The sequence below is a fragment of the Euprymna scolopes genome, chromosome 21 (assembly GCF_053919585.1).
Source record: "Euprymna scolopes isolate OS-2025 chromosome 21, ASM5391958v1, whole genome shotgun sequence".
In the NCBI taxonomy this organism is placed as follows: Eukaryota; Metazoa; Mollusca; class Cephalopoda; order Sepiida; family Sepiolidae; genus Euprymna; species Euprymna scolopes.
Window position 1 is genome coordinate 124,070,669 of NC_136502.1, and position 144,179 is coordinate 124,214,847.

Consider the following 144,179-nt stretch of genomic DNA (forward strand, 5'->3'; position numbering starts at 1 on the left):
CAGTAATCACTACACTAGTACCGCCACTCACCTGAAACCGGTGGGTCACACGGACCCTCTTTAACGACGTGCACAGGGTTCGATCCCACCCCTTCTTGCCCAGAACCTGATGCCGATTTTAAGTGACAGATATTTTTATAAGTTTTCCCGTCGCTCGCGCACACGGTTACCGCGTACCGACACATGCAGATGCCGACAGTGTTAGAAGATGCGCGCGACTGGGGTGCGAGATTATTGATGGTTCTAGATGAAGAAGAATATTTGGACAGCAAACGAAGAAAATTTTCATCATCCAAAGCTTTCTCATCAGCATCATTATTATCTCCTTCTTGGAATAATAACGAAGTCAACTTCTTTTTTCCGGCGTCGTATTTATTGTGCGCTGGTTTTCGTTTTAAATGCGCACGTTTCTTTCCGTTCAAAAAATCCGTCTCGCCGCCGATGTCCCCGAAACCCGCATATTTAAAACCGCTCGCTCGTTTTAAACGTTCAAGTAACTGGACTTTCTCGCCGTCTGTTTTTGCTGGACCCTTTTGTCTGCTTTCGCCATTATAAGACGGCAAGAATTTTGGAGTTTCTTCGTCAGTTGACGCAACCCGAAACGATTCGATTTCTCCGTTGCTTGTTATTTTTTCATCAACATCGGGAGTTTTATTGGAGAGAAACAAAGGCTTGCATTCAAGATAATCTCCACAGGTTCCAAAATATACAGTTTCTTCTTCATCTTCGTCGTAATCGTAGTCGATAAAAACTTTTTTTCCGTCTGGGTTATCATCAATTTGGTTATTTTTGTCAATAATGTTCTGCTTACTGCTATAAATTCCTCCGTGTTTAAAAAATTTCGGCAATTTTTTGGCTTTTTGTTTTTTGGGGTTTACCTTGTTTATTTGCCCTTTCCTTTTTAGTGCGGGAGTTTTGTTAGTAACCCTAGAAGCGTCTACGTCTACGTTAGAAGTATAGAATCCGGCGCGAGTGGGCGACGAAGCCGACGACGAAGCCGACGACGAAGAAGAAGCGAGGTTGTTAGTTGTTGGGACTAAGGAAGAAGTAGATGTTGTCGGGGCAAAGGTATGCGGGGGTGTTAGTGATAAAAACGAGGAGAGGGGCCGGCCCTTCAGGTTGACTGGGTCCACCTTTTGAGCCGTGCCCTTTTTGTACCTCGGTAAGACCCTCAGACTACAATACTCACCTTCGCTCTGTGCGCATTCACAGCAACCGCAAGCGTCCCGGACGACACCGGATTTGCAGTTTGCCTCATGCTGACGGCAGTCTTTTTCGCACCTTGGATCGCAGTCGTCATCTTCGTCGTCTTCGAAGTCTTCTTCTTCAATCACATCGTCGTAACTTTTCACTCGATTAGCGGACGCAATCATTGAAATCAAACTAAGTCCGAGGAGAACCCAGAGAAGTTTTTGGCCACCCATATCTTTGCTGGATTTGGTTGGAAATTAAATAAAAAATTATGTCGCTTAAATGTTAGAAGCTTATTTGTGCGTGGTTTAAAGTTAGGTAGACGAGTTTCTCTTTATGACTTGGGCCCGGTATTGCACAGGCGCAACTGTCTATCGGAGGAGGAGCGCCTACTACTCTGACGTGACTGAGAAAGTGCGCGCCCCTGCAAAGTGTGTATTTTTTTTTATTTTTACTTCTTTTTTTAACAGAAAACTTTTTGTTGCGAGAAGCCCGCTGCTGCTGATATTATTTCTCCCCCCCCCCTTTCTTCTTTATTCTTTCTTTGTCTTCTTTGTCTTCTTCTTCTTCTTCTTCTTCTTCTTCTTCTTCTCGTTTTGCCAGGATATCATCACCATCGTCGTTGTCATCATTATCATCATTAACATTAACAAGACACGGCTTTTTTCCTGCTAAAAATGTGTGGGATAAGAAAAAAAAAAGATAAAGAAAAAGAAGAAGATGATGATGATGATGATGATGATGATGATGATGATGATGATGATGATGATGATGATTGGAGACGGGTGGAATTAATGTACGTAGCAAATAAGGAAAAAATACTCCTATTTCCATTCTAACGTATTCGTTGTTTCTCTCTATTCCTTCTTCTTCTTCTTCTTCTTCTTCTTCTTCTTCTTTTTTTTCTTCTTCTTCTTTTTCAATTTTTCTCAATTACTTTTTTTGATCCAGTTTTTCGTTTAGCTTCCAAGAAATATATATATTTTTTTATCTTTGGTCTATTTCGGATTTGAGTTGTTTCTTATTGCTCGGGGAAACATCATCCCAGGCATTATGTCCTCCATTTTCGTATGGCAAGAGAACTCCCCTCGGCACTTCTGCATGTCAGTGACATATTAGGAACAGAGACGAGTTATCGGCCCCTGTTTTTCAAAAGAGAACTGGCGCCATGGCGGCCATTATGTGACTGAATCTCAAATACAAACAAGTGTTTACGATAACGCAAAACTATATAACAAAATAAACACAAAAATATGAAAATCGAAACATTTATTGAATAAAAAATGTATCAAAATATAATCTTAATGTATGAATATAATTTCTTTTCAATGAGTGAACTGAAAATAAAATAACAATATAATAAAAAATGAAACATTTATAGATTGTTTTTAAAATTGTTTTTTGTGCAGAAAAATTGTATAAAAATGTAGCAAAATATAATTTTAGTTTGCACGCACTTTTAGAAAAAGAAGAGTTATCGACTCCTGTTCTTTGGTTGACAAGTGACATCTGTCGGCGGTTCTTGAAACTAAAATACACATATTCGCCTCATGTTACTGACATGCAGAAGTGCCCTCCCCTCTCTTCGTTTGAGTTGAGTATGTCCATTTCTGTTAGGGAAAGCCGACGGATCTTATTATCGACTTCGGCTGTTCGTGCGATACTCTTTGAAACAACTAAATCTCGACCTTAAGTCACATCTAGCCCTCGCGGGGAGGTTGGCATCTTTGATTTAGAAGCACAGCTAAACCATAATACTTGACAGTTCAGTTACAGAATAGGGACAGTTCGAATATCTCGCTAATTCCAATTTTGCAATAATGAAATTGATTGCTGATCGTAAATTGTATTTTTTTTGCGTCGTGAAATGAAAATTTTAATTTAACTTTTAAAACTTTGCAAAATTTTATTTTATTTCAATGTTTTAATCGTTGGCGGCCATGATTTTATGGTTTATTTTTATTATATGAAAATAATTTTGATTTTTAAAAGCAAACTTTATACCATAAAAGATGAAATTTGAATTTTTTTTTATAAATAAAAGTCTTTTTTAGATTTTTTTACAAGGTAGTCACCACTTATCAAGGCCTCAAGGCCATTCGAGAATAAGGTTTATGAATGTAAGGTGGTAGTGTAGTCATCGTTAATGGTGTAGCTTGGATAGAATTTTGATATTTAAGAGAACAGCTCAACAAGAAGTTGTTTACATTGGATTTGAAGATTACCAATTATTGTAATCGGTCGGGAAGCAGTCCAGTAGAACAGTGTTCCACAGGTGGGCAATTCTATGAAAGAAACTTTGTTCATGGAATCTGCATTTAGATTTAGGCACAGATGGAGAGTGGGGAAAATTGTAGACAGTGGTTGTAGCTACACGAGTGTTTTTTGTGAAAGTTTAGCAAGGGGGTACCATAAATTGGAGCTCAGACGAGCACTTGCCATGAAAATAGCGATAGAGCAGAGACAGGCTTGCAACGTCTCCTCTGTGGGAAGGAAATTGCCAGAAAAAGAACAGGACATCACCTAATAGGTTTCAAGGCCGGTTTTGAACTCTATCAAGGCTGGATAGGTTGTGCCGAGCAGCTCCTGCCCAGATGTGGCAACAGTATTCCATTTTAGTTCCAGTTTAGGGCGTACTTGGCTCTTCTTGTGGATTGCATCGGCAGCAAGATACCTACTGGAGCAGTAGAGTGATCCAACTATTTTTCCAGCGATCTTGGCAACAGATTTTTTTTTTATTGCATTTTCACCCCAAACAAAGCACGGTGCTACTTTGGTGTAAAGGGCTACTATCTGGGACACAATTGCAGGGATACTATGTAGGGAGTTGAGCAGCAAGATGTTTACATTGCACTTGAACTTCTGCATGTCAGTACAGTCAGGGAAGCAGGAACTCAGAAGGGAATTCCAAAGTCTAGCAGTTCTGAGTAAGAAAGAGTAGAAGGCTTTCTGGCATCTGAGGATATCTACTGTGTAGGGGTGGGATTTTGCTGCTTTTCGGGTTTGTCGGGGGTATTTACGTAGATTGGGTACAAGAACTTGTAGTTTGTCAGAGCATATACCATTAAAATACAGGCAGGGGGAAGCAACATTTCGTCGATAGGACAGAGGCTGAAGCCTACCTGACAGTTCGGTTCCTATCAGGTTGGCGACTCTCTTTTGAACCCTATCCAGGAGTGAGAGACAAGCAGCAGATGCCCCAGCCCAAATCTGACAACAGTGCTCCATACATGGGCGAATGGTGGTCTTGTAGAGGTACAGGATACTCTCAAGCATAAGTAACTTTCTAGCATGGTAGAGAGAGCCCATTTTCTTTGCAGCAGCCTTGGCAATGCTCTCAATGTATCTGTTCCAGTTCATGTTCCCAGTGAACGTTAGGCCGAGGAGTTTGAAAAAAATACTTTCAGGTAATGTATCATTATCCATGGCTATTGGTGGTTGAGAAGATTAAAGGAAACAAGCTTTGTCTTGGCAGCATTGAATGTCACCATCCATTTTTGCCCCTGACTACACTCCACTACAGACTAGAGATCTTCCTCTAGTGTTTCTGCTATTGCCTGTTCAAAGACAGATGTATCTAGAGCTACTGACCTACCTTCCCCTGTTTTGTCCAGTGTATGGTAAACACTTTCAGAGATTACAGTTAGGATATCTGCAGTAGAACGAGCTTGCCTAAATCCATATTGTTGATTGGACAGTAGTTTAGCAACTGTAGGGTAGTGAACTAGAGATTTATTAATTATGGACTCAAATATTTTGGCGAAAAGAAGGAAGAGGCAAATGTGCGATAATTTAATGGGTCAGTTCTTTCGCTAAAATTCTTGTAAACTGATACCACAGAAGCAGTTTTTCAGCAGTTAAGAAAGCGAGATTCGTTAAGGCATTTGTTGAAAAGTTTGGAGAGAACTGGAGCAATCTCAGTGAAGCATTTTTTTTTTATAGTACAGCCGGGATGAGATCAGGTTCAAATGCTTTTGAGGTGTCTAGGTTTTGTATATCATGCACTTAAGAAGGAGTTATTTTCAGATCTTCTAGTGGAGTGTCTGTCCGCAAAGGAATATCAGGGAGGAAATGGTTTGCTGGGTTCAATGTAGAGTTTGATGCAACCGACTGGCAAGCATGTTAGCCTTCCATTTCGGATCAGGAGTGAAGGCGAGTCCCAGAAGCTTGTCAAGACATGGAGTTTCCCCAAGAGAAGAGCAATTCATTTATACTGGGGCCAGATGGGGGTCAGAGCTTTAATTAATTTAATTTAATTTCAAAGAAAAAGTTTAGAAAAAAAAAAACAGTATTATTGTAAATTGATATCCTCAGCTACCCCCCCCCCCCATCAAAATAAAATAATGAATTTTTACTTTTTAGGCGATTATGTTTTTTTGTTTTCCTTAATATTTCAGCAGTTTTCAATACTGTCATCCATTGTATCTTATCAGTCATCCTTCTGCTTCCGATCTCTCCCATTCTCTTTTCAAAGTTTTTAGGTTTTGTTTCTAGTGCTTCTACTATTAGTGGTGTTATCTTGACTTTTTTGTCTTCAATATTCCTTTGAGCTCTCTGGCTAGTTCTATGTTATTTATTTATTCATTTATTATTATTATTATTATTATTATTATTATTATTATTATTATTATTATTATTATTATTATTATTATTATTATTATTATTATTATTATTATTATTATTATCATTATTATTATTATTATTATTATTATTATTATTATCACCGTAAATCGCTTCGACCGTTATCATTCTGAACATACCTTAGATTGAAAATGGAATATTCCAATATCCAATACTCAAATAAAAAAGAAAACTCATGTCACTAATAATACAGTAATAATAAGTGTATACACACACACACACACACGCACACACATATATATATATGTGTGTGTGTGTTTGTGTGTGCATGTGTGTATACATGATGATTGTAACGTCTTGTCAGACGAGTGCCACTCCCTCAGACATTTAAAATCCAGGAGCCCAAATGCCTGAGGGAGTATCTATACAAATATGATGTTACAGAGTCTTAGCCTTGTACGACAGCTTTGAAAGGTCTTGTTTTTAATCCTTAAGGGAGACTAGCCGCCCTCCTCACCAAACAAGTCTGGTGGGGGAACCAGTTTAGTCGCCGGTGACCCGACCATGAGGCAGGTAGTACTGGGTTACATGGTACCAGTAGCATATGACATGACCTGACATATGTGTATACATACATATATATATATATATATATATATATATATATATATATATATATATATATATATATGTATGTATGTATGTATGTATGTAGGTATACACATATGTGTATACATACATACATACATACATATATATATATATATATATATATATATATATATATATATATATACTCGGGGTTTTTTTCAAAAGTAATGGACTAATGAATTCAACGAGGTTGTTAGATAGTGCTCAATAAAAAGAGCTGATAATACTTGTTTATTGTTATATAAACATGGTCACATCCTGCTGCTACAAATAGCCACTTGTTTCAATCAAACAACAGATATCATCAGGCAGCGACTTGACTATTCAAAAGTTCAATGAATAATCTCATTTTATTTTATTTATTTATCTAGTTTATTCATTGAACTTTTGAATAGTCAAGTCGCTGCCTGATGATATCTGTTGTTTGATTAAAACAAGTGGCTATTTGTAGCAGCAGGATGTGACCATGTTTATATAACAATAAACAAGTATTATATATATATATATATATATATATATATATATATATATATATATATATATATATATATATATATATATATATAATTACGCTATTCCCTCGTATTTTACTTGTGAAAATGGAAAGTTAACCAACTTTTTTTGGATTTTTAGATTTTACCTTCATTAGATATTTTACCCTTCACCAGAAATCACCTTTTTCTTCACCTTATTCCCTCTGCTTCGCTAGTTGTTACCAAGTAAGATCTATGACTTGCTTGTAGTTTCATTAAATACTTTTTCAAGAAAAATCCGATCCCGCATTTTGCTAAATCCTACCCTCTGATGAGAAGGAAAGTATTTCTTTGAAACTCTGCGGATTAAAGACAATCCACTTATTTTGTGCTTCCTTTTTTAAAATTAAATATGTTTTTAACTCTTTTTCAAAGTGTTTTTTAACATGTTTTATTAACTACTTGTTAAGGGAAAAGTATTCCCAACTCGCATTTAGGTAAAAATGCACTTTCGCATAAATAATATAATTCGTTCAAAGAGTATCGCTAACAAAAACAAATAAAAACATCTATATATATATATATATATCAAAAACAAATAAAAACATCTATATATATATATATATATATATATATATATATATATATATATATATATATATGTCCACTGTTTGGGGAAAGAATTCCAGCAAAGTGTTCGATCATAAAGAAAAAACGTTCAATATAAGAGTTTAATATTTATTTATTAAAGCTGCACAGAAGGTCAGGAAAACATTGGTACCGTCGGTTTTAAGAGAAAATAAAGGCTGACGAGAGCCTAACATTATTAAGCAATTATTGTTCCTCCTTATGTTAGACTTGAAACCGACGGTACCAATGTTTTTCTGACCTTCCGTACAGTTTTAATATACTAGTGTCTGTAGGCATTAATAATTTTATATATATATATATATATATATATATATATATATATATATATATATATAGAGAGAGAGAGAGAGAGAGAGAGAGAGAGAGAGATAGATAGATAGATATAGATGGCTTCTGTCGACAGGTTCGAATTTATCGACTGGTGCACTGAAGATTCCCAAAAGGATGAAACACTAGTGTCTGTAGGCATTAATAATTATATATATATATATATATATATATATATATATATATATATATATATATATATATATATATATATATATATATATATGAACAAATGATTAATAAAACATGTTAAAAGACATCTTGAAAAAGAGTTAAAAACATATTTAATTTTAAAAAAGGAAGCACAAGATAAGTGGATAGTCCTTACGTGTTTTAAATATTCTCTCCAGTGCTTTTTCTTTTAATGATTTGGAATTCATTCCATTTGAGCTTTTTTCCAAGGAACTCTGCCTTTTGGATCATTTTGGACCATTTGGAATTTACCCATTGGATTGGAAATTTTAAATTCGACCGTTTTGGATTTTACCATTCTTGGATTTTTTACCCTTCACCGGACTATCCATTCATGTGAAATCTTTTTTTCATTTTTCTTTTAGCTCCTATTCCCCTTACCTCACCCTTTTTTTAACCAAGTAGAATCTGTGACTTACTTGTAGTTTCATTAAATACTTGTATATGCAAAATCCGATCCTGCATTTTGCTAATTCCTGCCCTCTGATGAGAAGGAGAGTATTTCTTCGAAACTCCGCGGATTAAGGACTATCCACTTATCTTGTGCTTCCTTTTTAAAATTAAATATGTTTTTAACTCTTTTTCAAGATGTCTTTTAACATGTTTTATTAATGATTTGTTCATATTATAAGCTCTATTTCCTTTTCGGTTTTATTGAGCTTTTACATCTGGTTGAGATTACTTTACTTGTAAATATTAACACTTTAATATTTATAATATATTTTAAGTTTACCATTTTGATTACCTTGGAAAACTTATTGTAATTTTTATCTCATATATATATATATATATATATATATATATATATATATTTATATATATATATATATATATATATACGTATGGCATAGCTTCCTCGGCATAATCATGTTTACATACTGGTTCTCGTTAGATCAGCGAAGTAAAGCAACCTTGAGTGACCAATTTGGAAATTCCAAACTGTATGTAGGAGAACGTCGACACCACCCTGCAAAAGTTGCAAAAATCTAACGAGGAAATACATGAGACTGGGACCGCTTGTGAATTTCATACTCCAATGGAACTTCCTCATTTGGAGGAAGCCGGTTAAACCTGCATAGGATTAGTATCGTTTCCGTGGCTCAGAGGCTAAGGAATGAGCTTTGATCACACTACTATATATTAGGTTCAATATAATAATCAATAGAGAATTCTCTAATAAAAATGTAATCTGCATGAATTAAAATATCATATTTAAGCGTATCTTACAACCAGTCTACGCCGGAGCGACCTGCTAGTATTGAATCAAAATAAAAATTCATGAAATTGTGAAATGAATGAAAGTTTTCATTATATCAAAAAGTATAATTTTTTTTAAATTTATAAATAGTTTTGAACAATCGTTATTGGAAAGCGTTAGACATTTTTATCTTTTTAAAAAACAAATTTTTCGTAATGTTTGAATTCAATAAATGTTCAGATGATATATAACCTATCCCGGGTTACGCCGGCATGTTGGAGATTGTGATTTTGCTAGTAGGTTGGTTAATGCAAAAAGAGTTGAAGGGGTTAAGTGTTGACGTATGTCAAACGTTGTAGTTGAGGTCGACGGTGACAACTGAAATGTCATTCGGTTTGTGTGAAAGAAAACGTAGAAAAGAAGGACAGAGAGCATGGAAAAGAAAGAGAGAAAAATATCCCTTCGCTCGTATGTAAGTAGTCTGCTTTCCGATTTGGGGCGAAACAGACGTGTTGAGTCTAGCTTCTGGTTTTGGGTGAAGCAGATGTGTCGGGTCAGACGCGAAAATGCGTTGAAGAAAAAGAAAGCGCAAAAAAAAAAGAAGTGAGTCGACAATGCGATGTTTTGAACCCCCGCCCGCGTTCACTTGTAGATAAATGAAGTAATCCACGCCAGAAAATAGGCGTTATGCTTTCGTCAGATGCTCCTTTACAGCATCGACCAGTGATGGGAAGAATCGATAAAAGAAGACAAAGAAACAGAAAAAAGATACCATGTTTATCATCGTGTATATATATGTATATATATATATATATATATATATATATATATAGTCATCCACAGACAGTACTGTTTCGCTGTATCACAGCTCATCAGTGCGACTAGACAGGCAACTACCTCAAGCCAGGATCGAAACCCGACCCCCAAACGACAGTCAAGATAACACGACCACATGCACAGACATACACGTAATAAGAGACACATATTATTATTATTATTATTATTATTATTATTATTATTATTATTATTATTATTATTATTATTATTATTAAGAAGAAGAAGAAGAAGAAGAAAAGAAGAAGAAGAAGAAGAAGAAGAAAAGAAGAAGAAGATAAGCACACAAAAACAAAATCTCCTTCCCCCTCGCCCCGTAACATTACATAGATAATTAACGTTTGATTTGGGGTTATTGTACTATTTTAGTGCATTTTTTTAAATTAAAAGTTATGCGAAACTTTAACATTTTCGGATTGGGTCTTCTTGCATTGTCTCCCCCCTCAAAAGAGTTCATCAAAAATGAAAACAAAAAAAATGTAAATAAATAAATAAAATAAAAAATGACAGTAAAATGCACAAGTGACCATTCATTTTCTATTCATTCTTTTGGATTTCCAACGATCAAAAAGAAATCAGTGGAAACAAGCAACCCTAACCCTTCTCCCCGGCGCCATCGTGTCCAGGGAAAATCAAACTGCAAATTCGAAAGTCATGTCGCGGTTAGAATTAAAGTTCTTAGACCAAAATTAAATAGCATGCTTGTTGTGACCCCAAGCCAAAAATATATGGCATTTTTCGATGGAGGCACTGTTCTAAAAAAGAGCCCGTCTTTTATTCTTTTTACTTTCTGAAATAGTCGATAACATAAGAGTCTTTTTATTCTCTCTCTTCATATTTTCTCTCTTCCTCCCCATATCTCCCCCTTTCTCTTGCTGTCTCTCCCTCTCTCTCTCTCTCTCTCTCTCTCTCCCTTCTTCTTCTTTTCCTTCTCGCTCTCTCTGTCTCTCTTTCTCTCTCTCTCCTTCTCTCTCACTCACTCGTTCTACTCTTTCCCTCTATATCGACTTATCTTCCTCTGTTTTATTTTTTTTATTTTTTATTTTTTTTAGCCTCCCTTTTCTCACTTTTCCCCTCTTGCCCTATTTTTTCGCTCCCTGTTTCTCTTAATCTCGTTTTCCGCTTCCCTTTCTTTTACATCAATTTTCTCTCTCTCTCTCTCTCTCTCTCTCTCTCTCTCTCTCTCTCTCTCTCTCTCTCTCTCTCTCTCTCTCTCTCCATCTTCTTCTTCTCTTCCTTCTCCCTCTCTCTGTCTCTCTCTTTCTCTCTCTCCTTCTTCTTCTTCTCTTCCTTCTCCCTCTCTCTGTCTCTCTCTTTCTCTCTCCCTCTTCTTCTTCTCAATCTCGTTTTCAGTCTTTCTTTTCTCTCACTTTACCACCACTTCCCCTTCTCCTTCTCCCTTTCTTTTCTTCCCTCCCCTTTCTCTCTCTCTTCCCTCCCCTTTCTCTCTCTCTCCCTCTCTCCCTCTCTCTCTCTCTCTCTCTCTCTCTCTCTCTCTCTCTCTCTCTCTCATGTGTTCTACAAACCATCATTTTAAGCCATCACACATCAATAAAACGCCATAGCATTCGATTGGTGAAAAAAAAAAAACGGGCATTTTAACATTTTCGAAACTTTTTATTTCTTTCAGTTTTATTTCCTTTTCAACATTCTCGTTCATTCTTTCTTGCTATCGTTTTTTCCATTTAATCATTTAATGCACAGGGAAAATAATGCAGGGATGATTTTGGATCAAACGTTTTGGAAATAACAATCCTCAGTCAATACGAATCTAGTTTTATTTTTAGAACGTTTGATTTTGGAAAAAAGGGGGGTTTCAAGTTTTAATAGAAATTTTTTTTATTTAACGTTTTAAAAAATTTTCACGCGTTTTATTTTATTTTATTTCATTGCGGGGAGGGGCTTCGTTCATGGTTACCATTTTGAATAAGTAATTCTTTTTTTAATGTAAATCGCTCCAGACAAGACATGAAGTCACTTGATGCTAAAAGATAAATACTATTTCAATGTCAAAAACTAGCTAAAAAAGTGTGTTAGCTGGATATATTCCGACCCAGAAAACAGCAATCCCCCTCTGTCAGAAATATTGTTCATAGAATGTGAATACTAAAGGACAAAATAGGGGACTCGAAAGTTATGAGGCTGACTAAAGTAAAAACAGGATCCACTTTCTACTTTCAAGAGCAAAGATAACTCAATCACATTAAACCCAGGTGACATTTTTAAATTGACTAACCATCACACCTGCTAGCGAAACCTCTACATACGGAAGACCGCTTATGAAATTTTCTTAAATGTCGAAAACACTTTTTTATAAAACAAATACAAAATAAATTAACATAATGACTTCTTTCTAGGTTTTTCATGTTCGCTTATTAAAGTCTGTTTTCAAACGAATAAAAAAAAAACAATGTTTTCGATTTACTCTTTATTAAAAGAAGTCAATTTATTTCTTTATCACATGAGTTAATTTATTATTTTGTATTTCAACATTTAAGAAATTTTCTTTTAAAAGTCGATTGTCTGCCCTTGTTGATCCCATATTTCCGCCAGGTGTCGTTAGTTTTTCTACTTACACCCCCACACACTCATAAATAAAATTTATTTTTCTACTTCACCCCCACACACTCATAAATAAAATTTATTTTAAAAATTAAAAAATTAATGTACGCATTACAATTTTTACCATATTTGAGGAATAGAGATTAACGGAAGATTTTCTCTTTTAATTTTGAAATTGGAAGAAAAGTTGCAATTATAAAATGGCGTAATAAAAGATAATTTCAACTTCGCTTTCAATTTTCGGATTTTGTAATCATGCCCAAATGCATTTTATTTTCTTTTGGTGGATTGATAGTTACTACTTGAGTTAAGGGCAGAATAGATTCATTGATTGATATAATAATTAAATTAATGATTTTTTTTTTTTTGCTACGAAACAGTCACTGTCAAGAATTGTAAATGTCAACGTAATTAAAGGAATAAATTGTAAGATGATCAACATCATGAAATTTGAAATATAGACTTTTGTCATTTGTTTGTTATATGCTCTGTAGTTACATTGAGCTTCATAAATTAAGGATTAGTATATAAAGAAAAGGTGAAATTCTCTAAATTCCAATATCAAGTTTTCTCAGTTGGTTGTTTATTACTTTTCAAAAGGTATCCATTATAGAATTGTTTCATATTGCGACTAACAAGTCTTCAAAATTATGGTATTGCTGCATTTTTAGTCACGTACTTGTCAGATATTTACATTAAAAAACTTATAAAAACACCATTTTTGACAACTTATGTGTATTTTTTAATCTTCGCGCCACACTTGTCAAAAAATATTTTTTTTTTCTACTCGTAAATCTTTTTTGAAATAAAATAATAAAAACCAAAGAAGATTATATAAGTATAATTTTTCTCCACATAAATCAACATATCCCATATTCAATATCTGGTATAAAATAATAATGGTGAATATCAGTGGGATAGTTGTGCCTGGTGTTTTTTAACTACTGCTGCAATGTGTGCGCGAATGTGAGAGAGACACACTCTTAATTCTTTTTGAATATATTTTTTTTAACGTTTTTTACTTTTAATGTTGTTTAGATAAGAAAATCCCAGTTCACATAAGTACGAAGTTTAGGATTGCAGTAATATCTTAATGACTTTTTTAATTTAGAGCTGGAATTTAGCGATGTCAAAATATTTAAGAAATTAAATGTCTTTATTAAACAAAATAAAATTAAATGGCTTCTGGCTATAATATTTGCAGCACACCAGTAATCATTCCGCAGCAGCACACCAATATGCGACGACACAGTGGTTGGCAACCACTGCTCTTACCCGATGTATGTCTAGATAGGACACAGAAAAGTTGGTCAATGGCGTGTGCGCTCACTGCGCATGACTGGTGGAGGTTATGTATTTTTTTTTGTTTTTGTTTTCCTGTACATCTCGTTTTCCTATTAGTGGCGGGAATATTCTACAAAAGATACCTTATCTATCAGAAGATCTTCAGAAAGATTAAAAACATTTCAAATTTTGTCGTTTAATTATGATTTATATCCCGCGTTTAAAAAAATGCTGGGTTTATTTATTTATTTATTTATTCATTTATTTTGGATGAGACGAAAATAAATATGATGCCTTACTGACGAGATCTATCGGAAGGATAGGTAGGATTCTTATCAAATCTCAAGTTCCTAGGTCTAATAGACACATGTCCCTTATATTGGCATACATTGTATTCCATTTGCTTTAAATTAAACTCTACATTTTTTTTTTTTAATTTGAAATTATTTTATTTTAATGTGAAGTTCCTTTGTTTTAATTTAAAAGTAAAAAGACGGAGTCGAACTAAAAAGTAATTATTTAGTGCTTGGCCCCGGCTCTGGTATTATCTACTACCAGAAGCTCATTTGGGGTCCAAGACACTTAGGCACCTGGACCAGTAGGGGGGAAGTGAGGGTCGGGGGTCATCTAACTACTTTGCTAGTCATTTTATTGAAACTTTATTTCAGCCATAAACTAAACACTATCACCATAATACCACATTCTCTCCATGGAGTTTATCTACTTACAAGATCCCCAGCTTATGATTTGAAGTTTATTTACAAAAAAAATCTTTATTTACAGTTTCTGAAAAAAATGAAAAAATGAAAAAAAACAAAAAAAAACATGTATGGACAGGAAACAAGCAAAATATTCTGTACAAACTTAATAATTTTTTTCTTTTTTATAAAAAAACATAAAAAGGATAAGATGATGGGGAGGGGGGGAGGTAAACTAAAATACACCCAAAAGGAAAGAAAAAGAAAGCAACTTAACAAAAATGCCGGGGGGGGGTAGTAAGGCCCCCCCCCAACCTAATTCTAAATATGAAGCGCCCACTGTTTTCGACTTTAGTCGGAAAACAAGCAGGTCGTTCCCTAGTGGGGAGTGGGGGATCTAGGGGTGATCATTTGAAAAAATAAATTTAATCGGGATGGTAACATAGGGAATGGACGGAGTCTTCCAAGATAATGCACGTGAGTCGAACTAAAAAGTAAAAATAAAAATAAAACATCGTTGGGTTGATAAGACCTTCCACCCCTTTAGTTCTCTGAATACAATGTGTTTTTTGTTTTGTTTTGTTTTTTGTTTTTTTTAAGATTTCATTCTTTATTACAATATAATTGAATTAAGTATACGTCCCCTCCCCTTCTGGGCGCTATTATAGTTTTCTTTATTTTCATTGGTTGAAATACTATGCTTTCACTTCTATAAAAAGCTTACGAGAATATCACTAGCCAGTTCAGATTCGAAATCGCGAAGGAAAGGTTTCAGGTTATCTCAGAAAGAAAAGAAGAAAACAAAAAAAAAGTAACATGGCCGAAAACGCACTTCCAGAAATGGTAGTGAAAGACGAAAATCAACCTACAGCTGAATCTTCTGACCCAAAGCAATTTCCAATCTCGACTAGCTCAGCAACTGAAGTTTCTGACAAGGACGAAATGCCGGAAAAACCTCCCTCTAACCCAGATGCACAAAAGATCATGCATAGTGTATCGGAAACCTTTTCTCAAACAGTAGCTAGCTTGAGGTCTCTAAAGCTTCCGCCAACTCTACCAGAACGTTTTTCTCGCTTGACAGCGAACCTTGGTCAAATTGGTAAGCAGATCCTTGAATCTCCTATAACCGAAGTTTGTATTCGTTGTGTGGATGCTTTTGTTGATACTTCTGGATTGGTTGTCCGTCGACTGCAGCGGGTTGTACAATCTGACACGGGTTGTCTTAACACCTGTCCTTATTTACAGCACTATCACACCTGTCCATTCGCCCGCAAGTCCTCTTGCTGTTCATCTGAATCCGGAGATATCTTTGAGAAAGACTCTAAGGAAGCCACAACCGAAGTTCTCTCCAAAAAAGCCTCTGAATGCGAAGACCAGAAGCCCGAGATTTCAGCATCTGAAGTTGATCCAAAACTCGCGAACTCTGAAGTCGAAGACGTCCCTAAACAAATGTCGGCTGAAATCCCCGTCCCACCCGGTTCGCTGGAAACCCTCTTCTATTTTTCTTTTACCTGGTTTGTTCTCTACCCTGTAAACGCTGTGGTTGCCTTGCTCAATTTTCTGAGGTCTCTAACCCACGACCTTCACGATTACTACCATCTGCCCAGCACCTATGTGACCGCTGTTGGTGGTCGGATCGTGTCTCCTCGCCAGGCCATTCGTTCCCGACTGCTAAACAGAGTAAAGACCTTGTTAAACGAAATGATCAGTTTATCTGCCGGTGACCACACCATGCCTTTAAAACTGTCTTTAGATTCTCAGATGTCCACCCTCTGGGTTGAGCCTGTATACGAAACCCGTCAACTGACCCCGAAACGGGAATTCTCTCTGGCTGATATTGCTGATTCTCTGATCTCTGACGACGATTACCCTGATCACAACTACCAACCGAAGACGCCTTCAGGTTCTTCTTCCTCTGCGGAATACGAAGATTCTATAACTGTATCTGAAAGCGATCTGTCCGTCCAGGAAGAGGGCGGTTTTCTTGCGCTGAAAGAAAAGGCGAAAGTCGTGCTTGGATCTGAAAATCCAACTTTGCCCGTTCAGCCTGAAACTGCGCAGTTGAAAACTGAAGTTAAAAGCTGAGCCTCATTATTAAACTTTTGTTTCTTTATAGAAGCACGAATTTTAATAATTATTTTAATTTAATAAGACTTCACTTAACTCTGATCGTGTCATGTTCGCTGTTTATGTACCTAACCTTAATACAAATTCTAGCAAATAATTTTCAGTCTTTGTTTTTCCCATAACTGACTTTTATGGGTATCAGTAAGGCAGAATATTTTTACTTTGACTCCTGGACCTTTAATTTAATAAATTGTTGCGTTTATGACTTTGAATTTGTCACTACCGAATCTTGAATTCACACTTTAGTTTAATGATTTATTGAAATTATGGCACTTAAGTGTTCAGAATGTTTTCTCTAATTCGATTGAGTGTAATCCGTTTTATTTTTCACTTGTTAAATCTGTTTACACGTTAAAAATGGCGTACGTTCATTTTCATGTTAGAAAATTTAATAGAAAATTAATAGAAAATGAGGCAAATATAAAAATTGGCTCCTTTTGCTTTTTGATACGAACGTTAAAACTTATTTCCCCTTCAAAATGTTAAATATCAACACAAAATCACTTAAAATTAAGTGACTTTTGTCCTCTTTAAAATAGCTGACAGAATGTTGAGTATTGAGGTTGATTTGCGCTTTAAAATGTTTCTGAATTACCGTCTAGACATGTTAATCCCCCCCCCTTTTTATGCGCTTAATAACATGACTTCGTTTTCCATGTAATAATTCCTTGTTTCACATCTTGTGTATTTCGCAAATAAAGTTTAAAACGTTAATAGGTATTGTTTTCTATTTCTTATATTTACACGTTAATTTTTTTTCTATCCTGAATACCATGAGTTAAATTCTGCTCGTATTAATGTAATTATTCGAATTGCCAGCAACTTACATCCCCAAAGATGCATATTCTAATCTGAGCTTAGACGAGTTATTGCGTATTAATTTATATAATGTAAAACTTTAATTTTATAACGTTAATCACAAAACTATTTTTTTACGCACCCGTAACTTACTAGGTACGGGCAAAATGAATGCCGATGCTGAAAATGTATAAACATTTGGACCCCTCGCTTTACTTAAAAATTCACCAAAAATCGGGAAATTAACCAATTTTAATGAAATTTTCAGTATTTATCAAATGATCGAAATATAATGAATTCTTGAAATCTGAGTGGAACTTTTTTTTTTTTTTTTTTTTTTTTTCCCTTCAATATCTTAGGACTTTACTAATTATCTTTGAAATAGACCCAGAAAACTAATATTTATCTTTAAAATTTTTACAATGAATTTATTTAACTTAAATTAGCTGAACTGGTTAGCTCGCTGTAGAAACCTTTCTCATAACTATTTTTTTTTTTTTTTTTTTTTTTTTCTTTGGAGGAAATTAACTTTGTATTTGAAAAATAAAGGACTAATCAAAGTAGTCGGAAACCTACAAAAAAATTCTAAATCTGCTTTCAAAACTTTTTGTCCCTATTTTTGCGTACCTAATTCCACGGCGTAAGTTTCTTAAGTTAAAGTTTTTTAATTTTTTTTTTTTTTTTTACTTGACTCTAACTTAAATCCATCGAAACAAAAATCGCCAAATAAAATAAATTTAAATTTTTCAGGAATTAAATCTTCCACAACTAATTGGGAAATTTTATAATATTTGATATATATAAATTAAGAAAGCAATGTTTCAAAGTTTGATATGTTTACAAACGTTAGCACGTAATAGTATAACATATATTTGAAAGTTTGCGTGGTATTTCAGAATATTCCCGTTGGACTAAACTTGGAAAATGGCAGCTCGACCTTCGTTTTTATTAGGGCTCCGAAGCCAATAGTGTGTGCTTTTGTTTTATGGCCTGTTGACTGAGGTTAGGGGCTAAGCGTCCTGTGTAATAGGACTACCTTCACAGGCCGCTGTCTTGCGGGGGAGGAAGTTTGTTTACTGTCTGAGGGCGCCTTTAACAGGGAATTTTTAATGACAAGAGTGCTCCTTTAGGAGGTGCTGGTTTCATTTGCCCCATCTGCGCTTGGGAAGAAAGCCCCACCTCTGCAAATGTGAGTATGAAAAGCTTAGCTTGTGTGTTCTCCCTCAAGTGACTGCAGATAATGCTTATTTCACGCGAGAAATATCCGTCTGATCAAAGTGATCGTATGTTACCATAATCTGACAACTGCTGCATGTGTATTTCATAAAAAGCATCTGCCGGCTTAGTGTCAAATATTTTACGGAATTTTTACTTGTTGAAAAATAGTTTTTTTAAAATGGTCTCGCAAACCAAGAATATTGTCACTTGGGCGTAAGGGTTACTATTTGGACCATGTTTACTGGGGACTATGCAAGGAGATGAGCGAGATGTCTGTTTACATTACATTTAAATTCTGCATGTCCGTATAGGCAGAGAAGAGACCCCCCCCAAAAAAAAAGGACGGGCCCCCAACTCTAATTAGGCCCCGTTTCTTAGTGTTTTGTCCGAATGAAACTTTGGTCATAACTAGTTTATTATATTCAAAACACTAGGGTCTTTGGCCTTTTTTTTTCTCCGTTCTACAGCATATGTTCTAAATGGCCTCCATTTAGGTTTTTTTGGGGGGGGGGTCACCTGTATAACGTAGCTGTTACGTTGCAAATGGACAAAAAAAAATCCGACTCGCTTTTGTTTTTTACACCAGTCATTTATTTATTACCGTTTTTCTTTCTCCCCGTCTCGACGCCAGATCAGAATCTTTCGCTGCCGCGTGTCCACTTCTTATATAAATTTGAGTTTCTTCAGATATGGTTGAAACCGAAATCAAAACTTATGAATAATTCTTGGTAAAATTATTTGTTACAAGAAATGGAAGTCCATAACAATTAAACGACAGTCACTCGGACGTAAGCATGACACATGAAATATATATAACACACACGCTATCCTATTAAAATACAGATAAATATATATATATATATATATATATATATATAAATATAGATAAATATTAATATTAAAATATAGATAAATATTAATATTAAAATGCATATAAATATTAATATTAAAATATAGATAAATATATTAATATATAGATTATGTGCAATGACTTTTCTTGTCACACATGGCGGATATACGAAGCAGAACCTTTTTTCAAGACCTGGTGGCTGTCCCTGATTATCTATATAATGGCGATAATGCTACTTTTGGAAGTATTGCCTACCATTTCACGCCGAATGTGAAAACTGGTCGAGGCGTTTTTTGGTCTCCCAACAAAGGAAGGATTGAACCTAATAATTAACTCTTGTTTGTTTGTTCGTGTTTTTCTCAATAACCATGCCTTGTATTTTTTTTTTATATTTTATTTATTTATTTATTTATTTATTATTTTTTTTTTTTTTTTTTAATTTTGCAAAAACAGTCATGGTGAAAGTAAATTTTTGCCAAAACGGATTTCCCGGGAAAACTCTGGTTGCCTCTCTAAGGGATATTATAAAGGTAAAATCACCCTGAAATCGTTCGTTCGTGCGTACTTTCTCAATAACCACGCCCTGGATATTTTTTTTTATTTTGTAAAAACATTAGTCATGGTGAAAGTAAAATTTTCACTCATGGAGGCGGATACTGCATGTTCGACTTGTTATTTTTTATTTTATCCCTGGTGCTGGCCTGCAAGTATTGAGCCGTCTCGTTAATTTTTTTTTCCCCCCGTCGGTTTCTTATTGGTTGTTTAAAGTTGTTCTCGATTAAGAGGAAGTGCTCTTTTCCTTGACTCTGAGGTGATGTAAAAAAATAAATTTATTATTAAGTTATACTTCATACGCTAAATATATTCTCATGTCTGTATATCCTGATAAACAGGGCCCTGTCGGTGGGGCATTAGAATACGCCGACTGCCCCCCTGCAGAGGGTAAAAGTCCCTCAATAGGGGTCCTGGATATGACCTTAAACAATATCCAGTGGTGAGGCCCCAGCTTGTGGGCTTTGGGGAGTGTGGAGCCACCCTTTAATTACCATTGCTCCCAGGTCCACTCTGACCCGGAGTGGTAGTACCTGTTAGGGTCCCAACTATGGGTTAAATAGAAACCGACGTGAAAACAACAAATATATTCTATTAAAAAATTTTTTTTCTTCCATATCTTTGGATTCGGCATTAAATAACCCAAAAAGGGTTGATATGCCGTAAAACAAAACCAACCAACCAACCTGATAAACAGAAACCAAAAACAGCGAAAGATGTTGTCTAGTAGACATTTTATACTTTCCCGGTCATACAGTACGCTTAAACATGATATTTTAATTCATGCAGATTGCGTATGTATTATTATAGAATCAATCGTCTATTGATTATTATATATTACGAGGAATAATTTGTCCAGTGGACTAATTTGAAAAAAAATTTAAAAAATAAGTAAAAAAGCAAAAAAAAAAAAAAAATGAGGATAATGTCGTTCATCAAATGTCGTCTGTGTTTGTTTACAATATCACGTCAGCTGATATTTGGGCTTGACGATTTAAAAAATAGTCTTTCTTCACTTATAAATAAATAAAAAAAATTACAGGGGAATATTTTACGTTACACCATTGGCCGGTGTAACGTAAAATATTCCCCTGTAAAACATTCTTCTTTTTGTCTGTAAGAGAAGGACTATTTTTTAGATATGATTTTTTTTCGATATTTATCGGATAAATTTCTGTACAAAACATATCTAAGAACACTGCCAAACATATAAATTAGCTTTGTGTGAAATTTGCAAAAGATAGGCTCAGCCGTTTCGGAACGTATAAGGAAGGAACTCACACTCTTTATCTGTGCCTAAATCAAAGCGTAGATTCCATGAACAAATCTTCTTTTTTAGAAGTACACGCCAGTGGAACTCTCTTCCGTTTGTCTGTTTCCCACCTGACTACAACTTGGATGTCTTCAAGTCCAACATAAACAAATTCCTGATGAACCGCCCCTTAAATAAGACATTTATTAAATCGCCAATACCAACGATTACTACGATACTATCCCATTGATTAATGTACACTAGGGTCTGCCAAACGATTGTGAAAAATGGAGCGCATGTTTCCGTGACGTCAGATTTGTGTTAACTATACGAACTATGGAAAAGCAAAGCGACTTAATGATTTTTTAAAACCTTTGTTTATCTTCTTCAAACTGCAATTAATAATTAATCTTTGTTATAATTTTGTTAGGTTTTAAGATTTACACAGTTTAATGATTAATAATATTATAAACATTTGTATATTAAATATGAAATACTGTTTTACTGAATGTTCATTTGGTTACCTACAGGGTTCCATATTTTGTTCGGTAAAAAGAGGCATACAAAATATGAGGGGGGCGCTACAAAATGATTAATATTTGTACAATAATATTTTCAAATTAGTTTTAATCTGGCGATAAAATAGCTGGCAAGAGCCATGTTTATATTAAAACTTAATATTAAAAAAAAATTAAGCACAATTAAAAATCTATGTTGTAACGGAACATTTTGAAATAATGGAATTTTCATCGTTTTAATCTTTTAAAAATTAATTAATTTTTAGGAAGTTTCTTTTTCTTGGTAATTCAACTGATTATAGCATATATTAATTCGAAAAAAAAAACGCTATTTAAAAAAAAACATAATAATATTAAATTTATATTTTTTAATTGCAACTTCAATGTAATTTTTTGTTCAATATGTGTATTTAAATTTTTAAAAAATAAATGTTTTACTTATTTGAACTCTTATGTTTCATAATAAATAGAAATGTCGATAGATTTAAATAGATTTTGTTCAAATTTCGACAAAATAAATATGGTGGGGGGACACTCACTAAAAAAAATATTTTCCCTCGTATACTTTACGGACACTGCATTTTATATGTAATTTCATTCTAAAATGGATAAGTATCGAAAATTTCACGAAAATCGACCGTTAGTTGATTTTTCTAGATTTATTAAACACGGGTATGTTTTCACGTTCGAAATGCTTACTACATGGGAACGTTATTTTAAAGCGCCAATTATGTAAACACGATTTTCGTCTCGCAATTTCATTATTTTCGTATGATGAAAATTTTTTTTTTAATTATTACTAGTTTATTTTGCCTTTCTTTTAAATGGTACAAAAGTTATATTGATAATATCAATTTATAATAAAGTTACATCGTTTTACATATAGAGGGGGTTAATTCTGTGGTGACATTTGGTAGTGCCTACTGTACACGCAATAACCATTATCCCCCAGTGGCTTCCGGGCCTTGATAAGTGGTGACCTCCACGTAAAAGAAAAAAAAACACAAAGTGACTTTTATATAATAGGAGAGATAGAGATTCGCCGACGGGACCGACCAAGCTATTTTGGGCGATAGATAAAATAACATTCATGAAATATTTTTTTTTAAATATAGAAATTAAATACCAATCTTCCAACGCATAAATAAAACAGACTTATCTAAAATAACTTTTTTTTTCTTTTTAAATAGAAATTACTTTGACTTTGACATATAGATGTTTGACATATAGATGTTTGACATATAGATGTTTGACATATAGATGTTTGACATATAGATGTTTGAAGTCCAGGTTTTGGACCTGTTCATCGTTCTAAGGGAAAAATTTCCTAGACAACTTCGTGGCATGCGTGGCACAGAAACTCAGGAATTTGCACTTCCATTTAGGAAGATGGACAATATAAACTCGGCAGCAATCTCCAATGGGCGTCAAGTCTGCTTTTGAATGCGTTTACCGTGTGTACTTGTACAACTGCATCTGGGAGATCATTCCATGTGTTGGCAACCCTCTGTGAGAAGGTCCCTTTGCAGACATCTCGCCTACAGTGTTTTGTTTTGTTTTTTTTACGATTTTGAGGCTGTTCCCCCTGGTTGCGCTGTCTTTTACGTATTTTATTTTATGTTTATAGTAGAAATTAAATATCTGCTTCAACGGAAACAGGTACAAAATTCAACGGAAACAGGTACAAAATTCAAAGGAGATGAAGCGAAGATTCGTCGTTATGGAAACGAAATTCACCCCCGCCTCCGATGTCTGGAATTACACTGTTTGATCACGTTTGTAATAGGAACGCCCGAAAGCGTTACAGCATCGCACAGATTGAGGTCAAGATGAGGGAATGGCTGATTAGATGATTTGGACATATGCTGAATACCAACAGCAATAACTAGGTACGAGCAATAATGACGGACAAAAATAGGGAGGCACAGTTTTGAAAGCCGATTTATCATAATTTTGTTTGTAGGTTTCCGGCTACTTTTTGATTGTATTTGAAAGATTAACAACTAAAGTTAGTTTTCAAAAGGAAAAAAAAAAATATTTCTAAACGTGAAAAAAAAAAAAGGTTATAATAAAAAAATGTTTCACGGCGACGTTCGGGAGCTGACAAATTCAGCTAAATTTTGAATTTAAATAAATTCATTATAAAAATCCTTTGAAAGATAAATATTAGTTTTCTGGGTCTATTTCAAAGATAATGAGTAAAGTTATAAGATATTGAATTAGATTTAAAAAAAAAAAAAAAAAGAAAGAAAGAAACACCTTGTTTATACAAAAAATAACTTAATTAGCCCCTAAAAGCGAAAGATTCTAGTTTCGCACGAAACAAAACAAACGAATTCATCTAAATGTGGATTCTGTGGAAGCCCAAAATGTCAGAAAGTCAAAAGGCTGTCTGAAAATGACGTTAGACAGCTGGAAGAAGGTACGGGTGCTGGTTTTCTTGTTTTCTCCAACCGTGCATTCCTATCGTGAATGTTTATATAATTTTTACTATTTTTTAATTTAATTATTTTTCTGTGTTCCTGCTTTCAAATAATGTTTTTTTCAAGAATATATAAAAAATTATGTTACGCTGAAAGTTTTACGTTCATTCAAGCAAGGAAAATATTAGCATCTTACATATAAAAATTACCCGAAGCATGTAATCTAATATATATATATATATATATATATATATATATATATATATATATATATATATATATATATATATTGCAATTATCATTTTTTGTGTGGAAATATTAAAAAAAACAATGCTTAATTCAATGGGTAGTTCGAGAAATTAATGTTTATTCGAGTTATATCAAATTCATTAATACGGACTTTGGGGTATTTTTTCGTAATGTTCCTGAAAAAATTAATTTTTTTTTTTATTGTTACAATTTACGATGTATATTTCCATTAAAAAAAAAAAAATAAATAAATTAATTAATTTTATTTTTATTTATTTTTACTGAAAACCATAACTTTAGTAAAGGTGTTTCTTGTTTAAGTAAAATCATACATTTTTACTAAGATTCAAAAATTAATTAGTTCATTATATTCCATGATAATTATTTGATAAATACTGAAAATTTCATCAAAATTGGTTAATTTCCTGATTTTTGGTGAATTTTTAAGTAAAGGCGGGGATCAAAATGTTTATACAGCTTAAACATCGGTTATTCGTTTGCACGCACCTAACAATAACATCGTCGCAAAACTTGTATTTGCATTATAAGTTGCTAGGAAACGACCTGGGTGGGGAGCAGATGAGGAAATGGGTAGAAATTTTGTACAAAGATGTCTGTAAAACCTTAAGAAAGATTTCACGAAACGAAAAGACCAAACAAACGAAGAAACGCCAAGGGAGTTCGTGTTCAACGCCTAAGCATGGCGCACACGGTTCCAGGTCCTGTTGGACCCCAGACCCCTTAAGTGTCTAGAGTAGGTTCTTAGTTAGCCAAGTGAAAGCCCCCTCCATCCCCGATTTGAAACCTCCAAGATGCCACACCCCAATTTTTCTTTTTCCTCCCCCGCCGCCCCAATATTTTATGTCATCTTTGAACAACACCATATACATCCCCAACTACCCTATCCTATTTTTCTTTGATCCCGTCTAGAATTCAGCCCCATTTAGAGATCGACCTGCTTGTTTTCGGCCCCCATCAAGCCGGAAAACAGTGGGCGGTCTACAATCTAGAGAGGGTTGGGAGGATCTTGCTAACAGTTTTTGTTTATCTTTTGGACTCACCCACCCACTTCACTCTAATAAAATACAAATAAAACAACTTTTTTACACTTTTTTTAATATATGATAATGGACTCACCCGTCAATTTCGACGTATGAGCGTCTCAAAAAATAAATAAATAAATAAAATTAAAAAAAAAAAAAAACTCATTTCAGTTTCGGTGTTTCTGTCTTTCATGGGACTTGAGCCCCGCCAGTGACTTGCAGATGCGACCACAAGTCATACACGAAGACGGTTTCAATGAAGTGTCACTTGGTCTGGCAGCAAACTTTTTTCTCTTTTCTCTTGATTCTCCGAGTTTTTGTACTCTTTCTTAATTCAAAGACTTTTAAGGCATTGTGACATGTCGATCTCCATTGTTTCCTGTCTGATTTGTTCAAAAGTTGACAATCGGATGTTAGTTGTTTTTCAGATTGTGCTTGAGCTTATCCTTGTACCTCAACGGTGGGCGGCCAACATAATCTTTTAAATATTTTTAACCTTTTTATATATATATATATATATATATATATATATATATATATATATATATATATATGAAATAAAATGGAGGTGGAAGGATACTCAACGTTTCGCCCGATTTATGCGGGCTTCTTCAAGAGGGGTGGTCATTGACGAGAGAGTCGGAGGATTGGGGCTATATATAATGATGGGGGAGAGCAGCGTGTTTTCCTTATGTAAATTAGATGTCATATATACATTTACATAAGGAAAACACGCTGCTCTCCCCCATCATTATATATAGCCCCAATCCTCCGACTCTCTCGTCAATGACCATCCCTCTTGAAGAAGCCCGCATAAATCGGGCGAAACGTTGAGTATCCAGGTCCTTCCACCTCCATTTTATTTCATATCGTCGGATTTAATCCAGCTCAACAATCATATATATATATATATATATATATATATATATATATATATATATATATATATATATATATATATATATGTACATAATGCTTCCTATATATATATATATATATATATATATATATAATGCTTCCTATATATATATATATATATATATATATATATATATATATATATATATATATATATATATATTATATAATGCTTCCTATCTTGGGTTGAGCATATTAGAAAGTGATATACAAACTGCCATTAGCGTATTAAGCGATGCTCTTTGCGTAAACAAATCGAGCGGAGGCGTTTAGACGATGTCAAAACATCGTTAAATTCATTACCCTCACAGCAGCAGCCGTATAGCGTAATGGTGAGAAGCATTGACTGTCATTTGGGCGGTCGGGTTTCGATCCTGGCTTGAGGCAGTTGCCTGTCTAGCTGCACATGAGCTATGAAACAGTACTGTATGTGGATGACTATATATATATATATATATATGTGTGTGTGTGTGTGTGTGTGTGTACGGACGTTCTCAAAAGAGAATGGGTACTACGGAAAATATTTATTATATTGTTTGGCGCATTTCCTTATTTTTATCTTGTCTTCTGTTGCGTGTAAAAAAAACGATGTATTCTGTATATTTTTTCTAACATGCCCCATTTATTGTTTTTTTTTTAATAATTTGTCGTAGACAAACTATTAAATAATGAAATGTCTTTGTCCCTCATGGCTTTTTAACCAACTTTCACTTTTCAACATGTGTCTGTATCGCTATGATAATATAGAACGAATTTGAGCAATCCATACAAGCGTTGTGAATTAATGTAACTTCTTTACCAACGCTAAATTTGCTAAACCTAATGGAACAGAATATCAAATATTCGAATTCTTCACTGTAAACAACTATGGATTTTTTATTTATTTATTTTTATTTTTATTTTTTATTTTTTTTTTTTTTGGCAGGGGGTGATTAATGGGTTTACTTTTTGATATTTTTGGAGAAAATTTTTGTTGTGGTAAATTAGAAATTAATATGAGACGAACAAAGTTACTAGTTGATTTAAATTTCCTTTTTCTTTCTTTCTTTTTTCTGTTCTTTCCCTTTTCTTGCTTTTTTCCTGTTCTTTACTTTTTCTTTCTTTCTTTTTTCCTGTTTTTTTCTTTTTCTCCGGCTCTTTACTTTTTCTTTCTTTCTTTCTTTTTTCTGTTTTTTTTTCTTTATTTTTTTTCTGTTCTTTACTTTTTCTTTCTTTCTTTTTTTCTTGTTCTTTACTTTTTCTTTCTTTTTTTCTGTTCTTTTCTTTTTCTTTCTTTCTTTTTTCCTGTTCTCTCTTTTCTTCCTTTGTTTAATTTTTCCTGTTCTTTCATTTTTCTTTCTCCTAATCACCGAGTCACTAATAACGGGAGTAGGGCGTCGAATTTTTACATAGAGGTGCGAACTCAACATTTTTAAACCAGTGAAAATGATTCCAACTTGCTTAAAATCACAGAAATAACAAAAAGTTCAGGTCGAATTAACAAAAAAAAAACAAAAAAAAACAATGGTCAGCAAAATAAGAGTTCTCCTGAGTGACAAGTACGACATGCCTCGACTCTCAGCAACAACTACCGCCTATAGGAACAAAGTGTAGTATCTGTTCTGAGAAGAAATCCTTTATGACTGTGCCAATATTTATTTTTGTTCCTATCCAAAGTGCCCCTTTAAAGGTGAGCTGGATTTCCCCACTTTAAAAACTGACCTTGTGTCTGACTCTGTCCTCGTGAACAGGCAACAAAATAGTAATAAGGTATCTAAATTGTAATAACTACCGCCCATCCGAAAAAAAACATCGACTGGAGTGCTCTAAGCTGGAATTCTTTTAAGCATAACCGGTCTCTCTCTCTCTCTCTCTCTCTCTCTCTCTCTCTCTCTCTCTCTCTCTCTCTCTCTCTCTCTCTCTACCTCTTTTTCTCTGTTTTCTCTTGCCTCTTGCATTTTTTAATGTAGGTTTTGTGTTGTTCTACCCAACCATAATAAACACCACCCCTAAAAAAATAACAGACGCTCCCCAAAAAAGGTAACCATAAAGTGGATGTTCAAGCGCGTGAGAAAGAAATAGACAAAATTATCGCAACAGTCGCCTACCATTGATTTCTTGCCGGTAATAACCATTGGTCTTTTCTGTGATGAAGGTGGCAATAAGTCTCCCCAAGGATCCAGTACTCTCTAAACTATTCCAGTGGATATCTCATTAATTCTCCATTACTTCGGTTTATTCATCCGCTATGATATTAGGGGGGGGGGGGCGAGGAAAATTCATAAATTAATATTCGTCAGTCATATTAGATTTGGGTCATTTGATATTTCGCGACTATTTTTGTGTGATATCAGCTGAAACTTGCGTTTTCGGGGGGTGGGGGCGGGAATGACAATTCATAAAATTAATATTTGTCGGCCATATTAGATTTGGGTCACTTGAAGAAAAATTCTAAAAACAACTTCAAGAAAATAAATTATGTTTGAATGTTTATTTCTTAAAACGTTACATTTTTTTTTCTCCAAAATCGAAAGCAATGGATTATGGGTGAAAAAACAAAACGGAAGCGGAAATCAGTTTTAAGCCTTTTTCCTGTTTTGAAAAATGTCGAATTTCCGCTATTTAATGACGAATTCACATTACTGAGTTTTTTATTATCGGGGCCACTAATCATTAATAAAATGAAAGTATCGTTGTTTAATTGTAGAATAGGGACCGTTTGAATATCATCCATATCGTTAGGTTTGCAGTAATATTTTGGATAAAATTAACCGTTGCCCTGAAATTGCTTTTTTCTTTCGTTCTGAAATAAAATTCTAATTTTTAAACTCAATTGAATTCAATGTTTCAATCGATTTTTTTTATTGTTTTCTTACATATAAAACATTTGTGTACTTTTAAAAATATTTTTATTATTTTTTATATCTTATTTTTATTTTATTCTATTTTATTTTTTACTTTTTATGCAAAAAATTGTGTAACGTAGTCGCTGGTTCCGTCATTAAAATGGCCAGGTGAGGACTATACGCATATTATGTTTCTAAATTTTTGAGATGAGGATTGGTTATTCGTATAAGTTGGATTCTTCAGACTACTGTTCTCATCTTGAGTGTAATTTTTACAACGTTTCGATCGATGTAACCTTCGACCTTCTTCAAGTGTATCTTGTCGAACTCAGGAATGTTTCCGCAAGGACTCGTGGCACAGTGGTTAGTGTACTTGGAAAAGGTCAATTGTAAAAGTGATATTCTCCTGAAGGTTGAAGGTTCAATTCTCAGTGTTGGCGACCAAAAAATACAATTGCGAATTACTTTGGACTTCTATCCAGTCGTGGCTGACGGAACTATTACGTTGTGAAAATCACACTACAGAAGAGAACAGTAGTCCTATGAATCCAAATAATGCAAACTACGCATATTGACGACTCACGTACCGAATTAATGTTGCGTCAGTATTTAAGTTGTGATGTGAGCATGACGAGACGAAATGAAATGCATATTTCTTTGTTTTGTTGCTCTGTGTGTGTGTGTGTGTGTGTGTGTGTGTGTGTGTGTGTGTGTGTGTGTGCGTGTGCGTGTGCGCTATTTTGGGGTTGGATGTATTTGGTTTATATTTTAAATATAACAAAAGAATGGCATAGCTAAATAGCTGACTGGTGTACAAATGAACCGAAATGCATTATGGCGGAATTTAATTTCATAATAAAATTAATGTGGGAGAGGGAGTTACTTACTTCCCTGCAAAAAAAGAAACAACAAAATTGCTAAAATTATTTTGTCTCAACAGGATACATATGTGACTGGGAGCTGCTTTTGAATTTAGTATTCCCTAGAAACTTACTCCTTGAGAGAAAACGTCTGCTAAACTTGCCCAGTGCGCATGCCACACTAGGACAGGACGAGCTTCCTATTTCATACTTAGAGAATATTGGAAAGATAACCTGAAATGGAAACAATGAAAAAAACTAAACATGACAGAAATAAAAAACAGTTTGAAATCATTAGATAAGAAATGTCTTGAAAACAAAGTGGGTTTGCGGATTAATTAAAAGATTAATTTATCTGATACTGTTCGTTTAAGATTGGCAGCATTTCTGAAAGAGGGGTCTCTATAATGCCACAGATACAGCTAAGTAAATGTGTGCTGTCTGAACGAATACACGTTCAAATGAGCGAAAATGAAATGCCTGGTGATTAATCAGAGAATTCTCTTGTCCAATCAAACGCGACTATTTTAGAAGACAAAGAAGTGTCGGTTTTGAAAAGGACGAATGGGAAAGCACAGATGAGTTTTTAACAGCTGAGAGAGAGAGAGATAGATAGAGAGAGAGAGAGAGAGGGAGAGAGAGAGAGGGAGAGAGAGAGAGAGAGAGAGAGAGAGAAAGAACAGGCGGTGAAGATTACGGTTGAAGTAAGAAATTAACAAGATGTTCGAACAAATATTTATTCATTTATTTATTTATATCACTTATATCGGCTTGTTATTTATTTATTTATTTATTTATTTGTTTGTTTTACTTTGTCTTTGAGTTTCTGAACATGTCAAAAGAAAAGCTCCGCAATGATATATTAAAACCCTTCTACGGTGACGGAGATGTGGTGGCCTGGCTCAAAAAGGTGAAACTTGTTGCAAAACTACAGCAAACAGATGATGTGGCAAGCTTTTTACCATTATATTTGGAGGGAGATGCGCTTCAACTTTATCTGGAGATGGGTGAAGGTTACAAGGAACATCGACTTAATTGAAGTCCGTTAAAGGAGGTTTTCACAGACGGGCCATTCTCTGTGCATGCAAAGCTTAAACAAGTCAAGTGGACAGGAGAACGTGCGGACGTATACGCCAATATGATACGACAACTTGCAGGAATAGCTGGATTCTCTGAAAAAAGAGTTCGAGACTGCAATGAAGCATTTGTAACGGGATTTCCCAACGACATCTCAATGAAGTTGCAACAGGAAACGGACATTAAAGCTTTGACTATGGGTGATTTGTTAGCACGAGCTAGGGTACTCACACAAGATGCGGCTTAGGATACTGTTGCAGCCATGCAGCCAGTTCAGAATTGGAGTCAAAGTTCCAACCATAATGAATCCTCAAACACAGACTATCTGTTATAGATGCAGTCGGGTCAGGGCCATATAGCCAAAGACTGTGCAATGGGATTGCCCCATGACACAACTGTTTGAAATTCGCTGCATGAATTTTGATGATTAAAACAGGCATATCAGTCGATTGATTCTGCACCTATACACTGGTGAAAGGGAAGACTTGATGTGAGGGGATGTTTAATAGGTTGGGGGTGGACATAACTTATTACGGCAGTAACCACTCATTATACTGAAATCTTAAGATGCTGGACGAGCTGTTTTGTATAACAAAAAATATTTGGATCTTGGAATGCAACTATACTGTTATTCTTTATATATACTGTTATTCTTTTATATATACTGTTATTCTTTTATATATACTGTTACTCTTTTATATATACTGTTATTCTTTTATATATACTATTATTCTTTTATATATACTGTTATTCTTTATATATACTGTTATTCTTTTATATATATTATTATTCTTTTATATATACTGTTATTCTTTTATATATACTATTATTCTTTTATATATACTATTATTCTTTTATATATACTGTTATTCTTTTATATATATTATTATTCTTTTATATATATTATTATTCTTTTATATATACTATTATTCTTTTATATATACTGTTATTCTTTTATATATACTATTATTCTTTTATATATACTGTTATTCTTTTATATATATTATTATTCTTTTATATATACTATTATTCTTTTATATATACTATTATTTTTTATATATACTGTTATTCTTTTATATATATTATTATTCTTTTATATATATTATTATTCTTTTATATATACTATAATTCTTTTATATATACTGTTATACCTTTATATATACTATTATTCTTTTATATATATTATTATTCTTTTATATATACTATTATTCTTTTATATATATTGTTATTCTTTTATATATATTATTATTCTTTTATATATATTATTATTCTTTTATATATACTATTATTCTTTTATATATACTGTTATACTTTTATATATACTATTATTCTTTTATATATATTATTATTATTTTATATATACTGTTATTCTTTTATATATACTGTTATTCTTTTATATATACTATTATTCTTTTATATATACTATTATTCTTTTATATATACTGTTATTCTTTTATATATATTATTATTCTTTTATATATATTATTATTCTTTTATATATACTATAATTCTTTATATATACTGTTATTCTTTTATATATACTGTTATCCGTTTATATATACTATTATTCTTTTATATATATTATTATTCTTTTATATATACTATAATTCTTTTATATATACTATAATTCTTTTATATATACTGTTATTCTTTTATATATACTATTATTCTTTTATATATACTATAATTCTTTTATATATACTGTTATTCTTTTATATATACTATTATTCTTTTATATATACTATTATTCTTTTATATATACTGTTATTCTTTTATATATACTATTATTCTTTTATATATACTGTTATTCTTTTATATATACTGTTATTCTTTTATATATACTATTATTCTTTTATATATGCTGTTATTCTTTTATATATACTGTTATTCTTTTATATATACTGTTATTCTTTTATATATACTGTTATTCCTTTATATATACTGTTATTCTTTTATATATACTATTATTCGTTTATATATACTATTCATCTTTTATATATGCTGTTATTCTTTTATATATACTGTTAATCTTTTATATATACTGTTATTCTTTTATATATATTATTATTCTTTTATATTTACTGTTATTCTTTTATATATACTATAATTCTTTTATATATACTGTTATTCTTTTATATATACTGTTATTCCTTTATATATATACTGTTATTCTTTTATATATACTATTATTCTTTTATATATACTATTATTCTTTTATATATGCTGTAATTCTTTTATATATACTGTTATTCTTTTATATATACTATTATTCTTTTATATATACTATTATTCTTTTATATATACTGTTATTCTTTTATATATACTGTTATTCCTTTATATATACTGTTATTCTTTCATATATACTATTATTCTTTTATATATACTGTTATTCTTTTAAATATACTGTTATTCTTTTATATATACTATTATTTTTTTATATATACTATTATTCTTTTATATATACTGTTATTCTTTTATATATACTATTATTCTTTTATATATACTGTTATTCTTTATATATACTGTTATTCTTTTATATATATTATTATTCTTTTATATATAATGTTATTCTTTTATATATACTATTATTGTTTTATATATACTATTATTCTTTTATATATACTGTTATTCTTTTATATATATTATTATGCTTTTATATATACTATTATTCTTTTATATATACTGTTATTCTTTTATATACACTGTTATTCTTTTATATATACTATTATTCTTTTATATATACTGTTATTCTTTTATATATACTATTATTCTTTTATATATACTGTTATTCGTTTATATATACTATTCATCTTTTATATATGCTGTTATTCTTTTATATATATTATTATGCTTTTATATATACTATTATTCTTTTATATATACTGTTATTCTTTTATATACACTGTTATTCTTTTATATATACTATTATTCTTTTATATATACTGTTATTCTTTTATATATACTATTATTCTTTTATATATACTATTATTCGTTTATATATACTATTCATCTTTTATATATGCTGTTATTCTTTTATATATACTGTTATTCATTTATATATACTGTTATTCTTTTATATATATTATTATTCTTTTATATATACTGTTATTCTTTTATATATACTATAATTCTTTTATATATACTGTTATTCTTTTATATATACTGTTATTTTTTTATATATACTGTTATTCTTTTATATATACTATTATTCTTTTATATATACTATTATTCTTTTATATATGCTGTTATTCTTTTATATATGCTGTTATTCTTTTATATATACTATTATTCTTTTATATATACTATTATTCTTTTATATATACTGTTATTCTTTTATATATACTGTTATTCCTTTATATATACTGTTATTCTTTTATATATACTATTATTCTTTTATATCTACTGTTATACTTTTATATATACTGTTATTTTTTTATATATACTGTTATTCTTTTATATATACTATTATTCTTTTATATATACTGTTATTCTTTTATATATACTATTATTCTTTTATATATACTGTTATTCTTTTATATATACAATTATTCTTTTATATATACTGTTATTCTTTATATATACTGTTATTCTTTTATATATATTATTATTCTTTTATATATACTGTTATTCTTTTATATATACTATTATTCTTTTATATATACTATTATTCTTTTATATATACTGTTATTCTTTATATATACTGTTATTCTTTTATATATATTATTATTCTTTTATATATACTGTTATTCTTTTATATATACTATTATTCTTTTATATATACTATTATTCTTTTATATATACCGTTATTCTTTTATATATATTATTATTCTTTTATATATATTATTATTCTTTTATATATACTATTATTTTTTATATATACTGTTATTCTTTTATATATATTATTATTCTTTTATTAATATTATTATTCTTTTATATATAGTATTATTCTTTTATATATACTGTTATTCTTTTATATATATTATTATTCTTTTATATATATTATTATTCTTTTATATATACTGTTATTCTTTTATATATATTATTATTCTTTTATATATACTATTATTCTTTTATATATATTATTATTCTTTTATATATATTATTATTCTTTTATATATACTGTTATTCTTTTATATATATTATTATTCTTTTATATATACTGTTATTCTTTTATATATATTATTATTCTTTTATATATACTATTATTCTTTTATATATACTGTTATTCTTTATATATACTGTTATTCTTTTATATATACTATTATTCTTTTATATATACTATTATTCTTTTATATATATTTTCATTCTTTTATATATACTATTATTCTTTTATATATACTATTATTCTTTTATATATATTTTCATTCTTTTATATATACTATTATTCTTTTATATATACTATTATTCTTTTATATATACTATTTTTCTTTTATATATACTGTTATTCTTTTATATATATTATTATTCTTTTATATATATATTATTATTCTTTTATATATACTATAATTCTCTTATATATACTGTTATACTTTTATATATACTGTTATTCTTTTATATATACTATTATTCTTTTATATATACTATTATTCTTTTATATATACTGTTATTCTTTTATATATATTTTCATTCTTTTATATATACTATTATTCTTTTATATATACTATTATTCTTTTATATATACTGTAATTCTTTTATATATACTATTATTTTTTTATATATACTATTATTCTTTTATATATACTATTATTATTTTATATATACTGTAATTCTTTTATATATATTTTCATTCTTTCATATATACTATCATTCTTTTATATATACTGTTATTTTTTTATATATACTATCATTCTTTTATATATACTATTATTCTTTTATATATACTGTAATTCTTTTATATATATTTTCATTCTTTTATATATACTATTATTCTTTTATATATACTGTTATTTTTTATATATACTATTATTCTTTTATATATACTATTATTCTTTTATATATACTGTAATTCTTTTATATATATTTTCATTCTTTTATATATACTATTATTATTTTATATATATTATTATTCTTTTATATATACTATTACTCTTTTATATATACTGTTATTCTTTTATATATACTATTATTCTTTTATATATATTATTATTCTTTTATATATACAATTATTCTTTTATATATACAATTATTCTTTTATATATATTATTATTCTTTTATATATACTATTATTCTTTTATATATACAATTATTCTTTTATATATACAATTATTCTTTTATATATACTATTATTCTTTTATATATACAATTATTCTTTTATATATACTATTATTCTTTTATATATACTATTATTATTTTATATATATTATTATTCTTTTATATATACAATTATTCTTTTATATATACAATTATTCTTTTATATATATAATTATTCTTTTATATATACAATAATTCTTTTACATATACAATTATTCTTTTATATATACAATTATTCTTTTATATATACTATTATTCTTTTATATATATTATTATTATTTTATATATACTATTATTCTTTTATATATATTATTATTCTTTTATATATACAATTATTCTTTTATATATACAATTATTCTTTTATATATATTATTATTCTTTTATATATACTATTATTCTTTTATATATACAATTATTCTTTTATATATACAATTATTCTTTTATATATATTATTAATCTTTTATATATATTATTATTATTTTATATATACTATTATTCTTTTATATATACTATTATTCTTTTATATATACAATTATTCTTTTATATATACAATTATTCTTTTATATATACTATTATTCTTTTATATATACAATTATTCTTTTATATATATTATTATTCTTTTATATATACTATTATTCTTTTATATATATTATTATTCTTTTATATATATTATTATTCTTTTATATATACAATAATTCTTTTATATATACAATTATTCTTTTATATATATTATTATTCTTTTATATATACTATTATTCTTTTATATATACAATTATTCTTTTATATATACTATTATTCTTTTATATATACTATTATTATTTTATATATATTATTATTCTTTTATATATACAATTATTCTTTTATATATACAATTATTCTTTTATATATACAATTATTTTTTTATATATACAATTATTCTTTTATATATACAATTATTCTTTTTATATATACAATTATTCTTTTATATATACTATTATTCTTTTATATATATTATTATTATTTTATATATACTATTATTCTTTTATATATATTATTATTCTTTTATATATACAATTATTCTTTTATATATACAATTATTCTTTTATATATATTATTATTCTTTTATATATACTATTATTCTTTTATATATACAATTATTCTTTTATATATACTATTATTCTTTTATATATACTATTATTCTTTTATATATATTATTATTCTTTTATATATCCTATTATTCTTTTATATATACTATTATTATTTTATATATACTATTATTATTTTATATATATTATTATTCTTTTATATATATTATTATTATTTTATATATACTATTATTCTTTTATATATACTATTATTCTTTTATATATACAATTATTCTTTTATATATACAATTATTCTTTTATATATACAATTATTCTTTTATATATACTATTATTCTTTTATATATATTATTATTCTTTTATATATACTATTATTCTTTTATATATGCTATTATTCTTTTATATATATTATTATTCTTTTATATTTATATATACTATTATTCTTTTATATATACAATTATTCTTTTATATATACAATTATTCTTTTATATATACTATTATTCTTTTATATATACAATTATTCTTTTATATATACTATTATTCTTTTATATATACTATTATTATTTTATATATACTATTAATCTTTTATATATGCTATTATTCTTTTATATATATTATTATTCTTTTATATATATTATTATTCTTTTATATATACTATTATTCGTTTATATATACTATTCATCTTTTATATATGCTGTTATTCTTTTACATATACTGTTATTCTTTTATATATATTATTATTCTTTTATATATACTATGATTCTTTTATATATACTTTTATTCTTTTATATATACTGTTATTCTTTTATATATACTGTTATTCTTTTGTATATACTGTTATTCCTTTATATATACTGTTATTCTTTTATATATACTATTATTCTTTTATATATACTATTATTCTTTTATATATGCTGTTATTCTTTTATATATGCTGGTATTCTTTTATATATACTATTAGTCTTTTATATATACTATTATTCTTTTATATATGCTGTTATTCTTTTATATATACTGTTATTCTTTTATATATACTATTATTCTTTTATATATACTATTATTCTTTTATATATATTATTATTCTTTTATATATACTATTATTCTTTTATATATACTGTTATTCTTTTATATATACTATTATTCTTTTATATATACTATTATTCTTTTATATATACTAATTTTCTTTTATATATACTATTATTCTTTTATATATACTATTATACTTTTATATATACTATTATTCTTTTATATATATTATTATTCTTTTATATATATTATTATTCTTTTATATATACTAATTTTCTTTTATATATACTATTATTCTTTTATATATACTATTATTCCTTTATATATATTATTATTCTTTTATATATACTATTAATCTTTTATGTATACTATTATTCTTTTATATATACTATTATTCTTTTATATATACTATTATTCTTTTATATATACTGTTATTCTTTTATATATACTATAATTCTTTTATATATAGTGTTATTCTTTTATATATACTGCTATTCTTTTATATATACTATTATTCTTTTATATATACTGTTATTCTTTTATATATACTATTATTCTTTTATATATACTGTTATTCTTTTATATATACTATTATTCATTTATATATACTGTTATTCTTTTATATATGCTGTTATTCTTTTATATATACTATTATTCTTTTATATATACTATTATTCATTTATATATACTATTATTCATTTATATATACTATTATCCTTTTATATATATTATTATTCTTTTATATATACTATTAATCTTTTATATATACTATTATTCTTTTATATATATTTTTATTCTTTTATATATACTGTTATCCTTTTATATATACTATTATTCTTTTATATATATTATTATTCTTTTATATATACTATTATTCTTTTATATATACTATTATTCTTTTATATATACAATTATTCTTTTATATATACTATTATTCTTTTATATATATTATTATTCTTTTATATATACAGTTATCCTTTTATATATATTATTATTCATTTATATATACTATTATCCTTTTATATATATATTATTCTTTTATATATACTATTAATCTTTTATATATACTATTATTCTTTTATATATATTTTTATTCTTTTATATATACTGTTATTCTTTTATATATACTATAATTCTTTTATATATACTATTATTTTTTTTATATATACTATTATTCTTTTATATATTCTGTTATTCATTTATATATACTGTTATTCTTTTATATATATTAGTATTCTTTTATATATACTATTTTTCTTTTATATTTACTATTATTCTTTTATATATACTATTATTCTTTTATATATACTATTATTCTGTTATATATACTATTATTCTTTTATATATACTATTATTCTGTTATATATATTATTATTCTTTTATATATATTATTATTTTTTATATATACTTTTATTCTTTTATATATGCTTTAAGTTGAAATTTAAGTCAAACACTTTCACTCACATCTTCAGATCATGATATAATAATCATGAGATTACTCTTGTCGTCTTGACATTTACGTTTTATATAAACGTTAATTTTAATTGTATCTGTTGCGGTTAACATTGGCCGTGTGGTTTGTTCTTAGCTAATGGAGTCAGATATGGCTTCGTGGCTGTGTCCAAATCTCCCGACTGGCTGTAATCTTTAATCCCTGCACTAATAATTCCCAAAAGGATGAAACACTAGTGTCTGTAGGCATTAAAAAATAATTGTAGTTATGATTATATATATATGATGATTGCGACGTCTTGTCAGACGAATTCCACTCCCTCAGTCACTGAAAATCCATGTGTCCAAAGATAACTTTTAAGTCCTGTCACCGACTTGGACACCCTCAAGCAGATATGACACTGAAGATGGTCATTGGTTTGGATGAAACTAACAGCAACGGAACCTGTATCATTGTGCGCTTTCATGCGATCGACACGGCCTACCTTGGACAACAGAGTCACACACCTCACAGTAACAAAGATCTCCATGATTGGACGGCAAAGTTTGACGTTTTGTATATGTTCTCTTGAGCTTCGCTCGGTTTGTCTTGGCTGCTTCAAAGTGTTCTACGCTTCTGTATATCAGTATATCAGTATATCAGTGCCCTTCACTGCTTGCGATCATACGCTTGGGACTCCCGACTATCAACAGGGATATAAAATCTCACTAAACTCTCCTTGATAATATTACGGAAACGATTTTTGGACTGGAGTTTTTTTTTGGCAAGAAGGAGCTCGTCATAAAACAACTGCTTTGGGAGTTGGTAGTAATCAAGCCGGACAAGATGACCCACCCAACGGTTCTTAATAACGATGGTAGCAATACTGGTGGCTTTGGCTTTATTTAAAACATATGTATCAGGGACAAAACTGTTCCGCTTTAAGCCAAGAATGTGTCTAAAGCTGATGACACATCTTGAGCAGTTCTACATGTGACCTAGGTATAGAGTAGGGATGGCAATACACCTGTTTGATATTTTAGTTGTCAGAGTTAGATCACTATCTTATATATATATATATATATATATATATATATATATATATAAAGCTGAATGTGTGTGTGTGTGTGTGTGTGTGTGTGTGTGTGTGTGTGTGTGTGGTCACGAATAGGCTCCTATATGGTTGACTATTTTAAAAAACTGATTACATATAATGATAGAAAAGGTTTCGAGACACAGGAATGGGTATGTTTGATCTGGAAGAACAGTGGTTCATTAAAATTGTGGGGTCTGCGTTCGTGCCTGGTCCACAAAGTATGGAGATAAAAAAATATAAAAATTAAAAAAAAAACGTTTACAAGTGTGTTTGATATGGATGTACATAATAATACTTTGATAAGTATGTTTTAACTTAATTAGGGATGGTATAATAAAATTGTGGGGTCTGCGTTCGCGCCTGGCCTTCATAGAATGGAAATAGGCACAAACTTTAACAAAGACTTTTCATATCTATCTGCGTAAGTATACTTTGATAATTATGTTTCAGTTTGAAGAAATATGGTATAATAAAATTATGGGGTGTTCGTTCGCACCTGAGCTCCATAGAATGGAAATATGTCACAAAGTTTAACAAGATTTTTTAATATAGATCCACAGAATATTGTGATAAGTGTTTCAGTGTGAACAGGTATGGTATAATAAATTATGGGGTTTATCTATTTTATTTTTACTTTCATCATATTTTGCTTTGGTTTTGATACCCCCAAATTCGAAGCTATCTCTTTACAACCTTCCTTTTCATAACCTATCATACTTTCATAAATCAGGGTCGATTTTCTGTAGGCTGTTTTTGAACCCAGTCAACGACGGGTACTTTTGCTAGTATATATATATATATATATATATATATATATATATATATATATATATATATATGTATATATAGTCATCCACATACAGTACTGTTTGGCTGTTTCACAGCTCATCAGTGCGGCTAGACAGACAACTACCTCAAGCCAGGATTGAAACCCGACCAAAATTGTCAGTTTGATGATAGAAGAGTATTATGAAAGAATTGAATTAAGAGCTATGATTAATTCACAAGACAACTCGACAGATATTTATTGACATTAGACTTGAAAATAATCATGTTGTAGTCTGGAGGTAAACATTCCTGTGGCTCACTTTATTTTAGGACAGCTTTATTTTTAGCAGGTTTGTGGATAATTCTTTCTTTCACGTTGCATAATTACATTTGTTTCTTTCAATAAACCTTGTCTAATCACTAACATGCATGATCCAACATATCTACTAACAAATCTAATCCACTTCAGCATTCGAAATCATTTTTATACGCATAATTCACCACTTATCAGGGACAAGGGTTAGTGAAATTTTCAGTTAAATGATGGATCCTAATAATAATGAAAGGATTGCAAACTATGATTAATTCACAAGACAACTCGACAGATATTTATTAACAATGGACTTAGAAATGACCATGTTGTAGTCTGGAGGTCAACAGTCCCATGGTAACACTTTCTACAGGTACCCTCATCCCTGAGTGGCTTCCGGGCCTTGATAAGTGGTGGTCACTGTGTAAAAAAAAAAAAAAAAAAAAAAAAAAAAAAAAGAAAGTTATTGCGAGAAACTTTCTTTGTGGAAGTTGCGTTTGATTTTAGATATACAGAAGAAGATAGAGATCTTTGCAATGGTGTTAGGAAAATGAGTTCTTACTGAGACGATTTTACTGGGAGAGGGGTAGAGTTTGAAGAGTCGAGCTTCTACCATGGAAATAGAGTAGGGAAAAACTAGCAACGTCTTTTCTGTGAGAAAAGGGTTGCAAGGAAGTCGACTTTGTATTCTGTTCAGAAAAAACACTCAGCCTGACAGATATGTTAAATGCCGAAGTGGATAGGTTTGTTGGTAGATATGTTGGCCAGTGCATATTAGTGATTAAACAAGAATTCTTCCTTCAGACTCCTTGGTTTAACATTCATGGGAAATATGAACTGGAACAAATACATTAAGGACATTGAGAAGGTTGCTGTAGGAAGGTTGGCTCCCGCTATCATGCTAGAAAAACTCACACTTCTGAGCATCCTGTACTTCTACAAGGTCACCATTCGCCCATGCATGGAGTATTGTTGCCGCATCTGGACTGGAGCATCTACCGCTAGCCTCTCTCTCTCTCTCTCTCTCTCTCTCTCTCTCTCTCTCTTGGACAGCGTCCAAAAAGGAGTCTCCAATCTAATAGGTTCCACTTTGTCAACTAAGCTTCAACCCCTGTCGCATCATTGTAACGTTGCATGTTGGTAGCTGTTTTACCAGAGGTTACAATCAACGGAAACGTTGTGAAAATCTGAAGATGAGAATAGTAGTCCAAATAATCCGAATAATATGAATAACAAATCCTCATCTCAAAAATTCAAAAACATAATATTGACAGGTATTTGTTGACATTAGACTTGAAAACGACTATGTTGTAGTCTGTAAATAAATATTACCTTGGTAGAAAGTTCTGCTGGGAAGTCGATTTTGTATACTGTTAGACAAGAAAGGATGCCCTGAGTGGCACCTCCCCTGTTTTGAAGTTTGAAAAGAACCGAGAAAACTGAAGCAGGCTGATGGCGATAACCAAAAGTACAAGCAGGGTAGGGAGGACATTCTCGCTGTCCGTGACCAACTTTGCACTGACGTTTTCTAATCGCACACCGATTGCTATCCAAATGCTTGCTTTCACACATATCTTAACATTTTAGCTATCTTAACTTTTAAATATCTTAACAGAGATTAATGAAAAACCCATTTTAACAGAGATTAATGAAAAAAAAAGATGCAATCAAAATAAATGATACAATGAAATTTTAATATCTCATCTTTATTACAGTTCTGAATTTTGAAGATATGAGTTCATTGCTTGTATTACTTTTTTTGATCGAACTATTGTTTTTATCTTGAGTGTTATTTGTGCAACGTTTTGGTCAGTGTAGCCTCCGAACTTCGTCAGACATATTGGTCGCCATCTTGAAAAAAGGAGAAAAGTCACTGGCTCTCTGTAGATGGTTTTGTATTCTTGTTATATTGTTTTTACGCTGTGTTGACAAGGGGAGGTCACTTTAATAAAGTTTGACATGATTATCTCCCTTTCACTGTTAAAAGTTTAAGGAGGGGTTGTATAATTTTTGTTTTGCTTTATAATTAGAAGTTCCCATATATTGTTGATATTTATGCTCGGTCTGTTTAGTAATTTTTCTTCCTTTTCTTTTTAGCATACGTGCCACTTTAAGTCAAACTCTCCATTTTGCATCCGTGTCAATTATTTTGACCTCGTTCCATAAAGGGAAATGTGTTCCTTCTCTTTCCATATGTGATCAGCTAGTCCCAACTTTTTTTACTTCCTCCACCCCCTACCCACCGTGTCACGGCTTTACGGTGTTCTTCTAGCCTTATCTTTAGTATTAAAAAACTTCTTCAGAAATAAGCGAAGATAAACAACAGATATCAGGAAGCGACTTGACTATTCAAATGTTCAATGAATAAAGATTATTCATTGAACATATGAATAGTCAAGTCGCTGCCTGATGATATCTGTTGTTTGATTGAAACAAATGGCTGTTTGTAGCAGCGGGATGTAAACATGTTTATATAACAATAAAAAAGTATTATCAGCTCTTTTTATTGAGCACTATCTAACAACCTCGTTGAATTCACTAGTCCATTACTATTGAATAAAAAAACCCGAGTATATATATATATATATAGTTATACGTTATCCACATACAGTACTGTTTCGCTGTTTCACAGCTCATCAGTGCGGCTAGACAGGCAACTACCTCAAGCCAGGATTGAAATCCGACCGTTTGTACGGCAGTCAAGGCTCCTAACCATTACGCTATTGGCGGCTGCTTGAACGAGTAGTGAGTTTAACGATGTTTTGACATCGTCCGAAATACCTCCGCTCGATTTGTTTACACAAAGAGCGTCGCTTATATGCTAATGGTAATTCGTGTTTCACTTCTCAATATGCTCAACTCAAGGTGAGGAGCATTATATATATATATATATAAAGTTCGATATGCGTTATATATTTGTATGTATAGGATTCACTTATGTAATAAAATTTGAAGCACATGAACAGCAATATGTATGTGCAACTGCAAGGTGAACTAAACTAATGAATTACTAACAAAGAGGTCCGACGTTGTCCGGGATTGAATAAGGATCAACAAATGTTCCAGTCTTCCATATTTTTATTGTCATCATAAAATATTCCGAAATATTGGCAAAGGAAGTAAAAATTGTCGAAATTAGTAAAAATTCCAAAAATTGTGAAAAATGATTGAGTGGAAAAACAATTACAAGTAAAAATATTTTATTATTTCAATAATTTCCAATATTTTATTATTTCAATAATTTCCAATATTTTATTATTTCAATAATTTCCAATATTTTATTATTTCAATAATTTCCAATATTTTATTATTTCAATAATTTCCAAAATTTTATTATTTCAATAATTTCCAATATTTTATTATTTCAATAATTTCCAATATTTTATTATTTCAATAATTTCCAATATTTTATTATTTCAATAATTTCCAATATTTTATTATTTCAATAATTTCCAATATTTTATTATTTCCATAATTTCCAATATTTTATTATTTCAATAATTTCCAATATTTTATTATTTCAATAATTTCCAATATTTTATTATTTCAATAATTTCCAATATTTTATTATTTCAATAATTTCCAATATTTTATTATTTCAATAATTTCCAATATTTTATTATTTCAATAATTTCCAATATTTTATTATTTCAATAATTTCCAATATTTTATTATTTCAATAATTTCCAATATTTTATTATTTCAATAATTTCCAATATTTTATTATTTCAGCAATTTCCAATATTTTATTATTTCAATAATTTCCAATATTTTATTATTTCAATAATTTCCAAAATTTTATTATTTCAATAATTTCCAATATTTTATTATTTCAATAATTTCCAATATTTTATTATTTCAATAATTTCCAATATTTTATTATTTCAATAATTTCCAAAATTTTATTATTTCAATAATTTCCAATATTTTATTATTTCAATAATTTCCAATATTTTATTATTTCAATAATTTCCAATATTTTATTATTTCAATAATTTCCAATATTCTATTATTTCGATAATTTCCAATATTTTATTATTTCAGCAATTTCCAATATTTTATTATGTCAGCAATTTCCAATATTTTATTATTTCAATAATTTCCAAAATTTTATTATTTCAATAATTTCCAATATTTTATTATTTCAATAATTTCCAATATTTTATTATTTCAGCAATTTCCAATATTTTATTATTTCAGCAATTTCCAATATTTTATTATTTCAGCAATTTCCAATATTTTATTATTTCAATAATTTCCAAAATTTTATTATTTCAATAATTTCCAATATTTTATTATTTCAATAATTTCCAATATTTTATTATTTCAATAATTTCCAATATTTTATTATTTCAATAATTTCCAATATTTTATTATTTCAATAATTTCCAATATTTTATTATTTCAATAATTTCCAATATTTTATTCTTTCAGCAATTTCCAATATTTTATTATTTCAGCAATTTCCAATATTTTATTATTTCAATAATTTCCAATATTTTATTATTTCAATAATTTCCAATATTTTATTATTTCAGCAATTTTCAATATTTTATTATTTCAATAATTTCCAATATTTTATTATTTCAATAATTTCCAATATTTTATTATTTCAGCAATTTCCAATATTTTATTATTTCAGAAATTTCCAATATTTTATTATTTCAATAATTTCCAATGTTTTATTATTTCAATAATTTCCAATATTTTATTATTTCAATAATTTCCAATATTTTATTATTTCAATAATTTCCAATATTTTATTATTTCAATAATTTCCAATATTTTATTATTTCAGCAATTTCCAATATTTTATTATTTCAGCAATTTCCAATATTTTATTATTTCAATAATTTCCAATATTTTATTATTTCAATAATTTCCAATATTTTATTTCAATAATTTCCAATATTTTATTATTTCAATAATTTCCAATATTTTATTATTTCAATAATTTCCAATATTTTATTATTTCAATAATTTCCAATATTTTATTATTTCAATAATTTCCAATATTTTATTATTTCAATAATTTCCAATATTTTATTATTTCAGCAATTTCCAATATTTTATTATTTCAGCAATTTCCAATATTTTATTATTTCAATAATTTCCAATATTTTATTATTTCAATAATTTCCAATATTTTATTATTTCAGCAATTTTCAATATTTTATTATGTCAGCAATTTCCAATATTTTATTATTTCAGCAATTTCCAAAATTTTATTATTTCAATAATTTCCAATATTTTATTATTTGAATAATGTCCAATATTTTATTATTTCAATAATTTCCAATATTTTATTATTTCAATAATTTCCAATATTTTATTATTTCAATAATTTCCAATATTTTATTATTTCAATAATTTCCAATATTTTATTATTTCAGCAATTTCCAATATTTTATTATTTCAGCAATTTCCAATATTTTATTATTTCAATAATTTCCAATATTTTATTATTTCAATAATTTCCAATATTTTATTATTTCAATAATTTCCAATATTTTATTATTTCAGCAATTTTCAATATTTTATTATTTCAATAATTTCCAATATTTTATTATTTCAATAATTTTCCAATATTTTATTATTTCCATAATTTCCAATATTTTATTATTTCAATAATGTCCAATATTTTATTATTTCAATAATTTCCAATATTTTATTATTTCAATAATTTCCAATATTGTATTATTTCAATAATTTCCAATATTTTATTATTTCAATAATTTCCACAGTAAAATTAAAAAATATTTAAATCATTGCAAATTGTTTTTCTCCCTTGTATTGTTTGAGATAATATCAAAAATAGTTACCATAATAACAATCTTCTTAGACGGAAAATATTTTTTAACAAAATAAAACAAAAGACATTTTGGCATTTTTGAATGACATGTTGGAAAGAAAAAGGAGACAAAAGCGGCAGACAAAAGCAAATATCGACGTGCGATGCTATTTAGGTTTAAATTCTAAAATCCAATATACATAACAATGTGTGTGTGTGTGTGTGTGTGTGTGTGTGTGTGTGTGTGTGTGTGTGTGTGTGTGTGTGTGTGTGTGTGTGTGTGTCATCTGAGTTGGCATTGGATCATGATGGACTCCACGCTGTAGCTGCCTGCCCTTCCCAACACCTTTCTGTGAAGCACTCTGTCCCTCCATGATGTGAAAGGTCTCAAGACTTCTCATATGGCAGCTATAGGTCGCCCAAGACTTCCATCCATAATGTAGTGGGGTGATTCATACTGCCCTGTACAACCTGATATGAGGATACTTTTCTCAAAGATGTAAACCTGACCAAATAGGAGAGAACTTGAAAGGCTACTAAACACTATCCTCGAGTGTTTAAGGTCGCTCTGTTGTCAGAACAACCTGGCACGAGGATACTTTTTCCATAAAAGTAAACCCTGACCAAATATTCAAAATCACATTCAGTATTCGCTGCCCAAATAAGATCTCCTCACTATGGCTAACCCATATTAGCTTGTACGAGGGATGGTGCAACTTCTCCAAGTGATGTTACCTCAAGTAATAATACGAAGCTGGATACTCCACCAGACTAGATAAATTCTTGTCCTGGAATCCAGTAAGACCAAGAGACCAAAACGAAAGACATACTACAACATATTAAAATGGTTAATTGAGGAGAGGGAAATTATGTTATAAATTTCTTTACTCAGTTTTTGAGAGACAGAACATTAAAATATCTATGATCTCACACACACATATATATATATATATATATGTATATATATATATATATATATATATATATATAGCGAGAGAGAGAGAGAGAGAGAGTTAATGTATCTCACATAGATATATATATAGAGAGAGAGTTAATGTATCTCATATATATATATATAGAGAGAGAGTTAATGTATCTCATATAGATATAGATATATAGAGTTAATGTATCTCATATATATATATATATATATAGAGAGAGAGAGAGAGAGTTAATGTATCTGATAGATATAGATATAGAGAGAGAGTTAATGTATCTCATATATATATATATATATATATATATAATATATATATATATAAATATATATATATAGAGAGAGAGTTAATGTATCTCATGTAGATATATATATATATATATATATATATATATATATATATAGAGAGAGAGAGAGAGAGAGAGAGAGAGAGAGAGAGAGTTAATGTATCTCATATAGAGTTCAAGTGTTTGCCTCAGGTTGTGGGTCCCTTGATTTCTGAGAACTTCGACTGAAGCAAAATAAAACAAAATATTGTTTTAGTGTCGCGTTTGAAGTTATTGTTCAGAAAAAAAAAACCTTCTCCTTAGTCGACCAAACGACGCTGATACTTGCTTGAGGTGATTCTGGGTCTCGTCATCCAATGAGTAAGTGCTAGACATTATGCCCCCCAGATACATCATCCGCGTACTCAACCACAGATTAACACATAGAATCCTCTATTGTCAATTACTCCAAGGCCATCACAGTGCCAGAGCAAAGGAAGCGGTTCAAAGACCACATTCTCAGACCCCTCTTCACAAGAGGAACTTGCTTCTTGCCGGGGCTCCCTCTGCTCACAGACTAGATTGAGGATGAGGCAAATACAGGACCATACAACAAAGTGTGTAAAGAGGCATGCTTGCCCGGCTATCCCTACTCAACCCGGCACCTCCTTCACATGTTCGATCTGTGACCGTAACTGTGGGTTTAGGATTGGATATTTAAACATCACAAGAGGAAGTTCGTCATCGGATAACGACGGAAAACTAAGGAGAAGAAAAAGATATATGCATATATATATATGTGTGTGTGTGTGTGTGTGTGTGTGTGTGTGTGTGTATTTGGTAAAACTGATAATTAGTAAAAACTTGAAGAGAGTGCTCAATACTATTGTAGAGCAAATATGTGTTTTATTTTTTATTACCGTTTTATCTGTTTGGCTACATATGTTTCAGATGTTGGACCATGTTTACGATCCAACAGCCTTGTCAGGCCTCGCAGAAGTGGTTGTTAGTTATTGGAAAAATGTGTTTTTAAGGAAAAAAAAGAAAAAGAAAAGGGAGAGGCGGGTGTTGACAATATTTCAGTTTTGAAGGTTAAAGATACATTCGATTGTATCGTGTGTGGGGGGGGGTAGCAGATTCAGGTAGGCGTGGGTGGATATATAGGGGAGAGGTGGAGAGAGGATGATAAAGAGAAAAGTGAGGAGGTAAGGAGAGGAGGGGGTGGAAAGTTTCAATATTTTAGTTTTAAATTTTAACTGGCTTCTGTTTTTTCAGCAAGGTATATTAAATAGATGAGAGAGGGAGAGAGAGAGGGAGAAAGAGAGGGAGAGAGAGAGAGGGAAAGGGTTAGTGTAGATGCCATTTTTTTTTTTTTTTTTTTTGACAAGTACGGGGTTACACGTCGGCTTGTTCTTTGCCGTTTATAATGGGTTTTTTATTATAGAGGTTAACGCACGTGCGTGTACGTATGCATCTGTATGTGGATGCCTAGAAGTGTACATATGTATGTATGTATGCGAATGTGTGCGTGCGTTAACCTATATAATAAAAAAAAACATTATAAACGGCAAGGAACAAGCCGGCGTGTGTGTGTATGTGTGTGTGTGTGTGTTAAATGTGTATGTATATATGTGTGTGTGCATCATATATATATATATATATATATATATATATATATATATATATATATATATGATGGAATGTAGTTTGCTTGAAGCATTGTGTGAGTTATGTATAAAGGTAAGTGTTAGAAGGCTATCATAATGCAAGAAATGGAATGTTGTCTGGGTTGCGAAAGGAAGACACACACACACACACACACACACACACACATATATTTAATAATTTCTTTATTGTCAATAATTATTTAAAAAGTCAAACTTCTACACAGTGATGTTCTGTGCATGACAGTGTTCCATAGTATATCTCGAGGAAAATCAAACAAAAATAAACAAAAAATAACAAAAAAATAATAATAAAATAAAGAAATAAAATTTAAAGAAATAACACACAGTAATTTGTCATCAATTTGAATAAATTTATTCCATTTAATGATGGGATATTTTCTGTGACCCTGTTCATAGTTGAGATCCCAATTTGAGAAAGAGAAATTTCCTCGAAATATATTATGGAACACTGTCACACAGAGGACATCACTGTGTAGATTTTTGACTTTTCAAATAAATCTTATTATTGACCAAAAAGCCCATTACATAAAAATATATCTGTGTGTGCGTGTGTATGTGTGTGTGTGTGCGTGCGTGTGTGTGTGTGTGTGTGTGTGTGTACGTGTGTGTGTGCGTGTGCGTGTGTGTGTGTCTATAATTAATTTAAGAACCGGGCTTTTTCTGTGAAAGACAAACTTTATTAAGTCGCCTGACGAGGACTTGTGGTCTTAACCAACCACCTGTTTGAAACATTAGCCAGTGTCCAGTGTTGCGACTATGTAAATTTGTCTATATTAATAATATATATATATATAAGAACAAGTAGTTAATAAAACATGTTAAAAAACATTTTGAAAAAGAGTTAAAAACATTTTTAATTTTAAAAAGGAAGCGCAAAATAGGTGGATAGTCCTTAATCCGCAGAGTTTCGAAGAAATACTTTCCTTCTCATCAGAAGGTAGGATTTAGCAAAATGCGGGATCGGATTTTGCTTGTAAAAGTATTTAATTAAACTACAGGTAAGTCATAGATCTTACTTGGTAAAAAAAGTGAAGCAGAGGGAATATATATTATTAATATAATCTTGCTATTTTAGAGTGCAAATACGGATAACTGTAATAAAATTCTCTTTAAATGCAACTCATTTATTTTGGTGCCCTTTTTTTAAAATTCTGTTTCTTAATTTGTTTTCTTGTGTTATTAAAAAAAATTGTTGTATGTTTGTATTTTTGTTTTGTTTTGTTTGTAAGTTTTTGTTATTTTTTGTTTTTGTTTTTATTATCAGGCTATTTTAAGTTTAGATGCTATTTTTTCATAAATTTAATTTTAACGTAAAAAAAAACTGTTTTGCAAATTTAGTGTGTATGAAATCGTGCACCTCTATGCATATAAAGGTAAGCCCATCTCAAAGAAAAAAAGGATAATTTGTCAATATGCTTTGATTCATATAGAGTTTTCGGTTGTCTTATACAAAAAGAAAAAAAATCTAAGTAAAACTTTAATAAATGAAATACTGAAGAGTTTTTTATTGTAACATTGTCCGGGAACCAACACGTTGTAGTCTCAGTCGCAAAGTAGTCAAAGAACAGAAATTAAATTCAACTTGCTTTTTTTGTTGCATAACAACATTTATTTCTTCATTCTCTCATTATCACTTGGACGTCTCTCGCGTGATCGTCTTCTCGAACGTCATCCGCGTCTCTAATGTGATCTCAAACGTTATTCTCATCTTTAACGTTATCTCCTTTTTAAAGTCACTATTTTTCTCTACAAGTGACGTCATTTCGCATGCATTTGCACTGTTTTATCCTATTGTCAAAGTTTCCAACTGTTTTTCATGTTTACAGTCTGAGGATCTTCTTTTTGTATTTTAGCTTGATCTTATTCAAAAAATTCAGTGTGTTTGAATATATACTGAATTACTTCCCTTAGTGTGTGTGTTTTTTGTTTGTTTTGTTTGTTTGTTTTTTTTGAGAAAGTTAATTTTAATAAATATAAAAAAAACTTACAATAAGTTTGAATAAAAATGGCTATTACTTTTATTTTTATGGATATGAAGTTTTTGTAGCACACTTATGGAATTGAAATAAATCCAATGGACTTATAATAACACAAAACTGAGTTTTATATAAATAAAAAAAAAACAAATAGACATTTTTTCATTCATTCATTCATTCAATACAAAAAAATGTTTGGATTTTATTACGAAAATTATAAATTTTGAATGAAATGGAAATGGAAACATTAATTTTGATTTTATTACGAAAATTTTGAAAGAAAAAAGTTTTGATTTTATTACGAAAATTATAAATTTTGAAAGATAAAAGTTTTGATTTTATTACGAAAATTATAAATTTTGAAAGAAAAAAGTTTTGATTTTATTACGAAAATTATAAATTTTGAAAGAAAAAGTTTTGATTTTAATACGAAACCTAAAATTTGGAAAGAAAAAAATATAGTTTTGATTTTATTACGAAAATTAAAAACTTTGAAAGAAAAAAGTTTTGATTCTATTACGAAAATTTAAAATTTGAAAGAAAAAAAATCACACACATTTCAATAATCCATGTTTATATTTTATTAAAATTTAAAAAAAATATCTATTTTGTTAAAAACAGCAAAAAAAAAATCTATTTTGTGTTATTATAAATTTCTTATATTTTTTTAATTCCAGAAATGAGTTAGAAAAACTGTATATTCATGTGTTATTAAAAATTTTAAAATGTCTATTTTGTTTTAAAATAAGTTTCTTATATTTATTTTTGAAAAGTTTTCTCAAAAAAAATATGCATTAATAAAAAAAACACAACTTTATTTTTTATTTGGTCCTGAAATTGCATTTCCCTGCCCCTGCTATGCACTCTTCACACGTCCCAAATGAAAACCAAAAAAGTGATTTCGTCCTAGTAGTGCACAAATGTTTCATTTTTTATTGTTTTTATGAAAGTTTCGCCGGACCTGTACGAGAGTGCCGACCCCTTAAAAATGCCTTTTTTTCACTTTTCTTTTTAAAACTTTTTTTTCAACGATTATCATAGATTATTGACTTAAGTATTAAATTAGCAGAAAAAAAATTAAAAAAAAAAAATTAATGATTTTTAAGAAGGTGGTTCACTTTCTCGTTAAAACGTTCTAATCACGTGACACGTCGGTAAAAAAAAATGGACAGTAAGTCAGGTAGCAATGGAGTAGTGCGTTATAATGAAAAAGTGAACCCTCTTCTGAAAAATCATTTTTTTTTTTTTTCAAAATTTTTTCAGCTAATATGATACTTAAGTCCGTAATCTATGAAAATTGTCGGAAAATTTTTTAAATAAAAACAAAAAAAAAACATAAAACAGGCATTTTTAGGGAATGGCCACTCTCGTATAGGTCTACCAAAATTTCAAATATTTTTTCCTTGATGGTTAAAAATGGCAGGAATCGCAGACGTTTTAGATATCGGACATTTTCACAAGAAATGAGAGGGAGTTTTGACTAGTAAATAACGAAAAAAAAAAAACGAAACAAAGCCGCATTCACTGTAGATGGATTGAACCGGCTTCTTCTGAAGGAGAAAGTTTCTGGGGAATATCAAATTCACAAACGGTTCCAAGCCGCATGTATACCCCAGTCAGGGAAGATGAGGGGGTTAGTTTTTTTTTGGGGTTTTTTTTTGCAGTTTTTGCAGGGAGGTGTCGACCTGCATACAGCACCTGGTATTCCCAAATGGTTACCCATCTAATACTGACCAGGCTTATCATTGCTTAACTTCGGTGATCTAATGTGTGTCAACATGATTTTGTTTGTGTAACAGAGCACGTATGAGCGTGTGTGAAAATATCAGCAGCAGCCAAAGGATAGATGGCTAGCGAAAATATTAGCAGCAGCAGCAGCAGCAGCCGTTTGAGCACGTATGCAAATTAGCAGGTGTGTGCAGGCTTGCGTCGCAAGAAAAAGAAAAAGGACAGCATGTGGTCGGGGAAAATGGTCGTGTAAAGTCTGAGGCAAGAAATTGCTGGCTATGGCCAACATGAGAAGGAGAAGAAAAATGTGTACCAGGTGAAGTGGACATGTGACTCTATGGTGACAATGAGAAACTTTTAAGCTGACATCGAGACGATCGGTTTTGTCAATCTCATGGCAGACAAAATGAACAGTTAGAAAAAAAAAAAAAGAAGCATTGTTTGGAAAGTAATGGCTATAAATGCCTTTTGCTAAAACAGAAAAAGAAAAGCTGAGTCGGATTTATTTATTTTTGTTTGTTTATTCCTTTGTGGCTGTACCAGACAGCATGGGGACCTGAGAGAGGTTTGAAGTTTTACGAACAGAACACGGTTCAAGTGTAGTGGCCACATTACACTGGCACTTAAGTGTGAAACTTAATTAAAAATGCGAGACTAAGTTAAATTTCATCTGCAATATATTTACGTTCAATTAACACCTACTTTACAAAATTATTGATTCACAAACTAATCTATCCTTTTAAAAAAAATTTTTTTAAAGGCTTTAAGAAGATACAGGCTGACCTTATCCCCACCCCATAAAAAGAGGTGTCACTCATGAGATCATTAATAAAATACACAAACTATTTTTTCACTCCAACCATAGTTGGTACAAATAAACTTCAGTCTATGCTTGACTTGTCCACCAAGTTTCAGCCATGAATGTCCAACACTCTTTATCATCGTTCAATAATATGTGGCTGGTTGTTCGGAATGTGTTTGTCCAGTCTTACTTTCATCACTGGCACAAAATATATACACGTGTGTGTGTTCCGCTGATGGAAATAATCAGAAATGGCCAATTGTGAAACATTAAACCGCTACGAGAAAATTATAATGATAAATAGGAAAAAAATGGAAATGCAATAAATAAAATTACAGACATGTATCTAAGCTAACTCTAAACCCTAACCCTAAGCCCTAAACCCTAACTCTAACCTGCATGATTAAAATTATTTTTTTTTCAATTTATAAAAAGTAGCTTTCATAAATTCATATTAGCGAAAAACAGATAGTGTGTTCATTAAAAATTGAGGAACACTCGGCAGATCTTTTCCGGTTATTTCCGTCAGCTACCAAGCGAGCCAACTTCGTGGAAATTGTGGGTCGGTAAATGCAGAAGCACTCAGTTTCCAAACTCTTCCTGAACTGAACTGAAGAGTGCTATCACAGCCTAAATTGGGGCATTGCCAAGAAGGGGGGGGTCAGAGTTATATACAATTTTGCATATCATATCTCGATGTGCTCAGTGATAAAAAGACTGTTGGATAATTATCATTGAAACGTGGTGGACACGTCAGGCATAGAGTTAAGTTTGTGCGTATAGGCTATGGCTGAATCGCAGAAGGGATTGTACAATGAGAATATCCGTAAACTGACTTTGGCGTAATTTGCATATTGATAGGTTTTTGAAATCTTTCCACTGGATTATTATTGATTATACACTAATTAACCAGATTATTAATAAAGAAAATTTAAAAGAAAATCATTATTTCGACATTTGAAAGGGGTGCTCACTTTTTAGTTACAACGTTCTAGTAAATCAGTCACCCATTTTGTAACCAATAAATAAATATCAAAACCATAGGCATAGAGTTAAGTTTGTGCGTATAGGCTATGGCTGAATCGCAGAAGGGATTGTACAATTTTATTATGTGTCAGTAATGTGGTTAACGAGGTACGAGTTGAACACAACTGGTTTGTGTACTAAGTTAAGTGCACAGATGTCGAAGGGTTAAGGCTGACAGGTTTTAAACCCATTGATTTCCATTGACAACATGTGCACCTGCATGCAGCAAGGGGTTACAAGGCAGGTCAGTGTATTTTGAGTACAACCCAGTTACCAGGGATTACCGCCCCACAAAAAAAATGCGGTAAGCTCATGTCATTTTTACTTCCTATGGTTTTGATATACCCGCATTTTTATTGGTTACAAAATGGGTGACTGATTTACTAGAACGTTGTAACTAAAAAGTGAGCACCCCTTTCAAATGTCGAAATAATGATTTTCTTTTAAATTTTCTTTTTTAATAATCTGGTTGATTAGTGTATAATCAATAATAATCCAGTGGAAAGATTTCAAAAACCTATCAATATGCAAATTACGCAGGGGGGGGGGGGTTGTACAACTCCGCCAAAGTCAGTTTACGGATATTCTCATTTATTATATTTTAAAAAAATATATTTTACTTTGAATATAAATTATTTCTGTACAAGCCAGTTAACGGATATTCTTATGCTTTGACTTCTAGCGGAATTTTCAAATTAACTCACATTGTTTACTTCTGGCGCATGCCAAAACCGGAAGTCGTTAACTCATAATAAAATACAAAGGGTTCGTACTATGTCTAGTTCGCTATAAACTTCAAAAAGAATGCAAAGGCAAATTAAAAACAAAGCAGCCAAGCCAAGATTTCAAATAAGTTTATATATTAAAGAAAAAAAAAAATGTACAAAAAAAATAGACGAGAAAGCAAAAGCAACCATGCTATTTTTGGTAACAACTTTCAGTGTTCGTTTAGATTTGCACTTAGAAAAACAAAGAGAAAACCCTTTATAATGTACCTACTCGTCACGACATGAAGATATTATTTTCAAAAAATCACAAAAATTGATCACGTTGTTTTTTTTTTGTTTTTTTTAAGGCAATCAAATTTTACGATTTTTAGCGATTAAATATTTTTAGCAAGCATTAATGAGGCCTTGACTCTGGCTGTTAAAGGGGAGGTAACCAGGGATGGATTTTGAATTCAATCAAATATAGTGACTGGATTCTCTCGCATCGAGCAATTTGGTTTTGTTAAATAAAAAAAAACTACTTGATCAAATTACGTAATTTGTGGAATATGCCATCTTCATTCCGTGACGGATACGTACATCATAAAAACTTCTCTGCATTTTCTCACCTAAGAGTTTCATTATAAGTGCAATTCTAAATAAGCACCCTATTTTTTTACTTTGATAATTAATGTCTCCCATTTGGTACCTTAAAAGTTGGGGATTTTTTTTTTTTTATTGAGTTCGAGAGAGAGAGAGGGTAAACGAAAAGACAGTTGGTTGTTAAATATATAGTTAAGAGCTTTTTCGATCCATAAGCCATCGGTCAAACAGAAGCAAGCCAACTTTATCGATGTCAATGTTTTTCAGTTGAGTCTTGTAATCCCGCAGCTCTTTAATAGACTCGACCTGTTCATCCAAATATTCATGCTCGATGAAATGCTTCAACTGCAAAAAAAAGAAAGAAATAATAAACTTTAATGAAGACTTTTATCTTTTTTTAATCTTATTAGGGTTTTTTTTCTTTTTGTTGTTGCTTTTGTTGTAGTTTTTGTTGTTGTTGTTTTTGTTGTTGTTTTTTTTGTTTTTTGTTTTTTCGTTTTTTTCTTTTTGTTGTTGTTCTTGTTGTTGTTGTTTTGTTTTTTCGTTTTTTAATTTTTTTTTTGTTTGCTCTTTTTCGCTTTAAACAAGGTGTATTGTCACTTGGACTTGGAGGTTTGTAGTCTATTGTACCGATTTACAATGCCTCCCCACGGGGCAGAGTTAGACACCAGGGTCGTTTTTTAACGTGGAGAAAAGGAACAAAAATAAAAATTGTCTCAGTCGTGAAGGATTTCTCCTCCACTGGCAGAGAACAAGAAATTGAAATGCAGCATTGTAGTGTGAGATATTTCTTCTTACCTGTTTTTGTTGCAAGATAATGACAAAAAATTAACAATTACAACAAAGCATACTTCTAAAATTCGGCACAAATTTTATTCGTTCTTCGTTGCAAAAAAACGAAATGCCTATTTTTCCTCTGCAAATAGCTGGTAACACCTCGAAAGGTAATAATAGTTCTTTATCTTCAGCAGGAACTGGAATTCGGGTTCAGCTCTGTTTAAAGATCGGATTAATTACAGCCATTTGAAGGGATTGGTATGATACTGTAGTAGTCACAGAGAACTATTTTCTCTGGTGAATCAATGCCCCCCCCCTGAGTTCTTCGGCCACAGGGTGACCTATCAGATAACAGGGTGCATTGATTCATCTGCTCCCTAAAAAGTCTTGAGGGAACATCAGTCAGTCAAAACCGGACCTTCAGCCTAGCAACATCTATCCTCTCTCGTCCCCTGTCCACCGGACATCTTTAGCATTGACGGCCTCTACTGGAGAGAACTGCTATTAGCTGGGGACGACACAGTACTGAATGACCGACAACGACCTCAAAAAAACTTTCTTTTCCGTCTTCCTTTTTCGCAGTCCCACCTGCCAGTTCCTGCTATAAATAAAATATTTGTCGTTGTTAAAAAGAAGTTTGTTGTTCTTTGGTGCTATATTTTATTAGGAAAGTAAAACAATTACCTCTCCTAAAATGCCTTCTGATATTGGATTCAATTCTTGATTAGAGTCAACATCACAGAAGTTCATACGGAATTTGAAGGAAAAGTCATTAATGACAGGTCAATAATCCTGACCTTAAAAAGTCTCTGGGACGCATATAATAATATATTATTATATTGTACCTAATATGTAGTAGTGATTTCAAAACTTAAAAAAAAAAAAGATTTTGGTAGCATTAACTAGAATCGAAACTAAAACATTTAGCACTCCAACCATGTTGCCTACTATTTGAGCTATCAACAGACAGATAAGAAAGATTTAAAATTAAACCACATAAAACTACGAATGAATTTGCACATGTGCAAAAGTAATAGAAATATGTCTGCAAATTGAAAAGAACATTTTACATTTTAATTTGCCAATATATGTCTGTATGCGTTATTCATTCATCCAAACAAAGATTTAACTCGTTATAAACCATACTTGGTGTATGATTACTATTTTGTGTTATGTGATCAGTAGTTTAAAAGTTTATCGGTTAAATATTTTCACACACACGCACACGCACACACATTCGGATACATCTACCGTTTTATTTATGCAGGATAAAAATTGTATAAGATTTTTTTGGTTTTCTAAAATTTTCAACTTAATTACAAAAGAGATTGTGTATAAATACAAAAAAAAATGAGTCATGTGACAGCTACAACGATTGAAAAGATACTTGAATATTATTAAAAAGCTCAAGGCAACAAGGGAGATAATTCAGATATGAATTATGTGAATTATCTCCCCTACTTTATATACCGTAAAGGAAAATCCTAAAACTAAGGATCAACACAAAAGTAAAAGTAACACATCTGTTAAGATATATTAAGCAATATTGAATTTTCTTGTTCACACGTCGCTATTCTAAATTCGTGGCCGTGGGTCGCCATCAATAGATTATCACTTTTCTACTATAGCCATACTTACAACAAAAAAACTCGCTAAAACCTCTTTTCTGGGAAAATTTGGTGCTTCTAAACTTATATAATTAAAAAAATATATATTAAATTTCAAGTAAAACAAGTGGTACCTACGTAATTGTCATGTCACAAATAGTAACATATCCAAAAATTACGAAAAACAAGAAGGTAGAAAAATAATTAATTGCGAAAAACAGTTCTGATATACCTTGTGTTGGGTGAACATGAGTAAAAAAAATAAAAAATTCAAAATCTTATCACTCATAAACATTAATAAACATAGGAGACAAACGAAAGAACCTGATACTCATGTCCTGGATATGACCTAAAACTATATCCGATGGTGAGGCCCCACCTTGCGGGCCTTGGGGAGTGTGAAGCCACCTTTTAGTTGGCATTGCTCCCAGGTCCACTCTGACCCGGAGTGGTAGTACCTGTTAGGGTCCCAACTATGGGTTAAATAGAATCTGACTTAAAAAAAAAAAAAAGAAATATACTCCGTTAAAAATCGTTCCTCAAAATAACTAGATTCGGCATTAAATAATCTGAAAAGGGTTGATATGCCGTAAAACAAAAACAACCAACCAACCTAATACTCAGACAGTTTGAGCCGAGAGAAAGAGTGGCTCTCATTCTTTCAGCATCGCTTCTTAACCCTGCATTAGTCCAATCGGGTGTTTTGTCACCCAAATTTTGCTTAAGTGCTCATAATTCTTAGTTGACGACTTATGTCTTTTCTTCTTCTCCAGTATTCTCCTGACTCCATGAGGGGGTAGCACACATGGTTTCCCTTCGTGGGTGTTCTGTAACCCTAGCTGACTAACATAGGTATGATTTTATGATTTATGTATTTTTGTATTTTTTTCAATGGGAATGAAAAATTGTAGATATAAGTGCATATTATGTATCATTAGTTTACTGTCAAACCCGGAGTCATGAGTAAAAGTAGGAAAATAAAGTGTGAAAAAAAAAACAAAAAAAACATCTGCAACGTTAACAGTTCGGCCACCAAGAAAAGTCCATTCCAGTTGTTTAGGAAAAAAAAAAAAAAAAAAAAAACGACTACGGTAGGTCGGCGCGAACGTGAAAATATAATGTGAATTCTCCAGCACGCTAACCACTACGCCACAGAGCACTGCAGCTTAGTTTAGTGATTTTAAATAACTTCACATGAAAGAACTACGAAGCCAAACCGGTGTTCTCTTCTCAACTGTTCCTTGTGAACGATCCCCAAACGGTGTTAAGTGGTGGCAGGGGGAGGAGGAATTTATTAGAGAGAAAATATTTTACCACTTCCATTGGTCGTGACTTCTCAGCAGAAAAAGTATAGAAATCTAAGATTATCGAGGAATTTGAGAAATAATAAGCCTATAACACACCTCAGATATTGTTCTGCCGTTTGTGCATATTATATTTGCATGAAATATCTTGATTTTTATTCCTATTAATGTCAAAATCAGATGGGAAAAAATGAGTTCATTTTATTTATATAGAGATGTATTACTCTTTCAGTCAACAATGAGCTTAGCTAATGTAATATCTTAAATTTTTAGTTTTATATTTTATTTTATTGAAATCATTTTATTTTAATATCAACAAGATACAAGTGATTCAAACCGTTCAACAGGGAATGTAGATATATCCTGAATCAGCAGGATAACTATTTTTTTTTTTTACATGGGGATCCCCACTTATCAAGGCCTGGAAGCCACTCGGGGATAAAGGTTATTTTGTGGGATAATATCGTAGTAATAGTTGGTATTGGAGATTTGATAAAGTGTCTTACTTAAGAACCAGCAGGATAACTATATTTTACGAAATAATAACATTATGAACATTTTTGTATTGGAATGTATAAACACCCCATGCGACTAACCATGTTTGAAACACCCAGGTGACTAACGCAAGGTTAATGGCTTTGATGGCAATAGAATTTCCGAAAGAGAAACAAATAGTCAACAAATAACGTTTTTTTTTTGTTTTCTTTTATATAAAGAAGTCACCACTTATCAAGTCTTAAAGGCCACTCAAGGATAAGGGTTAATGAGTGTACGATGGTCACCAAGACAACAATGTAATGATCAGTAGTGGTGGAAATTGGTTATAATTTGATTATTTAAGGGGTGTCTTAACAAGAATTTGTTTACATTGGACTTGAAGACGACCATGTCTCTTGCCTTAAATATTTTGCAGGGGTTGGAGGCATAGATTGAAGTTCAGTCAAGCACTTGCCATAAAAATAATTATTTATTCAGTTAATTACAAATTACAATTATTTCTTGACTACTATTTTCTCTGTTGGAAATTCTACACAATTGCTGCTTTGTTTTTCCAAGTTAAATATTTCTATATTGATCATGCAATAAGAATGTGGGGCAGTATTGAATTTTCTTGCTCACACGTCGTTATTCTGAATTCGTGGCCGTGGGCCGCCATTATGGGATTGTTTCTCTTGTACCAAACAGTCATAAACAACGTTTTAAGTTTATTAATACGTATGGTTTCAAATTGATATAAATGAAAGCAGGCCAGCAGAATAGAGTTCAATAGGTTGGCAGTTATAGGAAAGAAACTTTGTTCATGGAATTTGCATTTAGATTTAGGTGTGGATAGATAATGGATGAAATTGTTGACAGTGGTTGTGGCTAGATGCATGCTTTTTGTGAAAGTTTGGCACGGAGGAGGGGACTATAGATTAAAGTTCAAACGAGCATTTGCCATGAAAATAACGATAGAACAGAGACAGGTTTGCAACGTTTTTTTTGTAGAAAAAGTTATTTTTCTACTTTTGTTTTTGTTTTTTTAGGGGGGGGGGGCTTTAAATTGTTGATGGGGTCACATAGTTTGATTTGGCAACAATTTATTTTTAAATGGGTTTAGTTGGAATCGTTTACTTTAGCAAGGTAGGATTAATCAGCATCCATATTTTTTGCGAATGAAAGAATCTTCAAATGTGAGGTGAATTAGCATATTATTACTGCCATGACTCAGTCTTTCTTTATTGCCCCTCACCCTCCCCTTTATTTGGAGGGGACAACTTGTGACCCTTCACCGCTAACACCGGGGATGACCTTTCTCGTTTTTCCATGAGTTGACAGCCTCAAGGGTTTAACTGCTATTGCCTCCACCTTTCTCTCCTCCACATCAGACCTCCGCTGTAAATTTTTCTTTTATCTCGTTTCTACATTGGGACTTTGATTAATTTCTTACTTTCTATTTCGTTAGTATTTTGGACTTATTCAATTTCGACATATTTTTAAGCACTTTCTGCTTCCTCCTTCCATACTGAACTTCACGCTAATTCTATTTTATTCTTTCTTTCTATTTTCAGTTTTTACCTTCTTCATTTTTATTTTAATAAACCTGTTGATTCAACGACAAAATGTCTTCAGAGTTTTAATTTTGGAGAAGTGTTTATACTTTCTGTCGTAAGACTTAAAACACTCTAGACAATGGAGCACATGGTCCTTACGGGATAGAACAATTACATATGCACTATTGTGGGATGATTAATCAGAATCAGTAAATTATGTTTATTCTCCGATGCCAAAAACGATTCTTTTAATTGTCTTTTTTATTTAATTTTGTTTAAAGCAAAATCTTCCGCTACTAGTAGTAATAATAAAATAATAAATCTTTTATTGATTTTAAAATACCAGTAAAACTAAAATCTATTGATCACTCCATCCACAAGTGTGTTTTTACGCTTGAGAAAATATGTGCACATTAAACGCGTTTTATGGTAATCGGGGGAAAATAGCAACTTCATAGCTAAATATTTAGAGATTTATAAAGAATCGGAAAAAAAAACCTCTATTGTTCAACATTTAAAACCTTATAAAGAATTGGAATCGGTAATTGTATTGGAATCACAAAAAATATTGGAATCGTTCCATCACGAATATGCACAGGTAAAAATAAATAAACAACAAACATACCTGCGGATCAGTTGCTGCCTTAACAATGGCTACCAAACTGTTGTAGACAAGAATCTCAAATTCAAGAGCATTTTCAATTGCTGTCAAGGCCAGTGTGTCAAACTAAAAAAAAAAAAATAATAATAAATCATTTTTTTTTTAAATCAACACACAATTCAATTTTTTGTCATAATTATAAAAATTGGTTACACAAGAAATGCTAGACTGAGATGGGACAACTAGTTTGTGTACAAAGAGTGTAAAACAATGAAAATGAATTAAAAGTCAGATGTGGACAAAGTATATTTGGACGGAAAAGCAATCAAAGTTGTCCAGAAGTTTTCTTACCTTGATGATACCACTGGAGCACAGGCTGGATCAGGTGCTTGTGTGGTTGCAGGAGTTAAGAGTGAATGAAGTAAATTCAGGGAACGTTTGTCATTATTAACTAGCATAGAGTTATCATTGCTGATCAAAGAAAGAGTCAATCAGGCATGTGGACACAGTGTGATGGTGTATGGAAGTAAAATCTGTCCAGTGAGTGTTGAGGACATGCGTGGCATGGAGAGAACGAAACAATGTAATATGAGTCTTAAGGTTACGCTTAGACCTGATGACCTGATGACCTGATGACCTGATGACCTGATGACCTGATGACCTCAGTCAAAGATTAGCAACTTTTCGACTGATAAAATAAATCTTCATCAGATTCTGATATTTTTTGTTTCTTTCTTTCTTTCCCATCTAAGATATAGAATCCCTCACGGATAGTCGTCCATGAAAGTGTTGGTGGGAATTCGGTGATCATCCCTCTCTCTCTCTCTCTCTCTCTCTCTCTCTCTCTCTCTCTCTCTCTTTAATTCTTAATAAACCTTACCCGATTCATATTTTTAGCTGATTGTTTAAGAATGTTTCTCCCGATTAGAAAACTACTAGATAAACTGCAGTTAAATATGGGAGTTTATTGCCAATAACATGATACACACGATAACAAATAAAAATTGCTAGAGACCAATCTGGGCCGCTTACAGGTATAGCTGTACAAGGAAATCAAGAAAAATGGGCCATCATGTAGTCTTCTGGGCGTCCTCTGGAGATTTGTGGACATGAAGTGCCGATATAGACAGTATTAATTATAATTTAGATGCCTCCTATTAAAAAATATGACCTTAAACTATATCCAGTGGTGAAGCCGCAGCTTGCGGGCTTTGGGGAGTGTGGAGCCACCCTTTAATTGCCATTGCTCCCAGGTCCACTCTGACCTGGAGTGGTAGTACCTGTTAGGGTCCCAACTATGGGTTAAATAGAAACCGACTTGAAAACAACAAATATATTCTATTAAAAATTTTTTTTTCAAAATCTTTGGATTCGGCATTAAATAACCTGAAAGGGTTGATATGCCGTAAAACAAAAACACCGAACCAAACCTATTAAAAAATTATAGTTTTGATTTAATACTTATATGTTGTGTCAGCATTATATACAATGGAATAATTGAGTTGACACACTAGTTCGCGTTAATTCAAGTTAAAATATTTTCTTTTTTCAAGTCACTTTAATAATAAAATTTTCATTTTATCAAATGATGTAATCATAAAATTTTCGTTTTTTTAAATGACTTTAATGATAAAAGTTAAGTTTTTAAAGTGACTTTTATTATAAGATTTTTGTTTTTTCAAGTGACTATAATTACTATATATTTGTTTTACAACATATTCTATATATTTTAACATATTTTAACATATTTTTATTAAAAGTTATGCGAAACTCATGAAGCAATTATATACAATCAATATTTTAGGAGTGATTATAAAATATATATACACTAGTTAATATAAAATACATATAAACTAGTTCATATAAAATATATATACACTAGTTAATATAAAATACATATAAACTAGTTCATATAAAATACATATACACTAGTTAATACAAAATATATATACACTAGTTAATATAAAATATACATACGCTATGTAAAATAAAATACATATACATTAGTTAATATAAAATATATGTACACTAGTTAATATAAAATATATGTACACTAGTTAATATAAAATATATAAAAACTAGTTACTATAAAATATATAAAAACTAGTTAATATAAAATATATAAAAACTAGTTAATATAAAATATATAAAAACTAGTTAATATAAAGTATATGTACACTAGTTAATATAAAATATATGTACACTAGTTAATATAAAATATATATACACTAGTTATTATAAAATATATATAAACTAGTTAATATAAAATATATATAAACTAGTTAATATAAAATATATATAAACTAGTTAATATAAAATATATATAAACTAGTTAATATAAAATATATAAAAACTAGTTAATATAAAATATATATACACTAGTTAATATAAAATATATGTACACTAGTTAATATAAAATAAATATAAACTAGTTAATATAAAATATATATACACTAGTTATTATAAAATATATATAAACTAGTTAATATAAAATATATTTAAACTAGTTAATATAAAATATATATAAACTAGTTAATATAAAATACATATAAACTAGTTAATATAAAATACATATAAACAAGTTAATATGAAATATATATACACTAGTTAATATAAAATATATGTACACTAGTTAATATAAAATATATATAAACTAGTTAATATAAAATATATATACACTAGTTAATATAAAATACAAATAAACTAGTTAATATAAAATATATATAAACTAGTTAATATAAAATATATAAAAACTAGTTAATATAAAATATATATAAACTAGTAAATATAAAATATATATACACTAGTTAATATAAAATATATATACACTAGTTAATATAAAATATATAAAAACTAGTTAATAAAAAATATATATAAACTAGTTAATATAAAATATATATACACTAGTTAATATAAAATATATATACACTAGTTAATATAAAATATATATACACTAGTTAATATAAAATATATATAAACTAGTTAATATAAAATATACAAAAACTAGTTACTATAAAATACATATAAACTAGTTAATATAAAATATATATACACTAATTAATATAAAATATATAAAAACTAGTTAATATGAAATACATATAAACTAGTTAATATAAAATATATGTACACTAGTTAATATAAAATATATATAAACTAGTTAATATAAAATATATATACACTAGTTAATATAAAATACATATAAACTAATTAATATAAAATATATATAAACTAGTTAATATAAAATATATAAAAACTAGTTAATATAAAATATATATAAACTAGTAAATATAAAATATATATACACTAGTTAATATAAAAAATATATAAACTAGTTAATATAAAATATATATACACTAATTAATATAAAATATATATACACTAGTTAATATAAAATATATAAAAACTAGTTAATATAAAATATATATAAACTAGTTAATATAAAATATATATACACTAGTTAATATAATATATATATACACTAGTTAATATAAAATATATATACACTAGTTAATATAAATATATATACACTAGTTATTATAAAATATATATAAACTAGTTAATATAAAATATATAAAAACTAGTTAATATAAAATACATATAAACTAGTTAATATAAAATATATATACACTAGTTAATATAAAATATATAAAAACTAGTTAATATAAAATATATATAAACTAGTTAATATAAAATACATATAAACTAGTTAATATAAAATATATATACACTAGTTAATATAAAATATATATACACTAGTTAATATAAAATACATATAAACTAGTTAATATAAAATATGTATACACTAGTTAATATAAAATACATATAAACAAGTTAATATAAAATATATAAAAACTAGTTAATATAAAATACATATAAACTAGTTAATATAAAATATATATACACTAGTTAATATAAAATATATATACACTAGTTAATATAAAATATATATAAACTAGTTAATATAAAATACATGTACACTAGTTAATATAAAATAAATATAAACTAGTTAATATAAAATATATATACACTAGTTATTATAAAATACATATAAACTAGTTAATATAAAATATATATACACTAGTTAATATAAAATACATATAAACTAGTTAATATAAAATACATATAAACAAGTTAATATGAAATTTATATACACTAGTTAATATAAAATATATAAAAACTAATTAATATAAAATACATATACACTAGTTAATATAAAATATATGTTCACTAGTTAATATAAAATACATATAAACTAGTTAATATAAAATATATGTACACTAGTTAATATAAAATATATATACACTAGTTAATATAAAATACATATAAACTAGTTAATATAATATATATATACACTAGTTAATATAAAATATATATACACTAGTTAATATAAAATATATGTACACTAGTTAATATAAAATATATAAACACTAGTTAATATAAAATACATATAAACTAGTTAATATAAAATATATATACACTAGTTAATATAAAATACATATAAACTAGTTAATATAAAATATATGTACACTAGTTAATATAAAATACATATAAACTAGTTAATATAAAATATATGTACGCTAGTTAATATAAAATACATATAAACTAGTTAATATAAAATATATGTACGCTAGTTAATATAAAATACATATAAACTAGTTAATATAAAATATATATACTAGTTAATATAAAATACATATAAACAAGTTTATATAAAATATATATACACTAGTTAATATAAAATATATATACACTAGTTAATATAAAATACATATAAACTAGTTAATATAAAATATATATACACTAGTTAATTTAAAATATATATACACTAGTTAATATAAAATATAAATACAATAGTTAATATAAAATACGTATAAACTAGTATATATAAAATAAAACTAGTTTATATGAAATATATATAAACTAGTTAATATAAAATATATATACACTAGTTAATATAAAATATATATACACTAGTTAATATAAAATATATATACACTAGTTAATATAAAATATATATACACTAGTTAATATAAAATATATATACACTAGTTAATATAAAATACATATAAACTAGTTAATATGAAATATATATAAACTAGTTAATATAAAATATATATACACTAGTTAATATAAAATATATATACACTAGTTAATAAAAAATATATATACACTAGTTAATATAAAATATATATAAAATAGTTAATATAAAATATATATTAACTAGTTAATATAAAATATATATACACTAGTTAATATAAAATATATATACACTAGTTAATATAAAATACGTATACACTAGTTAATATAAAATACGTATAAACTAGTATATATAAAATAAAACTAGTTAATATGAAATATATATAAACTAGTTAATATAAAATATATATATACTAGTTAATATAAAATATATATACACTAGTTAATATAAAATATATATAAACTAGTTAATATAAAATATATATACACTAGTTTATATAAAATATATATATACTAGTTAATATAAAATATATATATACACTAGTTTATATAAAATATATAAAAACTAGTTAATATAAAATATATATAAACTAGTTAATATAAAATATATATACACTAGTTAATATAAAATATATAAAAACTAGTTAATATAAAATATATATAAACTAGTTAATATAAAATATATATAAACTAGTTAATACAAAATATATGTACACTAGTTAATATAAAATATATATACACTAGTTAATATAAAATACATATAAAATAATTAATATAAAATACATATACACTAGTTAATATAATATATATACACTAGATTATATAATATATATACACTAGTTAATATAAAATCTATATAAACTTGTTAATATAATATATATATACAGTAGTTAATATAAAAAATATATAAACTAGTTTATATACAATATATATAAACTAGTTAATATAAAATATATATACACTAGTTAATATAAAATATATATAAACTAGTTAATATAAAATATATATAAACTAGTTAATATAAGATATATATAAACTAGTTAATATAAAATACATATAAACTAGTTAATATAAGATATATATAAACTAGTTAATATAAAATACATATAAACTGGTTAATATAAAATATATGTACACTAGTTAATATAAAATATATATACACTAGTTAATATAAAATACATATAAACTAGTTAATATAAAATATATGTACACTAGTTAATATAAAATATATATAAAGTAGTTAATATAAAATATATATAAACTAGTTAATATAAAATATATATACACTAGTTAATATAAAATATATATACACTAGTTTATATAAAATACATATAAACTAGTTAATATAAAATATATATACACTAGTTAATATAAAATATATATAAACTAGTTAATATAAAATATATATACGCTACTTAATATAAAATATATATATACACTAGTAAATATAAAATATATATACACTAGTTCATACAAAGTGTATAAATGAAGCAGACGTACCTTATTATAGTCTCCATTGGCAGTGATATATTTGCATAACTGAAAAACAATAATAAATTGTATTTTTTTATTTTCCATGAATTTCATATGTTGGTATTATTTTTTATTTATATATGGATCGCATTTTAAATTAACAAAAAATAAATTTAATGATGTATTTGTCGGTAAAATACTTTCTGGAGCAGATGAATGATCCAACCATTTTTAGAAACATTAATTTATTATTATTTATTATTATTTATTATCATTTATTATTATGCGTGTAAACATATCTGTTGACATAAAATCGATGAAGTAAAGTGATTTTTTCTTGATTTGTTCTTGATTTTTCAAATCGATGTTTATTGAAATTTTCTTGTTTTGTGTTTTTTTTTAAGTAATTTTTCTTTTTTTAGTGAGATTTTATTGAATTTTTATTGTTTTTATTGATTTTTATTGATTTTTATTAACTTTCTTTTATTGAATTTTATTAATTTTTATTGATTTTTTATTGATTTTCTATTGAATTTTTTAAATCAATTTCTCTGTTTATTTTTTATTGATTTTTATCGATTATATAGTTTTTACTGTTTTTTTTATACTTGTGCTTATATTTTTATTAATTTTAATTTCTTTTTGTATTTTGTATTGATTTTTGATTGATTTTACAATTACTTTTATTGGATTTTATTGATTTTTTTAATTGATTTCCTTATTGATTTTTTATTAATTTTCTTCGATTTTTATTTATTTTTATAGACTTTTTATAGATATTTGTATTGATTTTTCATCAATTTTATCGATTTTTAAATGATTTAAAAGTGATTTCTTTATTGATTTTTTAAAATTTTTATTCTTTTCTTATTGATTTTTGTAGTAATATTTTTACTCATTTTTTATTGATTGTTTTTATAGGTTTTTTTATATAGGTTTTCTTTTATTATGTTTTTTAATATAAATATTAACATATTATAATATTAATTTTTATATATCAATCTGAATAAATCTCAATTTGTTTATAACAAAATTGTGAATAAAATGTTTGTTGTATAAAATAATTATTTCAAGTATTTTATGAATTTTGCAAACATTCTAAGTTTACTTGTGAAAGATGAAAAATTTTAAAGTTGATACAGTATAACACATTTACAAGTTTGCAGAAATATTCCATTTTATAATTTTTTTCAATTTAACACATTTTAGGGATGTTAAAATGTAATACACTCAAAAAATTGTTTAAATTTAACATATTTTTAAGAGTGTTTGAATTTAACATATTTGTAAAGCTGTTTGAACTTAACATATTTGTAAAGGTTGTTTAAGTTTAATACATTTTGAAAATTTTATAAATTTAACATATTAAAGTTTTTTTAATTCAACATATTTTTATAGTTGTTTAAATTTTTAAGTTTGTTTAAATTTTACATATTTTTAAGTTTGTTTAAATTTAACATATTTTTAGGTTTGTTTAAATATAATATATTTTTATGTTTGTTTAAATTTAAAATATTTTAAGGTTTGTTTAAATATAATATATTTTTAGGTTTGTTTAAATTTAAAATATTTTTAGGTTTGTTTAAATTTAAAATATTTTTAGGTTTGTTTAAGTTAACATATTTTCAAGTTTGTTTTAATTTAACATATTTTAAAGTTTGTTTAAATTTAACATATTTTTAATTTTTTTTTGATTTAACATATTTTTAAATTTTTTAAAATTTAGCATATTTTTAAGTTTTTTAAATTTAACATATTTTTAAGTTTTTTAAATTTAATATATTTTTTGTTTTTTTTAATTTAATATATTATTTGTTTTTTTTTTAATTTAATATATTTTTAAGTTTGTTTTGATTTAACATATTTTTAAGTTTGTTCAAATTTAATATATTTTTAGAGTTTTTTTTATTTAACGTATTTTTAGATTTTTTAAAATTTAGCATATTTTTAAGTTTGTTTAAATTTAACATATTTTTAATTTTTTTTTAAATTTAATATATTTTTAGGTTTTTTTAAAGTTAACATATTTTTAGGTTTGTTTAAATTTAATATATTTTTAAGTTTGTTTTAATTTAACATATTTTTTAAGTTTGTTTAAATTTAATATATTTTTAGGTTTGTTTAAATTTAACATATTTTTAAGTTTTTTAAATTTAATATATTTTAAGTTTGTTTAAATTGAACATATTTTTAAGTTAGTTTAAAATTGAACATATTTTTAAGTTTGTTTAAATTTAATATCTTTTTGGTTTTTTTTAAATTTAACATATTTTTAAGTTTTTTAAATTTAATATATTTTAAGTTTGTTTTGATTTAACATATTTTAAAGTTTGTTTAAATTTAATATATTTTTAAGTTTGTTTAAATTTAATATATTTTTAGTTTTTTTTAAATTTAACATATTTTTAAGTTTGTTTTAATTTAACATATTTTAAAGTTTGTTTAAATTTAAAATATTTTTAATTTTTTTTTTAATTTAACGTATTTTTAAATTTTTTTAAATTTAGCATATTTTTAAGTTTGTTTAAATTTTACATACTTTTAGGTTTTTTAAATTTAACATATATTTAATTTTTTTTTAAATTTAATATATTTTTTAGTTTGTTTTGATTAAACATATTTTTAAGTGTGTTTAAATTTAACATATTTTTAAGTGTGTTTAAATCTAATATATTTTTAAGTTTTGTGTCAATTGAACATATTTTTAAGTTTGTTTTAATTTAAGATATTTTTTTGTTTTTTAAAATTTAACATATTTTATGGTTGCAAAAATTTAACACGTTTTAAAGGTCGGTGACACTTTTAAACTTTCAACGGTATATAACAAATATATAACATACAAAATTAAAAATAGCAGACAAATACTTACACTTTGGTCCGTAAAATTTTGACAAATGTTTCTTATCTAAAACAGAAAAAGAGAACATTTAGTCATTTGACATCTGCAAGGATTGGAATGGTAAAAAATATTGATGGTTCAGAAAAATTTTTATGGTACGTAATAAATCTAAAAATAGAATAAATCCACTTCCGGTCAACATATAACGGATTTACTTTGCAAAGGAGATGATAAATAATGTTTAACAGATTATGTGTCGAAGACAGAATTATTTTTAGACATTTTTTAATGGGAATTTCTATTCTGTTTCGAAAATTGAATTGCTTTTCTCCTGTTCGATGCTGTTCCCATGAAATATTTTCACAACAAAATATTCTAACAAAATATTTCCACCAAAATATTTCCACCAAAATATTCCCACAGAATATTCTCACAAAATGTTTTAACAAAATGTACTAACAAAATATTCTCACAAAATATTCCCACAAAATGCTCTCACAAAAAATATTTTAACAAAATATTCTCACAAAATATTTCCACCAAAATATTCCCACAGAATATTCTCAAAAAATATTTTAACGAAATTGTACTAACAAAATATTCCCAGAAAATATTCTCACAAAATATATTTTAACAAAATATTCTCACAAAATATATTTTAACAAAATATTCTCACAAAATATTTCCACCAAAATATTCCCACAGAATATTCTCACAAAATGTTTTAACAAAATTGTACTAACAAAATATTCCCACAAAATATTCTCACAAAATATTTCCACCAAAATATTCGCACAGAATATTCTCAAAAAAATGTTTTAACAAAATTGTACTAACAAAATATTCCCAGAAAATATTCTCACAAAATATTCTCACAAAATATTCTCACAAAATATCCTCGCAAAATATATTTTAACAAAATATTCTCACAAAATATATTTTAACAAAATATTCTCACAAAATACTTCCACCAAAATATTCCCACAAAATATTCTCACAAAATGCTCTCACAAAATATTCTCACATAATATTCCCAAAAAATATTTTTTTTAAAAATGATTTTAAACAAAATATTCTCATAAATTTTTCTTTTCTCTTACATTTTAATTATTCTAATTTGCGATTAACTCATCATGTGACCCATCTTTTACTCTCACTCTTTCTCACTGTATTTTCTTGTGCATCTATCACTCTCTCTCTCTCTCTTTCACTATTTCTCATTTTCTCTATCTCTTTCTCTGTCTTATTCTCTCTTTATTTCTCTTGTTTATTAAACTTAGAAAACATCATCAGATGTAAGTGTAACGTTGTCTTTATTTCTCTTGTTTATTAAACTTAACAAAACATCATCAGATTAGTGTAATATTAGTGTAACGTTGCGCAGGAACCAACACGTTGTAGCCTCAGCCGCAAAGGAGAAAAAGAACAGAAAAGAACTTCAACTTTTTGTTGTTGTTGAATAACAACATTTATTTCCTCATTCTCCTCATGTGACTCCTCGTTATAGCTGTGACATCTCTAATGTGATCATACTTTTGAACATCTACACTTCTAACGTGATCTCGAACGTCATCTACATCTCTAACGGGATCTCCTTTTTAAAGTCTTTTTTCTTTACCGATGACGTCATTTCGCATGCATTTGCATCCGTGTAATGTTTGCAATTTGGTGGCGATTTGAGAATACCAGGTACTGTATGTAGGATGTTGTCACCTTCCTGCAACAACTTCAAAAACTTAATGTAATCATCTCCACTGACCAGGCTTCAGCCTCTGTCCCATCGACGAAATCTTTAAGAGTATATCTGAGAAAGTTGACTACATCCTGTCTGCTCATCCCTTGGCTAACATTCATATTTGCGGTGACTTCAATGTCCAGAACGTGGAATAGCTGACTCACTCAAATAAGACAGATGATGAGGGGAGGTTCTGTCATGATTTTGCTGTTGCCTATGACCTCACTCAGATTGTTTGCGAGCCCACCCGTGTGCCCAATACTACCAGTCAGTATGCAAGCCTTCTAGATCTTTTTCTCTCAACTTCCCCCAAGCTATGTTCATGTTCCGTTCTATCTCCTTTAGGATCCTCTGACCACTCCATTGTATGAGTTAAGATAAAAATGAAATGTAATAAGTCTTCAGATGTACCTCTCCACCGTACTGTATATCGATACTCTATGGCTGACTGAGATAGCTTCTGTACATTCATATCTGATCTACCTCTCCATTCCATATTTAAAAAGGATGTGTCCTCTATAGTATCAGACCTGACCGAATGTAGTATGTATGTAGGCATAGACCGATTCATACCATCCAAAAAATTCCAACAAAAACCTAACAGCCAACCATGGTTCTTTCCTGAATGTGCTGCTGCCATCGTGCACAGAAATCACTTTTTCCATAACTACCAACGTAATAGATGTACTGAAACTAAAGCTACTTTCAGGACCGCCAGCAACCATTGTAAAAGAGTAATAAAAAATGCAAGAGAGCTATATGCTCAGTTCGTTAAATCCAAAGTAGCTGAGCAGCGGCTTGGTTCCCACCAGTTTTGACAAATAACAAATAGGATCTTGAACAGAAGCATGCGTTCTATCCCAACCATTATCAATGGACCAGAAATCATCTCGTCAGCATCAGACCAGGCCAAACTATTTGCCACGAACTATGCAGCAAATTCTACCCTATGCGACAAAGGCCATCAACTCTCCGTATTTCCCCCTATAACACACAACACACTAAGTAACACACAACTATCTGTGCATGAGGTCGCCAAGCTAATCAAAAACCTTGATTCCAGTAAAGCAACTGGCACTGACAGTATTTCAATTATAGTGTTAAAAAAGCTTCAACCAGAACTTGCCCCCATACTTACAAAACTGTTTAAGCATTGCCTTAAGGAGAAGTGCTTTCCAACAACCTGGAAAACCTCATCAGTATGCCCTGTAATTAAGAATTCAGGTGATAAGTCATCTCCCTCTCAGTACAGACCAATAAGTCTCCTGTGTGTCATGAGTAAGTTGCTGGAATCCATATTAAATAGAGAAGTAGTCAACCACCTCAGCAGAAATAACCTTCTTAGTGAAACGCAATATGGTTTCCGTTCTGCTAGATCTACAGCAGATGTGCTAATGGTTAAAGCTCATAGGATTAGTGAATCTCTCGACAAAGGCTTCCTTTCTAGGGCATTTGCTCTTGACATATCAAAGGCCTTCGACAAGGTATGGCATAACGGCCTACGTCACAAGATTTCCAGCTACGGTATAACTGGAAATGTTTTTTCAATGATTAAATCATTTCTCTCTGATAGGTTCATAAGAGTAGTGGTTGATGGGCAGAAATCAGAGGCCCACAGTATTAATGCTGGAGTCCCTCAGGAGTCCATCCTGGGCCCGACTCTCTTCCTGATCTACATCAATTATCTCCCAAAACACATACTTAAATCATTCGTTGACATCTATGCTGATGACACGACCATCAATGGCAACACATCAAAGAGCGTAAATGACAATGTTCTTTCTGATTCTCTCTCCTCTGATCTTGAGCGTGTGGTAGAATAGGGGAAGAGGTGGCTGGTTACCTTTAATGCAGCTAAAACCAAACTCCTATCTTTACATCATAAATGCTCTGATCCCAATCTGGCATCAATTGAAATGGATGGCTCTCGTCTAGGGGAAGCCCCATGTTTTGATAAGCTTCTGTGTTTGACCTTTACTCCTGATCTGAAATAGAACACGTACATCAATCTGTTGCCAAGGTCGCTGGGAAAATGGTAGGATCCTTCTACTGCTCCAGAAGATATCTCACTAATGATGCAATTCTCTATCTGTATAAAAGCCAAGTACGTCCCAGGATGGAGTACTGTTGCCACATCTGGGCAGGAGCTGCTAAAAATAGCCTATCCTGCCTTGACAGAGTACAAAATAGATTTTGTAGCTTAGTGGGGAATGCCCTTTTTTCTTCCCTGCAACCTCTCTACCACAGAAGAGACGTTGCGAGCCTATCTTTGTTTTTCCATTATTTTCATGGCAAGTGCTCGTCTGAGCTCCAATCTCTGGTCCCCCCCTTGCCAGTCTTTCTCGAAAAACACCCGTACTGTCAATAATTTTCCCCACTCTTTATCTGTGCCTAAATCAAAATGTAGATTCCATGAACAAAGCTTCTTTCTTAGGCCTGCATGCCTGTGGAACTCTGTTCCATCTGCCTGTTTCCCACCTGACTACAACCTGGATGTCTTCAAGTCCAACATAAACAAATTCCTGATGAACCGCCCCCCTAAGTAATGACACTTTATCAAATCTCCGATACTAACTATTACTACGATACTATCCCATTGATTACTGTACACACAATAACCCTTATCCCCAAGTGGCTTCTGAGCCTTGATAAGTGATGACCCCCATCTAAAAAAAAAAGAAAAAGAAATGTTGCATCCCTCTGCCTGTTCTACAAGTACTTTAATGGTGAATGCTCTGATGAACTACAAACACTTCTACCCCCTCGACGCAAATACCTCCAACAAACCCAACAGGCAGCTGAATCCCACCCCTTCACAGTAGAGAGATCCCTAGATGTAAGAAAACTTTCTACTCCAATAGTTTCTTCCACAGAACTGCTGGACTTTGGAACTTGCTTCCGGGATTCTGCTTTCCCAACTGTACTGACATGCAGAAGTTCAAATATAATGTGAACAGACATCTTGCTACTCATCTCCCTTCATAATAGACCTGCAACTTATGTCCCCGATAGTAGCCCCACTACTTCAAAGTGGCACTGTGCCTTGTTTGGGGTGAAAATTGAATAAAAAAAAAAAAGGACGAAGTAAAGAATAGATACCCCGTAGCAGACGACGCCGCCTGGCGGTGCCAGGCGCACAATTCAACTAACACCGGTGATTCGACCTTGACATTGGCACAAGCACACGGCGTCGGTTGTTTTTAAACACGTCAAATAGCAAACATGCTCGAATATTCACCAGCATTTTTTTAAAAATATATTTACAAAACCTTTGAAGATTTAAAAGAAAAAGTATATATTTACAAAACATTTTTTTTAAATAAGTAACAAAACGAACGTATTTAAATAAAAGATATTTAAATAAACGTGTGTCTCTTTCTGTTTCGGATTTTTGCGACCAAGATTGATTTTTATGTGCCGTGTTTTGGGGGGTTCTGTGTGCGTTTTTAAGACAATTCAATATTTATTCTTTAAAACATTAACTTCAGCGACAATTAATATATTTTCAAAATAATATTTTTAAATATTACATTTTTACGAATATTCGCGAGCAAGATTTAAAAAAAAAAAAAGACGAGGTGTTTTTTTTTTCAATTAAATTATAAACTTTATTTGAACTTTCAACAAACTTTTACAGACAGTTTTTTTTTTTTAAATAAAAATTATAAAAAGATTTCTATCTTGTGATACTACATTTCATCTTTATAAAAATAAAAGTTATAAAAAGATATGTGAATAAAATAATATATTTTTTTTATCTCGATTGTTTATACTTGTGATTTTATTATGCATAAAAAAATGGGTTATCTTTCAGATGCAAGGTTCCTTGTTTACTTGCGGTTGTAACAATGTAAGATTCCGTTGTACGGAAGACCAAATCGGCCATAATTTAAATATTTAAATTTATTTACTGAATTTAAATATTTAAATTGATATACTGTTTAAATGATAATATACGTCTACGATGTTTTTATTGGCGCTTTTCTTCGTATTTTTAATAACATTTTTTTGCACCATTTACAAGTTTTTTTTTTACAAATATTTTTTAATACTGTAATAGTAAAATAAAGTTACATTTATTAATTATACGAAAAAAGTATCTCGTAATGTTTTCACACGAGATTTTTTTCCTGTTGATTTCTAACTTCAGTTACAAATTTCTAATAAAGATTATTATTTTTTTTATTATTAAAAATACATTTCATGAAAACACTCATTATAAAATGTTCACGTTGTTTAATTAAAAGTTCTCAATTTTAATCTAATAGTTTTATAATTTTGTTATTTTGTTACAAATTTCTAATAAAGATTATTTTAATTTTAACGGTAATTTGGGTTTCATTGTAAACTCCGTCATGTTAAAGGCGTTAAAATCACTTTAAATAGTAAATCAATTTTAATATTTAAAAAAAAAAGAGAAATCAACAGGAAACAAATCTCGTGTGAAAACATTACGAGATACTTTTTCCGTATAATTAATAAATGTATCTTTATTTTACTATTACAGTATTAAAAAAATTATTTGTAAAAAGAACTTGTAAATGGTGCCAAAAAATGTTATTAAAAATACAAAGAAAAGCGCCAATAAAAACATCATAGACATTTTGGCCGATTTGGTCTTCCGTACAACGGAATCTTACATCGTTAAAACCGCAAGTAAACAATGAACCTTGCATCTGAAAGATAACCAAAAATTGCCTCGGCCTAAAAGGATTTCTCCTTCACTGACCACCGACATACATCGCACTGTAAATAAATATTGAATTGTATTAAAAACGCACAAAAAAGAAATGGCCAAAACCGTATAGAATGAACCTTTTTTTATAAGTTTTATTCAAACAGTCTTTTATTTGAACTTAATGGACTGTTGTTTTTTTATTTTTTATTTATTAACTGTTTTATTCTTTTTATCAATCAAAAATAGAACTTTTATAATGAAATATATATTATGGACTGTTTTTCAAACACCGAAATTTTAAAATTAAAGTTTTATTTAAAAAAAAAAAAAAAAAGACGAGGTGTTTTTTCTTTTCGAGATATTTTTTTTCACCATTTATTACTTTGAAATTTTATTCAACAATAAAATGATAAAAAAAAAAAACTTTTCGTTAAATATATTTTTAAAAAATTATTATAAAATATCTATAAAGTCTATTTTTATGTCTGTAAAAGTTTGTTGAAAGTTCAAATACGGGGTATCTATTCTTTACTTCGTCCAAAAAAAAAAAAAGGATATATCTATAACTTGAGACTGCTTGTGAACTTGATATTCTCATGAGACTTCCACCTTCGGAGGAAACAAGTTCAACCCACCTAGAGTGAATGCCATAAAAAAAAAGTCTATCATCAACCGAGAATCAAATTTACTTCTTGAGGCAAAATCAGGTCAGTACTTCGGGTTAGGGTTAGAGTTATGGTTAAAGTTAGGATTAGTTGCTTTTTTTTTTTTTCTTTTCAATCATAAAATATTTTTGTTCACTCTATTCATCTCAAACAGCAACTTTATTACTTACCTTAGTTAGTGTCTTAATTGGAACATTCCGCTTATTCAAATACGTCATTAGTTTATCCGCGTGCATTTTCTCTTCCAGCGATTGGTCGGAGAAAAAGTGTGAGAATCCATGCAAGGCCTGGTCGCTAGATTCAAAGTAATGTGACTGAAAAAAAAAAAAAAAACAGATTTAATCGCAATTTTTTAAACGTCCCTCAAGCATCATTCTAGTTCACCCTGACTGACCTTCACTCCTGACTTCAAATAGTGTTGTATAGTTGGCCAATATATACAAGGTGCCTTCAATAAGTTTCCAGACTTTTTCGTATGGGCATTTCTATTGATAGTACACACATAAAATTCTAGTCCCTTTCGAAGTAATCTTCTCCAGCTGTAATGCACTTGTACCATCACAAAAACTTCTGGAGGGCCCCATGAAGTCTTTTTGTGTGAGCGTGTCGATAACCCTTGTCACAGCCTCTTTCATCGCCTCAATTGTCTCAGAACAACAGCCTTTAAGTTTTTCCTTGAGCTTAGGGAATAACCAAAAGTCACAGGGAGCAAGGTCTGCACTATAGGGAGGGTGAGGAATTGATGCCCATGACAACATCTTTCTTTCTGATCTTCTCTGAGCACCCTTGGGACAAACTTTGGGCAAATCTTCCACATCTTCAGTTTCTTGCAAATAACCACGTGTACAGTTCCCACACTGACATCAAACTGTGCACTTATTGTCTCTATAGACACACGACGGTCCTTATCCATGAAATTCTTTATTTGGCCAATCAACACATGTTTTGACTTCCTTACTCCTCCCACACTTTTCATCATTCCTTACAGACTTCCTGCCTTCCCGGAATCTCTTATGCCACTCAAAAACTGATGCTCAATTCATGCTAGATAGTTCAAAAGCAGTCTGAAGCATTCCATACGTTTCTGTGGCATTTTTTTTTTCCAAGTTTAAAAATGAAATTTTATTGCATATCGTTCTTCTAAAGTCTCCTCATGTCCAGATTGCAATTTTGAAATTCATCAGCTGTGACAATCAGGCTTTAGTAGGGTGTATTCCAATTTCTGCTGTAGCTGTTCATTTGAACCTGAAATCATGACAATTAGTCATAAGATGCATAACAATAACATACTGAATTTTTAAGACTCTATGGCAATTTTAAATGCCTGGATAAGAACAGTCTCATTAAAGGCACTTCATAAACAGAGTCTCTTTAACGTTGTGATATATAAAATGCGTGATGCCTAATGGCTAAAATGTTCTTCTACTGTTGTATATATGTGTGCGTGTTTCATATATATATATATATATATATATATATATATATATATAAAAGGCAAATTGTGTGTGACCATTCGTGTATGTCTGGCAAAGGCTTTTCTTGCACACGGTCCCGGGTTTGTTACTATCGCTTACAACTGTTTATATAGGTCCTATATAATAATATCTAGGAATTAGGAAAGCACGTAGCGTATAGATTTATTTACGTCAACTTTTACAAAATTATTACTATTTTGGCTTCTCGCGTGTTGATTGGGCTTTTTAGTTTAAATAAAGTGAAACTAAACTCAAACGGACGTATTGTCGGCATTGCGCCAGGAAAAACGTCCAGAAGCAATCAGCTTTGATCAATCTTGAATATCAGACAGTTGCTATTCAATCTGGACAATTGGCGGGAGCTGCTTTCCCCTCCCCAACATCTGTTGGGGGAAAAAAACAGTAAAATTTCGGTAAAAAGACCCAAACGCTGCGTGACTTCTATTTGACCTTCTTAATTAGGTCAAATGGAAGCAGCAGAGTTAACTTTTATTGCGCACGCCTGTTTTTATAGTTAAATAAATAAATTCAAACACGTCTACCCTGTATGTTGTGGTGGCCCAATGGTAACACGTCACACGGTTTGTTTGTTTTTCACACATTAATTTTCAACTCAAGGGTACGGGTTCGATTCTCATACTCTCCTACTAAAACATTTTTTTTTATTATTTAACACCCCCCTCCCCGGAGTTTTGATTTACCTCAAGACACCCGGGCATCGCCGGGTACCCCCCCCCCCGCAAGTGTAATACAAAGGGCAAAAACCTGTGTTTCTTTGTATATGTGTGTGTGTGTTTGTATGTCTGCTAAAAACTTTTCACAGACGTATCGGAACCTGACCAAACCAGTATCGTTTCAATCTTCGCTCTTTCGGACGACAAATATCGAAAAATTGGCCAAAAACATTAATTCTTTCACCCTCAATTGGGGAGTTTTCTATCAGGAGGGGTCGACTTTTTTCGTACATATTTTCGCAAGTCACCGCTTCCTTTCGATTGACTAGCCTTAATGTCAATGTTCGCGACTTCCAGTTTTGCATGGAGAAATCAGCTAAGAAGTTACGTTTTTTTAACTTTCTTTTTCTCCTTCACATTACGGGTTCAAGCCTGCCTGCCTACTACCAGTTTTTTTTACACCTCCGCCTACTTTTGTTTTGATCCCCCCCCCACTGCTGTTACATGAAAGGGCTGTCCCCTTCTCATGTAAGAAGACGTACTAGAAAAGTGAAAATGATATTAGGAAAAAGCTAGAATCGAACCCTGTAGGCAAGTTTTAAATATAATTGAAATTGGAATCTTAGGATTTCAGTCGATTGTTAAAATAACTAAACAATAATTATGTCGGAAAAAGAGTCGACTGTCCATTCTTTTAGAAATCTGGATATTAAATATGTCAGTTAAAAAAATGCACAAAGCCAGTTAAAAAAATATTGTTTAAAAATATGTTAGATATTAAACAATTAGAATTGAGGATTCTTTGTTTGCCAAAAGTCTGTTTGGACAGACATATGTAAATCCACGTGAAAGTTAGGTCACGTTGGAAACACACTTTTGACGTCAGCAGTCTTCTATATAACAAAGGAAGACCTACATCAGTTCTGTTGCTGAAATCGTTGGAAAAATCTATTAATTTTTATATAGTTCAAAATTATTAACTTTGTACTAGTGATGGGACAATCCCAATATTTTTCCTCAATTCCGATACAATTTCCGATTCCGTTCTAAATTTCTGATTCAGATACAATTACTGATTCCAATTCTTATAAATCTCTAAATATTTAATGATAGAATTTTGATTTTTTCCTGATTACCATAAAAACACATGTAAAATGTGCAGATATTTTTCAAACGGAAAAATAAACTTGGGGGGGGGTATCTATAGATTTTAGTTTTTACTGTTAGTTTAAAATTAATAAATATTTATTATTTTATTATTATTATCAGCAGCAGAAGAATTTTTTCTTAACGAAAACAAATAAAAAAAGACGCACTGAAAGGAATCGTTTTTGGCATTGGGAAATAGCCAAAAATTTTCTCGATTCCGATACCCAAAAAAGTTCCCATTTTTCCAATTCATGATTAATTGTTTCAACACTACTTTGCAACTATCTTTTTTTAAATAAAAATAAAACAAAAGGTTTGAGTCTGTGATAAACAGAGATGTTATCAACCACCTCAACCCTTATTCTTATTCAGAGGTTCTGCCACACAGAAGTAGAGAGTGTGAGCAACCTGAAATCCAGTTGTTGTGCAGTTCTAGAAGGTCCACTCTCCCAGGCTTTGTCTTCTCTTTTCTTATTGAGAAAGGGTTAGTTTATTGCTAATCGCACAAGGCACCCTCACCAGGGAATGCCGCAGGGGCTGCCCATGTACATTTTTGCAGGTCAGGCTATCCCTCCTTGGGGGCACTGATTTCTCAATCCGGCTTTCTAACTCTGGTGTCACAGTTCTTGCAGTGGGAGAGAACTAAATACCTCCAGTTGTAAGGTTCTGCTGGGGGACAGCTACTATACAACACAACACAATAAAGTGTGTAAATGTCTCGGTTGGAAAAAATTGAACATCGAATGCAGCAGCAAGTTCTGGGAACATGTTTACCAGAAAAAACAGTTGGAAATAAGTTATACACCATCCACTATGACTATGCAATCCATACAACTACATACCAAGACGACCGAGCTATTAAACCTAGTATAGGGATATGAGACAAGAAGGAGAAAGAAGCAACCTTAGTAGAAGTCAGTGTCCCCAATGATACTGGATTAAGCAGAGTTGAAAGGAAAAAGATAAAGGTCTTATGTATGACATGAAAAGAAACTGAAATCTTCAAAAGATCTTCATCATCCGAGTAATTAAAGTAGAAACTCATAAAAAAGAATTTCAAAAATTACTTCGCAAATTAGTGAACCAAATGCAAAAGAGATACAAACAATTGCACTTAAAGGGATGGTTAGAATCTTATAAAGATCTTTCGGTTTGAATGCTTGATAGTGAGTGAATGTTTGGCATCTGGTGTGATGCCGCATCTTCAGCTTGAGCAAAATGATGTTTTTTCAGACAGTGCAGTAGTCCAAAGAAAAATTGATCTTCTGTCAAGTGGGATTGAAAAATAAAAAGGAACAGAAAAACAGCATGTCATTTTCATCACTGGCTTAATATTAATAATGGCTTAATATTAACTAGCGGGACCTGTGGAAATTCCACAGCGGCATCTTTCATATGTAATATATTGCCGTGTGGCCAGTCTGTGGGTGTCCAGCATGAATGAAGAGATAATCATATTATTCTAACCCTTTTGTCAAAACTCTATTGCACCTCCTTACTAAAATAAAAACTTTGATATATTGCCTGGGCTGATTATTTCATTACAAACACATCAATAAATTAATTCACATTTCATTATTTTCCATTATTCTTGGATATGTTATTAATTTCGAAAATCATTTTTCAATATTTTTGACCCACATTATCGCCCCCCCCCCCACTTACTAAAATAATAAATTTGATATATTGTCTGGGCTGATTATTTCATTACAAACACGCCAATCAATTAACCAACATTTTATCATTTTTCATAATTCTTGAAAATGTTACTAATTTTGACAATCATTTATAATAATTTAACCAACATTATCGCCCATTACTAAAAAATTAACTTTGATATATTGCTTGAGCTGATTATTTCATTACGAACATACCAATCAATTAATTCAAATTTCATAATTTTTCATAATTCTTGAATATCTTACTAATTTAGACAATCATTTTTCTTAATTTTAACCCACACAATAAACCCCCCACCTTACTTAAATAATAACTATGATATATTGCCTGGGCTTATTATTTCATTACAAACACACTAATCAATTAACTCACATTTCATCATTTTTTATAATAATTGGATATGTTACTAATTTCAACAATCATTTTTCTTAATTTTGACCCACATTATCGCACCCTTTTACTAAAATAATAACTTTGATATATTGCCTGGGCTTATTATTTCATTACAAACACACTAATCAATTAACTCACATTTCATCATTTTTTCATAATAATTGGATATGTTACTAATTTCAACAATCATTTTTCTTAATTTTGACCCACATTATCGCACCCTTTTACTAAAATAATAACTTTGATATATTGCCTGGGCTTATTATTTCATTACAAACACACTAATCAATTAACTCACATTTCATCATTTTTTCATAATAATTGGATATGTTACTAATTTCAACAATCATTTTTCTTAATTTTGTCCCACATTATCGCACCCTTTTACTAAAATAATAACTTTGATATATTGCCTGGGCTTATTATTTCATTACAAACACACTAATCAATTAACTCACATTTCATCATTTTTTCATAATAATTGGATATGTTACTAATTTCAACAATCATTTTTCTTAATTTTGTCCCACATTATCGCACCCTTTTACTAAAATAATAACTTTGATATATTGCCTGGGCTTATTATTTCATTACAAACACACTAATCAATTAACTCACATTTCATCATTTTTCATAATAATTGGATATGTTACTAATTTCAACAATCATTTTTCTTAATTTTGTCCCACATTATCGCACACTTTTACTAAAATAATAACTTTTATATATTGCCTGGGTTTATTATTTCATTACAAACACACTAATCAATTTACTCACATTTCATCATTTTTCATAATAATTGGATATGTTACTAATTTCAACAATCATTTTTCTTAATTTTGACCCACATTATCGCACCCTTTTACTAAAATAATAACTTTGATATATTGCCTGGGCTTATTATTTCATTACAAACACACTAATCAATTAACTCACATTTCATCATTTTTCATAATAATTGGATATGTTACTAATTTCAACAATCATTTTTCTTAATTTTGACCCACATTATCGCACCCTTTTACTAAAATAATAACTTTGATATATTGCCTGGGCTTATTATTTCATTACAAACACACTAATCAATTAACTCACATTTCATCATTTTTCATAATAATTGGATATGTTACTAATTTCAACAATCATTTTTCTTAATTTTGACCCACATTATCGCACCCTTTTACTAAAATAATAACTTTGATATATTGCCTGGGCTTATTATTTCATTACAAACACACTAATCAATTTACTCACATTTCATCATTTTTCATAATAATTGGATATGTTACTAATTTCAACAATCATTTTTCTTAATTTTGACCCACATTATCGCACCCTTTTACTAAAATAATAGCTTTGATATATTGCCTGGGCTTATTATTTCATTACAAACACACTAATCAATTAACTCACATTTCATCATTTTTCATAATAATTGGATATGTTACTAATTTCAACAATCATTTTTCTTAATTTTGACCCACATTATCGCACCCTTTTACTAAAATAATAGCTTTGATATATTGCCTGGGCTTATTATTTCATTACAAACACACTAATCAATTAACTCACATTTCATCATTTTTCATAATAATTGGATATGTTACTAATTTCAACAATCATTTTTCTTAATTTTCTCCCACATTATCGCACCCTTTTACTAAAATAATAGCTTTGATATATTGCCTGGGCTTATTATTTCATTACAAACACACTAATCAATTAACTCACATTTCATCATTTTTTCATAATAATTGGATATGTTACTAATTTCAACAATCATTTTTCTTAATTTTGTCCCACATTAACGCACCCTTTTACTAAAATAATAACTTTGATATATTGCCTGGGCTTATTATTTCATTACAAACACACTAATCAATTAACTCACATTTCATCATTTTTCATAATAATTGGATATATTACTAATTTCAACAATCATTTTTCTTAATTTTGTCCCACATTATCGCACCCTTTTACTAAAATAATAACTTTGATATATTGTCTGGGCTTATTATTTCATTACAAATACACTAATCAATTAACTCACATTTCATCATTTTTCATAATAATTGGATATATTACTAATTTCAACAATCATTTTTCTTAATTTTGTCCCACATTATCGCACCCTTTTACTAAAATAATAACTTTGATATATTGTCTGGGCTTATTATTTCATTACAAATACACTAATCAATTAATTCACATTTCATCATTTTTCATAATTATGTGATATGTTACTAATTTCGACAATCGTCTTTCATAATTTTAACCCATATTATCGACCCCCCCCTTACTAAAATAATAACTTTGATATATTATCTGGACATATTATTTCATTACAGGACCATCAGTCTATTAACTCACATTTCATCATTTTTCTTAATTCTTGGATATGTTACTTATTTCGACAATCATTTTTCAAAATTGTAACCTACATTTTTGCCCAGCCTCATTAAAATAAAAACTTTGATATATTGCCTGGGATGATTATTTCATTAAAACACATCAATCAATTTCGGATATCCTCATAGTATATGTGTTCCACCTATCTTATCCAATCCCGAGTGGCGCCATGTATTCTGCCACTATATGTTTTCCACCTCTCATTCAATCCTGGGTGACGCTGGGTATTCTGCTTGTATATATTTGCACTTATCTTATCCAATATCGGGGCTGACTTCATGTCCGTCACCCCACTGTTACAAATATACATGAAATAATGTAATGTCTAAATCATAAACTTCATATCCCCCATCCCACCCCACTGTTAAAACTATACATTAAATAAAGTAATGTCTAAAACGTAAATGGTTGCAGCCGTTTCCGGGACTGACTTCATTTCCCCCACCCCATTGTTAAAAATATACATGAAATAAAGTAATGTTTAATGCGTAAACGGTTTCAGCCATTTTCGGGAAATGAAGTATATTAATACGATAGCGTGTGTGTTCTTAAATCTCAACCAATGAAATTTGCCAGAAAGCGTGACACACAAAAGAATGCACACGCTATCATATTAATATATAGATAATGGCTTTTCTAATTAAGCCAGCATGAAGATGACATGCTGTTTTTCTGTTCCTTTTTATTTTACGATCCCACTTGACTGGAGATAAATTTTTCTTTGGACTACTGCACTGTCCAAAAAAGCAATTTCAATTTATATATATATTTTTTTTCAATTTTATATATATATATATATATATATATATATATATATATATATATATATATATATATATACACCCGTCTGGAGTCGGGTAGCATAATATTGCATATACGAAGAGGTTACCACGCTACATAAGTAAAGAAAAATACTATTATTTGTCTCTGTATGTCTGTAATGCGTGTGTGTATATATGCGCGGGTGTAGATAAATGTAGACATTTATAAGTGTATTGATACACGCATATAGGTACATGTGGGGCTTAGATAACTTTCGGGTTTATATTTATTCATATTTTGTTGGTTTATTTGTTTTAATTTAATTTTATTTTTATTCTTATTTATTTATTTTTTTATTTATTTTTGTTTTATTTTATTTACCTTAATGTAATTTTTACTTTATTTCTACGTAGTTTCAGAATTATTGTCTAGTTTCAGTAAATAAAACAAAGAGCGTTCAGCATGGATTCGCTTTTGAATATATGTATAAATGTGTGTATGTGTGTGTTGGCGGTGTCTGTGTATGTGTGTGTTATATGTGTGTTGCATGTATGTGTGGGTGGAGGTAGATTAAAAGGCACCGGTCAGTACTTGGTTGACCATAGCTAAGGTTATTAACTTACAGACTCTAAGACAAGAAAACTAAACTCTCAAGTACCCTATGCCATAAAAAACCAAAAGTCAGGTTGGATGCGGGAAGGGAAAATAAAAAAGATGTTTATTATCTTCAAAGACCTCACTCATCCTTTTACCGTTTTTTTTTTTTTTTTGACTCCCACCCAGGTTGTATTTTAACTTGATAAACGAAATAGAAAAATGTATTTGGTGGAAATGTCACTTTTGACGGTAATTCTTGGCCTGAAGACGTAATCCCCCAACGTGGGTGATTACAGAAACATGTATGCACATATGTAGCCATTAATGTTTGTATAAATAAAATTAATATATATATATATATATATATATATATATATATATATATATATATATATATATATATATATATATATATATATATCAGAAATCAGAATAATGAGATGAATTAGATCACACATTAATGAATCTTGTGGTTTCAAGTCTTACAAAATATTTTTGGAAGGTAATATTTTTATATAAGACAATCCCAGCCAAATAAAATTGCTCAATATACTAGATAGAGCAAATTAAAAATTTATTTTTTTATATTTAAATTTCATTCAGAAAAATTTAATTTTTCAAAACAGAAATTCATTATTTGAACAAAATTTAAAGTAATTTCCTTAAGCAATTCATTTTCGATCTAGGCTTATGTCCTCAGAGGAAAATCATTCACAAAATATTAAATATAATTTTGTTATTCAGCACATACAAAGAAAATATATTAAACATTATTTTTTTTAAGGGACATAGAAAAAAAAAGTAAAACAAAACAAAAAGATATGAGATGTTGGTATCCAACTAGAATAGTAATACTTGAATAGAATGGGATGATTTTATTAGATTCCAGATTGGTTAAAAATTTCCCCATTGAAGGTAAAATCCAATTTTTTTTTTTTTTTTTACACAGTGATCACCACTTATCAAGGCCCGGAAGCCACTCAGGGATAAGGGTTATTGCAAGTACATTACGTTAGTAAGGAGATTTGCTGAAGTGTTTACTTAAGGGGGCGGTTCATTAGGAATTTGTTAACATTGGACTTGAAGACATCCAAGTTGTAGTCCGGAGGGAAGCAGGCAGACGGAACAGAGTTCCACAGGCGTGCAGTTCTAAGAAAGAAGCTTTGTTCATGGAATCCGCGTTTTGATTTAGGCACAGATATAGAGTGGGGGAAATTTTTCACAGTGGTTTCAGCTAGACGGGTGTTTTTCATGAAAGATTGGCGAGGGGGGACCAGAGATTGGAGTTCAGACGAGCATCTGCCATGGAAATAACGATAAAACAAGGATAGGCTCGCAACGTCTCTTCTGTGGGAGAGAGGTTGCAGGGTAGAGAAAAGGGCATCCCCCACTAAGTCACGAAGTCTATTTTGTACTCTGTCAAGGCAGGATAGGCTGTTTTTAGCAGCTCCTGCCCAGATATGGCAACAGTATTCCATCCTTGGATGTACTTGGCTTTTATATAGATAGAGAATTGCATCAGTAGTGAGATATCTTCTGGAGCGGTAGAAGGATCCGACCATCTTTCCAGCGACCTTGGCAACAGATTGATGTACGTGTTCCATTTCAGATCAGGAGTAAAGGTCAAACCCAGAAGCTTGTCAAAACACGGAGCCTCACCCAGACGAGAGCCATCCAACACAATTGATGCCAGCTGGGGATCAGAGCGTTGATGAAGCATCCAGAGTAACAGGCAATAACCCTTTATGAATGAAGAATTTTAGATTTATTTTGTCTCATTTCTTGGTGGTGCAAGATCAGCAGAAATACGTTTTCTTTTATAAAGTAAAATCCAACTGTTCAAAATGAGTATTCCAATTAGCTACAATATCCATGATAAAATTAAGATAATTGGAATTTAAAACCGGTTAAATCTTTTATTTTAAGAGTGGATTTAAAATAAAGATAAAAACAAAGAAACTTTAAAAATAAACGATGATTAAAAAAAAAAACGCTTGACAAATTTTTGGAGTCCCTAATTAAATGAAAAGAAAAATTTAAATATCTTATTTATATTCTGAGTAAATGCTTAAATAAAAGGCAAGGAAGAAAGAAAGAAGGAAAGAAAGTCAAAATGGAAGTTATTTTTAGTAGAGCGTGTGGGTAAGGGTGACAGAGAATTCAGTGCGACAGACAGCTTGCAGCAAAAGATAAATCAGTCAAGGGTGGGAGATGCAAGGAAGTTTATATGAGAGGGGGACAATAGAAAGCATAAGTTGAGTTTAATTTAATAAAGAAAAAATATATTTTTTTAATTTAATAAAGAAAAAATATATTTTTTTAATTTAATAAAGAAAAAATATATTTTTTTAATTTAATAAAGAAAAAATATATTTTTTTAATTTAATAAAGAAAAAATATATTTTTTAATTTAATAAAGAAAAAATATATTTTTTTAATTTAATAAAGAAAAAATATATTTTTTTAATTTAATAAAGAAAAAATATATGTTTTTAATTTAATAAAGAAAAAATATATTTTTTTAATTTAATAAAGAAAAAATATATAAGGCTGTTTATTGGAGTAAAATTATTAGCAATAAAACTTCATAATTAGATAACCTACGAAGTACTATAAACATTTTGATAAAATGTTTAATCTTGTACATCTATAAAGCCATCATTCGCCCATGTATGGAGTATTCTTGTCATATTTGGGCTGGTGCATCTGCTACTAGTCTCTTACTCCTTGACAGGGTTCAAAAGAGAGTCGCCAACCTGATAGGTCCTGAACTGTCATCTAAGCTTCAGCCTTTGTTCTGTTGACAAAATGTTGCATCTCTCTGTCTGTTCTACAAGTATTTTAATGGTGGATGCTCTGACGAACTACAAGCCCTTGTACCCCCTCAACGTAAATACCCTGACAAACCCGAGAAGCAGCCCTTCACAATAGGGATCCCTAAGTGTAAGAAAGCCTTCTACTTCAATAGTTTCTTCCCCAGAACTGCTAGACTTTGGAAATCCCTTCCGGGATTCTGCTTTCTCAACTGTACTAACATGCAAAAATTTAAGTACAATGTGAACAGACATCTTGCTGCTCCCTTCATCTCCCTTCATAATGTCCCTGCAACTTATGTCTCCGATAGAAGCCCCCTACTTCTAAGTAGCAATGCGCCTTGTTTGGGCTGAAAGTTGAATAAAATTTTAAATGAATAAATTACTGCTGAAGTAATGCGGTATGTTGAAAAATGTCATATGTATCTATATATCTATAAAAGTGAAAGTGTCTGTCTATCTGTGTATCTGTGTGTGTACATTTTCCTATGCAATAACTCTGTCAATTTTTAGTTTACAGACTCGAAATTTGATATACAGGGTACTGAGATTTGGAAAAATCAATGTGATAGGTTTTCGGCCAGAGATTTGCCTGTTAAGGGGTCAAAGTTCAACGATTTGACCTTTGAGAACTCTACCAAACTCCTCCGACGATTTTGGGTCTCAACACATGAAAGTTTAAATATAGTTTCCTTGGACATGGATCTAACTTAATAATTTGATTTGAGTCCAAAACTATATATTTTAAGGGGTCATAATAGGAGTCAAGGTTGAAAAAATTAACCCTTTCTTTGTTTTTTTTTTGTCTTTGCTCAAGCATACACCTCCAAACACCCGGGCAACGCCGGGCACCCATGCTAGTTGTTTATATAAATTATGAAGCTAGAATAGAAAATATCTCAAAGATCTACAATAAGGACATGTATATATATATATATATATATATATATATATATATATATATATATATATATATATATATATATATATATGGGGGGGGGCCGATTAATCAGAATCGGGAACCAGAAAAATCAATAAATTTGGGGGTATTAGTATCGGAATCGGAAAAAATTGGTGCTTATTTTCCGATGCCAAAACGATTCTTTTGTCTTTTTTTATTTGAATTTGTTTAAAGCAAAATCTTTTATTGCTGGTAATAATGATAAAATAATAAATATTAATTGATTTTAAAATTACCAGCAACGCTAAAATCTCTAGACCATCCTCCACAAGTGAATTTTTATGGTTAGGAACATATCTGCATATTTAACATGTGTGTTTTTACACAAATCGAGGAAAATAACAATTCTATAGTTAAATATTTAGAGATTTAGAAAGAATCGGAATCGGTAATTGTATCGGAATTGGGAAAAATATTGGAATTGTCCCATCATTAGAATATATATATATATATATATATACTCGTGGTTTTGTTATTCAAAAGTAATAAACTAATGAATTCAACGAGGTTGTTAGATAGTGCTCAATAAAAAGAGCAAATAATACTTATTTATTGTTAAATAAACATGTTTACATCCCGCTGCTACAAACAGCCAACTGTTTCAATCAAACAACAGATATCATCAGGCAGCGACTTGACTATTCAAATGTTCAATGAATAAGCTATAAGTTTATTATTGATATATATATATATATATATATATATATATATATATATATATATATATATATATCGTTATGATAACTATTAAAAACATTATTTTTATCGTTCAACAAATGGTTTCAGTTTCTAACCATTCATTATACATATTGAAATCAATTGCGTCTCTTTTTTTGCCGTTTGAAGTAAACGCTAATATGTTGAAAAAAAATTTTAAATAAAAATACAGCATTCTTCTTCCACAAACGGCAAAAATAATTCATGTGAACTCTTTGGAATATTGTTGCAAGGAATAAACGCTGTTCAAAAATACAATTTTCCAGTTTTGTTCAACGTCTTTCATTTTCATTTCGATACCTTTTTTGTGACCAAGTCCGCTTGAAATATAAAAATAGAATATTAAATACAAAAAAAAAAATAACATCGTTTTCATGCTTTAAAAACCCTCATAACCTTGAAATCAATATATATATATATATATATATATATATATATATATATATATTAAATGAAGCTAATAAAAAATATACTTTTTAACAAAGCAAACCTATCATGAGAGATAATGCTCTATACAATTAAGAGGAGCAGTTAATACATCAAATCAACGATGATTAATGAAAATTACATAAAACTTTATTATATCATCAGATCAATAAGGAAGTAAGAGGAGAAAAATCTCTTTAAGTTATGGCATTTCAAAGTTACATGCTTCTCATCAGAATAGGAGAAAGCATTATATTTGTATAATGCTTTCTTCTCTTCTGATGAGAAGCATGTAACTTTGAAATGCCATAACTTAAAGAGATTTTTCTCCTCTTACTTCCTTATTGATCTGATGATATAATAAAGTTTTATGTAATTTTCTCTCCATTTTAACCTTGTTGGAGATGCCTCTCTATGGGAGTAATGGACTATCTCATGACGTCACTTCCTCTAGTAGCATCACTTCGGTATCGAGTACCAGTGTCCGGCAGTCTGAGATTGGCACGCGACCAAGCTGGACGTGTGCAAACCTCCTATCATTGAGGAAGGGATATACTCAACTCACTTTGCCTGTAATTTATGTGAATACATGTTTCGTTCCTACAAATCCTGTGTTCCTTCGCTTATTTCACTTTGGGATCATGTTTAAAATGGGACTTTGGGGAGTGTAGCAGCAAGATGCTTATTCACATTATATTTAAACTTCTACAGGTCAGTACAGTCAGGGAAAGTGGAAACAGATAGGCAATCTTAAAGTCTGGCAGTTCCTGGGAAAAATCTATTAGAGTAAGAGGTTTTTCGGCATCTAGGAACCGAATAAGTGATGGGGTGGAATTTTGCTGCTCATCTTAATTGTCAGGAGTTATTACATCTAGAAATGGACACAGCTGCTACGAATTCATCAATAAAAATTGCATTAAATTAAATTACTCTGGCGATGTGAAAGCGGTTGGAGTTTGATTGTGTTGGGATTAATGGACTATCTCATGACGTCACTTCCTCTGGTCACGTCACTTGCAGTATGGAGTACCGGTGCCTGGTGGTCTGAGATTGGCACACGACCAAGCAGGCCGGGCGCACATGCTCAACCGTCGAGGAATCGTATTACTCAACTCACTTTGCCTGTAATATATGTGAATACATGTTTCATTCCTACAAATCCTGTGTTCCTTTTGTTTATTACCATTTAACCCCATAACAACTGGCGACAAGGATTCGACTTTCACACAAAATTCCAATTGACTTAAAAAGAATGATGGATTTACAAGCAAAAAGTCGATTGGCAAGTATGTCCGAAAAACAACAACAACAAAACAGAAACGAACACATGGCAAAGTATCGACTCAAATGTCTATATATTTAAATTGAAAAGAACTGGGTGAAACGCATTTTGTTAATGCTTAAAAATTAATTTGTTGGCTTGTTGGGAGAAAAAGAGAAAAAAAGAAAAAGAGAAAAATGTTGACCCAAATTTTCATTACGTGAACAATTCTATCGTAAAATATCGACTGTTTAGGTTTATGCAAATTTGAACATTTTTCAAATGAAGTGAAAAGTTTTTTTGCCTTTGTTTCTGCTGATAACTTTATGCATCTTTTAACGAGAGAGAAATGTTTCTCCCCCTCCTCCTTTTCGTTTTACTTGGACTAAAAGAAAAATACGTTTTTTTCATTGAGTGGAAGTTTCTGAAATATTCTAATTTTAACTGTCGGTTCTAAAGTGAAAACTTTTTTCTGCCGCCTGGGGACAACTCCCCCCCCCCACAACACACACACACACACACGCACATAAAAAAAAACTAGCCATTTTTGGTTAACTGCCAGACAGTTCCACAAATATTTTTATTCTTTTGCAACTGTATGGTATCACAATATATATATTTTTTGTTTTTGTTTCGCAAGTAAAATTTTTTTTTATCCACCCTCATATTGGGTTATCTCTAAGGGTTTTACCAAGAAGAAAGGGATACATTGTTCCCTCCTTTATACGCACACACTCAAAGAAAGGACATTTTCTTTTTTTATTATTATTTTATCTCTCTTCTCCAGTCAAAAACGGGAATAACTTTTTTTTGTATGCATTTGGAAAATCCATTAAAAGATAGAAGACGTTAAAACACTATTAATACAGCTAATAAAGGCTCAGATGGACCAGGAGTAGAAAGCTGAGGAAAATTTAAAAGAATGTGATAAACAGCTCCAGTTACAATTTCAAGAAAGGCAAAAAGCGTTGGAGGAGAGAATGTTACTTCAACAAAAGAGACAAGAAGAGCTATTGTTAAAAATATTTGATAGAACGGAACACAGGGACGACAGTTTTGCTTTTTCCCAAAGTACAATATGGAACGCTATAGAAACGTTCAACTACCAACTGGAGTTGGAGGGGAAGTTTGACGCTTTCTATCAGAGATATGAGGACCTATTCATCGTGGATTGTCAAGAGTGGAGCAACACTAAGAAAGTTAGCCTACTTTTGAGGAAATTAGGGACCACAGAACTTAGCAAGTTTGTGGATTATATTCTCCCCAAGAAGACAAGTGAATTGGAATTTTCTGAAGCGGTCAAATTTTTATCCAAACTATTCAGCCCGAATTCTACGCTCTTTCATAGAAGATGGAAGTGCCTGAACCTGCAAAAAAGCGACGACGATGATTACCTGACCTTCGCGTCTGTGGTAAATAAACACTGCAATGATTTTCGTTTATCTGACTTATCGGCAGATGACTTCAAGTGTTTAATTTTTGTGCAGGGTCTAGTCTCATCCAAAAACGATGACATGTTCTCTCCAGACTTGAGAATGAACAGGGTCTCATCCTCCAAAAGTTGGCCGAGGATTTTCAACAGGTAGTCTGTGTAAGGAACAACTGGAGACATGTTGAGAAGTCAGGCACAACATGCATTAGAAGGCGGCCTTCAGACCGAAAAAATACTCACCCCGAAAAAGCAAAGCTAAAAGTAAGAAAACTCAGGTACAGGCTATAAGTACCACCCAGTCACAAGATCTGGATCCCCTACAAGCCCATGCTATCGCTGTGGCAGGAAACATTGATCGAGTCAATGTTTTTACAAATATAAGTACTGCAATGAATGTGGCAGGAAGGGTCACAAAGCGACCCATTGCAGGAAGAACAAGGTCAAGAACAGACTAGATTCGACTTGAATTCGGATAAGAACCAAAGATGCAAATATGTCACAGTTAACATCTACAATTGGATTCTGAATCAGACCTGTCCATCATTAACCTTAAGACGTGGAAAAGACAAAGGAAACCAACCATGCGGAAGACGAACAAATCAGCTCGAGCTGTAACAGGCGATAAAATGGAATTGGAGGGAGAGCTCACACTCCCGGTGACCTTAAATGATGTTACTAAAAAAGTGAAAGTGTATGTACATAGGACATCCGAAAACCTGTTCAGTACTGATTGGATAGAGCAATTCGAATTGTGCGACCAACCTATAAATAAATTTTGTCATAGGGTAGAAGACTCGTCTACAGAGAACCAACAACTGAAGGATGAGTTAAAAAAGGAATTTCCAGAAGTATTCTCACCAGGAGTAGGAAAATGTACCAAGGCTATAGCAAGATTCGAACTAAAAGAAAATACTCTGCCCGTTTTCAAGAAGAAACGAAACGCCCATTTGCAGAAAGCTTCAACAGAATCTGCCAAAGGAGGCAAAAAACTGAAACTGCAAAGCAGGAAGCAACAATTTCTACACGTGTATAGGATTACACCCAACCCAAACACACCAACAGCAGTCTCACCTGCAGAAACTATGTTTGCGCGGAAAGTGAGATCCGTTTTTGACAAACTCTTACCCAAACAGTCAAGGCCACTAGTGACCACTTATGTACTCAGTAAACGTTTCATGTCAGGTGAAAGAGTGTTTTTCACAAGTTATTTTGGGAGTTGGCTACAATTATTAAGAGGATCGGTGACATAGTACATATCATCCAAGGACCAACAAACACCCACAAACGTCACCAGAACCAACTAAGAAGATGTCGATTAGTTGAAACCAGCGACAGTCCACCATTGGAAGATGAGCCGATAGACACTGTCTTCGAAATTTTTGATCTTGAACCTCCTCAATCAACACCTGAACTATGATGGTCGTTCCGAAAGAAAAAGTTTCTGAGCCATTGATGGTAAACCCTAAAAGGAAGAGGTACTGACAGATTTTACGATCAAAAAGCTTGGGAGAGGAGGGGGGGGGTGCTAGAGACGCCCCTTCATGGGAGTAATGGATTATTTCATGACGTCACTTCCTCTAGTGACGTCACTTCCGGTATCGAGTACCGGTGCCTGGCAGATCGGCATTCGACCAAGCTGGACGTGTGCAAATGTCCTACCGTTGAGGAATGATATTACTCAACTCACTTTTCCTGTAATTTATGTGAATACATGTTTCGTTCCTAAAAATCCTGTGTTCCTTTTGTTTATTACCATTTAACCCCAAAACAAACCTTTTATTCCGTTCTTTTATTCTTATTGATATAAGAAAGTTCTATGTGACTTTTATTCCACATCTTTTATTTTATGGATTTTATGCGTGTGTGTGTGTGTATGTTTGTGCATGTGCATGTGTGTTTGTGTGTGTGGATGTGTGTGGATTTGTGTGTGTGTATGTGTTTGTGCGTGTGTGTGAGTTTGTGTATGTATGTATTTGTGTGTGTGTTTGTGTGCATGTGAGTGTGTTTATGTGTGTGTTTGTGTGTGTGCGTGTGTGTGTTTGTATGTGTGTGTTTGTGTGTGTTTGTGCGTGTGTTTGTGTGTGTGGATGTGTGTGTTTGCGTGTGTGTGTTTGTGTGTGTGTATGTGCTTGCGTGCATGTGTTTGTGTGTGTGTTTTTGTATGTGTTTTTGTGTGTGAGTTTGCATGTGTATGTATGTGTTTGTGTATGCGTGTATGTGAGTGTGTTTGTGTGTGTGTTTCTGTGTGTGCGTGTGTGTGTGTTTGTATGGGTTTGTGCGTGTGTGCGCGCATTTAGCAATAAACCATTCATACGTTGCAAATATTAACATTTTTTTTTTTAATTTTGTTTTTTTGGATTTTCACAAATAAAATCCCATTCTCAGAGAGTGAAGGTGTTTCAAATTTGACACTGTCCATAAACAGAAGAATTAAAAAAAAAAAAGTACAAATGGTTAAAATGGAACAAGCATGAATTTTACTTACATATGTCTGGTAGAATAAACTGGCTTTCATTTCTAATTCAATTTGAACACGCACAAGATTTACTGTGTCTTCAAGCACTGAAACACAAAACAAAAAAAGTTATTGCTTTAAATCGATTTATTATTTTAAAGACAATGATGATCATCGTTTCGATACGTTTATTTGGAAAGAGGAAATTTCCTTTGCCCAGTTTGTGAAAAATTTAAAGCAACACAATTTTTGGTGGCACTTATTAGCATCGAGTACGCAAGAAATGCAGTCGAATTACAGGTTGAAAGATGAAAACCAATTTTGTGTTCAAAAAGTTTTAGGACAATGAAGATGGATGAAAAGTCGGATGTGGAGAAAATTTATTTGGATGATGAAGATATTGAAGTTGTTGAGTAGGTTTGTTTGGTGATATCATTGGAGCACAGGAAGGAGCTGGTGTTTGTACGATGACAAGAGTTAGGAATGGATGGAATAAGTTCAGGAAATTTCCATCATTATTAACCAGCAGAATGTTACGATTGTTAGTCAGCACATACGAGCCTGTAAAACAGACATTAAACCGGATATGACGATCATGATGACGATTATGATGATGATTTCAATGATTACGATGAAGATGATGATGATGACGATAATTACAGTGATGATGATGACGATGATGATGATGATGATGATGATTACAGTGGTGGTGGTGGTGGTGGTGGTGGTGGTGGTGGTGGTGGTGGTGGTGGTGGTGGTGGTGATGATGATGATGATGATGATTACAGTGATGATCATGATGATGCTATCGATGACGATTATGATGAGTATGCTGATGATTATGATGATGACGATGATGACAATGATGATGACAATGATGATGATGATGACGACGACGATGATGATTACAATGATGATGATGATGATGATGATGATGACTACAATGATGATGATAAAAGTATATTAGGATGGTGAATACACTGAGGTTGTTCCGAAATGATGCACACGGACAACAGGTGCTAATTTGATTGCAAATGTGAAGATTGGATGGCATCAGTTCAGAGAAACTTCTGTCATTACTAACTAGCAGAGAATGTTACAATTGTCGACCAAAAGAAGAATTGATCAGACATGTGTACAGAGTGTGATGATATATGGAAGTAAAATCGTCGAGTTATTAAGGGTTGAGGACATGCGTTGCATGGAGAGAAATGATATGTGAATAATATGATGGATGATGTAATGCAAGTCATCTCCAACATATTCACGTTGGCACATAGGTTAAGCATTGTTGAGCCGAGTCAGAACAAAAATGACCACATGCTTCATTTGCTCCCCACTTCTATCAGCATTGTTGCAGTCGACCTGTGACTATTTTAAAAGTATTTTAATGAAATGTGCTCTGATGAACTCATAGCACTTGTGCCCCCTCCATGTATATACCCCCAACTAACCCGACAAGCATCAAAATCTCATCGCTTCACTGTAGAGGGCCGTTGATGTCAGAAAGCCTTCTACTCTAATAAATGTTATCTCTCTGACTGCTGGATTTTGGAATTCCTTCCCTGTTTCCTGCTTCCCTGGCTTTACTAACATGCAGAAGTTTAAATGTAATGTGAAACATTTCACAGCCCAACTCCCCACAGTCTCCTGTTAGATACACTCTTAAATAATAGGTTTTACGTTCCAAGTGGTAATATGTCTTGTTTGGGGTGAGAAAGAAAAAAAAATTTTTTTAATCATATACTTATGATATAAGCATAAAAAGAAAATATAACGGAGCGCATATGGCAACGCATCTGCAAATACCGAGCTGTGTGCCAAATGACATCATAGTAATGGAAAAGGAAAAGACTATAAAAAGAAGAAAGAGCATGTTAGAGACAACAATCATGTTAAGAGACGTGAGTGACGTCACAGCCATAATGAGAAGTCACACATGGTAGGAGAATGAGGAAATGAATGTTGTTGTTATAAAAAAAGGAGTCGAGTTATTACTTGTCCTATGTTCCTTGCGACGTACTTTGCTATAAGGTGTTGGGTTTACATGTGTAAACGTGTGTAATGTTAGAAAAATTTCTGCATCAGTTTATTATTTATTTATCTTTTATTGGCGATGTTGAAATGTATAGAATTAATCACTTGCTGCATGAATCAGTTACGTACATGTCTTGCCTACTGAGTGACTGAGGAATGTCGTTTAACTCTGGTGCCATAACTAGCAGGATCTACGTACTGGCGTTGCCCGGTGGAAATATGACCCAAAGCCATAACAGCAACGATGACACCCCATCCCCCAAAATAAAGAATACCTAGGATCATTGAATGTCAGTCATGTAAATTGCTGAGTATGGATAAACGACTAAAAAAATAGTAAGACAGAGAGATGGCAGCGGTTGCTAGTAGTGACCACTGTTGGCTCAAAAAAATTGTGGGCACTGACAGCCGTGGCCAAAATGACAGCACTTTGCTTTTACTACCATGCGTTGTCTGGTAGTGGCATATAGCAAAATCTTCTGGCTGTCATTGTGATTACTGGTAATTGGTATTGTTTTAGGGTGGTTTACAACTGCCATAGTTGGTGTATAGCGGTCACTGTCATTCACTGGCGGCCACGATCAGTATCAACCTAAATTCGACTGTTACAAAAAGAAATTGTCTATCAGTGGATGCCAATGGCGAGCACAGTTAGTCACTGGCATGCAGTGTTGTTTTGAGGCGTTTGGTGGTCATAAGTTGCCTTTGCTACAATTGTTCATTGTCGGGCACAGCATCCATTGGATTGCTTCAAAATGAAATCACTTGTCTTCAATTGTCGCACACTCTCATCCAGTAGCGATTACTGTAATCTAGTTATCGGCAGTAACTGTGGAATTGTGACATTATTAGGCCACTGTCATCTAGTGTCAGAGAATGACGGTAGAACTAGTTACTTAGTGCATGAATCAGTTGCGTACTTGTCTTCTCTACTGAGTGATGAATGTCGTTTAACTCTGGTGCCGTACAGGCAAAATTAAATATATTTCTAACTAGCAGGATCTATGTACCGGCATTGCCTGGTGGAAATATGGGATGAAGTAAAGAATAGATACCCTCTAGCAGAAGACGACGACTGGCGACAGCCGGCGCACATTACAAGTGACACCGCGTTGGTTGTTTGTAAACACGTCAAATAGCAGACATGGTCGAATATTCGCAAGCAAGATTTTTAAAAAATATATTTACAAAACTTTTGAAGATTTAAAAGAAAAATATATATTTACAAAACATTTTTTTAAAATAAGTAACAAAACGAACGTATTTAAATAAAAGATATTTAAATAAATGGATGCCTTTCCGAGTGCGTTTTTAATATATTTACAAAACTTTTTAATAAAACTTAGAATAATAATAATTACAATTATAATAAAATAAATAAATAAATTTAAGCCAAACTTATTAATGACAGAAACAAATATAAAATAACTGACTTGTTCAGATTTTTGTGAATGTTTCACGGATTTTTGCGATCAAAATTGATTTTTATGTACAGTGTTTTGTTTTTTTCCGTGTGCGTTTTTAATACAATTCAATTTAATTATTCTTGAAAACATTAACTTTAGCGACAATTAATATATTTTTTAAATATTACATTTTGATTTAATCTCATGATACCCTCACGTGATCAATTTGCTAAATGACAAAAAAATCCAAAAGTAATATATTTAAATAATCGGGTGTCTTTCCAAGTGCGTTTTAAATATATTTACAGAACTTTTTAATAAAACTTAAAATGATAATTATTATATTAATTATAATAAAAAAAAATAACAAGAATGAGCTATATTAATTAAAATATAATATTAAAGATATTTTATGCCGACAACGTTAGGCGGCCTGAAGTATATATATTCGATGCCTCCGTTCAGTCTCGAAAGACAAAGGATACCGCCTGTAAGAGTAGTTTCGCCTGAAATTGTGAGGCAAGGGTTGTGCAATCCCCCAACCACACCTCTCCTGAATCAGCACTGTGAGTCCAGTGGCAAGGAGAAGTCCAAGACGACTGGAAACAATGCCGAAATAAGTGTATATATATATATATATATATATATATATATATATATATATATATATATATATATATATATTAAGTAATGAGATTTATAATTTAAAAATTTAAAAAAAAATTTCTAAATTTAAAAATCAAATTTTAATTAAATTAAAAATCAGTTTCATAAGAAGGAACAACAACAAAATCAATTATCTGTACGATCGTTTCGGAAATCCGTGCTTTTTATTGTAGTATACATGAAGTTATGTAGAACAATTATATATAGTTTTTTTGGTAAGCACGGTCTCCTCATCAGCAAATTTAGGAGGATTTTTATTGAATTTAAAAGACACCATAAATAAACCTAGCATTAAAAGTAATGCAATATATTTGAAATCAATATTATATATTTGAAATCAATACCATATTTTTTAAATAAATACCATATATTTAAAATCAATACTATATATTTGAAATCAATACCATGTATTTTAAATCAATATTATATACTTGAAATTAATACTATATATTTTAAATCAATACCATATTTTTTAAAATCAATACCATATATTTAAAATCAATACTATATAATTGAAATCAATACTATATAATTGAAATCAATACTATATATTTGAAATCAATACTATATAATTGAAATCAATACTATATAATTGAAATCAATACTATATAATTGAAATCAATACCATATATTTGAAATCAATTCCATATATTTGAAATCAATATTATATATTTGAAATTAATACTATATATTTGAAATTAATACTATATATTTAAAATCAATATGATATATTTGAAATCAATATTATATATTTGAAATCAATATCATATAATTGAAATCAATACCATATATTTGAAATCAATATTATATATTTGAAATTAATACTATATATTTGAAATTAAATATATATTTGAAATCAATATTATATATTTGAAATCAATATAATATATTTGAAATCAATACCATATATTTGAAATCAATATTATATATTTGAAATCAATATAATATATTTGAAATCAATATTATATATTTGAAATCAATATTATATATTTGAAATCAATATTATATATGTGAAATCAATACCATATATTTGAAATCAATATTATATATTTGAAATCAATATTATATATGTGAAATCAATACCATATATTTGAAATCAATATTATATATTTGAAATCAATATTATATATGTGAAATCAATACCATATATTTGAAATCAATACCATATATTTGAAATCAATACCATATATTTGAAATCAATATTATATAAGTGAAATCAATACTATATATTTGAAATCAATACTATATATTTGAAATCAATACCATATATTTTAAATCAATATTATACATTTGAAATCAATATAATATATTTGAAATCAATATTATATATTTGAAATCAATATTATATATGTGAAATCAATACTATATATTTGAAATCAATATTATATATGTAAAATCAATATAATATATTTGAAATCAATATAATATATTTGAAATCAATATTATATATTTGAAATCAATATTATATATGTGAAATCAATACTATATATTTGAAATCAATATTATATATTTGAAATCAATATAATATATTTGAAATCAATACCATATATTTGAAATCAATATTATATATTTGAAATCAATATTATATATGTGAAATCAATACTATATATTTGAAATCAATATTATATATTTGAAATCAATACCATATATTTGAAATCAATATTATATATTTGAAATCAATACCATATATTTGAAATCAATATTATATATTTGAAATCAATATTATATATGTGAAATCAATACTATATATTTGAAATCAATATTATATATTTGAAATCAATATAATATAAGTGAAATCAATACCATATATTTGAAATCAATATTATATAAGTGAAATCAATACCATATATTTGAAATCAATATTATATAAGTGAAATCAATATTATATATTTGAAATCAATATTATATAAGTGAAATAAATATTATATAAGTGAAATCAATACCATATATTTGAAATCAATACCATATATTTGAAATCAATATTATATATTTGAAATCAATATTATATATGTGAAATCAATACTATATATTTGAAATCAATATTATATAAGTGAAATCAATACCATATATTTGAAATCAATATTATATATTTGAAATCAATACTATATATTTGAAATCAATATTATATAAGTGAAATCAATATTATATAAGTGAAATCAATACCATATATTTGAAATCAATATTATATAAGTGAAATCAATACTATATAATTGAAATCAATATTATATAAGTGAAATCAATACCATATATTTGAAATCAATATTATATATTTGAAATCAATACTATATATTTGAAATCAATATTATATATTTGAAATCAATATAATATATTCGAAATCAATATTATATAATTGAAATCAATATTATATAATTGAAATCAATACCATATATTTGAAATCAATATTATATAAGTGAAATCAATACTAAATATTAGGTAAGAACGGATACAGAATTGGTTCGATAATGATAACTAAAAAATCTGCATTCATGCAGGGTACTCAAAAAAAATTTTGAAAGAAATAGAAACGGCACTGAACCTATGCAGATTTAACCAGCTTCCTCCAAAGGAGGAAGTTTCATGGGAGTATGAAATTCACAAGCGGTCCCCAGTCGCATGTATATCCCTATCAGGGGAGATGACGACGTTAGGTTTTGGCAACTTTTGCAGGGAGGTGTCAACGTCCGCCTACATACAGCACCTGGAATTCACAAATTGGTCACCTATTTGGTACTGACCAGGCTCAACGTTGCTTAACTTTCGGTGATCTTAACGGAAACCTGTGTGTCAACGTGATTATGCTGTATAACCTTGAACATGGGAACATCATTGAAACACATTTTTACATTTACCATCGAGAGAAGACAAGATTCACACCAATCTCCCACAGTAGCAGCATCCGCAGTAGACTTCCTGCAATTAAATAAATTCTTTGACCTTAAACGCCGATGTGTCATCTGAGATTAACATTTATTGTTGCTTCCTACTGGATTTGAAACTAACTTTCAATAATGGTCGATTTCAATAAGGCAGGAACATAATTACCGATTCCTTCTTTTGGCTAACAAAACAAAAAAAGGAAAACAAGATCGGACATTACTGACTTGCATCTATGAAACGCAATTTAAGTGCTAAATAAAAAAGCTACTTCTAGACAGACCACCTCCTCCCCCCCAATACTATTTGAAACTTGTTTTGTTGCATACTATATGTTCTAGATCAGGGTCCACAAACTAAGGCCCCAGAGGAAAATGTGGCCTACCAAAGTCTTTAATCGAGCCTGAGGAGCTCTTCTGGAAAACGTAAAAATATTCAAGAAAATTTTTTTAAATAGAAATATGTGAAAATAATGTGATAATAGGTTTTTCTTTTTGTTCAGAAAATGATAAAAAAATCTTTAAAAAATTTTCGGAAAACTAGTCTCAATAAAAAAGCAAAACTAATAAGCATCATTTTTTTTTTTTTTACCCACGTAGCTCTAAAAAGTTAGCAACATGCCCGCTCCCGATCGAAAACTTTGGAAACTCGTGTTTTAGATGATAAGTGGAAGAAATAATTGGATGAAAAGTTTTGGTAGAAATCATTTTCTCAACCTAGAACTGATTTCAGATCAGGTGTTTATTATATCTGGTCTGTACACAGTATTACATGAACATTCCCACGACAGGATGTTAGTCTGTCGCCATTTACATATTTTCCAGCAAAGCTAGTCTCCAAGCATACACTTGAGTAGAGTGTTTCCTTACAGGACAAAGGTAGAGATTAGCTTGAAACTCAGACGAGCTTCAATCTGCGACCCCCCCACCACCACCTTGCTAAACTTAAATAAAAAACACTTGTCTAGTTACAACAACTATCAACACACTCCCCATCTGCGCCTAAATCTAAATGCAATTTCATAAACTAAGCTTCTTTCCTAGAACTGTCCGCCTGAGGGACTCTGTTCCACTGGCCTGCTTTCCAACTGACTACAATGTGGTCGTCTTCAAGTCCAATGTAAAGTTTTTGTTGAGCCCCCCCTCCCCCAATAATCCATTTTTAGAAATTTCCACCAATAACTATTAATATACTGTTGTCTTAGTGACTACCATATTATTAATAAAAAAACATTTTTGATAGGGGAATAAAATTTGTCCGACATTTTGAATTACGCTCGTCATGTGACGTAAGCGACAGAACTTAATTATCTCCCCTTGTCACTTTATCCCTTTTTAAGTAAATGTAATATAGTGATTTCGCTTCATATAGCAGATTTCTTGTTTCGTTAATAATTATTTTTCGTTTTTCGTAATTTTTGGATATGTTACTATTTACACCATGAAAATTACGTAGGTACCATTCATTTTACTTGACATTCAATATTTAGATTTGTTCGTTCAATCTAGAAGCACCCAATTCTCTTTTAAATATTCTTCATCATTTAATTGATAATCAATCCATTGTGATGCTGCAAATATAAGGGAGATAACTCGAGTTTTAGTAAATCTGATTTTTAATCCTTATTAGTCTATTCGATTTATCTCCCTTGGATTTACAGCATTAGTTAGATTTGTATCTTTAGGCAATGCGTATAAATATGAGAAACGTACGCAGGTAAATATGTGTCGTTTTCTTTGGTGAGGGGGTACGGCATATTATATCATTTATGGTGATTTTGCTGATGATACAACGCTCTATAACGTGCATGAGGGAAGAACAAATGTACACAAATCTGAGACAATGACAGAATCATTAGAAAATGACTTCCAGGCAATAGTGAATGGGAACGCAAATGGTAACATTTGATGCTAGTAAGACTAAGCTGCTTTCCTTTAACAATTACAAGACGCCTTTCCTACCATCGATATTCATGACAAATAACACCCTACTTGAGAATTCTTCATTTAAACTGCTCGGCCTAGCATTCACGGGCAATATGAACTGGAACAAATACATTGAGGACATTGCAAAGGCTGCTGCAAAGGTGGGCTCTCTTTATCATACTAGAAGATTACTCACATCTGAAAGTATCCTGTACCTCTACAAAGCCACCATTCGCCCATGCATGGAGTATTGTTGCCACATTTGGGCTGGTGCATCTACCACTAGCCTCTCCTTCTTGGATAGGGTCCAAAAAAGAGTTTTCAATCTAATAGGTCCCACTTTGTCAACTAAGCTCCAACCCCTGTCCCATCACCGCAATGTTGCATCCATGTGTTTGTTTTGCAAATATTTTAATGGAATGTGCTCCGATGAACTTGTTGCACTTGTGCCCCTTCGACGTACATATTAACGGCCCCATCGCACAGCTACTCTCACTTTTATTGCTATATTTCATATTGCTACTCGAATTTCATGAAAGACGTGTGAATTTTTTTCCTTGCATATTTGAATGGTTTACAGGAATTGCTGCAATACTATTCTAAGCAAACTACATCTTGCTGTTTAGTTAAAAAAATGATTTACAAAATAATAAATGCTAAAAAAGAAAAAAAATCTTGATAAATTTGTACTTTCTTTCCATCTTAACAATTACCTTTAAGAAGACGATTTTACTATGTTTTCCGGTACGCTGAAAACGAACATCGCATTTAAATTTAGCACAAACAGTGGTTTTCCGGATATAAATCAATATAATTCCTTATGTTATCACCGGCGGTCATTTTGAACACATATGCATGCGGATAGTTTTGCTCAGCTTTAAGTTCAGAAAACTAATTGTTTGCGTCAAATACGATATTCGTTTTCAGCATACCTAAAAACCCACAAAAGTCATTTTTTAGGTGACTGTTAAGATGGAAAGAAAGTAAAAATTTACCAAAAACTTTATACCGAAAAACTATGTTTGGCGAAAGAGACAACATGGCCGCCAAAGATGAAAGAATTAAAGTTAAGCTATAAAAATCTTTAAATACCAAAAGGTAAATTAGAATTTTAAAGCCAGGAAAATAAAAGGTAAAACTGTAGCCTTGTAATATTTTGGTTATTTAATAACAACAACAAAAAATTAAATTCTACTTTTTTAGGCGATGACATATTTGAAAAACTTGGCCGTATATATATAGTGTTCATAAAGTTCCGTCTGTTTACAATATCACATCAGCTGATATTTGGTCTTAATGATGAATGCCCTGGAAAAGTTACTTCTGATTAATTGTAAGAAAAAAAATTATTTGTTTTTCAACTGCCTTATTTAATGTAACAAAGTTTTAGCATTACAAAAAAAAACATTAAAACTTTGTTACATAAAAACTTTGTTACATAAAAAACGTCGTCGCACTTATTTAATAAATAATTAGGTACGTGTAAAATGAATGTCGATGCTCAAAATGTATAAACATTCTGACCCCTCCCTTTACTTAAAAATTCACCAAAAATCAGGAAATTAACCAATTTTAATGAAATTTTCAGTATTTCTCAAATAATGATCGCGCAATATAATGAACTAATTATTTTTATTTAAATCTTAGTGAAAATGTATTATTTTGTTTAAACAAAAAATACCTTTACTAAAGTTATGGTTTTCAGTAGTAAATAAAAAACGCAAGAATTTATTTTTGCCTTTTTATGTAAATAAAGCATCGTAATTTGTAACAATAAAAATAAAAATAAAATAATTTTTACAGGAACATTACGAAAAAAGCCCCTGAAGTCCGTATTAATGAATTCGATATAACTCAAAGAAAAAATGAATTTCTCGACCTACCAATATTATCATTGAATTAAGCATTGTTTATTTAATATTTTCACACAAAAAAATATAATTGCAAAAATTATTTCTACTTTTTTTTACGCTTACATTTTTAACGTAATCTTTACATGTAAGATTCTAATATTTCCATTGCACGCAAGAACGTATAATTATCAACGTAAAATACTGTTCATATAATCTTGGAAAATAAAGTAAAAAAATGAAATTGAAAAACAGGAACATAGAAAAATAATTTAATTAAAAAATGGCAAAAATTATACGAACGTTCCATGTCGGTAAGTACGGATGTACAGAGTTGAAAAGAAAACCAGTCTGTTTTGCACACCCTCGTCTTCTTTTCAACTACCCGCCTGTTTGTGTTCATCATCTTTAAATTTCACGTAAACATTATGATAAATTTTGACGTAAGTCTGTATTTTTTTAGTGTGTAATTTTTTTCAATATTTATAATTATTTTTCTTAACCAATTGTAATTCTGTATTAATATTAATAAATAATGGTGCTCACTTTTTTTTTCAAAGAATAAATTTTCAGTAGTATAATTAATGAATTTAATTAACTTTTATGCATTTTTAAATGAATGAAGGAGGGTCTTCAACTGAAAAAAAGTCGCTCGGTATGCCGGAATAAAGACATAAATTATGTCTAATTTGTCCTTCCATACATATTTCAATTTTGCCGCGAGAGTTTATTTGGATACGAATGGACGAGTCTCGTTGCTACCAGTGATATATTTTTGGATAATTATTACTTTTTTTTAAACAAAAGTTAAGTACATTTATTGTATTAATTCATTATCTTAAGACTTTAACTTAATACTTAACTTGGAAATAATTCCAGAAAACTTATATTTTTCTTGCCAGAAAAATGTAATCGCGATTTTTGTCATAATTTTTACGTGAAATGTAGGGTTTTTCAGATTTGAGAGAAAATTATTCCATGTATTTTTTTTTATTTTACACGCTTTTTTCTTTGAGAAATTAACTTTAAACTATAATCTTTCAAATACAATAAAAAAGTACTCGAAAATTTAAAAAAATTATTATGATTAACCGGCGTTAAAAACCATACCCCCCTACCTAAGCAGCCATTAATTGCCCGTGCAAATAAATATTATAATTCTGCTGCTATTATCGTCGCATTTTTAAATAGTCGCATTTTTTTTTTATGTAAACGAACTTGGCTTTTTTTCTGAATAAAAGAATATTTTTAAACTGGTAAACATTAATCAGAAGTGACTTTTCCAGGGCATTCATTATCAAACGCAAATATCAACTGACGTGATATTGTCAACAAACGAAAAAAAAAATTAATCTAAAATTCCATGCATTTTTTATTAATGTTTTTTGTAGTGTTAAAATTTTGTTACAATAAATAAATTAGTTGAAAAACAAATCTTTTTTTCTTCTTTTTTTCTTTTTTTTTTTTAGAATTAATCACAAATGACTTTCCGTGACATTTTTTTTTTTGTAATGTAATGTTTTTTTTGTTTTTTTAATTAGTCAAATGTTTTTTTTCGAGTATGTGTTTTTTTAATAAAAATGACAATATCGTTTTAGTTTACGTTTTGTGTCATTGAAAAACTGAACGATGTTAAAAAAAAAAATAGAGTTATCTCCCTTGGACTAAGTACGAGACGGTCGCAAACGCTTTATTTATTTGTTTTTTTTTTTTTTTATATTTTATTATTTATTTTGAGGATTTAACAAGACCAAAATTAGTCCGGGGGTCAATATTAAGAGTGAGTTTTCCATCGACTTTTGTGAAAGAGAGGGTGGTGATGATATAGTGAATAATTGGGAAGGAGATTGTTTTTAATTCTTCTATATTTTTGTTTATGCAAGTCTTAAATTAACGAAAACAACTTGCATGTTGTCACAAGAAACTAAAATCGTTTCTACACAATAAAGATTTTTCTGTATAGCATAAAAATTCGAAAGTAATCTACTGTAGTTACTGAGGATGGTTATCTAAAAAAAAAAAAAAAAAAAAACTTCACGAAAATTTTTATGATATACGAAGATGTCATATTCAAAAAAATCACGTAAATTGATCAAGTATATTTTTTTTAACTAAAAAAATTACGATTTTTAGCGAATTTAATACTAAGTTGTATCCATTATAAAGATTATTTTTATCTCGATAGTTCGAATTGAGTTGTTTGTTGTCTCTCCTTATTTATAAATTATGCCCGATCAAAACAATATGCGTCAGTTAGTCATAAATATAGATTTTCTTAGTTAAAAATAATACTTGATCAATTTACGTGATTTTTGGAATATGAGTACGTACAACATAAAGATTTCTCTGTATTTTTTATTGTAATTTGTTTAGAATTTAGAAGCATCAAAGAACAAAAATTACAATTTAAAAGCATTCTAACAAAAAAATGGAAAATGAAAATTATTTCATCATTTTTTTTAATTTTTAAAAATTTTATTCAAGATTCATTTTTTATTTAAAACTTTGGGTTTATATTACTGTACACATAGATTCGAAAAAGTTGTCAAAAAACAAATATATAACAAATAAATGTTATCAAAGGCAAGATAAGTTATTTTTCTACCTAACTGGATATGTTTTTCGTGTTTTTATTTAATGTAACATGTTTATTCAGCTCGAAAACCATACAGTGTTTACCGATGTATTGGAAAATTCAAGATGGCGTCTGACTCTCTCTTTAACACGGTAAGTTTGGAAAAGGGTGTTATAAATAAAAAAAACTGGATAAAATACTGTTAAAAACTCTCTCAATATATATTACCGTGACATAGGTTGACATATATTCGGCGGGTTTTTAATAGTATTTTGTCTAGTTTTTTATGTATAACACCTTTTTCCAAACTTACCGTGTTAAAGAGGGAGTGAGGCGCCATCTTGAATTTTCCAATACATCGGTAAACACTGTATGTTTTTCAAGCTGAATAACCATGTTACATTGAATAAAAACACGAAAAATATATCCAGTTAGGTAGAAAAGTAACTTCTCTTGCTTTTGATAACATTTATTTGTTATATATTTGTTTTTTTGACAACTTTTTCGAATCTATGTGTACAGTAATACAAACCCAACAATTTCTTTAAAGATTTAAAAAATTATCCTGTATATCTTTATTGGTAATTATGCCGAATATGGGCCGTGCCAAAATAATATTCTAGACGTTTTAAACCATTAAAAACGGGCAAAAATTCTAGAACATTGACTTAGAATGAGTGCTTGTAGGTGTATCAGAAAGTGGCTATTAAAAATATGATCAGAACTTTAATAATGCAACTTACTATTTTTCGAAGTTTATAACTACTTGAAAACTGTAATTCAAACCCTAATTTGTTTTTCAATTAAAGGATCAAAAACCAAATTTTTTTTTTAAATAACAGGTTTAATAGCAAATTATGCAATATTTGTTTTTTTTTAAGCGGGTTTCTTTTAAAAAATATAAAGAAAATCAACATATTTTGACTTGCTTATAAATTTATATATATATATATATATATATATATATATAAATGTCAAAAAATCACTTACTTAAAAAAAAATATACTATTAAATGGGTAGTTCCATCCTTAATTGTTAAAAATTTATCCATATTTATATTTTAAATTCCATGAATTTTTTAAATAAAAGGATTTTTTAAAGCGAGGGTCGTAGAAAATCGCATTTTCGCAACGTGTTTTGCGCGAAGCTATAAAGAGCTGCTCCTGCTAAAATGAAATTTATGAAACACGGATTCGTCCAAGGGATAAAAAATGTCTCTTTTTTTATTGCGTGTGTTAACCAAATTAGTATTTTTCATCCTCCGTATTTAAAAAGGAAACGCACATTCATTTATAAGTTTTTCTCCTAGAACAAAAAATACGCTTCATCGATTTTTCTAAAAAAAATCCTTTTAATGAAATACACGAGTTTTTGATTGATATATTTTAATACTTTTTTATCAACTTATTTTTAAATAAAAAAAGAAAACATTGAATGAAATATAAATATTTGCCGTCAGCGTCTGGTATTTACTTGACGATGTAAGCATAACATGAGCTTTCATTAAAAAAAAAAATCAGCGTGGTTTAAAAAAAAAATTTTACACTTTGGACTTTACAGGTAAATTTCCAAAAGACTATACTTTTTTTTTTAAATTAGAATATTTTTTTATTGATTTTTGTATCTTCAATTTGTGATATATAAAACTTTGGCACATAAATTAATTATTAAAATTTTAATACACATTTCAAAATTGGGGGGGGGGTGAATTTGAAAAAAATGTTTTTCTAAAATATTATATTTGGTTTATTGGAAAGAGCACAAAATTTCACATTGACCCTGAAAATATCGTAAAAATTGAACGAATAGAAAAATTTTGATAGATTTTTAAAGTTTAAAAATTGAAAAATATTTAAGTTGTAAAATTCTATTGATTTTATTACGTAAAAAAAATGGCTGCATGAAGGCACGCCGGCATTTTGTAAACATTTTATAAACATTTTGTAAACACTGTTTTTTAAAAAATAAAAAATAATATGTCTATTTTTTTTTTTTTTTCAACAATTTTATATATATATATTAGAACTCCGAGATACGGCATTAAAAATTAGTCACAAAACACGGTACAGTATATAATCCCATAACATTATAAATAACACCGTAAGGCGGGGAAAATACCGTAATTAGAGGCCGAATATATATATATATATATATATATATATATTTATATGTATATGTATATATATATATATATGTATATATACACAGTATATACATATATATATAGAGATATATATATATATATATACATATATATGTGTGTGTGTGTGTGTGTGTGTGTGTGTGTGTGTGTGTGTGTGTGTGTGTAATCAATAGAGAATTGGCTCTCTAAATTATTACAATTAAATTATACGAAATCTGCATAAATCAAAATATATTATAGCGACGTCTACAACTCCAGCTAGTAATTTAATATATTTCAATACTGTGTGTGTGTGTGTGTGTGTGTGTGTGTGTGTGTGTGTGTGTGTGTGTGTGTGTGTGTGTATAAAAATAGAAAAAAGTTTAATGCGATGTAAAATTTTGCGTGTGTGTGAGCGCACACGAGAGAGGGGGGGGTCTTATTTACTTGTCTCCCCACGAGGGCAGAATTACATACAAGGTCGGTTTTAAATGAAGGGAAAATCCAACTCCCTTAATAAGGGCATTCTAGATTGGGACAAAGTTTTTTGTTCGTTTTTTTTTTTTTTCTTAATTGCCTCATGCCTCAGTCTAGAAGGATTTCTCCTTCATTTCACAAGAACAGATAAAAGAAAATGAAGTTTCATATCGGAACAGATGAAAGAATTTTTTTTTTAATATATTTAAACTTTTCGGCGTTGTAAAAAAAAAAAAAGTTGAAAATAGATTTCAGACTTACGTTCATATTCAGCCGTTTCTGCTGACAAAATACAAGCAAAGCAGACGAAGACTAATGAAATGATTGTTGATTTTCCCATCATTGTTGTTTTTTTGTTTTGTTTTTTTGTGTTTTTCTTTAAATTAATAAAAAAATTCTTGCTGAACCAAATAAATTCTCTGATATTTTTTTTTACTGCTGTTGTTGAATTAGTTGTTTTTGTTTTTCCCGCAAAGTATAACGTCCTAGAAAATGGCGTAACTTTTCTTTTTATTTTCCTTATAAACACGAGAAAGCCCAGTATCGCAACACTGTACGAGTACTTTAGACGCTGCGTTGTGGATGAATCTAACGATGTACAACACTTATATATAGACAACCCCCTTCCCACTCACGCGCACGCACTTACCACTTGTGACGTCATATTTACATTTTTTTTTTATTTATTTATTAAAAAAAAAAGATCTTGTCGCCACATTTGTGTTGCTCTATAGACAACCAGGACGGATATGTGACACTTAGCCATGGATGTCGTATGTTTCCAAAAATAAACCAATAATTACGAATTGAGCAAAAGCCTAATATTAAGAAATAGATGACGTTTACAAAACAAGCTACAAAAATACAAGCGTTTAAATGGTTCGCTCGTCCACCAAGGAACTTACCAGCATTGCAACCATTTTATGACCTAGAAAAGATATGGAGGAAACGCGGGGGGGGGGGGGGATTTATTGTATTTGTTTGTTTTTTTGTTTCGTTTTTTTTTTTTTTCTGGGAATTGACCTCTCCCCTTTCTTCATCTTCGTCATCACACAAACGTTAGCGGTTCAATGTATACGGTTTTTAATCATGAGACTCACTCACACCACTTATCAAGAACAAAAGCCAATCGAGGATAAGGGTCAATCAGATTGTCAGCTGGACGACAAACAACATCATGAAAGGAGTGATGTAATAATATGGCATAGGCCCTCAAACTTGGATTTATATATTTTATTTTGTAAAAAAAAGTTTTACAAAACAAAATCAGGCACAAGGCCAGTCAAAAATGTGGAGAGTGGAGAGGGGGTATCTATGTTCACCCTTGTCACTGTATCTTTGATTTGTCTAAGCTATTCCTAGCTAGAGTTCTCAGTCACCAGAATATCACATTCACACCAGGGATGATCATCCAACTTAAGATTCCCAAATCAAGGTATATATATATATATATATATATATATATATATATATATATATATATATATATATATATATATATATATATATGAGCAAACAGTTAATGAAATATGTTAAAAAACATTTTGAAATGAGTTAAAAACATATTTAATCTGAAAAGGAAACACTAGATAAATGGATAGTCCATAATCCGCAGAGTTTCGAAGAAATACTCTCCTTCTCATCAGAGGGTAGGAATTAGCAAAATGCGGGATCGGATTTTGCATGCAGAAGTATTTGATGAAACAACAAATAATTCAAAGATCTTACTTGAAAACAGAATAAGTTAAGCAGAGGGAATATGGTAAAGAAAAAGGTGATTACACATTAATGGATAGTCTGGTGGAAGATAAAAAATCTAGTGACGGTAAAATCCAAATGTAAAACTTCAAGAAAGTGTCCATTAATGTGTAATCACCTTTTTCTTCACCATATTCCCTCTGCTTAACTTTTTTTTTTTTTTTCAAGTAAGATCTTTGACTTATTTGTTGTTTCATCAAATACTTCTGCATGCAAAATCCGATCCCGCATTTTGCTAATTCCTACCCTCTGATGAGAAGGAGAGTATTTCTTCGAAACTCCACGGATTATGGACTATCCATTTATCTAGTGTTTCCTTTTCAGATTAAATATGTTTTTAACTCATTTCAAAGTGTTTTTTTTAACATATTCCATTAACTGTTTGCTCATATTAAAAGCTCTATTTCCTATTTGGTATTATCGAGCTTTTATATCTGGCTGAGATAATTTTATAAATATTAATTTTTTAATATTTATAATTTACTTTAATTTTACCATCTTGGATCATTTTGGTAAATTCAATTGTAATTTTCATTTTATATATATATATATATATATATATATATATATATATATATATATATATATATATATATATATATATATATATACTGTGTATGCAAAATCAAGACTTCAAAAAAAGGTGCTGATGGCAACGAAAAGTGTATTTCATTATACGTTACAATTGTTTCCATGTCCAGTTCGACAATTTAAAGCATTATATCGTTTGAAAATTTTCCAAAACCAGTATTTCTTCAGACTTTATGAATAAACACACTTTTGGCAATGGAGCATTTTTTGAATAGAAAGAAAAAAGGGGGAAAATCCCTAACGGGAAAAGCATGCGAGAAACGTTTACCTTGGCTGTGGTTACAAAAAAGCCCATTTAAATATTAATATATCGCTTAATTTTCGTATTTATATAAACAAATCGAGCTTAGGCATTTGGACGATGTCAAAACAGCGTTAATTCACTACCCGCACAGTAGCAGCTGTATAGTGTAATGATTAGAAGCTTTGACTGTCATTTGAGCAGTCGGGTTTTGATCCTGGCTTGAGGTAGTTGTCTGTCTAGCTGCAATGGTGAGCTGTGATACAGCGGAACAGTACTGTATGTGGATGACTATATATATATATATATATATATATATTACAAGAGAAAAATGAAAGCATGAAAAGTAATATGGTTAACCTTAAACATGGAAAAGTAAAAGACTAGAATTGATTATATAATGTTTGAAATTGAATTTTAAAAAATTCTTAATGCTGCAATATTTTAAGTTATAAATTTATTATATTTTTTACTAGAATATCTTGTCTTTTTCTTTTCCAGTTTTAACATCTAGTCTTTTACTTTTCCATGTTTAAGCTTAACCATATTACTTTTCATGCTCGCATTCTTCTATTGTAATCCATGATTTTTCCAGACTTTGAGTAAATTCACTTGTTCTTTGTTTAATTTCAGTCTCATTTTTCCCCCCATAAACATAACATACACATATGTAATAACAATGTACGACACTCGTCTGCTTTCAATGAAATTCCCCAATTATCTCCCTTTCATTCTTTCTGTTTCATTTGTTACTTCTCTTTTCACTGAAACGACGTGGTTGCTATGGAAACCAGTCATAAAATAGTCGCTCACCTCTTTACGTTTTTTTCTAATTTTGAACACCAGTAAATTGATCATAACATTTGTTTTACTGAATGAAAATTGAAAATTTAACTGAGAAGTTTAATCTATAAATTGTAATAATTGTTTAAAATTTGGGTGAAAAATGAATTAGCAGTGAAGCTTTAAAGCAGTTCTAAATGACTAAAACTGCCACTTAATATATTCAAACACGGTAGTGTTTGAATGATATTTAAATATTGGAGGTGGTGTTTGATCAACACTGCTGGGGAGCCATGATTTAATATGTTTTGTTTTTAAATCCCTGATACAGTGGTTCATGGTAAACAACTTATGATCCCTTAAATTACATTATTACTATAGTGAATTCGAGAGAGCAAGTTGATGCATTGATTGCAGGTGATTAAATGAATTACTGACTGAATAGTTTTCTCACGAATGATAAAAAAAATAAGAATTAAATAGCTTTTTTGTATAGTTTTAAAACTTAAAAAACTTCCAAGACTATATATATATATATATATATATATATATATATATATATATATATTTAATTTTTTTTAATTACATTTTCACCCCAAACAAGGCACATTGCCACTGTGGTGTAGGGGGCTACTATCAGGGGCAGCAACTAATGGGGCACTATGTTGGGATTTGGGCAGCAAGTTGTCGGTTCACATTACACTTGAACTTCTGCATGTCAGTACAGTTGGGGAAGCAGGGACCTAGAATGGAATTCCAGAGTCTAGCGGTTCTGGGGAAGAAACTACTGGAGTAGAAAGATCTTTTACATCTAGGGATCTCTACTGTGTGGGGGTGGGATTTAGCTGCCTGTCGGGTTTGTCGAGGGTGTCTACGTCGTGGGGAACAAGTGCCTGCAGTTCGTCAGAGCATTCACCATTAAAATACTTGTAGAACAGGCAGAGGGATGCAACGTTTCGTCGATGGGACAGAGGCTGAAGCTTAGATGCCAGTTCAGGGCCTATCAGATTGGCGACTCTCTTTTGAACCTTGTCTAGGAGCGAGAGACTAGCAGCAGATGCACCAGACCAAATGTGACAGCAATACTCCATACATGGGCGAATGGTTGCCTTATAGAGGTACAGGATACTTTCAGGTGTCAGTAGTTTTCTAGCATGGTAGAGAGAGCCTACCTTCTTTGCAGCGGCCCTGGTAATGTTTTCAATATAATTGTTCCAACTCATGTTTCCTGTGAACGTTAGGCCAAGCAGTTTGAAAGATGTACTCTCAGACAGGGAGTCACTGGCCATTACTATTGGTGGCGGAGAAGGTTTCTTGTAATTATTGAAGGAAACCAGTTTAATCTTGGCAGTATTGAATGTGACCATCCATTTATGCCCCCATTCCACTACAGATTGGAGGTCATCCTCTAGTGTTTTTGCCATTTCTTTAGTAATGTGTTCAATTGTTTTCCTGTCATGCCTGTTATAGAGTGTGGTGTCATCAGCATATATACCCATCACAGAGGCAGTTTTGTCGGGGAGGTCATTAATAATATTAGGAACAATAGAAGTCCAAGGATAGACCCCTGAGGCACTCCCGCATTTATATCACACTGTTTAGATGTACGACCGTCGAGGACAACCTGGATTTTTCTCTTATCTAAGAAGGATTTAATTATGTTAAATATTCTACCAGTGATACCGTATGATTTAATTTTCCTGAGGAGACCCTCATGCCATACCCTGTCAAAAGCCTTAGATATATCTAGAGCTACCGCTCTGCCCTCCCCCGCTTTGTCCAGTGAATGGTATATACGTTCAGAGATTACAGTGAGGATGTCTGCTGTGGAATGGGCTTGTCTAAATCCATATTGTTTGTCAGTCAGAAATTTAGCATCTGTAAGCATGGTTAATTATGGTCTCAAATATTTTGGCGAAAAGTGGGAGGAGGCTAATAGGGCGATAATTTGCTGGGTCAGTTCTTTTGCCAGAATTCTTGAATACTGGTACCACAGAAGCAGTTTTCCAACAGCCTGGAAAGCATGATTCATTAAGGCATTTGTTGTAGAGTTTGGAGAGAACTGGAGCTACTTCGGCTGAGTACTTTTTTAATAGCACAGCTGGGATGAGATCAGGTCCGCATGCTTTTGGAGTGTCAAGGTTTTTTATGATAGCATGCACCTGAGCAGGGGTGATTTTTAGATCGTCTAGCGTGGCGTCTGTCCACAAAGGAAAGTCAGGCAGGGAGTGGTTGGAAGGGTCCAGTGTGGAGTTGAAGGCAAACCGGCTGGCAAGCATATTAGCCTTGTCAGTTGCTGAGCAAACAACCTCGTGATTGTTGGTTAGTGGAGGATTTGTTGATTGCCCATTATTTACTACACTGTTGTAGATTTTTCAGAAGTCACGAGTTCCTAATTTTTGTGCTTCGATGCGTTTTTTAGTGGTTTCAGTAAATTCTCTCTTAGCTGTGGCTATTTCTTTCTTAACTTTACTTCTAGCTTCTATATACTTATGTCTGTTTGAACGACTTATGTCGGTTAAATCTGCGGTATGCATGCTGCCTTTAAGCAATGGCAGTTGTGCAAGTAGAAGTAATTGTTATATAATCCTCGGTAACTGTGGTCAGAAACAGATCTAGAAGTGATGCGTGTTGATCTTGCTGGTCAGGGAAACGGGTTGGAAACGTAACCATTTGTGATAGGGAATGAGATATAGCGAAGCTATGTGTTGTGCTGCCCGCTGCATCTGTGTGAGTAGAGAATCCAAGCCAGTTTTTGTGATGAACATTAAAGTCACCAAATACATGTACTTGTATATATATAACTACTTAATTTACTCACATAAAATTAATATACGAAAATATAAATTTATGCGTAAACTTTAAGTATTTACTTCAAAAGTGCCCAATATGTAGGTAGAGCTAGTTAGTAAGTTATAAAATATATATGGCGATTAAGCTACACTGAATATTCCGCGTTTCATCCACTCTAGGACTCTTTATAACTTCATATATATATATATATATATATATATATATATATATATATATATATATATATATATATATATATGTACTCTTTATAAAAATAAATAAAATTTTGGAAAAATCATTTTTATTAGGTAAAAAAAAAAAGAAAATTTGAATCAGTGAAATATGGCCTACTCAATTCGGGGGGGGATACTCCCAGGCATTACTGTCTCCTTCAGAAAAGCAAGAATGTTTTATTGTTGATCGACTGAGACGCTCCAACTGGGAATATAATTGCGATCACCTAAAGTGGATCCTCTGAGGGGAGGGGGTGCTGAATTTTTCACATTAAATTGACCTCATGTCATGACTATTCTCCGTGGAAAGATGGGTAAATATTACAACAAAAAAAGCAGACTTATTCAAATTAAATAAAACTGACAGCATTTATACGATATAAATCATAATTAAATCTTATTTTAGTCACAGAAATTATTTAGAGTGAAATGGATTTTGATAGGATTTTTGCATTATATCGAAACCAATTATTTTTACTTAAACGCCGTTTTAGTAATAAAAAAATATGCAAATAACACTAAAGCCAAGCTTCTATCTTTACATCATAAACGCTCTAATCCCCATCTGCCATCAATTGAAATAAATGGCTTTCATCTGGGGAGGGGGGGGCTCTATATTTTGACAAGCTTCTGGGCTTGACCTTTATTCCTGATCTGAAATGGAACATGTACATCAAATCTGTTGTCAAGGTCACTAGAAAAATGGTGGGATCCTGATCGGCCGTGATATATTTTAGATAGGATATTCAGTTTAAATCCTGTTTTTAGGGCATGATTTGTTTATTAAAATGTTAGGTGAAAGTACAGATTAGTTAGAAAACTCCTTTCCCCTTCCCATGAGTATCTATATATGTTTGTGTGCATGTGTGTGTGTGTGTGTGTGTGTGTGTGTGTGTGTGTGTGTGTGTGTGTGTGCGCACATACGTTACAGGTTATGCAGGGTGTAGGCCACAGTCGGGGATATTATGTATGATTTAAAAATAGACTAACAGCTAGTATCCAAAAAATGTAACATACTAAAAAAATAAAAATATATTTTAAAAAATCCGACAATAAAATTGTGTAAGAAAGAAAACAAAACAGAAATTAATTTATAATTAAAAAATAGAAGAAGAAGATGAAATGTCAGATGCATACTCAACCAAACACACGCACACAGACATACGCATGCACGAACTATAATAAAAAGCCATTAGTGAAGGGAAATACTCACAGTGAGTGAGAGAAAGAGAGAGAGGAGAGTAACCCCTTTACACACACTGTGAACCCCCATAGAAGATTAGGGAACAACAGTCTGATAGCTACAAAACTACTATTAGAGTGAGTTATATCACACGCACGCACACACACACACACACACACACACAACTATAATGACCTATGCATTAAATAAAATTGATGTCAGGCGAAATGATATGTCTCCTAGTGACACCATACTTTAATTTTAGTAACTGTTCATTTATAAAGCGAAGAACTGGATTCTGGAATATGAGAATTTTCAGACTTCAGCGAATCAGAATGGACGGCGTTTGGTAAGAGAGCTTTTATTATTTATGAATCGGAAATTGGAAAGATTATGTTGTCTATGTATGTATGAGTCAGTTATGGTCGGTGTAACCACAGAATCTGTGGAACATGTAGAATTTGTTCCAGTGACGACTGGTAGCATGGTAGGACTAAATATTTAGAGATAAAAATAGGGACTCCTTCCTTTAACAATGTTGCGATTGTGATTATGTTGCTCGTATGTTGTAAAGTAGAAATGGTGTTTGAAAGATACATGATAGTGGCTATTAGCCTAGTTGTATTGAATTTGTATGTGGCATCTGCTGTTATAAACCTATGATACTTTTGTCCAGAGGGGAATTTTTATTAATATTTACAAATAATTTTATAAAATCATCAATAAATTCTCTACAGTGAAATGTAGACTACAGTGTCTTGTTGATTAAATCATTGCAGGGAGGCATGTGAATCTTTTTAGCAGCACACTGTGGAGAGGGGTCTCTAACTAGAGTATGCAATCAATCAATTTGATTAAAAAATGAGCGATTTTATCGATTTCAATGAAATAAAAGTATGTAAACGTTGGGTCTTCCTGCTAGTAAATATTAATAATAGTATTAACAGAATAAATATTAATAGGATAAATATTAATACTAGTATTACCAGGACAACCCAATGAAAAATTTTAATATTTGAGATAGAGCATTGATATAAGAAATTCTATTTTAATTTTGTAAATTAGAATTTACAACAGTTTATTATTTAACAAGGAATAAAAGTTGAAAAACTTAAGATTTTCCTTATTTCATGGAGTTTCAAAGAATGGTTCTCATCCTCAGCAAAAAGTAGTTGGCAAAATAATATTCATAGACAAGCAATAACTTTACTATTACTCACATAAATTGAAAACTACAAATTATGAGAGAAGTCATATTCGTATAAAAGGTTATAATAATACAAAAGTGCATAGAAGAAAAAATATTTCAAATTAAAAAGAAAAGGTTGAAAAATGTAGTATAATCCAAAGAAAATAATGATTGGTTAGACGTAAAGATGCAAATGAAATAGTTTAAAAGTAATTGTAATAATCCAAATTGTTGATTGGTAAATATAAGCAAAATCCAAATACAAAGGTGGCTCAATCCCATCGGCCGGGAAAATGTAAAGCAAATTATGCTAAAAACTAAAGGCAGAAAATGATGATATTTTAAGGATAGGCCAGACGTTCTATTTTTAGAACAACTTCAAACTAGCGTAAGGTGTCAAAGTGATATAGAATTGGAGCAAGTAGAGGTGGGGAGAAATCGTGATTATCTAATCTGATAGATCAAAATGTGTAGACGAAAAAGAACTAGATGTTATACCTCACAAAATTTCTATGTCCGTGAAGCCAGCTGTATATACATATACATGGGAAGATATAGACACATATATACATACTTGGAAAAAGAACAAGCAGGTGCAGGAGAAAGTGTTTAGGCACCAAGGACCAATTATTAATCAATAATACCATCCTTGAAGACTGCAAGAATAAACAAAGGAACCTAAGTGGATCGATTACAAAAGGCATATGATAGCGTGCCCACATGTGACTACTGCGGCACCGTCGGTTTCATATGAAATCCAATTCCAATGTTTTTCTAGAAAGAATTCTAACTAGAAAGATATCGGGGAAATGGATTCCAACAATAAAAAATGAAAGTAAAAAAAAACACCTGAAAAACTTTTCTAATATTACCGAAAGGCGACATGCTCACACAAGAGGACTTCCATGGAGCTTTCCAGAAGTTGCTGGAATGGTACAACAAGTGCATTGCAGCCAGATGGGAGTAATTCGAAGAGGAGTAAAGGTTCATGTGTGTCCTATCAATAAACGTACATATATACAGAAAAGTCTGGAAACTTATTGAAGGCACCTGGTATGTAATCTTATGAAGTACTGCACATGTATCCTCTTTAAAAGCAATGCTTCCGACAAACATGACAATCAGCAAAATCCTACCTCTTCACCGTAGAGTTTCACAGATGCTAAAACCCATCTACTCTAATAACTTCTTTACTCCAACATCTTACTTTTGTAATTCCCACCTTGCTCCCTGTTTCTAAAACTGTACTAATATGCGACAATACAAATGTATTGGGAACAGACACATTGGTAAAAAAAAAAAATCCCCACTTAGGGTGTTCCTGCTCTGTAATCACTATAGACACTTACATCTCAGTGATAATGTTCTTTGTTTGGGCAAATGAAAGTAAAAAAAAAACACCTGAAAAAAGTTTCTAACTCATATTACCGTGAAAATTATGATATTAGAACGGTTAGATTTTAAAGAAAGAAACAATCGAAAAAGAAGTAGAAACATTAAAGAAAAAAAAGTAGAAACATTAAAGAGAAAAAAGTAGAAACATTAAAGAGAAAGAAGTCTAAGAATAGAGGAGAAAGGAAAAAAGAGCAAACAAAAGTAAAACATAAAAACTGATGAAATTAAGAGAAAAATAGGGTTTGTATTACTGTACACATAGATTCGAAAAAGTTGTCAAAAAACAAATATATAACAAATAAATGTTATCAAAGGCAAGATAAATTACTTTTCTACCAAACTGGATACATTTTTTTTGTTGTTTTTATTCAATGTAACATGTTTATTCATCTCGAAAAACATGCAGCGTTTACCGATGTATTGGATAATACTATTAAAAAAAACACCGAATATATGTCAACTTATGTCACGGTAACATATAATGAGCGAATTTCTAACAGCATTTTGTCTAGTTTATTATTTATAACATCTTTTCCTGAACTTACCGTGTTAAAGAGAGTGTCGGGCGCCATTTTGAATTTTCCAATACATCGGTAAACACTGTATGTTTTTTCGAGCTGAATAAACATGTTACATTGAATAAAAACAAAAAAAAATGTATCCAGTTTATTTATAATGTTATTTGATTATATGCATGTGTATTATATAATGTATCATATTTTGTTACTGATTTTAAATATGTACTGCATAAAATTTGGCTTAGGCCCCGCCATATAGCGATTGCATCTTACTGTCTCAACCCTGGAATGGATTAATGCTGTATCCCGGGGTTGAACGTTATATATACTCCTATAAATTTAGGTTTTTGGTGTATTGATATTCATATTAAAAACCGTTTTTTCTATTTATTTAAAAAAAAAAAATGCAACTTTGTTATATATGGATCATTAAATTCCATTCATTTGCAAAAGATCTAGTTAATTTGCATATTCTTTTAAACATTCATTTTAATTAATTCCCTATTAGTTTTTTCGGTTTTCTGATGGGATGACCATCTAGAGTTAACTTTTACGTCTAATTATATTCATGCAGGTATTCTACATGATTTATACTTTTGTAATATTTGCGTAAAAAGTTATAGTAAACACAAGCCTCTATCTATATATATTTATGTATGTATACCTATATATATTTGTTTAAAGAATTTTGCCTACCAAACTCCTCTGTCGGTTTTCAGTCTGCAGACATGAAACTTCATATATAGGGTATTCAAACCCATGCAAAACTTTATCTGGGGAAAATCGGTGCAAAAGTGTGAAAATTAGAAGAAATGGAATTTGTCAGGTGAAGGTCGAATGACGGTATAACAAATATGTATACGTGACGTAATAGCTGTTGGTTCATGTTTTAATTTTTAGCCTTATAGCAAACATATCTTTGTAGCTCAGGCATTAGCATCAAAGGAAAAAGTAAATCGTAAGCTAAACGTTTTGGTTTCGATTCTCAGTGATGGCGCACAAGTCATTTTTTTTTTATTACTTTTTAAATCATTATTATATATTGGGTCCAATGATAAATACGAGATCTGCATTAATCAAAATATCATATATATAAGCGTACTTTATGACCGGGCAATGCTGAGCGATCTGCTAGTATATATATATATATATATATATATATTCCTATAAATTCGACCTTCTTTTGTGTGTATTGATATTCATACAAAAAAACCTCTTTTCTATTTATTTAAAAAGAAAATACAATTTTCTTATATATGGGTCGATGAATTGCATTCATCTGCAAAAGATCTAGCTTATTTGCATATTCTTTTAAAAATTCATTTTAATTAATTCCCTATTGGTTTTTCCTTATGGGATAATCATCTTTAGTTAACAATTACGTGTAATTATATTCATGCAGATATTCTACATGATTTATACTTGCATAATATTTGCGTAAAAAGTTTATAGTAAACACAAAATTGTTTCCATATATATTTATGTATACGTATATATTTTTGTTTAATCTATAAAAGTGAACGTGTCTGTGTGTCTGTGTGTGTACATTTTCCTACGCAATAACTCTGTCAATTTTTAGTCTGCAGACTCGAAATTTGATATACAGGGTACTGATATTTGGGAAAATCTTTGAAATCCGTGTTCGGCCAGAAATTTGGCTTTGAGAACTCTACCAAACTCCTCCGACAATTTTCGGTCTAAACACTTGAAATTTTGAATATAGGTTCCTTGGACATGAATAACTAAATAACTTGATTTGAGCCCAAAACAATAAGTGTTAAGGGGTCATAATAGGGGGCAAAATTTAAAAAATGTACCGCTTTTTTATGCTCAACATACACATCCAAACACCCGGGCAACGCCGGGCTGAAATGCTAGTATATATATATATATATATATATATATATATATATATATATATATATATATATATATAGTCATCCACATACAGTACTGTTTTGTTTTGCTGTTCCACAGATCATCAGTGTGGCTAGACAAGCAACTACCGCAAGCCAGGATTAAAACCCGACTGCTCAAACGATAGTCAGAGCTTCTAACCATTGCGCTATTCGACTGCTGCTATGTGGGTAGTGAATTAACAATGCTATGATATTGTCCAAATACCTAAGCTGAATTTGTTTTATATATGTACATATATATATATATATATATATATATATATATATATATATATATATATATATATATATGCACCATGGCAGCAAGTCGTTATGAAGGCACGTTTGATTAAATACAAAAGAGTTTTCTTTCTTCTTTATTATTCTGTTGATTTTCTCGATCTGCTGCGTACTTTTCCCTCGTTTCAGTTGGTAAGTTGTGTATTAGGTTGTCGATTGATTTTTGTCAGCCATTTTTATAGGAGCAAGAGACTAGCAGCAGATGCAACAGCCCAAATGTGACAGCAATACTCCATACATGGGCGAATGGTGGCCTTATAGAGGTAAAGGATACTTTCAGGTATCAGTAGTTTTCTAGCACGGTAGAGAGAGAGAGACTACCTCCTTCACAGCGGCCTTGGCAATGTTTTCAATGTAATTGTTCCAACTCATGTTTCCTGTGAACATTAGGCCAAGGAGTTTGAAGATGTACTCTCAGATAAAGAGTCGCTGGCCATTGCTATTGGTGGCAGAGAAGGTTTCTTGTAATTATTGAAGGAAACCAATTTAGTCTTGGCAGCATTGAATGTGACCATTAATTTTGTCCCCATTCCACTACAGATTGGAGATCATCCTCTAGTGTTTTTGCCATTTCTTTAGATATGTGTTCATTTGTTTTCCTGGCATGCCTGTTATAGAGTGTGGTTTCATCAGCATATATACACATCACAGAGACAGTTCATCATATTGTTCATTATATTGTTCATTATATTGTTCATTATATTGTCCATTATATTGTTCATTATATTGTTTATTATATTGTCAATCATATTGTCCATTATATTGTCTATCATATTGTCCATTATATTGTCTATTATACTGTTCATTATATTGTTCATTATATTTTTCATTATAATGTCTATTATATTATTCAATATATTGTCCATCATATTGTTCAGTATATTGTCAATCATATTGTCCATTATATTGTCAATCATATTGTTCATTATATTGTTCATTATATTGTCAATCATATTGTCCATTATATTGTTCATTATATTGTTCATTATATTGTCTATCATATTGTTCATTATATTGTCCTTTATACTGTTCATTATATTGTTCATTATATTGTCCATCATATTATCCATTATATTTTTCATTGTATTTTCCATCATATTGTCCATTACATTGTCCATCATATTGTCCATTATATTGTCTATCATATTGTCCATTATATTGTCTATTATACTGTTCATTATAATGTTCATTATATCGTCCATCATATTGTCCATCATATTGTCCGTTATATTGTTCAGTATATTGTTCATTATACTGTTAATTATATTGTCCATTATATGGTTCATTATATTGTCCATTATATTTTCAGTATATTGTTCATTATATTGTTCATTATATTGATCATTATATTGTCCATTATATTTGCATTATATTGTTCATTATATTTTTCATTATATTGTCCATCATATGGTTCATTATATTCTCCATCATATTGTTCATTATATTTTTCATTATATTGTTAATTATATTGTCCATTATATTTTTATTATATTGTACATTATATTTTCCATTATATTGTCCATCATATTGTCCATTATATTTTTTATTATATTTTTCATTGTATTGTTCATTATATTGTTCATTATATTGTTCATTATATTGTTCATTATATTTTTCATAATATTGTTCATTATATTGTTTATTATATTGTTTATTATATTTTTCATTATATTTTTCATTATATTTTTCATTATATTGTTCATTATGTTGTCAATTTTTTTTATTATTCATTATATTGTTTATTATATTGTTCATTATATTGTCCATTATAGTGTTCATATATTGTTCATTATATTGTCCATCGTATTGTCCATTACAATTTTCATTATATTGTTAATTATATTATTCATTATATTGTCCATCATATTGTCCCTTATATTTTTCATTATATTGTTCATTATATTGTCCATCATATTGTTCATTATATTGTCCATCATATTGTTCATTATATTTCTCATTATATTGTTTATTATAGTGTTCATCATATTTTCTTCATATTTTCATTATATTGTCCATCATATTGTTCATAATATTTCATTATAGTGTTCATTATATTGTTTATCATATTGTCCATTATATTTTTTATTACATTGTTCAATATATTGTTCATTATATGTTCCATTATATTAATCATTATATTGCTCATTATATTGTTCATTATATTGTTCATTATATTGTCCATCATATTGTTCATTATATTGTCCATCATATTGTTCATTATATTGTTTATCATATTGTCCATTATATTTTTTATTACATTGTTCAATATATTGTTCATTATATGTTCCATTATATTGATCATTATATTGCTCATTATATTGTTCATTATATTGTCCATCATAGTTTTCATTATAGTTTACATTATATTCTCCATTATATTGTTCATTATATTGTTCAATACATATTTCATTATATTGTTTATTATCTTTTTCATTATTGTTGCAATATTTTGGTGTTTTTAATGGAGTATGATCCCACACAGTCGGGCAATTCTATTTATAAACGGCGCTGCTAAGAACTGACGAATCAAATTAATTCACGTTCTGCTACCAACCAATCAGAAACCAGAATTGCTTCATAAATATTAAACCTTTTCTGGAGCAATTTCACATGTTCTTTCCCGGGTTTCGACACGGTAAGAATATTTTGTTCTGTGGGACTGTCTACTACAAACAAGTCACCTCCCAGGACTTGTGTGTAACAGCGAACCATCTAAAACTGTTCTGAAACTCAAAATGGCTTACACTTCTAGAGGTTATGGGCCCAGTCTGAATCTGAAAAACCTTCTAATTTTAGGGGATTTCTTGATTTTCTAAATACTAACTTTTGTTCTTTAGTTCCTTTTAAATAACGTAGGACTTGTTTAGCTCTGTTTAATTCCTTCATTGTCGGTCGTGATAAATTTTTGACAGTTTTGTTACTGTATAGCATATGTCGGGCCTGGTTGCAGTCATCAAATATATAAGACTACCTATAATTTCGCGATATTGTGTGTCATTTATTATTTCAGATTCTTTGTGTACATTTTTATTAATATCATTTTCGACCGGTGTAGAGCGTTTCTTGCACTCTCGGATTCCAAATTTTAATAGTATTTTGTCGATGTATCTCGATTGAGTCATCATAACAAGTCCTTTGCTTTGAGTAAATTCTATCCTCAGAAACCAGGATATTTTGCCAAGATCGGTCATTTTGAATCTTTTACTTAATTTGTTCTTAACATCAGTTAACATTATGTCACAATTTGATGCGATTAAAATATCATCGACCCACAAAAACCAAAATCAGTAGTTTCTCGTCTTTGTGTTGGGTATATAAACAGGGGTCTACAGCGCATTGTCTAAATTGTTGTTTAATAATATAATCATGAAATACTGTGTTCCAACACTGAGCACTCTGCTTTAGACCATATAATGACTTGTTAAGTCGCCACACGCTATTTTTATTTTTCTTTATAAATCCCTCTGGAGGGGTAATATAAATTTCACAGTCTATTGGGGCATTCAAATAAGCATTTTTTACGTCCATTTGATGGATGTTTAGGTCATATTGTGATGCGACTTGCAGTAAAATTCTGATTGTCGTTAGGTTTGTGGTCGGTGAAAACGTAGAAAAGTATTCTTTACCGTAAATCTGAGAGTACCCCTTAGCAACAAATCTTGCTCTGTACTGTTCTACGCCTGATGCTGCACTCTTTTTTGTAAAGACCCATCTGGTAGAAATAACATGTTTATCTCTTGGGAGAGGCACTACCGTATAGGTATCATTTTCGGTTAAGGCATCTATTTCTTTTTTCATGGCAATTTTACATTCATCACAATGTTCTGAATTAATTGCTTCGTTTTTTGTTTTTTTTTTCCATTGAATAGCAATAGTCGATTTGATAATCTTTTATATTGTCGACCACAAAAAAATCGGGTCGTCTTCTATTTCTTTTGGGATATCAGTCGACTTTATCATCATCATCATCATCATCATCATCATCATGGACACTCTCGTCTCCGTCATTTTTATTGTTTTCGTTTGTTCTAATTATTTGAGGTAATATAATTTCATCCTCTTCATATGACGGGTTTTCGTCTGTAAAATTAAACGTGTCTGTGAATTTTACACACCGGATTCTTTTCATTTTATTTTTTTCGGGAAAAAATATTAAATTGGTTGGACTGTTTTTATCGTATCCAAGAAATATACCTCTGTTGGCTTTAATATTCAATTTACTCTTTTTCTCTATATATGCGAAGCAAGTTGAACCAAATATATGCATTCTGCTTAAATTTGTTTTTTTACCGCAGAAAGATTCATATGGAGTTTTTGATAGTGTTTTGTTAAAGCACCTGTTGCATACATAGGCTGCCGCCATAAGTGCATACATCCAGAGGTTTTTAGGGAGTTTTGATTCAATGAGTAGGCATCTTGCCATTTCAAAAAGTGTCCGCCACGCACGTTCAGCACTCCCGTTTTGGTGTGGCGATCTAGGAGCTGATGTTTCATGCCTGATATGATGGTTAATTAGTAAAAGTTCAAAGTCTTTATTGGTGAATTCCGTACCGTTGTCAGAGCGAATACACTTGATTTCACCATAGGGGGCTGAAGTGAATAGTATCAGTAAGTAAAGAATTGCCTTTTAGAAAGGTTTTATTAACTGTAAAATACACGTACGCTCTTGAAAGGATCGAGCGGGAAAATGAAACAGAGGGCGCTTTTATTATGAATGTCAATCCCAAGGGGGATAACTCTTAACAACAAATTAAATCATAACATTTTCCCCGTCCTAAAGTATTCAAGTAAGGGGTAATTAATTATAAACAAATTTTTTTTTTTTTTTTTTTTTTTTACAATCACATAAGAATCATTTTATTTACAAATAACATATGAACCCAAACTGCAGTTTTTTTCAGTATTTAGTCATAAAATCCTTATATTTACTAGGGAATTGTCGAACTCGGGACGACCTCCGCACAGATTGGCAGGAATGCTGATTTTCAGTATTATTTTTTAGTGAAATCTGATTTTCTTCAAGATCAGACGATTGATTTTTGTCTTCCTCATGACCAATGTTTTCATTAGTAGAAGGTTCAAATAAAGTCTCTGAAGTAGTAGGATTATTATTAGAGTTTTCTTCATTTGATGAGTTTGGAGCTAAGTCTCGAACGTTGACAGTGGTTTCAGTACCAGAAGGTAGTTGAACATAAGCGTAGTGGGGGTTGACATCTATTAGGGTGGCAGGCGTTACAGGAGGGTCATGTTTACTTGTTTTAGTGTGGTTTCTAATATATATTGGGCCTGGTTTAACCCAAGAAGGAATTGAAATTCCGGAAGCAGATTTACGACTATATTTAAAAAGTCTATCATGGGGAGTCATATTAGTGGCAGTACAAAGTAATGATCTAATTGAATGAAGTGCGTCCGGTAGTATGTCTTCCCAATAAGGTAGTTTCATTTGATTAGAATGTAATGTTGTTTGAATGGCCTTCCATAAGGTACCGTTGAGTTTTTCAATCTGTCCATTACCTTCAGGATGATACCTACTTGTTTTAGAAGTAGCAATTCCTTTTTTGTGTAAAAAATCCTTTATTTCTCTTGCTAAGAAATCAGAAGCACGGTCAGTATGTATCATGTCAGGCAAACCAAAAATTGAAAAGAGTTTGTTTAGACAGTGGATAACGGTTTTGCTTGTCATATCTCTGCAAGGAAAAGCGAAAGGAAAACGGGAATACTCATCAATTAGAGTAAGTAGATATTTGTTGCCATGTATAGAAGTAGGTAGAGGGCCTTTAAAATCAAGATTTAATCGTTGAAAAGGTAATATGGCTTGAATGAGAGTCCCTCCATTGGTATTGGCGAATTTGGGTTTCAGTAATTGACAGGATGAGCAAGAGTCAGTAATATTCTTAATTTGATCCAAAGTAAAAGGGAGGTTCCTCGTTCTTATAAAATGGCTTAATCTTGAAACACCAGGATGACATAATTGTTTATGTAAATCACGAAGATCTTGTAGATTGTAAGTAAGAGCAGAGATGCGAGAGAATGTGTCAGCAGCAATATTTTCAGGTCCAGGTCGATAAACTATAGTGAAATTGTATTGGGATAATTCTATACGCCAACGACATATTTTGTCATTCTTAATTTTAGATTTTCTTTTATTGTCGAATATGAAGCTGATGCTCTTCTGATCTGTGATGACTTTAAAGTGCCTGCCGAGTAGAAAATGTCGCCACTTACGGAGAGCTTCTACAATAGCGGCTGCCTCTTTTTCTACTGCATGGTGCTTAATTTCGTTAGTATTGAGAGTTCTTGAAAAAAATGCAATAGGACGACCTTCTTGATTTAGTGTTGCAGCAATGCAATAGTTACTAGCGTCCGTTTCTACTTCAAATTCTTTATTTGGATCTACCGTTATTAAAGTGGCGTCTTTTAGATCATTTTTCAATGTTTGAAAAGATTTTAATACAGATGGAGGTAGTGGAAATTCTTTGTTTTGATTTAGTAATAAAATTTTATCAGAAAATTTTTTAATGAATTTGCAGTAATAGGAAAACATTCCAACTATTCTTTTTTGAGATTTAAGATTCAGCGGAGGTGGCATTTCGAGTAATGGTTTTAGTCTTTGATAATCGGGAACTATTTGATTATTTTCTATGGTGTAGCCGAGTAGAGTAATAGAACTAGAAGAAATTATGCTTTTATTTTCATTTAAAGTGATGTTATATTGTTTAGCAATTTTGTAGAATTTTTGAAGATTGTAATCGTGTTCTTCTTGATTTTTCCCACATATAGTTACGTTATCAACATACACAAAGGTATCGGTTAGATTTTCTTTTTCTATAATATAGTCTATGCTCCTCTGGAAAGCACTTACTCCATTGGTGGGAAGACGAGTAAATTGAAAAAGTTTGCCACTTACTTCAAACGCAGTGAATTTACGATCAGCATGATTTATAGGTATTTGGTGATAAGCAGATTTTAGGTCGAGAGTAGAGAAGATGTTATATTGAGCGATGTCGTCTACCATCTTATTGATATTAGGCATTGGGTAAGCGTCTAGTTCCGTGAATCTATTGATGGTATCGCTGTAGTCGACTACCATTCTTTTCTTATGATTCTCATTCGAAGTTACAAGAACCTGCGCTCGCCACGGAGATATCGAAGGTTCAATTATGCCTTCTTTCAACATTCTAGCAGTCTCTTCTTTTATGAATTTGTTGGCGGCAAAAGTGTAACGTCGGGATTTTGTCGCAATAGGAGTAGTATGAGGAGAAAGATTAGAAAAGAGAGGAGGGGGTGGAACGTTTATGGTAGGAAAAAAATTATTCGTGTTTATAGCTCCAATTATAAGTTTGTCTCTAGGACCGTCGAATTTAAGTGTTACTTTTTTATATTTTTTTAAAATATCTTTTCCGATTATTAAATCAATGAAAAGGTTTTCAATGATTTCAATTGTTATTCCAGAATGGGTTTTATCTTTCAGTATTAAATCCACGACAGCTTCGCCAGTTATTTTAGCATGTTGATCAGAAGCAGCCAGAGCTATAGTTTTGTTTTTAAGTATTGTGAAGAGTTTAAGTTTTTTAGCAGTATTTTCATTAATGAATGTTTTTACACTGCCGGAGTCCACCATAGCGTTCACGAAGTGCCCGTTAATTTGGCATTGAGTGAATGTGACATCTTTGGAGTTAGTTCCTAGTCAGGATAGAGAAGGTGAGGGGTAGTCAGAGTCGTCATAAAGAACAGCAGTATGAGTGTTAGAAATAGAAGATTTACACACTTTAGCCCAATGACCATTTTTTTTTGCATTTTTTACATTCGGCGTTTCATGCAGGACATAAATATCGAGGATGACGTGATTTTCCACAGAAAAAACAAACCCCTTTTAGATGCATATTTTCTTTAGTCACAGCTATACGATTGTAGCCCGAAGGATTATTTGTAGCTGCTACAGTAAAGTTATTTGCGTAGCTTATCGAATGCTTTTCTGCTTGTTCAAGAGATCTGGCCGTGGCATATGTGTCTTGTAAAGTCAGGATGGGTTTTTCTAACAGTCGTTGTCGGATGGACGAAGAAAAAATTCCGCCGATGAAAGCTTCCCGAATGTATTGTTTTTTGTTTGATTCAGCAGAAACCGCTTCGAAGTTACATGTTTTGGCAAGCATTTCCAATTGTAGTGTGAAGGCATCTATATTTTGTGTTGTTTGTTGCTTCGTCGTCATCAATCGATATCTATTATAAACAATATTTTCAGGTTTTAAATAAGCGGCGTCCAATGTTCTTAATGCACTATCGTAGTCGGTTTTATCGCTTATTAAATCGAAAACAGAGGCTGAAATACAATTGATCAAGGCAAAGAAATTATCTGAAGTGTTTTCGATTAATCCGTTATTATGTGAGCGGATATAATTCTGGAGGGTTAATTTCCAATGCCTATAGGATTTTTCGGAATTAGGGCATGTAGGTTCCACCTCGAATCTGTCGGGACGTAAGATTCGATCCATTATTATTATTTTTTTTATTTTTTTTTTTTTACAGTTAATAAAATTGAAGTGAATAGTATCAGTAAGTAAAGAATTGCCTTTTAGAAAGGTTTTATTAACTGTAAAATACACGTACGCTCTTGAAAGGATCGAGCGGGAAAATGAAACAGAGGGCGCTTTTATTATGAATGTCAATCCCAAGGGGGATAACTCTTAACAACAAATTAAATCATAACAGGGGCCATGTCGGCTAGATATTTCTTAGTTGCTAGCAGGGTATCAGATTTGTTCTTTAAAAAGTAAACCATTATTAAACCTGAATGGTCATCTACGAAATTCAACACATATCTATAATGTTCTCTGGCCATCGGTTCTACGGGACCGTTCAAGTCACAACGCACTATTGATAGGATTTTTTTGCCTTTTTGTCTGGTATCTTGTTTTCATAGTTTGTCATTTTCCCTTGCGTATAGACGTCGCAGTCGAAGGTTTTTGATGTTTGTATTTGCATTCCATCAACTACAGTAGGCAACTTTTTGATATCAGGAATATTGCAGTGACCAAGAATTTTATGCCATGTCTGTAGATCATGGAAGGCGGTTTTTGATGGGACTATGCTATTTAAATAATATAGTCTTCCATTTTCTTTAATGTCGAATACAGTTCCATTTGGGTATACCAGTTTTGATTTATTGGGGCTAAAGTTTATATTTGCACCTTGTTTTGTGACAGCTTGTACAGAAAATATATTTTGTTTAAATTTTGGGATTAGAAGAGCGTTTTCTAGAATACAGAAACACAATTCACCTTTATTGTTCTTTAGCGAGATTTTCGGATTGCCTCTTTTCAAAACGATATCATTGACTCGACTCCCGTCAGCTAGTTCTACAAAATGATTTTGTGACTTAAAGTTGGGATCAAAATTGATAAAATCAGATTCCTTTGTAATCACATGCGCCGTGGTCCCACAATCGACAAGAAAATTATTATTGTTTGTTGAAGCATTAAACGTACATGAAAATAAAAATGTATGTTCGCTAACAGAGCTCTCTACATTTTTAATGTAGTCGCCATTTTGAGTCCTGTATCTACATTGGAAACTCTTGTGATTAGGTCGGCCACAATTATAGCAAATAATTTTTGTACCTTTCTTAGGAAAAAACCTGCTTTTGGCAAAGTTGCGTTTTTTATTCCTGGCATGGGTATAATTCGATTTTGGTGTTTTTATGTGTGTATTTTTAAATTTCATGATATTTGCGGATTCGTTTTTTTTCTGTGATCATTTTTTCAGTTTCTTCGTAACTTCTGAGTGCTACCTTGAATTGACTAAAAGTCGTGGCTTTTTCTTTCTGGGTTATCACGGTGGTAAATGGCTTGAAATCACTCGGTAATCCTTGAAGGACCATGGAAATTAACAGACTGTCACTTATAACTTCACCAGACATTTTTAAAGAATTTTTAGTTGTCTTGGCTCTTATAATATAATCAGTAATAGTTTCGGCTTCCATTCGTTTTAGAGAGGTCAGTTCAGTGTATAAAGAAATAATTTTGGGCTTTCCTTTCGATAAATAATGCTCTCTCAATATGTTTAATGCTTTACAGCCGTCGTCCAAGGCTTCTCTCATTACCAGTGATAGACTTCGGTCATCTAAACACTGTATTAATTCCGCAAAGACAATTGCGTTCTTTTCAATGAAGTCGGGGTCGTTTCTGTTTTCAGGTTGTGTTTGTAGTACTTTGTGTAGCTTTTGGATTCGTAGATATCCCAGAAATTTAACTTGCCACAATTCGAATTTTGATTCGGATCTATCGAAATAAAGACGCACGCTGGGCGCATAACCTCTAGAAGTGCAAGCCATTTTGAGTTTCAGATGGTTCGCTGTTACACACAAGTCCTGGGAGGTGACTTGTTTGTAGTAGACAGTTCCACAGAACAAAATAATCTTACCGTGTCGAGACGGAAAAGAACATGTGAAATTGCTCCAGAAAAGGTTTAATATTTATGAAGCAATTCTGGTTTCTGATTGGTTGGTAGCAGAACGTGAATTAATTTGATTCCTCAGTTCTTAGCAGCATCGTTTATAAATAGAATCGTCCGACTGTGTGGGATCATACCCCATTAAAAGTCCAAAATATTGCAACAAGGTCAATCCCAGAAGCTTGTTAAAACATGGAGCCCCCTCCCCCCAAGACGAGAGCCATCCATTTCAATTGATGCCAGAGGATTATCAGAGTGTTGATGATGTAAAAATAGAAGCTTGGTTTTAGATGCATTACAAGTAACCAGCCACCTCTTCCCTCATTGTACCATACGCTCAAGATCAGAGGAGAGAGAATCAGAGAGAATGCGGCCTTTGATCTGTTGCCATAGATAGTTGTGTCATCAGCATAGATGTCAATGAATGATTTAAGTATGTGTTTTGGGAGATCATTGATGTAGATCAGAAAGAGAGTTGGGCACAGGATGAACCCTTGAGGGACACCAGCATTAATACTGTGGGCTTCTGATTTCTGCCCATTGACCACTACTCTTATGAGCCTGTCATAGAGAAATGATTTAATAATTGAGAAAACATTTCCAGTTATACTGTAACTGGAAATCTTGTGAAGTAGGCCTTTATGCCATACCTTATCGAAGGCCTTTGATATGTCAAGAACAATTGCCCTAGAAAGGAAGCCTTTGTTAAGAGATTCACTAATCCTATTAGATATAACCGTTAGCACATCTGCTGTAGATCTAGCAGAACGAAAACCATATTGCGTGTCAGTAAGAAGGTTATTTCTGCTGAGGTGGTTGACTACTTCTTTATTTAATATGGATTTCAGTAACTTACTCATGACACACAGGAGACTTTTTATTTGTATTTTTGTCAAATAAAATAAATATTTACCCCATTAATAGGTCCCACATATTGCAATAATTGTCCATCATATTGTGCATTATATTTTTCATCATATTGTTCATTATATTATCCATCATATTGTCCATCATATTGTTCATTATATTTTCCATTATATTGTTCATTATATTGTCCATTATATTGTTCATATATTGTTCAGCATTTAAGTGGTTATTTTTCAGAACAGGCAATAAGCTTTTATACGTTACAAATTTGAAGCGACTCAATCAAATATCAACTCTTTTTCGATATATATAGTTCTGATAATGCCAAAGAAAATACCATCTTGGACCCGTCGCGGTTTGATTTGCGAATAAAGAGTAACAGTAAGAACACACGTCATCATCATCATCATCATCATCATCGTCGTCGTCGTCGTCGTCATCATCATCATCATCAACATCAAGTTTTGTATTTTATTTTATTTTCAAACATTCTACAATGAATGAATTCTTTTACGGCATATCAACCTTTTTCAAGTGATTTCATGTCGAATCCAGTCATTTTGAAAAAGTTTTTTTTTTTTTTTTTATTACATTTTCACCCCAAACAAGGCACATTGCCACTTTGGTGTAGGGGGCTACTATCAGGGGAAACAACTACTGGGGTACTATGTAGGGATTTGGGCAGCAAGATGTTGGTTCACGTTGCACTTGAACTTATGCATGTCAGTACAGTTGGGGAAGCAGTGACCTGGAATGGAATTCCAAAGTCTAGCGGTTCTGAGGAAGAAACTACTGGAGTAGAAAGATCTTTTACATCTAGGGATCTCTACAGTGTGGGGGTGGGATTTTGCAGCCTGTTGGGTCTGTCGAGGGTGTTCAGGTCGTGGGGGCACAAGTGCTTGCAGTTCATCAGAGCATTCACCACTAAAATACTTGTAGAACAGGCAGAGGGATGCAACGTTTCGTCGATGGGACAGAGGCTGAAGCTTAGATGCCAGTTTAGGGCCTATCAGATTTGCGACTCTCTTTTGAACCCTGTCAAGGAGCGAGAGACTAGTCACCGATGCACCAGCCCAAATATGACAGCAATACTCCATACATGGGCGAATGGTTGCCTTATAGAGGTACAGGATACTTTCGGGTGTTAGTAGTTTTCTAGCACAGTAGAGAGAGCCCACCTTCCATGCAGCGACCCTGGCAATGCCTTCGATGTAATTGTTCCAACTCATGTTTCCTGTGAACGTTAGGCCAAGGAGCTTGAAAGACGTACTCTCAGATAAAGAGTCGTTGGCCATTGCTATAGGTGGTAGAGAAGGTTTCTTGTAATTATTGAATGAAACCAGTTTAGTCTTGGTGGCATTGAACGTGACCATCCATTTTTGTCCCCATTCCACTACTGATTGGAGGTCATCCTATAGTGTTTCTGCCATTACTTTAGATATATGTTCATTTGTTTTCCTGTCGTGCCTGCTATGGAGTGTGGTGTCATCAGCATATATACCCATCTCAGAGGCAATTTTGTCGGGGAGGTCATTTATGAATATCAGGAACAATAGAGGTCCAAGGATAGAACCCTGGGGCACCCCCGCATTTATATCATATTGTTTAGATGTACAACCGTCGAGGACAACCTGGATTTTTCTCTTATCTAAGAAGGATTTAATTATGTTAAGTATTCTACCAGTGATACCGTATGATCTAATCTTCCTGAGGAGACCCTCATGCCATACCCTGTCAAAAGCCTTAGATATATCTAGAGCTACCGCTCTGCCCTCTCCCGCTTTGTCCAGTGAATGGTACATGCGTTCAGAGATTACAGTGCTTTGTTCTTTCTACAAGGGAGTCATTAAGGCCCGAAGGCCACTCGAGGATAAGGGTTAACGAATGTAAGGTGGTAGTGAATGGTGCAGATTGGGTAGAATCTATATATTAATACGATAGTGCGTGTGTTATTTTGTGTGTCACCCTTACATCTTTTTTCTTCTGAGTGACTGTCTTTTAATTGTTATGACCTTTCATTTCTTGTAATAAATAATTTTACTAAGAATTCTTCATAAATTTTGGTTTCGGTTTCCATTATAGCTCATGGCATTCAAATCATTTTTTTTTTTTATAAATAATTTTACCAAGAATTCTTCATAAGTTTTGTTTTTTATTATAGCTGAAGGAACTCAAGTTATATATATATATATATATATATATATATATATATATATATATATATATATATATATATATACATACATTTTACTATAATAATTAAATACCTACAGACACTAGTGTTTCATCATTTCGTGAATCTTCAGTGCAGGGTATCACAATTAACACCAGTCGACAGATTCAAACTCGGCAACACGAGCCATCTCTGGCTCGATTAGCAAAGACCGTATCCATTCGGCTACCATTAACCGTGTGAAATAACGTTGAATTTTAAACATTTTAATTTTAAATGTTCTTTACGTCAGTCAGACAGTGATCTAATCGTTATACGATGATCTATGCATAAGAGCTAAATTGACTGACTTAATTCAACTGAAAGTGCTCAACGATAAGAAACGAGTTTCTTAAAAGGGCTATCATAATTATTTTTTACTATAATAATTAAAATTAAAATTATATATATATATATATATATATATATTTCTTCATAAGTTTTGGTTTCAGTTTCGATTCAAGCTGATGCAACCAAGTCATATGGATATAATTTTTTATTTTTGAAATCACAACTTTATAATATATAAGACTCGATAGAAAATTGACTCTGTAATATTTTATACGAAATCTGCATAAATTAAAATATCATATTTAAGCGTCTTTTACGACCGGGCTATGCCGTCCGTCCCAGCTAGCTAAGATAAATACTTTTGCAGTTTTAACAAAATAGCTACAATAATATTAGGGCGTCTTTATTCATGCTGAACATCCACAGAATTCCAACATCAATATATTACATATGAAAGAGTCTACTGTGAAATTTCCCCAGATCCTGCTAGTTTAAATTATTTAAATGGGCAGTTTAACAAGAACTTGTTCATTAAAAACCAGCATTTAATTAAGTGGTTATTTTTCAGAAAAGGTAGGAATATCTTACTAGTAACAAGTTTGAAGCAACACAATGAAATATCAACTTTTCCTCGATATATACTTCTGATAATGCCAATCTTTGGACTTACATCAATCTGTCATCGTTTTTTGTGCAACACGAATTTCAACGATTTAATTCGGTTATCTTCATTTGTTTGCGTTTTTTTTTTTTTTTTATCTCATTCTTCAAAATGAGCTTCTGAAATCTTGTAAAAATTACATTGTTTCAAAAAGAAAAATTCCTCTGACGCAGCGCGGTTTGATTTACGAATAAAGTGTAACAGTGACACGTGGTCAAAAAGTGAGAACACACGTCATCATCATCATCATCACCATCATCATCATCATCATCATCATCATCATCATCATCATCATCATCATCATCGGTCTAATATCCGTTTTAAATGCTGGCATGTGTTGGACAGATTTAAAAAAAAAAAAACAGAATACACAGTACTCATGCCCCCCTTGACATACATATTCCTAACTAACCCGACAAACAGCAAAATCCCACCTCTTTTATTGTTGAGGTACCTAGATGCTGGAAAGTCTTCTATTCTCATAGTTTTTTTTCCACGGACTTTGGAATTGCCTCCCTGCTTCTCATTTCCCTGGCTGTACTAACATGTAGACGTTTAAATGTAATGTTAACAAACTTCTTCAACATATCACAGCTTACATTTCGAATTAATGGTGACTACGTAGAAAAATAAATTTTTGATCAAAAAAAGATTGCTCGTTTTAATAGTACTACTTCTGTCTTCATAGTTCTTCTACTTTTTGATTTAAAAAATAGGTTTTACTTTTGGAGCAACCCTCGTATTTGAAAAGATCTCTTGTCTTGACGATCACATTATCTTAAAAAATAAAAAACAACTTGAAATGTTTTTTTAACAAAAATTAAAGATAACTATTTTGATAAAAACTCGCTAAGGTACTTAATATTTATGAAAGGATTTGACTTTTTTTTTTACCGATAAACTAAACTGAAGACATTCTATAAACAACTCCTAAACGGTAGCTTTTTAATTCAAATTTCTTATCATTAAATGAATCACATTTATCAATAATTAAAATCTGCCATTTATTATATGAAAATGCAAACGTCTGTGTGTGTTTGTATGTCCAGCTAAAACTCTAAAACTACAAAACAAGCATCCACAAAATTGGTGTGTTTTTTATCAGTGTTGTTTTGGATGTATAATGTTTAAAATTTAAAATCAGAAAAAATA

The 144,179-nt window shown here is 30.6% G+C and overlaps 2 protein-coding genes and 1 long non-coding RNA gene across 3 annotated transcripts in view; all 3 read right to left on the reverse strand.

Annotated features, from left to right (window-relative positions):
- The window catches only part of LOC145242701 (uncharacterized), a 101,578-nt gene extending 99,907 nt beyond the window's left edge, over nt 1-1,671 (reverse strand). Inside the window, exon 1 of the mRNA XM_080105833.1 lies at nt 32-1,671. Coding sequence (XP_079961959.1) covers nt 32-1,424 — 1,393 coding nt within the window. The 5' untranslated portion in view covers nt 1,425-1,671. The remainder of the gene's footprint in view (nt 1-31) is intronic.
- Nucleotides 1,672-48,224: 46,553 nt separating this feature from the next.
- LOC145243023 (uncharacterized) lies at nt 48,225-49,067 on the reverse strand. Its single transcript, XR_013862847.1, has 2 exons — nt 48,618-49,067; nt 48,225-48,578 (listed from the first exon to the last, which is right to left on the reverse strand). It is a non-coding gene; the product is annotated as an uncharacterized LOC145243023 (long non-coding RNA).
- Nucleotides 49,068-57,368: 8,301 nt separating this feature from the next.
- On the reverse strand, nt 57,369-116,276 carry LOC145242702 (soma ferritin-like). The gene is made up of 7 exons (XM_080105834.1): nt 115,927-116,276; nt 99,764-99,840; nt 80,700-80,843; nt 73,482-73,517; nt 70,640-70,678; nt 64,187-64,288; nt 57,369-58,185 (listed from the first exon to the last, which is right to left on the reverse strand). Exons 1-7 carry the CDS (start codon nt 116,006-116,008, stop codon nt 58,033-58,035), a joined length of 633 nt encoding a protein of 210 aa, XP_079961960.1. The 5' UTR covers nt 116,009-116,276; the 3' UTR covers nt 57,369-58,032.
- Nucleotides 116,277-144,179: the final 27,903 nt, after the last annotated feature.

Bases quoted from the DNA above. Each gene is read 5' to 3' on its own strand.
- LOC145242702 (XM_080105834.1), bottom strand. From the start codon at position 116,008: ATGATGGGAAAATCAACAATCATTTCATTAGTCTTCGTCTGCTTTGCT. The intron at 99,841-115,926 runs GTAAGTCTGAAA...TTTGTGTTTCAG, and splicing joins AGAAACGGCTGAATATGAAC to TGCTTGAAGACACAGTAAAT. The intron at 70,679-73,481 runs GTAAGTATTTGT...ATTGTTTTTCAG, and splicing joins AAAATTTTACGGACCAAAGT to TTATGCAAATATATCACTGC.